Genomic DNA, 141771 nt, shown 5'->3' with positions numbered 1-141771 from the left:
CTATGGTGATGATGTCAGCGGTAGAAGGCTGCTCGACTTGAGTCGCGGGAGCATTGGGATCAGGTTCCCCATATCCCGCGTCAGTGATCTCTAGCAGGGTCTCTTCAATGGACCGACCCGTAGCCTTCGACCCTAGGTCGACCTCAATGTGCAGGGCGTCTTCTCCCTGGTTCATCAGCATATCCATCAACTGGTTATTGTCCATTCTGTCCTCCTCTTTGCCTTTCCGGGGTTTCCTCTTCGGTGCTTTCACTGCAATCAGTTCCATAGTTAAAAAAAAAAAAAAAAACAAAACAAAAGAAGCCAAAAGTTTTTTTAAAAAAAGCCTCACCAGGGAGCCATCCTAGCCCTAGCCTATAAAGTATAGAGTGCCGGATAAATCTATAAGAGCTCCTCTCTTTCTCATTCCAAACAGCGTATACCCGGGCTATCCTCTTCCTCTCCACCTCGGATAAAGTGTAAGCCTGGTCCCCGATTGCTTGGAAAGTACCGGTCAGATGCCACTTCTTATTTTTAATCTGCCATCGCCCACCAGCTAGAAACACTTTATTCCTCCACCTTTTGCTCATCGACGAGGGCATGTCGGTAACTAATGGTTCGTAATCCCTAGCGGCAAATGTCACCGTACCCGCACAGGACAGCTTCCTTGAGTACAGGATCCTGTGTACCGCGCGGAATTCATTTACAGAAGGCCACCCTTGTTGGCACAAGTCCCACATGGCCATCATACTATATATTTGGCGAATGGCATTCGGGGTCAACTGCCCCGGTGACAGGTTCAGCATCCGCAATAGATACTGTAGGCACCGGGGCAGCGGTAGCGATAACCCTTGGTGGAACTGGTTCTCGTGCAGCGCCACCCACCCCGGGGCAGGATTCGCGGCCATCTCTCCTTCCTTAAGGGGCCTAAGCTCTAATGCGTCCGGTATTCCCCACTTCAGTCGCATGGCGATGATCTCCTTCATCGTCATACTTCTCCCGGGTTCGTCGCATACGGTCCCGTCCGTAAGTGTATACCTAGGCTTCGGTATGCCCTCCGGGATTGCCACCGTGACTACGGGGGCCTCCACAGATCCATCCTCGCTCTCACCCTCGTCGGACTCCTCACTGCTCTCCGAGAACACCCCCGTCGAGGACCCGGTATTCTCTGCTAATTGACCTACTGAAGCTAGGTACCGATCGATATCCACTTCTGCTTGCCTGGCAGACGACTGGTATGACGATCCCGTATCCCCACCCTTGGTTTCTGATTCCATCCTAATCACGATACCGGAAACCTCAAAACTCGCTATATCTGGAATCAGAAGCACAAGGGGTTAGCCTAACCAGATCTAAGACCACGTTGAAGCGCGGATCACTCCCCACTTCAAGCAAAACCCAGAAATTCAAAGCAAAACCCAGAAATTCAAGAAAACCCAGAAATTCAAAGCAAAACCCAGAAATTCAAGAAAACCCAGAAATTCAAAGCAAGCCCAGAAATTCAACGCAAAACCCAGAAACACAGGCAAAATCGAAGCAGCCCAAAACCCACGTCAAACAGAAACACAAAACAAAAAAACCAAACCACATTCTCTTACCTCTTTTCCGGCAGTCGCTAATCTGGCTAAAGCTTTCGTCTTCACTCCTCACAGCCACAGCAACAGAAGCACAAGAGGTGAGAGGGCAAAACGCGATTTCTCAGTTCTCAGAATTTCGGAGAAAGTGAGAAGGGAAACAGTCTGTTTCCCTCTTAAATTCAATCTCCAAAGCATCAGGGCCGTTGAAGCCGAAAAGCCCACAACCACAGGATCACTACACGTGTCCCACGTCTCGAAAACCGTCAGTTGAGGGGACGGCCATTTATTGCACAACTCAGTATGCCCCACGTGGCTGACATGCACCGCCTACCCCATCGGGTACCAAGAGGCTCCAACTCTCCCTACCCCATCGGGTATCAGAGCCAAGTTCTCTCTCTACCCCATTGGGTACCGGAGAGTCAATTCCTCTACCCCATCGGGTATCAGAGCCAAGTTCTCTCTCTACCCCATCGGGTATCAGAGCCAAGTCCTCTCTCTACCCCATTGGGTACCGGAGACTCACATCCTCTACCCCATTGGGTACCGGAGAGTCAATTCCTCTACCCCATCGGGTATCAGAGCCAAGTTCTCTCTCTACCCCATTGGGTACCGGAGACTCACATCCTCTACCCCATTGGGTACCGGAGAGTCAATTCCTCTACCCCATCGGGTATCAGAGCCAAGTTCTCTCTCTACCCCATCGGGTATCAAAGCCAAGTCCTCTCTCTACCCCATTGGGTACCGGAGACTCACATCCTCTACCCCATTGGGTACCGGAGAGTCAATTCCTCTACCCCATCGGGTATCAGAGCCAAGTTCTCCCTCTACCCCATCGGGTATCAGAGCCAAGTTCTCTCTCTACCCCATCGGGTATCAGAGCCAAGTCCTCTCTCTACCCCATTGGGTACCGGAGACTCACATCCTCTACCCCATTGGGTACCGGAGAGTCAATTCCTCTACCCCATCAGGTATCAGAGCCAAGTTCTCTCTCTACCCCATCGGGTATCAGAGCCCAGTCCTCTCTCTACCCCATTGGGTACCGGAGGCTCAACCCTCACCCTATCGCAGCGTGTAGATTAGCTACCTACAGCGTAACCCGCTCAAGATATCCCTTGAACGGGAACTTGGGGGACTCCCTATAGGCACACTAGTGCCAAACTTCCGAGACAATAATAAGTCCCCACCCAAGAAACATCTTGAACGGGAACTTGGGGGACTTGTACATACTAGGGAAGTCTCAACTAAGTTTGGCACTATCGGCTGGGCCCCATCGGTACTCCCATGTACTATACCATGGGCCGGGTTCACGACCCACCATGGCGAGGCCCATTTGGGATGCCACCCCGGGCACCCAGGGCCCTGGGCAAGGCCAACACAGCCCAACTATTTACACAACAGGAGGACTGATATGGCATCAGAAGAACAACTAGTGTCCCACATCGAAGATGGGGGAGACTTCCTTCACATGCTCGAGTATAAGGGCATTAGCACAACCACCTTTTACGGGTAATAACTCCTTTGTCCACTATTTACTTACTATACATCAATATTAGCTTCTCACTCAAGCATCGGAGAGGTGTAAACCGTCCGGTACGGTTTACCCCTCTAAGCGTGTGTTCTTGGTACAGGATTTAAGAGGCGCATCGGTACCCCAGACGGTATAGCATTCTGTGTGAGGTACCCGGGGAAAGCCACCAGAAACAGCGCTATTAGAAGCAAAATGTGTGACTACATCTCCCATCATGGCATTGGAGCCATGAGAATTGCTGTTTATGGCGTCATGGCCAGTGGGAGGAACAACCATGGCGTCATGCTCATGGTGGGCGCCATTGATGGAGTCATCACATGGGACTTGGGCTGCCCTATGGCGACCCAAGATGGCTGCAGCGCCAGATGCTGCAATTGTTGCGGTCTTGCTAAGTCTAGGAATCAATTTTCGATTCTTGCTTCTTCTCACTCTGAAGAATGGATGTCCGTGTGAAGTCTTTAGTATACGGAGCATCATATCATGACCAAGATGTCCTAGTCGTTCATGCCAAAGTCAATATGTGTCTGAATCCAAGAGATATTCTCTTATTATATTATTGGATTCAATAGGTCGAATTGTAGTGACATAAAGTCCACTAGATTGACACATAAGCTTCTCTAAGATGCGCTTTCTTCCGCAATCATTAGAGGTAATGCAAAGGAATTCTATTCCGTTCTCACTATGCGTTTCCGCATGGAATCCGTTGGCTCTAATATCTTTAAAACTCAATAAGGTTCGATTTGCCTTAGGAGCGTAGAGAGCTTCAGTGACTTTAATCAAGGTGCCATTGGGCAAAAGGAATTGGGCCATTCCATGTCCTTGAACTAAACCTGATGGCCCAGCCATCGTAGTCACAGATGAATATGTAGGCAACATCTCCAAGAATAATTGCCTATGTCGTAGAATGGTGTGCATAGTCGCACTATCCGCAAGACATTGAAGTTCATCCATTCCTTGAAAAGAAAAGCTCGTAATTAAAAAGGAGTCATAAAGAAAAGAACTCAACTTTTATTAATAAGCCAAACGGAATTACATCATCGTTTCTTTAACCAAAGAAAATCTAATCCAATAAAATAGCTAATGCAAAACAATGGTAGTCGTCTAACTCCTTTCGGTAATTCCAATGCAAATGTGACCAGGTGAGTAGAGAGATGTCGGTGGAGCAAGGCTCACTTAAGTACCACTTATCTCAAAACCTTCCTAGACATCACACTTACATTGAGTGCGCCTACTTTGAAGAAAGACTAATATCATTGGCATCTACTACAAATATAATATGGCAATTGCCTACATCTCTTGGAAAATAAAAAGACTTAATCAAAATCGCCAGTTTCTGGGTCTTGATCCTTGTAGTCTTCCACCCTTAGATCGAGATCTCCATCTTGATCTTCTTGTTCCATGTAATTTGCCTCCCTTGCTTCACGATACATCTTGTATGCGTTTACAACGTTCTGGGATGCAGTACACTTCTTTGCCCAATTTCCATTTGATCCACATCTGAGACAAGCATCATTATGGTCAGGTTCCCTTGATTGAGGCGCTCTTGGAGCGTTTTGAAGACGGTTATTGCCTTTGGTGGCGTTACCACCATAACCGGAGGCTTGGCCTCTCTCTCTCTTCACACGTTTACCTCCACGGTTCCGTGTACGCCTATCTTGGCGGTTTCCTTCCTCTTTAGGGCGAGAATATGGACCAGAACGTCCAGTATTATCCCTACTCTTAGGGTTTCGCTCCTTGCGTCCTCCCTTGGAGGCGCGACTATAATTAGACTCCGGATTTGACTTGGTTCCCACGGGTCTGGAGTTATAGTTCTTCACAAGTATGTTGTCGTGCTTTTCAGCTATGTTCAAGGCACCAATTAGCTCATGAAATCTTGTGATACGTCTAGCATTGACATCAATCTGATAGTTTTTAGCTATCATCAATGCAGAGACGGGGAAGGTGGAGAGAGTCTTCTCGATCAACATCGTATCAGTGATGTTCTGCCACAGAATTCCATCATAGACTTGATAAGAAGTGCTTCTGAATTGTAGTCAAGTACAGACTTGAAATCACAGAAGCGGAGGCTATGCCATCTCACTTCTAAGTCTGTAAGCAGGGAATCACAGACGTTGCCAAAACGCTGCTCGAGTTCTACTCATAGTTTCTTGGGTCTTCCTCATTGAGATACTCATTTTGGAGCACGTCATTCATGTGCCTTGTCATGAGAATGATGGCTTTAGCTTCATTCGCCTCTCTCGTAGCTCTATTTGCTTCAAAAGCAGCAGCTTGTTGAGGAGTAAGCAAGTCCTGACTTGGCTCTTGGATTGTACTCAGGATCCCATCAGCCTTAAGATGCTGGCGCACATCACGGACCCACTTGTGGTATCCTGCGCCTGTTGTCTCTAGTGGAGCGAAGCTCAACTTGTTCAGGTTACTCATCCTGAAAAACAACAAGAAAATAGGGTTAGTTTCGGAGCGAAGAAGGCTACCACGAAAAACTATAAAATTTCTGAGCGTAGTCGCTTCCAAGAAATTAGGGATTTTCCGAGCGTAGTCGCTTCCAAGAAAATCCGATTCTAAGAGGGGTTTTGGATTAGATCGAAACAACGATGTATGTGGTCGTTCGTTTTCTTCTCAACAAACTCTAAGTTTGGAGGAATCTACAAGCTCCAAGCTTGGAGTGAGCACGAACCCCCATAGTTCGGCTTTTGGTCTCCCCTATGAAGAAGAAAGGGGGGTAGAAGAAGGGATGTTGGAAGTCCCCGAGAAAAAGAAGAAGAAATTGAAAAACTTCAAAAACGGGAACTTTTAGAAAAGTTTACCTTGAAAAGATGCCGGAATTCTTGACCGGAAAAGATGACGGAGATGGCCGGAAAAAGGGTCGCCGGAGGTCACCGAAAATTGGCCGGAAACTGGTGGTCGGAGGTGGTGGCCGTAGCTAGGCAGGTTGGTGCAGGGCAGTTGCGGGGGCTGCTGCAGGGGCTGTGCGGAGGATGTGCAGGGCCTGTCGGCAGCTGCTGCGCAGGGGCTCGGCAGATGTCGGCAGGTGTGTGCAGGGTTGTCGGCAGGGGCAGGCACACGTCTCGGCAGGAGGCTTGCAGGGGCTGTCGGCAGGTCTCGGCAGGTGCAGGCACAAGGCTCGGCAGATCTCGGCAGCTGCTCGGCAAGGCTGGCAGGGGCAGGCACAGGGCAGGTACAAGGCAGGGGCCGGTCCGATTTTTCCGACGGCCGGTTCAGGGGTTTTCTGGCCTGTTCCGGTGGTTCCGCCGCCGGTTCTGGGTTCCTTGGGACTAGGGCTTCGATATGTGAGGCGGTGGTTGCAGGATTTTGAAGGTTACGAAATTAGCGTTTTCAGGGTTAGGGCTTCGTGCTGATAATGTGTTGTAGAGAAACTGAAATTGAGAGGAATTTTCTGTGTATTCTCATTGATAATAGGGGCCTCTTTATATAGAGAATTACAATGCATAGAATCTCAATCATACAAGGAAAGTAATCGTACATTGAATAGGAATCTAGATCCTTCTAATTTAACCCTATTACCACTAGGTCAAGTAACCTAGAGTTTGAGCCAAACACAAATTAGGGTTTACTTGAACAATTATATAATTGTTTTTTATATACATTATCTATTTTTTTGTCTAATACAAAATAAGGCTTGGCCATTGGATATGTAATCTGTTTTGATGTTGATACATTATCTATTTTGATGAATCCCGACGAAATGAGAATAATTTATTTGAATAAAAGAGAAATAAATTACATAGATGGGGCTTTTCAAAAAAAATTACATAGATGGGGAACTATACCAAACCTCTCGACAATATCAACAGAAACGGAAATTAAGAAGACCCATTCGGTTCTGATTACAAAAACTATGAATGATAGGTGAAGCCAAATCCTATGAAACTAAACTTCAGAAAGTAATTTCAAAATTTGCTAGTGCGTCTGCGACTTAATTCTCTTCACGAAATATATGAGTAGAACAAAATTGCATTAGTGAAATACGATGCAAACAATTAACCCATTCCACATGAAGTTTCCAAGGTACGTACAAGATGAGGAGATTGAAAGAAATTGAGAACAAGTGTAGAGTCCTCTTCCAACCATATGAATCACGATGTTGTTCATGAATGTATATGGCTGAAGTCCGTAATTAGGCATGTTCGAAGAACTTGTGGTTTGAAGTCTATCACAGATGAGCCTATGAGCATTTATGAGGATAATGCTACTTGCATTGAGCAAATGAAACAAGCACATATCGCCAATTTTTCTATAATCAGCAACAACAGAATCTTCTTAAGATCAAGGTGAACCAAGTTCGATCTAAGAACAATGTGGCTGACTTATTAAGTCATTACCCAAGTCTACTTTCGAGAAGCATGTAAAGAGCATTGGAATGCGTAAACTACCCAAACTCCTATAATTGTAGCAATCATGGGGAGATCTTGACATCAGGGGGAGGTATGACGCCTACATGTTTGATCTCGAATAGTGAATGACGTGTTGTACTCTTTTTCTCCTCCTGGAGGTTATTTTTGTCCTACTTGATTTTTAGTACTCAGACAAGATTTTTAACGAGGCAACACTAGAAGCGCCAAGATGTCAAATGACATCATGTTTGGACGGCACAAGGAGCGTGTTAAAGGATATTCAATTTATGTGTGCCTTACCAAACTAGGATTGATTTTCATTGTTGTAATAGGAGAAGATTACTCTAGATTCCTAGTCTTAATTAGAATAGGATTTCTTATACTCAAATGAATTGTACTTGTATCCTCTATATATAGAGGCTTGTTGAAGGATATTCGATTTATGTGTGCCTTATCAAATTAGGATTACTTTTCATTATTGTAATAGGAGAAGATTGTTCTAGATTCCTAGTTTTAATTATAATAGGATTCCATGTAATCAATGGTTATGTACTTATATCCTCTATATATAGAGACTTCTATTATCAATGAAAGATATAATTCATTCTCTCAATTCTCTCTACTAGTCTCTCTGCAATCTCTTTTCCTAAAACACGTTATTAGCACGAGCCCTAACCCTGAATCAGAAGCCAAAATTCCCCTTTTTTTCTTCTCTAAGCTGTGAAACCCTAGAATTAGCCTAGGACCCACCTCCTTTGTGTCGTGCACCACCGTCCTGTGCACCGCCACCACCGCTCATGCGCACTACCACTACTACAAAAAATGCATCAGACAACGGTGTATAACCGTTGTCCCAAGAGCAAAGTTCTGTCGTCTATCTCGGTGTTGTGTGATCACAACACTCAGACAATGGTGAATCACCATTGTGTGTCGATCATAGAGTTGACGCAGAAGATAGAACCGTTGTCCCAAATCTGCGCATGACAATGACAGAAATTGGATGCACGGCATGCGGCACATTCAATTTGTTGTTTCAATGATTACTCACACAACATAATTAAGTTTCCAACTGATGTTGGTTGCCTAATCAGACAACAGAAATATTATGAACTATTATTGGATGATCCTTACCACTACAGATATTTGTATATAACTGTGGTGTGATAGTTGTAATCATATTTGTGACCAACCAATTGCCTGTTGTATATGAGAAATTAAGGTTGAATTTTACACCAATTGTACAACACAATTTTTCTATATCGTTGTATGATTCAACAATAGGACAACTGCTTTCTGTTTTTCATGTTGTGTGAGTTCATATCGTTGTTCATTATCGATTATTTGCCTAAAATATTTGCACAAAAATAATGCTCCATATATATTTGCATAGAAACAATGCTCCAATATATTTGTAAATTATCCATACATTCAAGTTTCTAGACCATAAAACCATCAAAGAAAGCATCCTAGCTGCACCATTTCAAACCATCTTGTGCACTATATTCTAATTTGCATCACCTCCAAGCTTGTTGTGAAGTTTTGGAAGTTGCACATTGCAGCAGAAGAGCATGATACTATACCTGTATGTAATGGAAAAATAAATCAATACTAGCAATTTTAATCAAGTATAAAACCAGGACATGATTTGTGCTTTACAAAACAAATCTGGATCAGTTGCATGTAGTGAAAGAATAAAAGGCATACCTCATCCTTGTGACCAGCCAATGCCTTTGCCAAAGCATTAACTTCAACAATTTTCTGGGCAGCAAAGGCGAGCCACAATTTGATTTCATTGTCCAGCTTAGTCTCATTAACAAGATCAACAGCAGTGTGAAGAAGAGAGCAGGAGGTAAAGACGACAAGGTGGTCTACAAGGAACAGATAAATAATTAATGAAATGCACTTTCTTGTCATCATTTACCAAAACTGCAGAAAATTTTATCACCTTTGCCAACAATGCCTTCAAGAGCTTGCAATGTACTTAGGGAAGCAGAGAGATCATTAGCTCAAATGTTCCTTCCATCAACCAATCCAGCAAAGATGTACTTTCCTTTAACGAAAATGTCTTTTCAACACCCTTTGTTGGTTTGGACAGCAACAAGTAGGACACTGGACCAACATGGACTGGGACTGTATCCACGAAGCTGCAAAAGGTTGAAAAATTACAAACAGTTCTGAAAAGATGTATAACTGAAATGCAAATTCACACAACTTCTTAGCAAGTACATAGCTAAGTGAAGAATATGTGTATTAAATAAATTCAAGGGAGCTTTTGTCAGTAAAACTAATTGCTTTTCCTTCAAACAGAAAAAAATGGTAGCCACAGGACTTTATGTTCCCCAAAGCCATAAACACAATTCAAAAGACTACAAGTTCATCAGAGGTACGCCCTCTCTGTTCCTATAAATCTTCAGAAATACAGTTAATATCTCAAAAAACATATTTAATTAACAAAACAGAAGTATAACATGAGGGACAAGAAGTTCCCTCTAAAATATAGCATATCTGAGATATGAACAGATAGTACTACTTTCTGCAAGCTACACACTTGGCCAATTAAGTGAGTTGTTAAAAAGCCACCACAAGAACCACCAAGAACAGCAATTTTGGATGGACTAGCGAGCCCCATGTCAATAACATGATCAACAACCACAAGTATATCTTTCACATCATGTTGAGAAGAAACTAAGAGTTTAGGAACTAAAAGTCACACACATGCTAATACCTAATTGCGGGTATACTAATATATATATATATGAGATGGCACAAAAATAGGACTATATAATCACAAATTGAGATAGAGAATAGGCAAGCTAATTAACGCACCATGCTAGCTAGCATTGCAGAAGTAAGATTACCTGGGAGCCAATATTCCCTGGAAGAGATTGAAGTGCTTCCTCACCAAATTCCAGTGAACCTCGCTCTAAAATAAATTGATATCATAACTTGTCAGAAATCAGGAAAGTGGGAGCAAATCCATAAAGATACAAGCTGATATCTAAAGGACCCAAACATATGTAAACAGGTTTGTCATATACAGTAAGCATATGATCATTAAATCAACTTTAATCAGACATGTTTGAGCTTAGATATAGCTATTGCAAATGATATTTGGTAAAACTTATGGATGGTATCTAACTGTTGGGTAGCCATCAAATATAATTTTGTTGAACATCAAATATATTTAGATTTAACAAGAAAAAAGAAGAGAAAGGAGAATCATCACTCACCTATAATTTACAAGTAACAAGTTGGACCCAATTATAGAGAGAAATGCTAAGGACTTTGAAACGCTTGACAAAGAAACAGTATGCCAGCCTCCATGAAGGAATACAATTAATGGATCAAATGAATCACTTCTTTTAGTTTTGGATCAAAAGGTTTTCTAGCAGCTGAAAAGATAGAAGCACATGAAGGGCATAAAAATCAATTACTGTTTAAGCAATTATGACTATATAGAAACCCCCAGCAAGATTGACCGATACTTACATCTAGCTCTTTAAGCACTTGCTGTCACTGCAATTTGTTTGCACCGGTACCATATATTGCAGCTCCAAAACTGCAAACCACGAAAAATCAAAGTCACCTATATGCCTAACAAATTGGAAAAAGAAACAGATATAAGAAAGCTATCATATTTTCAAGTAGCACAATAGTCAATTATATATGGTTGTTGGTCAGAACTGGAGAGGTGTAGAAGCAAAACAAAAGGCACAATTAATGAAAACCAATACCTCCAAATCCAAACTTACAGTTCTAACAAAAAGCACAATTAATGACAACCTATTAAAACTAAAGCTAAAGAGAGACCCAGAGCATGAAATTACCATAGAATTGCAGTCATTCCTTTAGGCCATCCAAACCCAAACCCTCCACCACCTTGCTAGACAGCAGATCATAAATCTCTTCACTTTAAGATGTTCAGCATAAACCCAGACGGATATAAAGATTAGAATTGAGCATCAATTTCATTTCAAGCAATTAATTGGATAGATAAAAAGATTTTAGATCAACTAAAGGTGGTCGATCAACTCAGCCCCTTCAGTGTAGTGACCTTTAGCCCAGTTGTGCTCGGCGTGTACAGGTCGAAGATGAAGTTTTCCAGCTTGAAGATCTGGATGTACGGTTTAGATCTTACGATGTCCATGGGCACGTACCTAGCGCCACCGGCCTCGTTGTAGCAGACATTGATCCTCTCAAGCTGAAGCGCGTAGCCTTCATACCTGCCGATGTTGTGCTCGACAGAGAGCACCTCCCAAGACTTGGCTCCAATATGGTTGCCACACTAGCCGCCTTGGATGTGGAGAATCTCACTCATCTTGAAATTCAAAAATCAGAGATCGAAGAAAAGAGGGGTTAGGTTTTGCGACTTAGAGAATCGCAGAGAGCGAGGAGTGAAATGAGAGAGGGGTTATGGATTGATTTTTAGGCTGAAGAGAAACGAAACGGTGTAAGTGGTTCGCTAGGGACTACTTCGAGTATATGGCCGGGTTGCTAGCTACTTCGAGTATATGGTTAGTAAATGGGGGTTGTTTTGGAAGAAGTAAGTGTGGTTGTCGGGTTTGGTGTTTCAATTAAGTTGTTTGGTGGGAGACTTCAATTTGTTTTAATTTTTTCCAACAACAGATAAGGAAAGGACTGTTGTGTGAGTGTGTCATCTTAAAGCGGGTTGGGAGGGAAAATACTTGCCTCCTGTGTGCCTACACAGGTTTCATTAGAGTTTAGGTTAACAACAGTAGATTTTCAATCTGTTGTCTGATGAGTGTTGTGTGTTTCGATTTTTGTAGTAGTGTACTTTGGAGAAGATTACAAGAAGAACAAGAAAACCTAGCATCAAGAAAGCACCAAGTAAGTTTTAAAATTAAAGTTCCTACTTTCTGTATTAAATTCTTCTTCTTTTTCTTTGGGGACTTCCAAAATCGGTTCTTCTACCTCCCACCTTTCTTATAATGTGGGATTTCATAAAAGCCGAACTGTGGGGGTTCGTGCTTCTCCAAAGCAGAGGCTCGTTGAGATATTAAATTTGCTACGAACAAGAGTTTTGTGAGCATCGAAATTTGACGAACATTCATGTAAGACCTCGGAAATTTGTTATTAATTCCTAAATGTTTCCTGGGATTAATAAAGTGTTCGTTTGTATGATTTCGTGGTTCAAGGGTGGAGTGGAATTATTTTCGGACGAATAATTATTCGAAGTGCACGTTTTAGGCGGTTATGAAGTTTAACTTTTTATACGTTAGGATTCTGTGGAAACTTCCTTCACGGAAATTGTAGAACGCGTCGATACGAGTTCGTGGAACGCTGAAATCAGAGTTCGTATGAAGAAGTTATCGCATTCGGAAAAAGTTTCCATTTTGGTATATATGGGATTTTTCCGGAAAAATATCAGAAAAATCAGAGTTTCCATTTTGGGAAACTTTTCTCTCTTTTTGGTCCCGACCCCGGTTCGCCCCCGCACCTTCGCCGGCGTCGTTCTTCCTCCTCCGGCCACCTTTTGCTTCGATTCCAAAGGGAATCCTGCTCTCCTCAGTCCCCTCTACACGTCTGTGGTGGTGATTCGTCGTGGGAACCACTGTAGACGGCGCTACAAGGCCGGGAAGTTTGGCGGTGGCGATGCTTCAAACCCAGATCGGAACTTCCAATTCCGGCCACCATAGCCGGTGTTTCTTGAGGGCTTTTGGAGCCCAGAGGACGTAGATGCTTCGCCCAAGGTGGCTTGCAACAATTCAACCAGTGGAGCTCGAATTTGGAAGATTGGAAATCTAGGGTTCATCGGTTTTCAAAACTTACGAGGTAAATTCCGGCCAAATAGCTTTGATTCAGACTTTGTGCTAGTTATGAAAGTTTCAATTGGAGTTTAGATGAAGAACTTTGGTGTTGGAAGTTTTGTCAAATTCCGACTTTGGGCCGGTGGCGGTGCCGCCACTGTGGTGGTGTTTTCCAGCGGATTCCGGCCACGCCAGGGACAGTTTCTGTTCCTGATTTCAATCTACTCATCGATACGAGCATTTCGATATATAGTTTGTAATTTTTGGAGATCGTTTGAGCATGTTAGGGTTTTCGATTCGTTTCGGTTTTCGATCCGTGAGGATCCGGCCGTTCGATCGACTTGTAGTGTTGATTTATTGATAGTAGAAGTGTTCCGAAGACGTTGGATGGTCTCGGATGAGGATCCGACTGTTGGATCGTCGTATAATTGTGTTTTGTGAATTGTGTGCTTTGTGTTGTATTGAGTGTGACATTGATGTGATTAGGTGATTGACCGAATTGTGTGAGCGGAGTATGGATGATTTTGTGCTGGTCTTGGTTTGTGTGAAGACGCAGCTGGAGTTAGGGGTGAGTAAATCTCACGTGGTTCATTTACGAACCGAGTTACATTATTGTTCGGTTTAATCATTAAATTGTGAAATCGTTTTCAGAAATAAATATTTGTTTTAAATTATATGAACTTGGTCGTCTACGGTTCATAGGTAAGTAAAATGAGTTTTATTATAAAAATGATTTTTCACGGGTCTTGTATTTGTGAACTATAATTGGTATTAGTAGCATTCCTGAGCGGGTGACTACGTATATATATATTTACGTGGATTATATATATTGGTGCAGTTGGCTAATGAGGTGGAATCAACATGATTTTGTGAATTCGATGTTGCTATTGTTATGATTTAATTTTCTAGGGAAATGAATGAATTTTGGTTGTTTTGGAATGGAAACAATTTTATTTGGACGGTTCGTATGCGAGAGTTTTACTGGTTAAATTGTGTTGGTGGGTTGTGGTGTGAAAACAATATTTCGAAATTGATTTCTATATTGTTTTTGAAATGGGAGTTGAGCTTTGAAAACAATATTTGTGCAGTCAATTATATTGTTTTGAAAGGTATTTGGAGTTGTGGTGTAACATTTTGGGTCGAGTGGGACCCCTTTAAATGTTTTGGTCTTTGCACCGAGAGAATCTTTTGTGGAGATTTGTGTAACATTTTGAGTCTTGTGTGACTTTTAAAATGTTTTGGTCTTTGTACCGAGGGTCAGAGTAGTGACCGAGGGTGGTTATCGAAACCATGCCCTTGGCCGGGGTATGGTTACGACTCAGTTAGAGCTCTAGTCTGTCCGCCATTGTATGTCATGGTGGGTAACAAGCAGGTTACTTGCAACTCATGAATACACGTTTTTAAAAGAGAGTTCGAGTGTATACTTTCTTTTAATAGTCCAAGGAGGGACATGGTTTCATATTTATTGGTTGAGTTTTGAAAGGAATCAAGTTGTGAGTTGCTTTCCTTGAGTTGAAAGATGAATTCTTGGTTTTGGCGGAAGTTGTTTGATTTCTTGATTTATTTTTCTTTTTCATTTATATTGTTGATTTTTAAGTAATCTCCTGAACTAAACTATATGCAGGGATTACTATGAATTCTTTTGTTTGTTTTCATGTGATCTCCTGAACTAAGTTTCTATGCAGGGATTACTATGAATTCTTTTGTTTGTTTTCATGTGATCTCTTGAACTAAGTTTCTATGCAGGGATTACTATGAATTCTTTTGTTTGTTTTCATATGATCTCCTAAACTAAGTTTCTATGCAGGGATTACTATGAATTCTTTTGTTTGTTTTCATATGATCTCCTAAACTAAGTTTCTATGCAGGGATTACTATGAATTCTTTTGTTTGTTTTCATGTGATCTCCTGAACTAAGTTTCTATGCAGGGATTACTGATTTTGCTTAATTCTTATTGTGGGTTTTTAGTTGGGTTGAAATTATTGAGCATGTTATTGATTAATTTGAACTTGACTTTTTGTTGTGATAATTGCATATTGTTTTTGTTAGGCTAAGATGGTGAAAGCATGTATTTTGTGGAATTAAATATTGTTGCTTTAATTCATCTCACGAGTTGAGAAATTATAAGCATGCATGACGTGAGTCACTTTAATTGAGTTTACTCATACGTGCTTAAAAGCTTACTGGGTTTGTTGTTTACAATCCCGGTGCACTATTCCATGGTGTAGGGGTTATTGTGCAGGTTAGAATCTCGATTAATTGTCGTCGAAGCTGAGGTGTACGTTCGGTAGCATGGATGTCGAAGGGTACTCTTAGTTTTAAGTCTTCCGCAGTGTAGTGAGTTGTGGTGGGTGTGTTTACTTATTGAATTGTCATTCAATTTAATTTGTAAACTATCTGTAATGTAATATGTGACTCTAAAGAATGAGTCGGTATTGACATTGTGAGTTCAGTTTGTTTGTTGCTTAGTTTAAATGAAAATTTTTATAAGTGTCTTTTTGTGATTGTTTGTTCTCGCGTTTCGGATTTGAATTCCTTTATTCAAAATTTGGGGCGTGACAATTCAAAACATCATTACTTTGGTCTAATCCAAATTTCTTGGAAAATATTAGTTGTCATGGAAGTATTTAATACTCCAAAAGTAATTTATCCTCCTTCGTTTTTAGAATGTCAAATACAAACATGCAAAAACTCGATTTCACTAAACTAAATTTGAATGACGTTGGATATCACCGATGGGTGAATGACTTCAAGAATCACCTTACTGCCAATGAGATTCTATGGAGTAGAGCTGACAGATCAAGATTTAATTGAGAAAACTCTTTTAACATTCCTTGTTTCTACATTACTGGTTTCGAAGCAATATAAGCTTGAACATAATGCTAAACAAAGTCAAGAGGTTTCATCAGCTTATCACTGCCATGTCAGTTGCTGAGAAACATGATAACATACTCGTGAAGAACTATAATTCAAGGCCCATTAGAACTAAGAGCGTTCATAAGGCGAATTATTGTGGCACACCTAAAAGAGGGCCCAAGGAGTGGAACCCTAAGGTAAAGGGATATCAATCTGGACGTATGGGTCCATATAACCACCCTACAAAGGAAGGAAATCTTCATAATAATGCGCGGACACGTGGCAACGTTGGCCAGAGTGGAAGAGGCAAAGCCGGCGTTGCTGGCCATTGTGGCACAGCCACTGTTGATGCTGTGTGAGTGGACGTCTTAATACACAAGGTGCATCTCAATTAAAGGGTGAGGTATGCTATAGATGTGGATCTTCAAAGCATTGGTTTAAGCGCTGAAAAGCGAGTGAAAAACTAGCTGCATAATACAAGGTGTATAAAGATATGAGAGAGTAAGAGGCTTATCTCGTAGCTGATCGAATGAGATAATGGAGATGGCAACGACGCCAATCTTACAATTGAAGACTTCAAATCTGGCGATGGAAATATGGATTCCACAGATTTTGTTTAGATAGTCTTGTTCCAAGAATTTATGTAATGACATTTGCCTTAAACTATTATCAATAAAGACAATGGTTATACACTTTCACAACAAGACTCATACATAGTAAGTGTGATGTCTAGGAGAGTAGTTGAGATAATGGTACTTAAGAGAGTTTTGCTCCACCGACATCTTCTCTCACTTTCTCAGTCATGCTTAATTGCAGTTATTGAAAGGATTGAGTAATGACCATTAGTCGAGTATTGATTATAACTATTTGGACTAGATTTTGGTTTAGAAAATTTGATGTAATCGTTGGCTATTATTGAAATAAAGTGTCGATTTCTATGTCTTGTGCATTGTTTAATTCAAGCTTTATTCATTTTTGGGTATGGAAGAACCCTTTTTAAGTTTTAAAGATATTAGAGCCAATGGTTTTTATATAGAAACACATAATGAAAATGGATAAGTGTTCATTTGCATTACCTCTAATGACTACAGACGTAAACGCGTATTAGAGAAACTTATGTACGTGTCGCTCTAGTGCATTATATGTAACTACTATTCGAATTGTTGAATCCAACAATGTCATAAGAGATGACCTTTGGAATTCAGACACATATAGGCTTTGACACAACAGGTTGGGACAACCTGGTCATGGTATGATGATCCGTCTATTAAAGACTTCACAAGGACATACTTAAAGTGAAACGAAGCAAGAATCAAACATTGAGTCATAGAGAAGCTCGGACCGTCACTGCTCCACCTGGAGTCATAAAGACTTCACGAGGACATATACTTCGAGTGAAACGAAGCAAGAATCAAACATTGAGTCATAGAGAAGCTCGGACCACCGTCGTCATCCCCCTACAGCGAGCACTCGGACATGATGCCATATGCAGTGCCATGCTTCTATTCTCTGCTTCCGAAGTCGATTGCAACTTCGTGGCCCAACCATAATCCTCATTGGTTGCTTCTATGGCCCATCGCTCATTTTGCAAAGCCTGTTCCTTAAGAGAATTAGGACTGAGACCGTCTTATGCAAAGAACATAAGTGTTCTCATTATGTTCTTACATAGAATCTGAGGGGATTCTGTGGACCGATTTAACCAACTTGCAAACTATTTAGATATTTTATGATGTTGGTTAACTCACAAACACGCTGGTCATGTGTCGCGCTATCATCCACTCATATTGCTGCTTATGATAAACTCCTAGCCTAGATCATATGGCTACGAGCTCACTACCCAGATCATCCCATTCAATCAATTCGACTTGATAATGCTGGAGAGTTTACATTGAAACCTTTCGATGACTATTGCATATCATTAATTGGGGATTGATGTCGGACATCATATTCTCATGTACACACCCAAATGGTATAACGGAAAGCCACCATTTAACTACTTCCTTTATTCGATTTCGGTTGTTGCGAAGATGGACCCAGCATAGGGATTAAGCATATGCGCTTGCCGAAGATTTTATGAACTTACACAAGACAGTAGATGCAAAATATCCGCGGTTGAGAAACTTCGATCTTTATAGTTTACATTCATGGGCTGGAGGCCTAATAGAATTTGCAGACGGTGTTGGAAATTTTATGATTTAAAATTAAAATTCATTTTATTTTTTTGGACTAAATTCAGTTTAGTCCCTCAAACTTTAGGCCAATCTTCACTTTGGTCCCTCATTTTTTTTTAATCACTGTCGTCCCTGGTCTCCCAAATGTCATCAACCTCGTCCAAATTTTAAATCTCTCTCCATTTGTGACGTCAGCTGCCGAGCTGGAGCTGACACTTGGGCCCACAAGTAAGAATTTGAACCTAAGTTTGGACAAAATGTCCAAATTGGCCTTGGTTACCGTTTTCCCTCCATTACGACCTTGATTAGGCGACCAGAAACTCAAAACCTAATCCCTAATCTCGAAAACACACTCTCTATCTATCTCTCATCTTCAACCTCTGGAAACCCATATAAAACAACCAAGATTAAAGTACCCAGATCAATAGGTCAGTGGATTAGAAATCGAACGCGACGGTAAACAACATGGCCGGGGCCGATGACGACTGGATTCCCTGATTGGAAAACGGAGGCGAGGATATTCCCAATTACGGTAAGTTAGGGTTTTGTTACAGTAAAATTTAGGGTTTTATTACGGTGAAATTTAGGGTTTTTTCTATCCATTACGGTGGTTTATTGTGTGACGTTTTCTGTTTTGATTTCTGGGTTTTTAAATTTAGGGTTTTGTAGGCTATGGTTTAGGAAGCTTCTGAAATGTGATTTTCAAGAATTATAAAGGCTTGTCTATTTCTCTTTCATACGAATCGGAAGATTTGAATAATAGAAGGTCCATAATAGAATATGCTTGTGAAGCTCGTTAGGTAGCTGAAATAGAAGGTTTTTATAGTGGTCCTCATAAGTGCTGCTGTGGTCCTACTTAAGAATTCATTGTTTAGGATCTGAGTGGTTGGAAAACGTTGTAAACTGGGTTGGTGAGGATTTATGACTTTAGGTTTAGGGCATTTGTGCTTGTGCTTTGTGCTATTCTGTACTAGTTTTTGGAGTGTTGTACTTGTAGTTTTGCTAAGTCATGTTGGTAAATGAGTTTGTTTATGGTCCTTTGTTTTGCAATGCAGTACATCCAGATTATTTTACCATGAAAGTACATCATGGTGGATATGTAGATTACATCGAAAATAAGTATGTTGGTGGAAGCATATCTTATTACGATCATGTGGACAAGGACAGGATGAGCTTGACTGAGGTAGATGGGATGGTGAGGAGTATTAATCCTGCTTATGTTGGGAGAAGGATTGACTATTTGTACTCAATAGGATATGAGGATGATGCAATAACGAAGTTGAACACTGACAAGGATGTGATCACAACATGTTGTTGTGTGCCAGAGATAAGGGTGGTGATACTATATCTTGACCACAAGGATTTGTACGATGATCAACAAGAAGAAGAACTTGATGACTTATTTATGTATGAGGACCAAGTACCAGAGTGGGGGTTTAGTCAAGCTACAATCAGTGGGGTTGTCATTGAGGAACTTCCTGATTCACCAAGGAAGCCAAGAACATCTGTGAAGATTGAAGAGCTCCCTCCTTCTCCTAAGAAGCAACCTGAGGTGGGCAATGAACAAAAGGCTAGAAGATTTAAAAGGTGTGCAGAAAGGAAGAAGCTGCCTCCTGTGATTATTAGGGAGCCTCAAGATGATGTTCCTACTCAACAGAGCAGAGCTCCAACCATTGATCCCAGTGATAAGGGAAAGAAGAAATTGGAGACTGAAGAAGTTGATGACTTTGATGATAGTTCTGATGGAATGGATGGACAAGATGATGGATGGGTTGAAGAAGAGGAATCTGAGGAAAATGATGAGTTTTCTGGAGAAGATAATTCTGAGGATGATGATTGTAATCCTGCTGCAGATGATGATGAGTATACAACATATGGAGTAGATAATGATTTTTGGTTTGATTGGTTAACAGAAGAGGAGGTAGGTGTCAGGTCTTAAGAAGAAGGATGTTCTATGGATGGTGAGGTTGTTAGGGGGAGTAATGAGGAGGAGGGAGGGATAGAAGTGGGTGATTTTGATTCAGATAAGGAAGGAATTGGCCATGAGTATAATTCTGAGGATGAAGGAGAGGGAGATAGATTTCCAGAGTTTAACCCTAAAGTGTGGATATGAGAGACCCTCACTTCTGTAAAGGTATGAAGTTGCTTCCCCTAAGATACTTAGGGCTGCTATCAGAGAGAGGGTAATTCAAAATGGTTGGGAACCTCTTTTTCTAAAGAATGACAAGGTCAGATTGAGGGCTATATGCAAGGTTGAAGACTGTCCATTCGACTTATTTTGCATCAAAAATGCAGCATGAAGATACCCTCATGATTAAGACATACCATGGAGAGCATAACTTTGCAAGAGTATATGAGAATAGTACTGTGAAGACCCCCTACCTCACTGATAAGTTTGCAGACCAGATAAAGTTGAATCCTAACATTTCAACAGGTATATGTGTTTTTTATTGATCTGAGACTTGTGCATTGAGGGCTATATGTTAAGTGATGTATGCATTGATTACTAATACAAAGATTTGGGTGTTTTATGTTTCAGAAGCACTTGCACAGACCATGGCAGCTGGAGTGAGAGCAAGAGTTTCTTTTCAACAAGCTTATAGGACCAAGAAGGCAGCACTGAAGAGGATTGAGAGGTCAATGTAAGAGCAATATGCTAAGGTACAAGACTATGCATAGGAGTTGAAGAGGGTGGATCCTGACACAATAGTTGAGATAATTTGTGACTTCAACAACACTGAGAAGCTCCCTGTTTTTCAGAGGCTGTATATGTGCTTAGGAGCTCTGAAGAGGGGTTTTAGGGCTGGTTGCAGACCCATTTTTTGATTAGATGGGTGCCACCTTAAGAGTGCATTTGGTGGTCAGTTGTTGGCAGCTGTGGGGTTGGATCCTAACAACACCACATATGTTGTTGCATATGCTATGGTGGAGATGGAAAGTAAAGATTCATGGGATTAGTTTATGGGGATTTTGGTGAATGACCTAGACATTAGAGGAGAAGGAAATGGGTGTACCATAATTTCTGACAAGCAGAAAGGGTTGCTTCCAGCTTGTGAAGCTGTTCTCCCACTAGCAGAACACAGGTTCTGTGTCAAGCATCTTTGGACAAATTTCAACAAGTTGTTCCCAGGAAAAGTCATGAAATACCAGCTTTGGGCAATTGCAAAATCCACTACAATGGCTTATTATTGGAATGAGATGGTCCTCATGAAGCAGATGGACCCAGGAGCATATGACTGGTTAACAGGAAAGTTTCATTCACCCAATTTTGATTTACTTAGTCCTACATGATATCATTAGGATACTAGGGTTTAATAGTTGGTCTATTATGATGTGCAGATCCTAGAAGACCACCTAAGCACTGGTCTAGAGCATACTTTGGCACTGTTCTAAAATGTGATGTGCTTCTAAACAACCTTTGTGAAAGCTTCAATGCCTTCATCCTACCTGCAAGGTCCAAGCCAGTCATATCATGCTTTGAGGATATTAGAGTGAAGATGATGAAGAGGATTGCCATGAGGAAAGAGAAGATGAGCTGAATTGTAGACCTTATCTGCCCCAAGCCTAGAGAAATTCTAGAGAAGAACAAAGTCAAGCCTACAACAGATTGCATCCCTTATGGGACTGGCAGCCAACAGATTGAGGTAGAAAGCATTGGAGGATCCAAATATATGGTTGATTTGAGTAGAAGAACCTGTGCTTGTAGGAGATGGGATCTCACTGGCATACCATGCAAGCATGCCATATCTGCAATCAATTTCATGAGGCAGAAACCCGAAGACTATGTGGATGCATGCTACTAAACAAGCACCTACATGGCCATTTACTCTAACACTGTGAAACCTGTTAATGGTATGGACTTATGGCTCCCTTCTGATGAACGTACCATCCTCCCGCCACAATACAATAGGCAGCCTGGTAGGCCAAGGACCAAGAGGATAAAAGATGCATTTGAGATGGAGACTGATGGTCCTAAGCTTGGAAGGGTTCAAAAATCACTGAAGTGTAGCAATTGTTGCATTTTGGGCCACAATATGAAGACTTGCCTTAGGCACCTACCACCTAAGACAGCAGCAACTAAAGGTACCAAGAAGAGAAAGCTCAACAATGGAGATGCATCAACTACTCAACCTCAAGTTGCTTCTGCTCATGATTTGTTATTGGTTTTTGACTTTGGAGTTATGCCTTTTTGTTATTATAATGACCACCTTACTTACTGCAGGCAAAGGGTAGCAAAAGGCCCCTAAAGTCAAAGAATGAGCTCAGATCAAAGGCAAAGCAGAAAGCTGTGGAACAAAAGGTAGTTTCAATATGAACTTCTTGTGATGGTGATTATACTGAAATGTGATTTGTTTAAAAATGTGATTTTTGGTTATGCCCCTATAGAAAAAATACAATGAAAAGAAGGCAGCAGCAAGAGCTTCAACAGTTAGACCTACTGCAACCAAAGGTAGACCACCAAGAGTTCCCTCAAGCAAGGGTAAAGATGCTTCTGCACAAACTTCACAAGCTTCATCCAAGTCATCTGTAAGGATTAGAGAAAATGCAAAGAGTGGTGGAAAATAGAGCAAAGGGACTATCTGATTAGCAACCAAGGCAGGAGATAGAGATGCATGTTGCAATATTTTTGTGCAACCTTGTGCTGTGTCACATGGTTGCTAGGTCTAATCTTTTGCCTAGATGATTAGACCTAGAATTTCTGCAACTCTTTTCGAACTGTTGTTTTTTGTTAGTTTGGATGTAAAACAAAACACATGATATGCATCTACTTGGCTGCTAATGATTAGGTACAATTTGTGCAAATTATTTGGGTTTGGTCATTTTATGGTGATTTTCTCATTTCGCAACCCTTTATGTTCGGTTCTGTTGGCATGGCAACAACTCTGGTGTTTTTTTAATTAGTTTTGGTACTTAATGTAGGTTGATTACCATAATAGATTAGGATTAATTTCAAATTTGGAGGCAAAATATGTGAAAATGTCGATTCTGCCCTCCTGGAACTGTTCAAAATCTGACATGTGGGCTCAAGTGTCGGGTCCAGCTCGGTAGCTGACGTCACAAATGGAGGGAGATTTAAAATTTGGACGAGGATGATGACATTTGGGAGAACAGGGACGACCGTGATTAAAAAAAAAAGATGAGGGACCAAAGTTTTGGCCTAAAGTTTGAGGGACTAAACTGAATTTAGTCCTATTTTTTTCTATATTTATTGTGAGGGTTATTTTCAATATTATGTTTATTATCGATCTTATTTATGTTTAAATAGATTCTTTATATTAATATGTAATAATTATTTGATCGTTATATGGTTTATAAGGCTAATTATGGTGATCGGAAAGTGTGACCTATATAAGGTGCATGGCTAGAGTTGGAAGGCATATGGTTGGAAGACAGGTGGTTGGATTACATATCGATGTGGGCAAACAGACATGTGTGAGATTATTTGTGGGATCAGTTGTGAGTGATAATCCACCATAATGCAACTACTCTAGTGCAACACCCTATCCACCTAAAGTCCTCTTACATATTATACATATATCCCCCATGTTCCAATACTCTTTGTGGTTTACAATGTTCGATTGGGCAATGTGGGGCAACTCTTTCTAACGAAAACCTATTAGACATCAGGGTTTATGTTAGGAGGTGTTGGCATCTCTGGCTTAAAAAACCTTCCTCTTCGTTAGAGAATCCAACTTAACCTGGATCACATCTTTTCATTTAGGCCAAATTAGCATAATACAATCATTCTCCTTGGAAAGTACTGTAGTCTCAGGCTTCACATTCAAAAGATCAAACTTCCAAGCAACAACAGGTTTGTAAATCTTCTTGAGCCCATTGTCGACACTGCCATGTAAAAACAACACTACTTCCTTCCCATCCTGCCTATCACCCTTACTCCATTGAATTGGCAAGAGATAGGGCCTTGCCATCTATAAAGTAGTAATTTGAAACCGAAAGCGGCATTGCCACAGCCTCATCATCTGACGATTCCATCTCCTCCTTGAATTCAAACAATTCTTTCACCCCTAAAATCAAAATTCAAAGAACGAGCTCTCTAGTAAAATCACAACCGGACCAGGTCACCGTAAGATCACTGGAAATTAAACCACCAAAGATAGGGATTTTCTTCCTAAATAAAATTGAAAGAACGAACTCTCTAGTAAAACCAGTAACTGGACAAGGTCACCGGAAAATCGCCGGAAATTAAAGCACCTAAGATAGGGAAAGCCTAGGGTTTCGATTCTGGAAAAATTGAATTCTGTTCTGAAAAGTGTTTCAAAAGGAAGCAAGGAATCTTTACCTGAAAGCTTGGTTTGTTGATCGATGGACGGCGAAGGGGAGCAGGCGTTTGGGTTGAATGGAGTTGACTATGTGTGGTAATTAAACTTGAAAACTTAATATGCACCAGCAAGGTTTTATACCCATCCCACCGATTTTTACTTTTTATTGGGTTACTGACACCGTCGGGGAAAGGACATGGTAACAAATTTTTGTTCTTGTTTTTGTTTTGTTTTTTTTTTTTTTTTCAAACATCAATAGCAAAACACATAAAAGTCTTCATTATATCCTTATTACTATGCTAATAAGAAAATTAGTTTGTTAGTAAGGGTGTTTCGTTTGGGATTTGCTTTTAAGAATGGTAAAAACGCTTTAAAATTAGTAAAAGTATTTCTAAATAAATTTAAACAAGGGACAATGATAAAAGAGGTCATTTTAAAGTATCTTATAATAATCCAATCACCACAAATGTCCCCATGATAATTAAGGTCATCTATTAACAACCTACCACTAAAGTTAAGTTTAATTACCAAAGCTGCCACTGGCAGCTCTCTCTCTCTCTCTCTCTTTTCCCTTGTCGTTACCCAAGCCCGTCTGAATCCATTCGGACTCGACCCTTACCAAAATCTCTCTCTCTCTCCCCCCCCCCATGGCGTCCAGTAGGTCCGGTCCCCTACGACGTCGTTTCTGCATTCTTTGCCGGAGCGGGAGCTTTGAATCGGCTCTGTGGATTTGGAGAGATTTGGTAGCGGCAGAGCGTATTTCCGGGAGTTGCTTCGGGAGTTCCTCAGGTTCGGATTCGTTTTTGAGCTTTTCATTTTTGAGCTCAAATTTTCTCTCTCTTTTAATCAGAAAGCTTGCTGATTACTATCTCAACCATTTTCTATCTTCAAATCCCTCCAAGAAAACGGTATTGTTATTTTCAATCTCTTTGCTGATCGTCTTCTCGTCACTGTTTGTAAGCTTCTGAATAATTTTGGTTTTCTGTAAACATTTCCATCATCATCGTTAATTTTCTTGCTCCGATCATCCTCAAACTTTGTGGAGTTTTCGATTCTATGTTGTTTCCCAGCGTTGGTTTTGCAGAGTTGAATTCAGGAACTGTATAAATAAGAGTCATTTTCATCTATCAAAGTTAGCAACTTTTGAATTTTGTTGCACTGATTGTTCTTGAACTTTGTTGGGTTTTCGATTCCATGTGAATTGCAGGCTTTTTCTTTGGATAATTGAATTCATGGAATGGATTCTAGCTTAAATAGATATGTTTTCTGAATGAAGAATCACTTTTATCAACCAAACTTAGCAACTTGTGTAGAATATTTTAGCTCTTTTGGCAGGGTTTCTTTGAACTTGGTATTCGATATTCTATTGTTTTCTTTGACATTTTTTGGCTTGGTTAGGTTGATGGATACAAACAGTGGGAGTCCTCCTCAAGGTGGAGAGCCTGCAATGGATGCAGGAGATTGGAGGTGCCAATTGCAGGTGGATTCGCGGCAAAGAATTGTCATTAAGATGTTAGTATGCTGAAATTTCAAGTTCATTGGTGGCTTCATCTTGAATTCGCTTTTGTTGTATGTTAATAATGGCTTTTGAATTTGTTGTATGTGAAGAATGGATACATTGAAGAGGCATATTCCTTACTCTAGTGAAGATGAACTCAAGAAAATTGCTGTTAGGTTTGAGGAAAAGATTTATGTGGCTGCCACAAGTCAGGTACATATTCTGTATGCAGTGACTTAGATATCTATTGTTTGTTGGTGTGCACTGTGCAGGTAGCAATGTGATCTAACTTTTGTTTCGACCTCTCGGTTTCTAGTCAGATTATCTACGGAAAATTTCTCTAAAGATGCTCACTATGGACACCAAGTCTCAGAACACAATGGCAAATTCTTTACAATCCAACTATGCTGGTAATACCTATGAAACATATGCTAGTAATTCATGCAATCCCATGCGTCTTATTGTTTTCCTTATATATATATATATATATATATATATATATATATATATATATATATATATATGTTTTTATACCTTTTTCTATTATGTGTTTGTAAGTTTTATACTTGTGTATTGAGTAGGGTCTTCTGGTATACAACTCCTATCAGAGAACATTCAGAATAACATTCCACCTGCTGGGTTTGCCTAATAAGCCACTGGAGTTGCCTATATTTCCATTGGTTCTGGGTATGCGTATACAACAACTAACGATATATTCTATATGTTCTGTTTTTCTTTCCCTCTTTTAAAATCACAGTCACTATAAAGTCTAAAATAAACTTGTTCAATTGCAAATTCCATGTTCTTTCTACTGAGAATAAAGATAGGTCATTAAGTTGCTTGCCAAGGTTTTCTTAAGGTATATATAAAGCATGAACTAATGCTCAAAAGGATCAAATTGTCATGTTTTTAGGGAGGAAGCTCGTTGGTGGAAGCGACATTGGAGGGATAAAAGAGACGCAGGAGATGCTTGACTTTTGTGCCAAACACAATATTACCTCCGAAATCGAGCTAATTAAAATGGACTACATTAACACAGCTATGGAGCGACTTGCCAAATCAGATGTCAGGTATCGGTTTGTGATCGATGTGGGGAACTCCTTGTCTCACTAGACTTGGCTTTCATGCCTCAGCTGCTACCTGCACATGCTTGATTTGAGACTGAACTGCATTAAATAAGCAAGTGTTTAATTATGGTCTGTAATATGGGAGTTTCTGGGGGAGTTTCTTTACAGGCTTAAGATAATGAAGGCCAAGGAGTTCGGTTTGCCTTGGAGATTCCGGAGGAAGATAGTTTTCTTTGTTTCCAATGAATGTTGTTATAGGAGAACGTTTTGGCAAGACTTTGTCTTCTGATTTTGTGTTATGTATTTGCTACTTTAGCTATACTAAAGCTGTAAACAGAGTTGCTAATTATTATGTTAGTCTTTCTTAAGCATAAACCAATATCATGTCTTTGTGTTCATGTTATGTGGTTGAAAAAAAAAAAAAAGTGACTTGAGGTTAACAGTGATTTGGCCAGTGACCTCACTAACTACTTGGGTCATTGGCCAGTGACATGTATAACAGTGACATGGTCATTGACATGAAAAGTGACCTGTGACATGGTCAGTTACTTGGTTAGTGACATGGTCAGTTACCTGGTTAGTGACATGTGATTAACAGTGACATAGCTATTAACTTGTGACTTGGCTATTGACAGGTACTTGGTTAGTGACATGGTCAGTTACTTAGTTAGTGACATGTGATTAACAGTGACTTGGCTATTAACTTGTGACTTGGCTACTGACAGTTACTTGGTTAGTGACATGGTCAGTTACTTGGTTAGTGACATGTGATTAACAGTGACTTGGCTACTGACAGTTACTTGGTTAGTGACATTGTCAGTTACTTGGTTAGTGACATGGTCAGTTACTTGGTTAGTGACATGTGATTAACAGTGACTTAGCTATTAACTTCTGACTTGGCTACTGAGAGTTACTTGGTTAGTGACATGGTCAGTTACTTAGGTAGTGACATGTGATTAACAGTGACTTGGCTATTAACTTGTGACTTGGCTACTGACAGTTACTTGGTTAGTGACATGATCAGTTACTTAGTTAGTGACATGTGATTAACAGTGACTTTGCTATTAACTTGTGACTTGGCTATTGACAGTTACTTAATTAGTGACATAGTCAGTTACTTGGTTAGTGACATGTGATTAACAGTGACAATGACTTGGTAAATTCAGAAGATGCCTAAAACTCGAATTGACACAAAAGATATATAAAAGTAATGTTGCATTAAGAAGATATAATAGTGACACCATAAAAAGATATAAAAAAACTAATTGATTTAGTAACCTAGAGTTTACAATTGGCCAAGTCACTATCCTAAGCCCTAAACAAATTTCTAAAATTTCGTATGTCCTTGCTACTCTTCTTCATATCCTTTTTCTTCCTCGTTGGAATTTTTGCTTCTTCTTCATAATCTTCTTTTTCACTTTCTTCCCTATGTTTTCTTTAACCCGCCCCATGTCTTCTGTCTGTAGATCCTGTACAAAATTGTGAAAATGAGAAAATCGTCAGTGACTTTGACAGTTACATGATCAGTTACATGTTCATGATTGTGACATGGCCAGTGACTTAACCAGTGCCCTGAATTGGATGTAACTGACATGAATATCTCAGCCTATATGCATATTTCAGCATCAAACCTAGTATATATTTAGTGTCTACTCAATACATCAATAACGAAAAAAAAAAATGCAAAATAAGGGCTGGTTACGGCAAAGAGGGTTATTTGAAGGTGTGGTCATTCAAATACTCAATTACTGAAAACAAGAATGAATACTTTGTCTAAACAACAAATTGGACCATAGAGCCCCTGACTACCCAAGATTAATCGTGCACACAATACTATATGAAACAGCAAGAGAACTTTGAAGTGAAAGCTAAGTGTACAACTACTGTTGTAGAGAATTTAACTAAACAAGTCCAGCAGTTGCAAGTTTCATCTAATCAACCCCTTATCTAGCAGTGCAATTATATTTCTATTTAAAATAATTTGAACCATTCTATTAACGAAAGGCTGTCATGGCAATGATGATTTGTAGTAATGGGGACACAAGATTTAAGATCCAAATGTCGGTACCTAGGAATTGGTTTCACGAGAAAGTAAAAGGTTCACACTAATGCAACTACACTAACGCAACTAAATAGTAATCCTTTCTTAAGGAAACCTGTCAAACCTTGATACTCAAGAAGATTCCAATAGATTCTGGATGTCTTTCTGCACATACAAAAGAAATATAGGTGAGCTATTATCATCAGAACCATATTGGCTCAAACCAAAACGGTAAAATAAAATAAAAAAAACAACTGACCTCAATTTTGAGAGGTGCTGTCACGGGAGCATATCTCTCCACAACCTTCCCTTCTTTGTTTACCAAAAACTTGGTAAAGTTCCATTTGATGCCATTTCCAAAGAGACCACCTTTCTCCAATTTTAAGACCTTGTAAAAGGGAGCCTCATCCTATATGAGCAACATATGATAATAGCTCATTAACTACGCTTCTCCATACGAATGCAAGAATCTTTCGGAGAAGTGTTCATAGTACTCTGTTTTGTTTCTAAAAGAGTGAGAACAAATGTTGGCTCTCTAACACCGTGATGCATGAACTATAAACCAAAGGACTGTAGATCCTCTCCTTCATTACCTTTGTGTCAGCAATGGCTCCATGGGCCAAAGAAAGTCTAGGGAACAAGAGAAGAGTGAGGACAATAGTAAGTTTCAGGATATAACCAGAAACCATAATGATCAAATGATCGAAATCAGAGTACTGAATCGTAAGGATTTTATGCCGGTTGCATTCTCATTTTATAGCTCAAACAAAGCATATATGGAGCCGCCGGCTTTTTATGGATGTTTCGTTAAAGTATGCTCATAATCTTCACACAACCAGAATTATAAATGTTAGAGCCGGCTTTTGTTGCTTCTATGAGAAAACTTCAAAAATGACCCAGAAGGGCCAAAGACATGGTCAGTTTTGGACAATGGTGCAGGGCAATTGAATTTTGTTTTAGAAATTCGTACTTGTTAGGAGACTATAATAGAAGAATTACTACGTATATGCTTAAACAAACTCAATTAAATGTGGTTCTCATACAACACAACAACAGTTAGATCCAATAGAGACGAGGGTATAGTGATTATGTCTTACAAATGTCACTACTTTCCCACATAGTGATGATGAAACAATGATAAACAAAATAGAAAAACAAACATAGCTGAAACATTACAAGTAGCGAGCTTAACTGGGACGATATGATATAGCTGTAAAGCTCAACGTTTGAATTCATAGGCCAGCCATATAGCTTAGCATGACCTGATTCAGAAATTAGGGGAAAAAGAGAGCTAAAATGGAGAGGGAGTCGTCAAATCATATACTATTGAGAAGCACTTCATTGGGAAGGTAATATACTGTCCCTTGGAGAAATGGTATAGAAATATATAAAATTTGAGGGTCGCCATACCCATTATGCGAGGAATGGGCATATTTTGCCCAGCCTCAAAAGTTTCTTTCCATTTTGGGGGAGCGGAGGGGAAAAAAACAGATCTCTGTATGACTCAACAGCCTAGATCTATACAGGAGAATCAGAGGCACATACAATCCTGAAATACACAACATGCATCATGAATCTATCCATAAAAATACACATGAAGAACTGATAAACAGTCATCGAGGGAAGTAACACAAGACAAAGCACTTGTAATCTAACCAGATAATGGTTGGTCAACTACTGTTTCGAGAATCTACCAATGTGAGCGACAAACATTATTTGATGTATCAACACTTGATAAAATATATGTTAAACTGTACTTTACAGAAGTTGAAAAGAAGCAACTCGATATCAAACACCAATATTTCCATTTCAATACAGAAAAAGGGAAGTCATATCACCTTCCACATTGAAGAATCGAAAACACTCACAATCTCCGTGAACCTGTCAAGCTTTCCAAGGATCTAACTGATCGATGGCTCTACCTCTCCAGATCCTGCAACGCTCATCTCGAACTCTTCCCTCTGTGCCATCTCCGAGTCTGAGACATCTCAAAATCAAAATCAAAACGCAAACCAATAACAACATCCAACAATTTCTTAATCCATATACCGGCATAATCTTTAGAGGTAGCAGCCCTAATTCAAAATTGGCTGGAATAACAAAAATTTCAAATGCATACCAGAACCACAGAGATAAAGATCTAGCAAAGAGTGGAACAAAATTAAAGAGAAGAAAAACAAGAAAGAAATCGAATGCGATGCGGAGAGATAAGGATAGAGGAGGAGCTGAAGAACACAAACCTTTGGTGGCGGAGAAGATCGGCGAGGGGAGGAGTTCTTGAGCGAGACTGACTTTTCCGTGGGCCATCATCAACGAATCAATTGCAGAAATTTGATTGAATTGAAATCAAAATTAGCTTTCTGCAAGCGAACACTTGCAGATTATGAGAATGGCGAAGGGGAGAGAAAGAGAGAGAGATTTCTAGGGTTTCGGGAAATGCAGGGTTTGCAAAATGAGAGACAAGGAGGGAGAGAGGGGTGAGGGTTTGGGTTGGTGAATCTATGTACATAAGTCTTCCAGGGCAGAATCGGAATCAAAAAAACTAAAAATTAACCTTTTTTAACATTACCTTATTACTCATAAGGACTAAATTAATATTATTAACAATTCATTATGGATCTTTTTATCAAGTGGGAAATTAGGTGACTTTTTTATCATTTCATTCTCTAAAGTGACCTTTTCCATCATTTCCCTTTTAAACAATCATGCACGCTATTTCTTTTTTGGCGCCGAGGATTTTATACCCCTGTTCTCTTTTCAAGCTATTTTTTTTTTTCAACATCAAAATAGAGATTTCATTACTCTCAAGGCTAGAATGATACATACAACACCTCAATGCGCTTGTGCCCTAAAGCAGTGGCCAAGTAGGTAAGGGAAAATTAGTACCACCAACTAGTACAAGGAAGCTCAATTATTTCAAGAGGCTACATGACTTCGTAAAGTTGTTCCACACAAAATAAAAAAATCTTGAATCTCCCTTCGTTGATGCACTCAATTGTGGTACTCCAGCAAATTCGTTTACTTGGTGTAAAAACAACCCCATAATATGCAAGCTAGCAAATTCTACTTCAAACGGAACAAATTATCATGGAACAATCCCCCGTTATCTCAAATAAGAAACCCTAAAAAATAAGGGCCCATCACACTAGTCCAAACTTGAACCCATATCCAAGAAGCACCCTAGCCTATTTGGGGAACCCAAATTGCTTTGGACACCCTAACATCTTTGGGCACCCTAATTTAATGTGTCATCATTGTTGACACTATATTTCCTTCAGAAAAATTGTTTTGAAACATACAAGGAGTTAAGCAGCCATCACCTTTTATAGAAAACAGTATCTTAATCATACTATATAGAGAAAAATAATGGATAGAATAATTTGTTTTTCTTTAAATCCTAACAACGATAAAATAATCATAGACAAATAATATCAACAAATTACTCATGAAAATTAAATACCAAAGACGAAACGTAACCAAGCACCACAGAACTTCCAATATGTACACTCATCTTGCAATCCGACGCAAGGCTTATTACACCGACAGGCGACAGCTGATACTAGTTTTAAGAATAGATAATTATTTAAGACTATTTACTGCAATTGGTGAGGAAGAGTAATACCACACAAGTACCACTAGAACGGGCAATAACACGCAAGTGCTACTGCATTGGGAAAAAAAATTCACGTGTTACTATATCGAGCGACAACACACGGGTGCTACTGCATCGACCATATCATATCTATTAATTTGATCATGAGAATACTAGTTCAGTGTCAACATTTGAACCTCCACTCTAGAATACAGTCTTTAATTATACAATAATCTAGTGTCACTATTTTGAATACTACACCGACCGACAACACGCTAGTGTGAGTGACTAGGCCTGGGATCGGTTCGGATCCTGTTAAAATTGCAAGGAACCGTTGCCGAAACTGCTGCTAGGAAATCGGTTCGGGTTTGAGGTGAAAATTCCCAGAACCGCTGTAGAACCGAACCGATTTCCGGTTCCATCTGTTTGCGTCTCTAAGAGGCCAAGAATCGAGTCAATTGATGGTGGAGATGAGTCGTCGTCGGCGGCGGCGTTGTCTATATCTCGGAAGCATCAATACAACGTTGTGGGAGAGTGTGATGACATAACCATGTCGATTTGAGAGAGGAAGAGTCGGGAAGAGGGAGGGAAGGAGAGAGAGAGAGAGAGAGGGAGAGAGTGTTTTGGTGAGAAGAAGAAGAGAGAACTGAGATGGGTGAGGGATACTGAGATGGGTTTGAGGGTTTAATTTGGGGATGAAGAATTGATCGGGATTTCTGGGTATGAAAGATGAGTTTGAGATGGGATGAGAGAGTTAATCTCCTGTGGCCTAGCTTATTTTAGAGAAGTAAGCTCAATCAAAGGACTAATCACAGAACGACACATGATGAGTTTGAGATGGGATGAGAGGGTTAATCTCATGTGGCCTAGCTTATTTCACAGAAATAAGCTCAGTCAAAGGACTAATTACAGAATGACACATGTACTTCGGTTCCCAGAAATTTTAAAACACAAGCACCGAAACTGAACCGGTGATGCAACATGAAGAACCGAACTGTAAAATAGTGATGTCAAATTGTTTGAGAACCGAACCGAACCGGATTTTTCAGTCCGGTTCGGTGCGGATCCGCCGGTTTTCCGATTCTAAGTCCCAGGCCTAAGTGTGACTACTTCAACCTGCAATGCAAGGGTACTACTGCCCCGATCAATATTGCGCATTAAGAATATCCTCTAAAAAACAAAACCATTGAAGCTAGAAAGATCAAAGAAGGTTTCCCCTCCATCTATTTTTGATCCTCTAATTAATAACCATGTAATTGGCAGCGGGCCAAAGATGGTGAGAGGAAGATACATGGATGATAGTTTTTTTCTTTTTTCTTTTTTATGAAGTTATCAAAATACAAATGAGTATTAGAATTTAGAAAATTAGATGGAAAATCTTAATTATCGGCTACAAAGATTATTGCTAGGTATATACAGCCACACCTAGGGTATCCGATCTCTCTATGTTGTTCCTCATTACAGTTGCTCCAAACTCTGCAGCAGCGACAGACCATCGATGACTCCCACGAAGGCCTATCATCACCCATGACAAAGTTTGTACCGTTATCATCTGAGTGTTGGCCAAGCTACCAATCCTATAAGCAATTCTATTATGCATACTCGATCCCGAAGCAATTCTAATTTTTGTGGTGCCAACCCACAGCTAGACGTGTGCATGCTTTCCTTTTACATCTCAACTACCAAAAACCTTTCCTCCCTAGCATCTTTCGTTGATTGACAATTCAACCATTTCCCTTGCATGCTCTTTTATGTCACCACATTCCAACCGTCCTCAAGTCTCATGAACCTGGTTATTCCAGTGGCCAATAAGACTAAGATCATAACTTCTCTTTGTTACCACTCTGAGAGGATCTCTCTTTATGTCCCTTTGCTGCAACTTCTCCATCATCAAAATCATAACCAAGGGATCCTCCATGATGACCACTAGTGAACATGAAAGTTTCACCATATTGGTCATGATTACCTATCAAATGATCTTCAATTTCAAATGGCTTTCTTCCCAAAACCCTTCTGATATAGAAATGTGACCTTGCTCTTGAGCTATGGCCTTGAATTTAGGCAAACAATCAAGTCTCCAAAGAGAGTTGAGGTGGCCTCTCATTTCATTGGTCCATTTGCTGGTCATCCACACCGATAGATCAAGATCCAGGGAGATAAAAGGGCTGAAAAGAGACTAAAGCCACATTAAAACAAGGTACGACAAAAGTAACTTTGGAACCTGGATGGTGAAAAGAGACTAAAGCCACACAAAAACAAGGTACAGTCAAAACCTAAAAAATAAATGTCCCTTTCATGGTCCTCCCCTGTTTTGAAATCTAAAGGAATAGGCAACAAGCTGAATACCTAAATCTAAGATCTAATATATCACACCATATACCAACGCCAATTAATACTGGAAGTACAGAAATTAATCTAGCCACCCTTGTGCAGAGGCACACAGAGACCAATAAAGAATGCAAGGATAACTAATATTTGCTTTGACCACTAAACGCAAAATAAATTGTACAATAATAGCACAAGAATAGAATGCCACCTTCCAAATATTAATATGATCAAGAGTCTCAGGTGGAGAAACAGCCTCTGCATCTTTAGTACTACAACCTTCCTGTAGTTCCATTATCGCTTTTTAAACAGCCTAAAAATAGCATGAAACAGAAAAGATTACAGAATTATACTTATGATAATCCACAATAACAATTAAAATTTCAAATCATATACCTTAACTGAATCCTCCACTTTTCCTAGTGTAATGTTCATTTCCGCAGCAGTTCTTTTTGAGGACGCATGGTTGGATGGAACTCTGTGCTTTCTTATTACATCATCCAGCGTTATTGAAGCGGAAGCATGTTTCATTAGAGCATCCAATCTGGATTACAATAAGAAAATCAGTGTAATGACAAGTCCTTGTGAAGTCATCCCAAGAATGAAAAAACAAATATATATATGTGTGTGTGTGTGTGTAAATCAGGAGCTAACTTGGCCCAAAATTCAGGGGCCGTTCAAATGGTTTAATTATACCGTTCAAACTATCCAGCAAAATTTGTCAATATCCAAATCTAGGGATGTTTACTATATATTTATATACAAACACATATACATGTACAGGCTTATCGTAGAGAGGATGTACTTTTTAGAACCTCCCTCTATGTATGCAAATCTACATGCTATGAGTGTACTTGCAGATATACATATATGCCAAATGAAAAGTGAAACATTATGAAATACAAATAAAATTGTCAAATCCACTTGCCTCAGTACTCTAGCCGAATCCAAGGAAGATGAGGGACTGCTCGATTTTCTTGAGGAAGGTTTGACTATCGCAGACTTGAGTTTACTGTGCTTCCCAGCTTTTGCAGCTAAAGTCATTTTCTGCCTATTTGTTGTAGGAGCATTTTTTTCTTTATGAAATCCTTCTGAGGAAAGCCTTTTTCTCATTGACACACAATTCTCACTGACTACAAGGGACTCTGATGTTAATCTTCTCTTCTTCTCTTGACAGAAAGTCTTTTTCTCAGCAGAAATTTTATTGTCATCAACATCAGGAAATTTAACATGGTCCCTTCTTGGAGTTCCAAAGGCTTTAACTATTCTATGTTTTCTAATCAGAAGAAAAAGCTAAAGTATTAGTAAAACTATAGCAAACAAAATAATGAACAACAGCAGCCGATCCAGACTATTACTTACATGCAATATATTAGCACACGGTCAGGTAATAGACCTTCCCAAGCTCTTGTATCCATGTCTTCCTCATCACCTTCCTTGCCTTTTGCAAAACGAATGTCCCTGATAAATTTGGTTTTTGCATCAACCAACTAGACACGATGAAAGTCCTTGATCTTATAACAGAAAATTTGAAGGAAATAAATGAGATCACAATTAAGACACCAGTATACCGTGGCAAGCATTTACGGTGGTAGGATGTAGGACAACGCCTACACACAGCAAACTGCAATTCAGGATCCTTCTTATTCTCTCCTTGCTTACAAAAGCAGCACTTGTGAATTGGACATGTAAAAGATTCCCCCAGCATAATTCTTTTCTCAAGTTCTTCTGCAGAAACTCCGGTCTCATGATATCTTAATTTTGCAATACAATGAGGATGATAAAACTGACCACACCTTGCAGAAGTGCAGGGGAAGACCTACAGTTCATATATATACCTCAGTGCTAACTTCTGATGAAAGAAACTTTCATTGTGCACAAACTCAGACACAAACAGCAGCCCACGAGTCTATGCATAAAGCACAATTTACAAGAAACAGAGCAATAACAATGAAAATGGCAATTACAAACTCACATGACAACTCAAACCACTAGCAGTTTAGTCAAGACTCCAGAGTAACCGAGAATAAAGAACTGTCTTTCAATTCAACGGAAACTGAAGGCCACAAGGCTGACAAGAACCCAGTCATTCTTCTATATGTTTCACATTTTCTAAAATAACATTTTTCAGAGAGGAGGGGGGGTTGTGGTGGAACAAACAAATTGAAGCAGAGTAATATATGTTGTAAAACTTAAAACTCTGGATGAATCATATAAGATATGAATGCCAACCAGAAATAATGGATACGCGATGCACTGGGCACTACAAAATGCAAATAAAATGTCATTATGAATGTTTATTGCAATCACAATAAAATTGCAACACCTTCGCTTCAAAATGACAACAAAAAAAACAAAACCACAGGCAGTAATGTGGATAGATCAGTACAATACTGATTCATACCTCAGCACCTAAAGATTTGTCCGAGGATCCTAACTTCCCACAAGCATAGCACTGATGCTGTTTATATTGACAGTTCTTGCAGTAGAAATCAATTTTTCGAATTGCCTACCAAGTTCAAAACATAGCACAAAAACAATCAATAATAAAAATACCAAAAAGACACAACCAATAAGAAAGAAACATGACTTAGAAGTATAAAGGAGCATACATCTACTTCATCCTGGGTAAATCCAAGAGATTCACAAGTAAAGTCCTCACCGTCCTTTACAGTTGCATGAAAGGACCTTAGGCATCGCCCTTCACAACTGGTTTACATAACAAAACCGATTAAAACCATAGATTCTAGACATTATATTATATAAATAATCTCAGGATTGTCAACATTATCAATAGGAATTAGCCAACACAAGAGCATACCACAAAAGGTTGCCACCATTATCACAAAAAGCACAAACCGTATCGAATAGGTCATCAGTGGACAATCCTGGCTTTTTTCTAACTTGGATATCCTGAATGAGTTCATGCTCAATTAATTAAATAAAGTTGATAACAGAACTCAAGGATAAAAGCATTATGATGAAAAGGGTGAACAGATTAGCGAGAGAACTTAACCTCATCAGATAGTTTCCTCTTTGTGGGCCTCTCTTCAAGAAAGTTGACTATAAACTGTTCAAAACATGAAATTTCATCTTTAATATTGTAAAATAAACATAATGATAGTGTACGTACATAAACTAAGAATACAGTCCCTTTTTTAATCTAATTGCTCATTCCTGGGAAGAGGAAGGAGTAGATAAAGCAGAGGACTCCTCTTTATTGCCACCTCCTCTTACCGAAGTGAGTGAATTACATGTAGAGATCCCTAGAGGCTTTTGAGGCAAAAGGTTTCTGGTATATATTATTGGCTTTAAAGGACATGCATTACATATAACTAGGAATCAATTTAGCAGCTGGTGGTAGAACAGATAATAGAACATGGCAACAGAGAGAAAATAAACAAAGTTCTGAATCTTAATGAAATTCGCATAATACCACTATAAATTTCCCATAATTAAATTAGAGCACAAACAATTACTTAGAGCTCACTGGTATGTTGACACAAAGGTACAAAAATGTATGATTTTAAAACTTCTGAAAATGTTTCCACTCAGCCCGCTCCAATATTAGAATTTTGATTGCAAACCTACTTGGAATAAAGGCAACTGCTGACCACTCCAAGACTAGACATCTTTCTCAATATAATAAATACTTAAGTAGTGATGTTTGAGGCAAATCTAATAACTGGCAAAGAGAATTTCTCTCAAACTATTTGATATGATCTGAAATTTTGTCAAAGATATCACACACCTTAATCCTTATGTATTCATTCAGAACCAAAAGACTTTGTATGAAACAACGCAATGTAAGCATCAATGGGGATGCAATAAGAGATTTGTAAAAAAATCAATACAGCTCAATATCCATTATCTTTCCAATGGTGGTTTTAAGAAATTTTAAAGGCCATAGTATGCGTCTCACTGACTGGTGGTGTTTAATGCTAGGCCTGTGATTTGGAAGTTTGGAACTTTATCCCAGACATGCTTTCCCAATTAGGAACAAGAGCAAACATTCAATTTAGATAAGCAGGAGCCAACAGAAACTTTGGATAATGAGCTGAAGAAAAAGAAAATAAAATACATCTGGGAACTGATAGTGATTCAGTGTTGTAGAGAAAGCAACACTAAGAAAATAGACAAACCTTGGACTTTGCCAAAGAATCCTCCCATTTAAGAGCCTCCCTAATTAAAGGCATATGCTCGGCGAGATCATTTTGAGAAGGCCTGGCCTCATACAAACTGCAAGTCGAGAGCAGCTATCAGACTAATTAATCGATGAAAAAGCTACCAAAGTAGCAGTACGTACGTAAATAATACTAAAAACATTGCAAGGTACCTAAAAACATTAGCCAAGTACTCCCACAGAGATTTGGCAGACGTTTCCGGATTCCTGATCACATAACTAAGACAGTGGAGCGTTACCAAGATTGCCCTTATTATCTTCTCAAAACTCTTCCTCGGCCTCTGGAGCACGATCCACTTGTTTTGCTTGGAGAGCACCGATATCACCGGCTTCACACTAAAAAGGTCAAATTTCCATGCTATAACAGCTCGATGTACCGTCTGAAGCCCATTATCGGCAATGCCGCGCAAATATATGACTTCTTTCTTCCCATTCTGTCTCTTATCCTTACCCCATTCAATTGGCAAAACATGAAACGAGATAGGTTCATTCTTGTCATCTTCGAAATAATAATTTGTCACAGGCAGAGGCTCTGCCTCATTATCAAAAGATGCCATTACGTACCCTCTCTTTCAACTCAGACCGCTGATGATTTTAGACCTAAGAGTAAAATTCAAAGAATGATCTCTGTTGTGAAACAAGTACAGTATGAGAAATCCATGAATGCCGCTCCCTTGCATTGCAATAAGTAGTAAAAATCTATCAAGGCAATCACCGAAAATTGAACCAACAAAATTTCTTCAAAATCAAGCAAACTGCTACGGTTTCCGATTTCCCAAAACTTTGAAACAATTTAAACCAAAATAACATTTGAATTCAACAAAATAAGATGAAGACGATTACAAGAAAAAGGGAATGGAGCGGTGTTTACCTGAAGAGATTCGCAGGAAACGTAAGAGTTAGGGTTACCGTAGGAGCGTGAGTAACGAGTGCGAGCAGAGTTCAGAGGCCGGAGGGTTTGAATTCAATCCACGTTACGTGACCGACTTACTGCAGTGATAGTGACAATGTGGCACTCTGTCTTTAAAAAAAAAATTTTAATCTTTTTTTTTTTTGGAAATAAGGACTTTGTAATTCTTTAACCAGGGATGGTGGGGAGTTACTACAGTTAGTGGAAAGTTTTTTCATGGTAAACTACACATAGTGAGAAGTTACTTTTTTTACTACACTTAGTGGGAAGTTTTTTCATGGTAAAAATGCACATAGTGAGAAGTTACTTTTCAAAAAAAAAAAAAGGATTAAAAAATTTCACTCCTACTTCCATGGTGACTCGAACCCATGACCTCAATCTTAGGTAGTGGGCGCTTTAACCACTGAGCTAACACCACATCATCTAGTGAGAAGTTACTTATAGGGAGTGGAATTTTTTTTCCTTATCTTTTTCAATTTTGATTTGTATTCATCTTCTTATGATGTAAAAATATCTATATTGTAATCTCATACTCTGGCTAATAAAGTGAGTTCTCTATGTGTGTGGAGAGAAGTTAAAGGTAGTGGAAAGTTTTTCATACAACCACCATGTTTTCTACTATTTCTTTTATTTTTATTCTTTTATTTTCTATTTTACAATTTACTATATCATCCCTAATGATTAATTATATTTCATAGTTTTTTAATACATAAGGGTTAAATTGGTAAAAAAATTCAGTTTTGGAGAGCAAGTTCTCTTCTCTTAATAATAGTAAGATTAGCCTTTCTCCACACATGCAGAGTAAGTATCAAGTTTTTTTATTTATAAAAAATAATGAAGAAAACAGTTATTGCAAAGAAAAGTGGGTTCTTCTTTTGTTTTTTTAATAAAAATATATTTAGTAAATGTCATAATTGTCCTTGTGATATAATTAATTCTCAAAGTTTTTTGATCTTCTAAGGTTATTTCTGTCAAATTTTTTGCTTTTGACTAACAAACCTTCTTCTTTTAATAATAGTATAGATATTGATTAGATTAACGTTTAATAAATGACATATATAAATGTAATTAATAAACTAACATAAATGCCAGTCTCTCCTCTTTCGAGTGAAGATATTTAGATTTAGTTTGAAGTGTGTCGGTGCAGTTGTATCCCTCATTGGGTGCTGTCAGTTTGTAATTGCAGTCAGTTTAGATTGCAGTCAGTTTGTAATTGCAGTTTAGTGAATGAAATTTTATTTGATAAAAAAAAAAAAAAAACTTATTTTTCTCTCTCCACTATCTTCTCTCTACAATAACTGTTTCATTCCATTCATATTCTTTTTTATTTCCTTAAAAAAAAATTTAAAAAAATAATAAATAAAAAAAACAACTATTACAGAAGCAGAGCATGTATGGAGAAGGCTAGTTATATATAAATTTCTTTTAAAAATGATTTGGAACCCAGCCTAACTGGGAGACTCAGTCCCGTGCCCGACTCCATTTATTCTATTAATAGAAGAGCTTTTGCTCACCATAACCAAATTATTTTACAGCTATAACCTTCAAATATTAAAATAAAATCTTTAAACAAGTAAAAATGATAATGAGCCATCTTCTTTTAGACAAGTCTGCTTATTTAAGATAAATGTAGTTTATAGTTCATCAAAAGCTGAAGTGAGCAAGAGTACTCTTTTATTGCTAGTGATCTTATTGCTAGAGACTAGCTATTCGAGTAAGGAGGATGTATAGGGTTACTTCAAGTAAAAGGAGATTTTTGAAAAAAAAAAAAAAAAACATAGAGAAGACAAAATACTAATATTGAAAATATGAATAGAATTGCTCTTAACCAAAGATTGAAACAGAAAAAGAAAATGGGACCAAATTGCACAAAAGGTTAGAACATAAACTGCCCGTCAGTTCCAGACTTTCAAGATAGAAAAGTGGATGTAATACTCCGATAACAATAATTTTTGGTTCTTCTTTTGAATAAGAAAGATTCTTATTTATGTCTCCGCAGCCTTGGACTTTACATTTCCTAATCTAAGTTCTTCAGGGAAATTCTGTTTTCATGCACTTTACATTTCAGCTCTCGCACTGCAATGTACTCTTCTTTCCCTAGTTGTTTACAGGTGTGATTCAAGTCACATTTGATTGTCCCGGGTATGGTAAAAAAGAACCGTCGCTCTACAATGTTCCTCTCTTTTCATTTCAAATCTATAAACCGTCGCTCTATGATCCTACTTATGTTTGCAACCATATTTATATGGAGCTGTAAATATAGACTTTACTTGAACCTACTTAACAGATATGCAACCAGTCTCTTCCACCCTGCTCCCATCTTCAAAAGAAGTGACCTCAGTGTCGAGCTGTGAGGAGACTTCAGAAGCAGTGTCGTCAATACTCAAGTTTGAAATTTCACCACCGAGGGAAGAAGTTCCTTCATCCTCGCCACTGATTGATGTTGCAGGTGACACATCCGCAGGGGATGGAGATGCTTCCGAGTCATCAACTGGTTGTTGCAGGCTCCAAAACATAATGCTGGCTGTTAGGGTCAGAAGCATCTTCTGGTTCACCTGCCATGAGATCACACATGTCATATAAACCAAAACTATACGTTACTGACAACCGCTACTACCACTGACAATTGTCACCACTGACCGACTTCTGTGTGTGTCTAAGAAATAAATAAACAAATGACTCTTTGCTATTCAAGAAAGTCATAACTCATAATGAAAGTGAACAGATTTAGTCTTTCCCCCCAATTGTGTGAATATCAAACTAATTAATAGAAATGAATGGGAAATGTTACTCCTTTAGGCTCCTCAAATTAAATGTGAGATGAATGAACAAACCAAACAATTGGATTTGAAAGGTTTTCTTTTTACCTCCATGATGTCCTCAGGCAACAAGAAAATGGAACAACCAAGCTTTCGCGCAACACTGACTATGTATGTAGCATTTAACTTCTTTTCATCAGCTATCATTTCACAAAAGAAAAGAAGCACACTTATTTGATCAGTACTTTCCTCCAACTTGAGTTATTCGTCAATTGTAAATGATGATCGTGCTAAATCTTACCACTTTCACCCTTGGTAACAAGGTTCCAATTGACAACCCTAGGCTCCACAGCACTGAGAAGCTCAAGGAAGAAAATTCCATTCGACAGGCTCTTATCCTGGAGAAATCACAGGTTTCACAACACCAAAAGTTATCATCTATGAATTATGGTCTTAACAATAACTCAACTCAAAATGCAGAACGTTGGTCTATTTGAACCTTAAAACTCTCCATTCGAGAAGTTCTGCCCGTGCTTTTAACTTTGTTGTTAGCCCACTTTAAAATATCTGCATCTGTCATCTCCTTTCCTCGGGAGTGGGATCTTAGATTCCTCAAAAGTTGAAGCATATTAAACCTCATCAACTGCCATAGAAAAGCTGAAACAGATAAAAACAGAATTTTAGCATTCAATTCTCAGGCAACCCACAAATAGCAACACAAATACGACGACCAACACTTGGAAACTCCAGTTCACATAAAGGAACAAAGCCATTTTTAATTATTTTGGGAGCATGCAACAATTGTACAAAGTTTTATTCTTGAGGAGAGAAGGATGCAGAAGAAGCTTTAAAGTTAGGTCAGATTCAAAATTAAATTTGTTAATGCAGATTTATGTAACTCATCAATGATTATATCATCACGATAACAAGTCTTCAAGAAAAATGAAGCTGAACTTGTTTATGAAATCAATAAAAGATATTGAAGCCTGCAAGGGAAAAGGCATTAACAGGGTGGTGCACATCATTAGACAGAGTACAAATATGTCGGTCTAGATGTTAAACTCGAAAGTGAAGCAGATTGTAAAGGTTTGTACACAATTGATAAATGTAGAAAATTACCAAGTATGAGCTTCTTGTTTCCCTGCACAATATCATTTCCAGCTACATTCACCAGAGAAAATTTGAGCTGCTTCCCAATCCTTACAACCTGATTGCAATTCTCTACTTTCCTAAATGGCATCTTGATTGGAGGCCTTGATGCTTGCTTCCAGTTAACTGATCCTGGAGAAACCTTATCAAGCACTTCTAAGAGAATCCATCTGCATTCCAGAAACACAAGAATTAAGCCAATATAAGAGGCATGTGTTTGCAATTCTTACTATTAGATACAAAAATGTCATATTAGTTAAGGCCATCATTATATGTGCCAAGTGAACTTAAGAAACTTTGGCAATGGCATCTATGCTTCTTGAAAAAATGCCATATTATTAACAACTTGACTACATAAATTTCTCAAATACATTCTTCTTGAACACATAACTCACAAATAACAAATTCAAATATAGATGTTTGCCATTATTACTTCTCTGACTTAGTTGTAGAATACTCACCCATTTCTCACATCCTCGAATACATTATTAACGTAATTCACAATGCCTAGACTGTTGATCCACAGCCTGAAGCATCTCTCTTCTCGTGATGTTTGAACATCATCTGTCATCATCTCTGCAAAAGATATCTTTTTGCTGTCTGTAGAGAGACCATTTCTGTACAAGGTATACTCTTAATCAACAATTTAGTTCAGCAAAAATATCCAATTTGGTACATACACACACAAAAACACAGTCGTTATCTCTGTATTCCAATTTCAATTAAATGCTTCCTTGTCAGAGAGTTTGGTGTCAGGGTCTCGATTAACAACCTCACAAGATCACATGTCCTAAATGATGAAATGCTAATTACTACTGAGACTGGGAAGGTAACTACTTAAAGGAAATGATTTTACAAATTTTGTTGACAACATATCATATGCAGAATCAACTGGTATGCCTAAGCTTACTCCATACTTCTTACATTTGTCCCAAATTATGCATGTATTGGAAAACAAAGCAAGCACAAAGTTACCTTCTAAAAATATAAAGAACTGATAGTTACTGCCCACCTTTCATGGAAGATCTGTGCCACAAATGCCAGATTTAAGTTTGAAGAACCCTCAATAATGTCTTTTGGGGATAAATATCTTTTGCAGTTCATTCTCTCGGCATGATCAAGAACCAATTTTGCTCTTTCGTCGGGTTTGGCATCCAATGTGGCTGGATTACAGTGTTCTGGAGCAAGAACATTAAGTAGATACGCATAAGCCTCTCCATCCTGTGCATAAATTACAAATCATGAAAAATATAATCATTTTATACAGTTATATTCGATAAAATTTATAAGAAACCAGTAAAGCTGCAGCAGTATCCAGTAGAGAACTACAGGTTCTCATTGGAATGAAGGGAGGAAGTGGAAGGTACAACTTTAACAAGATTAAATATATTCATTAAAAGTATGTAAACTGGAAACACACTCCCATTAAATTCAGCACTTGTCCTCTCATGTGTTCTATAAAGATCACAAATTTTCAAGTGCTTATATGGTTTCATGCTTTGTCCCAGAATAGGATCTCGCACCATAAATTCAGCTTATACATTCTCGTACAGATAATCTAGCATGATTCATATTTAGATATCCAAATATGATTCACTGATAGATATCCACCCACTACGAACGCCCTGGAAGTCATAAAGAATCTGCTACTTACATGCTCCTAGAATATACAGTATGAATGCCGGTAAATACCTTCAGATCAGAAGAGAAGTTTGCAACTGCCTTCTTGTAGCCTGCTTTCTGGAGATGGAAATTCATCCACTTCAATAAGACCTTCTCAGGTGGTAAACTCAAAAGCTCTTCAACATCCTGTGCAATACCAGTACATAACAACAATGTCATTCCCAAAACGTTTATTCAAAAAGAAAAAGAAAAAAAGAAATAGATCAACATTCCATGAACAAATAGGTACAAAAACACAGAAAAGAAATTCTCAAATGCATTACCTTGCTATCATCGACCAATTCCACAAGCTGAGGAGTCTTCTTAAGGTTCAGATCTGCCAACAGTTGGATCTGAAATTGCCATATTAAATTCGTGCAAGAACAAAGGGGTAAAGAGACAGCTGAATTACTATAGCAAGTAGCTATTTCTCCATTAATACACTAGAGTCTGTGTCAAAACTTTAGTAGCTTACCTTTATTATTTGAGAAATCAATCCCAATACCAGATGAGGCTGCACATAAATAACCAAACTATAAATTTTCAAAACTCCAAAAAATATTATATTAAAAAAATATTGAACAAAAATAAACAAAACGTACTCTTCCTTCAACCAGGTCTTGTGTGCCAATATTAACCACCGTGCAGCCAATGGCCTTGGCAGAGTTGAGGCAAAGAGTGTGGTTTTCATTCCTCTCCCAGGGGTTGAGGATTCGTTTGGTGTTAATTGCTCTTTCATCTATTGTCCCGGGCACAGCAACATTTATAAGCTTACTGCAATTAAACCATTTCATGAATAAAACAAGACAAAATGAAACCTTTGTCTGAGATAATTATGTAGATAATAATCAAGCAAGCCCTGTTTGTATACCATAAGAGAACTCCATCTTTTGCAAGATTGAATAGATCATTTGTAGCTGGGTCCAATGGGAGAAACTGCTGTAGAAATGGGTCATCACCGAGATAACTGTTTATGTGAGCAACATAAGATGCTTTCTCTGATTCACTGATGGTGTGAAGTAGGGTAGTTGTGGAAGCCTTCAAGAATGACCAAGAGTTCTTTGAACCACCAGATTTTACTGTTGTTTGACCTTGCAAATTCAAGTATGCCTGTGTAGTTGATGCAACTAATTAACATGGTATCTCCTATAAAGCCACACAATTCTTACATGAAAGCAAATTACACTATCCCATACTCCAGATTCCAAAACAATAAAAAACATAGTATGTGTGTGAGCGTTTGTCTATTAGAATTTTAGAGAACACAGAATGACTCACCTTAAGGAAAGATTCAAAGTCAATTTCATCACTCAAGTTGGAACCCAATCCACTTAAGATGTTCCTAATCTCCTCCTCAGAATGTGTTTCTTTAAATGCCTTTGATGTCACCATTAAAGCTGGCAAATCTCCAGCAGTGACTATGCCATTCTGATTCTTCACTGAAGTAAACTGACCAAAACAACAGCAGAGGAAAATTGCGATTAAATCAAACAACAGATCATTGGAAACCAAATCACACAACATCCTCTAATATCATATGATAAGTTGATAACAAATGCCAAATAAAACTCCTACTTTGAACAGGAAATGACCAAGGAACAGAATATACATACTTTGGATTCCAAACTGCGAAGCTCAACCTGGGTGAACTGGCTTTGAAGCCACTGATCAGAAATGTGCACACCTGCATAACTCGACATCTCCGCCAATTGCCTAGCGGAGAAGAAAACCGACTATACTTGCTTAACTCCTCCTCAAATTCCACAACTAAAGAAAAACCCAGCACGGGTACTCTCAGAGCAATTACTAATCAGCACACAACTCCAGAACCACAATCACATCAAATCTGCAGAGTGGTTGTCCTACTCTGTCACTAGCATAGATCACACAAAATGATGCTAGATTAGCGCGTGCATTCATCTAAAATCATGAAACATTAAGCCAAGATGCCATCAATTATATTACACCAACATCATGAACCATGAATTGCACTACACCACAGTCAATACAAAATCGAAAAGTTCCTAGAAATGGAAATACATCGATTTTTTTATATTAAACAAAATCGAGTTATAATGGATGCATTTCTTTCTCCAAAAAATGTTGCTATAACATGAAAATCAATGCAGTACTGGAAACTGAAATCAGAAATCGATGATATACACATGAAGCTCCAAACACAAATAAAACAGTAACACACAACACATGTGACATGTGACACACCAAACGGAAATCACGAACAGAAACAAAACCCAAGAAGACAAAGAAACTAAGAATCAAACCCAAATCCAGAAAACACAGAAGTGACCAAAAAAAACCGAGAACTCCATACACAGAGACAGACACCAGTAATTGAGGTAATGTAAAATAGCAGTAAAATCTTTGCGTGCGTTTTCATTCTCAAACACTTCACCGTAAACCAGAGAGTTGAATCAAACCCCAATAAAGAAAGCGTGAAAACTACGCAAACCCAGAAGAACTGCATACCTCTTATCAAAATCAACGACATGCACTGATGAATTACTCCCTCTGAAAATCTCGGAGTGCAGAGAAAGAAAGAGAGAGAGAGAGAGACGAGATGGGTTTTGGAGAGAGAAGAGGATTTAGAAAGAGAAACGGGATCGAGGTTACTTCACGGGAGAGCAAAGTGAGAAAGGAGAAACGGTGTCTGGTAACAAGGAAGGAGTAGGGGGACTCTCTCTCTCTCGCTAAGACCAAAAACAAACGAAGACAGCCGAGAGATGACTGGCGCTATGGGAAATCGCAGGGGGTTAAGGTACGCGCGCGATTATGAGAAAGTGTGGTGGACTCGCTCTTGCTGTTGTCCAACGCGGTGTGTGGGTGTCAATTGTTTGGTTGTATCTACTACCCAATTTTGTTTCCATCGTGGATCGCTCTCACCTTTTTTATATTGGCGTGTGTTCGATACAAATTAGTCTTCACAACATGGGCTCACGCTCTGATAACAAAAACAAAATTTAGATATTTTTCTTTTATTTTTAAATTCACTACCGAAATACTTGTACATAATCCTGTACTATTTAGTCTAGTGATATAAGTTTTTCATTTAGAAGTGCGAGACTGTGAGTTCGACTCAATAAAACTAGTTTTGATATGATAAAAAAAAAAAATTTATTTATTTGAGATTTGCTAACCAAGATCTAGAAGGTGTAAATCCTTGAATGTAAAAAAAAAAAAAAAAAAAACAGAGAACTAAGGGTCCAGGTCTAATGGTGACATCTTCTATTAAGTAATAATTAAAGTGGGGCTTCTTTTACTTCTTCCTCGGTTACACTAGCTCACATTCGTGCTCTTGCTTAGGCTTGTTTTTACTTTTAGGGGTCGTCCGTGTCTCTTAACAGAAAGACAATACGATGCTGTGTTTAGCAATTGCTGTAAGTCAAAGTATGAAACTGGATCAAATAACTTGTCAAGACCCTTTTTTCTGCTGGGTTTTGCATGTGGGCTAGTTGCTTTTGGGATTATTTGGTGTTGGGTTTTGTTATTTGCTTCCTTCCTTATGTAAATAGTTGGGTCTTTGTGTTGTCAGTTTGTGTATTTCACAAAATCCTTTCACTGCCTAACAGACAAAAAATACTCGTCAAGAACTCAAGACCCCTATTCTCATTATAATGCTAACATGTGCTTAAACTCCATGTGTGTGGGTGTTTTTTTTATTTTTTATTTTTTAAAAGGAAGTGGGTGATTTCTTAATTAAAATAATTTCTTACAGCAATAACTACCATTTATTTTATTTTAGTTTAATGGTTTTAATTGACATTATTGTCCTTGTTGGTTTTTTCAAAAAAAAAAAAATGGAAATAGGTCAGCCATTTCATTAAAATTCAGCAAGCATTACAAAAACGAAACACTCCTATGTAATCAACAGAAAGAATCGTTCCTTAGAACCTTATGAAACCCTATTCTAGAAGAATAACATCCCAAAAAATCCCGAGTACACCCACCTTTTAGCAAATTCACGCATCATTATTCTAACAAAAACCTAGAAACCTCAAAGTTTACATTAAAAAGTTCCAACTAAAACTCTAGTTTTTGCGACCCAAACAGAAATTAAACAATACTATGGCCCATAGCGACCCAATTCATGGGTGGAGCAGAAAGGAAACAATTTCCCTCAACCCCCATTCCAAAGGCAAACTAGGCCCTAAAAAGTCGTAGGACCCAATCAATCCACCTCCAGTCATGCGTCAGGCCCTCTAACCCGTTCCAGGCCCAGCTGGCCCAGTAGGGCGAAATAGCTAAGGCCACCCCACATATTCCTCCACAGCCTAGCAAGCCGCCGCCGCCGTCACCGTGGGTCGCAGCCGACGAGACTGCACCATCTCCAGGGTCGAAAAGCACCCAAGTCAACGCCAAATCCTGATCACCTCGAATCAATTTCAGTACCTTCGCAATCAATGAAAAAACCAGTTCCTAGATCGGGATGAAGCCGATCAGAAACACCCAGCACAACCTGAAAATCACCTAAGCTTTGATCGGTCCCCTGATCTGGTCGGACCAACCCAGCTCCGGCGACACTTCGACGCTGCAGCGAGTCACCAGTGCCAACGTTCAATCAGCCCCCATTTCCTTTGATCCAGAACCAGCAAAATCTGACTTGAAACCCAAACATCTATCATCCAACATGTCCGCCCTACGACGGCACCCAGCCATTTCTAAGAAACCAACCGGACAACTCTGATCCGTGACCCAGTCGTTTTGATTCGATACAGACCAACTCAGAGCCACACTGTCAGAGCATGGCCCCAAAGATACCACCAGAACAATAGATCTGTCATCCCAAACAACCACCGGGAACCAAATCCAAGGCGGCACTCCTAACAACCATTCAAACGCAATTAGAAGAAAGAAACAATTAGCCACAAGGCTAGCAGTGGCCATGGCCATCAAATTTTGAAAATTTTGGAAATTTGAGGCCGACGATAAACCCTAGCAGAGTGCTAGGTCAAGTTAGAGGTGTTAGATATAAGGTAATTAAAGACTAACCAACAGAAGGTATGGTGTCATGATCCAAACAATGACTTCTGAAAAAAATCCTTGTTGGTTATTTTAGTTTTCAAAGTTTTTTAATATTTGAGGGTTATATCTGTCTAATTTTTCAGTTATGGAGAGCAAGCTCTCTTTTCTTTATTATAGTGTGTGTGTGTCATGTATATTAAGCTAAAAAAGTTGGAAAATACTTGCATACAGACTGGTTTAAATGTGTACAAACTCTCTTATTTGCATACATTCAGCAATCTAAATCCATGATTTAATCATTCAAAAGTTAAATAAACATTTAAACATCATCTTTGCAAAAAATCATTGTAAAAAAAAATTGTTTATTCATTTGATTGCATCAAACAAATGTGAAAGTTAGCAGTCTCATGATCCACCATCCATTTGTTTAATGCAATCGAATGAGTATACGATTTTTGCATGGATGATCTTTAAAGATTCATGTAACTTTTGAATGGTTAAATTATGGATTTAGACTATCAGTTTGGATATAAGTATTTTTTTCAACAAACCTTTGCCTTTTCTTTTTATTTTTTTGAGAAAAGAGATTTTATTGATTAATAAAATCAATAAAATATAACATTAAGAAGAAGAGAAAAACAATGTGAATTCTCAAAAACTCCAAATAGATGATATGAACTATTCATATCCCTATTATATAATCAGCAGTTAGAGACACAATAAACCTGTTAGACCAAACATTTAACCAAAGTTATCACTAGTTTTGACGAGCTATTGACAGACCACCAATCCTGATAGTCACCATACATCCTTGCACCCAACATCAAGAAGAACCACTTTACTAGCTCTCTTCCACATCGTATCCCAAAGTAGCCAAACCACGTGCAAGGACAATTCGCCACCATATTAACAACAAGGAGATCATTGAGAAAATGCATAATCTCCAGAGATAACTCCAAAACAATACCATAACATTAAGACCAAGACTCATAAGTCCTATCTCAATATTAAAGAAAGGACTAAATTCAGTTTGCCCCCTCCAATTTTTAGGCAAACATCAGTTTGGTCCCAATTTTTTTTTTTTTTTAATCACGATCATCCCTACACTTTTGATTTTCATCACCCGCATCCATATTTCAAAATTGGCTCCAAATTAAGATGACATCACAAACTGAATTGGCTCAACATGAGGGCCCACTTTTCAGATTTTGAACCCTCAAGAAAGACAAAATGGACATTTTTAATTTAATCTAATTTCTTTGTCCTTTTATTAGAATTTGATCTAATTTCTATTTTTTTTTTCTTTCTTCTCTGTATTTTCTGTCTCTTTTGCTTCACTCTGCCTCTCTCTCATATATCTAAAGCTTAAAACAAAATCGATCCGACAACTTCTCAATCTTCAATATCCTCCTCCGTCAAGCCCAAGATTCAGGCCACCGCACTTCTCAATCTTTTGTCCTCATAATCGTTCTTCTGCCTCCTATAATTAAACACCATACTCCTGTAAAATATGTGAAAGAACACATTGGACTCATGAGCCAAATTGGTCTACACATTGGCCATATGCAAGTAATTCTAGTGAGCCTCCCTCAACGACTTGTCGTGCTTCTTCTTCCTCGTATGTCTCCTCACTCTCCTCTCCTCCTCCTTCTTCTGAGCCTTCATGGTCCTATCAATCATCTCTCTCTCATTCCTCATTCTCTCCAACCCCTCATTCCTCTGCATCTTGAACTCCTCCCTCGCCTACCTCAGCTTTGCCACCCTCTTGGTCTTCTTCTTCGCTGGCTTCCTGGTCCTTGAAAACCATGCCATCACCGCCAGCATTCTCGCTAGGAAACTCAAGTATGGCAGAGGCACTTTCGGTAGCTTCAGTGGGGTGTGCAGGCGTTGACATATAAAAACTCCAAATTCAACTTCTCCCATTGCTCCCAGAACATCTTGTCAGTTTCCGTCGAAGGTAAAATTGTGTGTATCAGTCTCAAATAATTTAGAATCATTAGGACAGGCTTAGCCTTCTGCCGCAATTTGATCCCAAAAGGCTTAATTACATGTTTGAGCTTCGATTCCTGGTTCAATTAGAGGAGCTGAGTATAGAGGGTGCAGTTCGAGATGACGGGGAGTCCTTAAATCCAGGATTTGAGCTCATAGGGAGATAAAGCTTCAGACTTTCTGGGGCCGGAGGAATTCTTGGGGGTGCGTGGCTTTTTCTCCTTGATGGTGGCACTACTGGCACATAAGGTTGGGGTTTAGGGGAGAGAAGCAAAGATGATTTTGGGGTTGGGGTTTCTACGGATCGGTGAAGCTCTTCATTTTGGGCTGGGAGCAAATCAAGAGATTATCGAAAGCTGGATATTTGATTTTGAGGTGATGAGGTTGTGGCTGCAGTTGACCCTAAGAAGCAGTGCATGTAGATCAATTCCTCGACGAATGCTACTTTTGCCGGAAGAGGAGTTGCGAAGGGATCTGGGTGTTTGGGGTTAAAGAGAGGGTACGGTTGTGGGCAAGGAAGAGAGAGGAGAGGAGGGTAGTTTGGACATTTCATCCAAATTGAGGGTCAAAGTCTGAAAAATGGGCCCTCATGTTGAGGCCAACTCAGCTTCTGACGTCATCTTTGGAGCAAATTTTGAAATTTGGACGCGGGTGATGAAAATTAAAAGTGCAGGGACGATCGTGATTAAAAAAAAATCAGGGACCAACCTGATGTTTTTCCCAAAGTTGGAAGGGACAAACTGAATTTAGTCCAAGAAATGACTTATTTAACCTAACTAAATACTTGTTGATATCACTTATATTACATACCGCCAAGCATAATCAACGACCTCATAGGTGGGCCCCGCGGCATGGCTAGCCCCGCCTATGGCATGCATCCGGTAGGCCGACACCCGAGCTACGTTGCCATGGTGGAGGTCGGCCGGTATCTAGTCAGGAGGCCACCCTCCCATGCTCTCCAAGAGGCTTCAAGAGAAGCAATATATGTGTTATTGTCCCACATCGAGGATATGTAAATAGAGTGGGACTTCCCTTAGCTATAAAGGGAAGTCCTCCCCTTCTTAGATAGGATGGATCCATGATCCCTATACTTGTATCACTACAAAGGTCACTTGGCCTCACTCATAGTAAACTATCTAAGTGGACGTAGCCTTGCTTCAAGAGCAAGGTGAACCACTTTACATGCGGTGTTATCTCTCTCTCTCTCTCTCCCCATCATGATCCACACACACTTCCCGTTCCGTATTCTTCAGTAGAAACATTGGCGCTAGAAGGAGGGTCACTAAGTTTGGGTAACGAGCCTCCGACCTTGAGCAAGAGTCATGTACGGGTACCACAGGTCATCGGGTACATGGGTACATGCAAGACACCCCACCTCCCTCCCCAAGCCTCCAACGAGCCATCCGGTACTCTAGCCATCCGGTACTATGATCCATCCGGTACTTGAGGCATCGGGTACATGAGTCACCCTCTACTCCCAAGCTCCACTCCTCCGGGACTCATGAGTAGGCGGGTACGCACAGGACCCCGTACCCTTACTTCTACAACCAAGATCCACTTTCAAAAGTTCCCAACCGGGACTCTTTGAGAAGACCCCTCTTTTGGTCCTCTTCCAATATCCTCATCACTACCTTGGTCAACGAACCATCTATCCGGCACTTTGGATACCCGCACCGACCGGGACCTCTTTGATTTCTAATCCTCCTGGTATCTCTTGGATACCCGCACCGTCCGGGACCTCTTTGATTTCTAATCCTCCCGGTATCTCATCAACATCTCAGTGACGGTCACCGCTGCAAGTAGCCAAGCTTCTCAACTCGTCCGCGTACCAGTAACCAACCCCGGAGACCGATGCATTTGTCTCTTCACCGGCATCACCCATCCATGTCTTCGGCAGCATCCTCCATTCTCGGTGACTTGCCAGAATGGAACCAAATTTGAATCCTGCGATGATCTTCCAGCGACCCACCACTCGGTCTCGGTCTCGGTACTGGTAGCAATCTCAGAAACATCTCTCGGTGACTCACCAGTAACTCCATCACCCCACGGCTAGCTCCCGTCCGGTAACTAACCACGAGTCTCAGCGGAACACCCCTCCCGACATCAATTTTGCCACTCGGCATCGGTACTTTGCGAGTCTTTAGCGTGGTGGTTTCACCGGTACTTTGCTTAACGCATCCTCAGCGGTATCTAAAAAAAAAAAAAAAAAAAAAACAACGAACTCTGGGCACCGGGGGACTTGTTTGGACACCCAATCCGTCCGGGACTGGTTTGGAACACCTTCATTGACCATCACAACATCTGCAGGGCTCTTGCCTTCACCGGTACCCCTGCCATCATCGGGTACCTGCTGGCCTCCTTCACCCACTACTCTCCAGGAATCAGACACGTCCGGCGTTTCAAAAAAAAAAAAAAAGAGAACTTCTCTCGGCACCCAAGAATCTCGGATCATCACCGGTACCTTCATCAGCAGCTCATCCCGGTAGCAGCTTCGTTTTTCGATGTCGACTTTGCTCCCCGGCAACACTTTCAGCTCCCGGCAACGGCAACTCACATCCCACCTGAGCCTCCGGTAACACCACAACCATCATCCTGGTCGCTCCCACTTACAGGATCACCGGACCCGCTCGCACCCCTCTGGGTCACCAGGAGTTTTCCCTTTCCTACTCACCTTCTTGGTCGAAGCCTCCGGTATTATCAATATCTTCTCCCGGCACTCAGAGCTTCACCTCCCGGTATCTCATCGGCATTCTCTACCGTCCTCAGCCCACTATACCTCTCAGCGGTGAGATCGTAACCCCATGCATATTACAACCACCAAGAGTCCCAGAGCAGTTTCGAACACGACCCCGATCAAGAAGCCATCTTTCTGGCACTTTGGGTACTTACACACCACCGGGACCTTTCTGACTTCTTCCCCACCGGGATCCTCATCATCATCTTGGTCACAGTTACGGGTTGTGGAGTTCATGGCCCCGGCGGATATGGTTGCCTCAGTTGCCTGCCTAACCCGGTGAACAACGCCTCCATGCAAAGCTAAGTTGTCGTATACACACTTTCAATTATTATCTCAAGCAACCCATGCTTTCATTCTATGCATGGTCTATTCAATTAAGGCTACGTATCAAGCAGTTATGTCCATGCAAACCTGCATGGTTCTTTATAGCATGATATACTTACACATGCCCTGCAACTTTGTTCAATAACACATGCAAAATATATTCAGTTGACACCTAGCTTGTTCTATTCCTGTATGGACACATAAGCCTCCTATACATACTGTGCCTATGCGATAAGACTAAGGCACTCAGCCTTAATTGAATAGCATAATTGGAATGTCACCATGAGAGCACTTTTCAAAACAGGGAAATCTTATACTCGGACAACTCCGTCATTGCTTACAATGTTTATATCATTTTCGACCGGTTCCAAGTAAGTTCTCACTTACGCTCTTTCAATGTGAGCTAATACAAATGCTTTACATGCTTCAATAACGATTTCTATAATCTAAGCATATGCTTACAACATTTGATACTTTCAATAGCATATTCATTGTGCCTATTTATTAATGTCGTGCTTTAATTTAATTGCAAACCAATCAAAATTGCTACATATATGCATGTGACACTAAACAACGTGTTACGTACGGCACTTAAAAATCCTCGCCCCGAGCGAGGTACCCTCAAGGGGTAAGTCAAGGTCCAATGCTTGTGTAAATCTCCTCCTATCATGCGAGGCTAATATCATCATTCTTCCCGGGGCCACGCCACCAGGTACCGGAGGCGAAAGCTACTGGATACCCCAACGGGGTTACAAGGCTCAATCTCTGATTCTACCCGGGGCCACGCCACCGGGTAAAGGAGGCCTACATGCCCTCATTCAACCCCATTGGGTTAAGGAGGCTCAAGCCCTCACGTGACCCCACCGGGCCACGTTGTACAAGCCCTCATGCTACCCTATCGGGTACGAGAGGCATCAAGTCCTCATTTACCCTATCGGGTACGAGAGGCATCAAGCCCTCATGCTACCCTATCGGGTACGAGAGGCATCAAGCCCTCATGCTACCCTATCGGGTACGAGAGGCATCAAGCCCTCATGCTACCCTATCGGGTACTAGAGGCATCAAGCCCTCATGCTACCCTATCGGGTACGAGAGGCATCAAGCCCTCATGCTACCCTATCGGGTACGAGAGGCATCAAGTCCTCATTTACCCCATCGGGTACCAGAGGCATCAAGCCCTCATGCTACCCTATCGGGTACGAGAGGCATCAAGCCCTCATGCTACCCTATCGGGTACGAGAGGCATCAATCCCTCATGCTACCCTATCGGGTACGAGAGGCATCAAGTCCTCATGCTACCCTATCGGGTACCAGAGGCATCAAGCCCTCATGTTACCCCATCGGGTACCAGAGGCATCAAGCCCTCATGCTACCCTATCGGGTACGAGAGGCATGAAGCCCTCATGCTACCCTATCGGGTACGAGAGGCATCAAGCCCTCATGCTACCCTATCGGGTACCAGAGGCATCAAGCCCTCATGCTACCCTATCGGGTACGAGAGGCATCAAGCCCTCATGCTACCCTATCGGGTACGAGAGGCATCAAGTCCTCATTTACCCCATCGGGTACTAGAGGCATCAAGCTCTCTTGCTACCCTATTGGGTACGAGAGGCATCAAGCCCTCATGCTACCCCATCGGGTACGAGAGGCATCAAGCCCTCAGGCTACCCCATCGGGTACTAGAGGCATCAAGCCCTCATGCTACCCTATCGGGTACGAGAGGCATCAAGCCCTCATGCTACCCTATCGGGTACCAGAGGCATCAAGCTCTCATGCTACCCTATCGGGTACGAGAGGCATCAAGTCCTCATTTACCCCATCGGGTACCAGAGGCATCAAGCCCTCATGCTACCCTATTGGGTATGAGAGGCATCAAGCCCTCATGCTACCCCATCGGGTACGAGAGGCATCAAGCCCTCAGGCTACCCCATCGGGTACGAGAGGCATCAAGCCCTCAGGCTACCCCATCGGGTACTAGAGGCATCAAGCCCTCAGGCTACCCCATCGGGTACTAGAGGCATCAAGCCCTCATGCTACACCTATCGGGTACTAGAGGCATCAAGCCCTCATGCTACCCTATCGGGTACTAGAGGCATCAAGCCCTCATGCCACCCTATCGGGTACGAGAGGCCCAAGTCCTCATTCTACCCTTCCGGGTATCAGAGGCTCAAGTCCTCATTCTACCCTTCCGGGTATCAGAGGCCCAAGTCCTCATTCTACCCTTCCGGGTATCAGAGGCCCAAGTCCTCATTCTATCCTTCCGGGTATCAGAGGCCCAAGTCCTCATTCTACCCTTCCGGGTATCAGAGGCCCAAGTCCTCATTCTACCCTTCCGGGTATCAGAGGCCCAAGTCCTCATTCTACCCTTCCGGGTATCATAGACCCAAATCCTCATTCTACCCTATCGGGTACCATAGGCTCAAGCCCTCAGGAAACCCCACTTGGTACCGGAGGCGGGATAAGCGAAGGTCCAATCCTTTGTTTTTTGAATCATCTCACCTCCCGAGCATTCTCTATACTTGGGGGACTTATTCATACCACTTATCACAAGTGGAGGTAGTACCCGACCGGGACTATCGTTGAGCTTCACGCTCATACTTTCGTGTTATGGTCTATTAATGGAAATATTGAAATTTTTCACCTATTGTTGATCGCAACAATTAAATTTCTTTTACATCCCATTAATAAGACCATAGGACAAAACTCACACCCGCTCAACATGAGCGAGCTCATCTCTTACGTTCCCGTCACACATGAGCCAAACAATCAGGTTATGGCTTATACGTTCGGGTTAAGTAACCTATACTTGGGGGACTATCATGGTCACACCAATCTCGCTAGTATTGTCAATGGTTACTTTGGTACTGGAGCTTCATTCTTAGCCTTACCGGCTTCGTCTACCGTAGCCTAAATCCAAATTCCTGTTTTACTACGTGACTTGGGGGACTCGGCGAGTAACAACACTCCCGATCCTAACACATATGTATCACGTGCATACAACATTACGTATCATTATGTGTCATCGTGTTCATCACACATTTTTGCATCATATGCACTTTGTACGCTATCACAATCACATACATTTTTCGACTTATACGTCGTATGTCAAACATTACATAATATGTGCATACACACATTGTGTAACATGCATCTCACATAAACATTCATGCACCTCGATGCATTTGACTCAAATGTCACTTAGATTGCCCTAGCGCAATCAATATGTATTTTGTACACTCTTATCTTATTTGCAGGTACTAGCGTGATGAGGGCCCCGTGGCACCAACATACCCGTAGAGTCCCTTCTTACTTACGGAGTTGGGGGACTAGTATGGGTATAGCGTTCAACGAGGTCATCACTCATACTTGGCGGCATCACATTTAAACTCCCCAACCAAGAAGCGCCTCTTACTCGGGGACTTGGGGGACTTGTTGATATCACTTATATTACATACCGCCAAGCATAATCAACGACCTCATAGGTGGGCCCCGCGGCATGGCTAGCCCCGCCTATGGCATGCATCCGGTAGGCCGACACCCGAGCTACGTTGCCATGGTGGAGGTCGGCCGGTATCTAGTCAGGAGGCCACCCTCCCATGCTCTCCAAGAGGCTTCAAGAGAAGCAATATATGTGTTATTGTCCCACATCGAGGATATGTAAATAGAGTGGGACTTCCCTTAGCTATAAAGGGAAGTCCTCCCCTTCTTAGATAGGATGGATCCATGATCCCTATACTTGTATCACTACAAAGGTCACTTGGCCTCACTCATAGTAAACTATCTAAGTGGACGTAGCCTTGCTTCAAGAGCAAGGTGAACCACTATACATGCGGTGTTATCTCTCTCTCTCTCTCTCTCCCCATCATGATCCACACACACTTCCCGTTCCGTATTCTTCAGTAGAAACAATACTGAAAAAGAAACAAATATCAAAAGAAAGACCCAAATAAAATGTCAGAGTAAACTACTATGACTCACTATTCTCTCACAAAATGTTCAACATCTTCAAGTACCACAACGAAAAGGAAAATAATGGTGCACAGAATTTAAACCCTAACACAAAAGTATTGTGGCCAAAACACCAACCGCCATCCCTCTACACTGACACTCCCTAAAATGATCTCATTCACTGATGAGTCATTGTTCATACGTTAGGCCAACAAAAACCTATCAATATATACTAGAGTTAATAAGTTTTAAAACACGCCTCGTGCGCTAGTGTTGAGTTTTCATGAGATTGTGTTGTTTCTGGTTTGGCGGTGCCCTCGCATCGATAACCACGCTTTGCCTTATCAGTGTGCGGTCGATGCGGTTAGACTAGCCTTCTCTTCGTTCCTTTCTTTTGATTTTTAGTTGATAGGTCAACTGTAGGATATTAGGTTTTCCATTCTATATTTGGCTAGAGATTTTAAGAAAGGCTAGATTTGGCTAGCATCCATATTGTATAATGTTGGATTGGTAAAATTATCTCAAAACTAGTCAAAATCTTTTTGTTAAAAATAGTAACTTTGTTGAAGATCAACGTAAGGAAAGTAAATTTAGTTAGCATTTATTGGATCTAAATATATAAAAGAAATTATCCAAAATATTTCTAAAATAGGTGAAAAGCTAAGAATTATTTCCAATACACAAAAACCTATCCAATACATGAAAGACCTATAAGTAAGAACCTAAAACTCACTAACCATTAAACAGAAGAAAAAAAGAAACCTTAGGGTTTAGCAGAGTGCGGCGGAATCAGAAGTTTAGACTGAAGGCGCAGGCTGAGATAGCAATGATGAGGCTTCTTGTTATGGGGCGTGGTACCACAGGCTTCTGGGTGCGTGTTGATGTAGGTACATATCAAAGGTGGAGGTTATCTGGTTTTGGTGCGATTTGAATTGTTGTCGGATCAAGGTTGAGCGGCGGCGTTGCAGGGAGGTCGACTTGGTGGATCCGGGTCAGCGTATCTGGTTGTCAAGGAGGTTCGCACCGGCTTGGGCTTCATAAACTCCTGATTTCCTGTCTTGGTCGAGCGACGAGCGGCGTGCAGTAGTTGCCGGCTTGGAAGGGAGGCAGCGGAACCAGAGACGGGCTGGTCTCGGGCTGCAGAGTTCATGCTTAGTCGACGGGGCCCGCCATCGGAGGCAATTACAGCAGTGATTGCAGGTTGGCAGTAGGGATGAGAAAGCGCACTTACCAGCCATTTTGCCTGGGTCTGGGCCTAGGTCTTATGGGCTCAATCTCCTATAGGCTCATTTAAGTAGGTCCGATTCCTTTCTGAATTGGGCCAGGATGGAGGGTGCTTTGACACCCTCATCTATTATTTAGTGCTTGATGCTGGCCTGGCCCGAGAGCCTCCTTGGGCGATGTTGGGCCTTATGGTCTATAAAGTGTCAGTCGTAATTCAGATCATGGTTCTACGCAATTGATAATTATCTCGAGTTGGATTGGAGAAAGCTGCTTATAGATGAGGAATCGCTCCTATTTGTTATCTAGAAAGTAGCTTTCTTTTCATACCACAATTGCGTGCTTGGCGGATGGAAGGCTAGAATATGATTTTTTTCCTCAGAAGACACGGAGTTGTACGTTCTTTGTTTATGGGCTCGCTTTAAAAGCGGACTCAAATTGACTTGTAATAAGTTTACAGTACTTAGGCCCACCTTTTTTTTTCTGTCTTTAAGTGTATGTAGACTCTGACTTTTTGGCTGGTCATCTAATGGAGTGAACCTTTACTTCAAAAAAAAAAAGAATCTAAAATTCACTAATGTTCACTTGTGTACTGGAGGAGGCCATTAGGGGGGGGGGGGGGAACAAAACAAAAACAATGTCTTTGTTTCTAAATAGCTTAAGCCTATATATATACAGATTTTATCCAGAGCGAAGCTTCGCTTTGAAATTAAAGTGCGCATTTAGAGTTTAGGGTCACTTTTCGGTGATAGGAGCATTTTAATGCAACGTTTTAATTGTTATTTCCTCATATTTACTTAGTTATTTCCTTAAATGAATCCTTTTTGTTTTGGAAAGTTTCTACTTTTAGAAAGTTTCTATTTTCAGTAAAAGTTTCTATTTTTAGTAATAGTTTCTATTTTCAGGTCCTTGGAGCAAACAAAGCTGAAATGAGCTCAAAAGAGAAAGAGGAGCTAGGAAACATTGGAGAGAGCTGAGACAAGGCACAAGGGCTGCATAAATGAGCTAAAACGAAGAAATGAAGTTTTGCTGGTCCAGCCAGGAAATCCTGTTTCAACCAAGAAATCCTGTTCAGAAAAGGAAACTTTGTCAAAGCAAGACTCCTAAGCCAACCAACACTACTAGAATTTTGTTCATAGACATCGGCCCAGAACCGATGTTAAACTAATTTTCGACCGATGTCTTAGTGGGTGTAGAGAAAGATATAGACATCAGTATAAGCGCGTTTTTAACCGATGTCCCAAACAATAATCAACATCGATTCTAAAAAACAAATCGATATATAATCGTTATAATCATCATATTTTTGTATGTTAGGTATGTCTAATTCTTCATATTTTCACATTTTATGCTTAATAAAGTATATGTCGAACAATACCTACGTGAACATTTGCATCGATTTCTATTCCAGAAGCGATGTCCAGTACACTTGTAGACATCAGTTCCCATGAGTATTGTTTGTTCTTGGCCATTTTTACATGTAGCTTGGCACATTATTTTCTTAGGAATGATGTCTGTATCTTTAGGCGTCATCGGTTTTTTTTTAAGGACTGATGTTTCATTTAACACAGCACATCGTTTTCATTTAAGCAAAACGATGTTCAATGGTTTTATGTACATCACTTGCTTTTTCTAGAACTGATGTGTTGTTTCATTGTAGACATCGCTTTTGTTTTGTAAAATCGATGTGCACTGGTTTTTGGTACATCAGTTCTGCGGACACAACTCGATACATTAATAATCATAAGACATCGATTTTCATTTTGATACTGATTTCTAATCTCTCAAGTGACTTCGTTGTCCTTGGCATTACTGTTTTGTTATGCTTTTATATACTTCACTTCATTTTGACAAGCGTGATGAGCTAAGTTTGCATCTAGCTGCTGCTGGAAAAAGAAATGCATTTCATAATCATCCAAAAATTGGGGCTTTCCATTAATTTTCTTTCCAAATTCATGATTGAACATATGTCACAAAAGAAAACCCCAAAACCTACAAAGGATAGCCTAGAAACATATGAGCAACAATCTACAAAATTTCTACACCAAACTTTGCTTCAAAGCAAAAAGTAGCCTTGCTCAAAATTCATCTTGGTAGTCAAGTGCAAGAGAAATATGTATTAAGCTAAAGGTTCACATGAAGTGAAGTTAACAGCGGTAACCAGACCAATGTGACTAGCTAGATCACCTTATCAGGCTTGCCCATCCATTTCACTTCACACCCTAGCTCTTCATATTTGGCAGCCAAATATTTCACAACTTGTAATCCAAGGCCCTGCAAGAGAATGACAAAGTCAGTTTTACAGTGCAACATAAACCTAATGACAGTGATTTCTGGTATTACTAAACTCAACAAAAAGAAATACCGACATGACTGAACTTAAAAGGTACTAAAAAGGCAGTGAATCTCAATACTAATATAACTGGACTTTACCAAATGTAAACACACATAAATTAATGACAAGAAAATTATAGATCCACCTATACTGAATGGCAAAAGACCGAACTAGTATAACATGAGTATTTGTGATTTTGAATCTAGTATAACATGAGTATTCATGATTTTGAATCTGCAAATGGAACAACTGAAAACATAATCTTGAAGAAACAGTCAATAGGGGAAGCGCAAAGAAAGAATTAATCAAGCAAAATAGGAATAAAGACAAGCCTCTTGGACTATTTCACTGACAAAATTCAAGCCTCTGGGTCCAATGGCAGATCCTGCTAGTAAGTATCCAGTAATGACCTAAAAACATTCGAAAGTAAAAGAAGATAAATTTTTTGAAAAGAAGCAGATCTAGAAGCAAAGAAAAAAACTCTGTACAAATGCCAAGGCCTCACTCTTGAGTTTAAACTCTGGAGCTTTGACACTATAGCTGCTGTTCTGCTTTAAACCTGCACAAAAGAGTTCAGTTAGCCCCAGCTTTTGGTACTTTGTATGGTTACGTTGACAAACAAATCAAAAGCATTTTGTGAACTAAATGTTTCCGAGGGAGTTGACAGAGTACCAATTCAAAAAAAGAAAAAAGAAAAGAAAAGCACAACCAGTGCAAAGAAACTAAAAGAAATAAACAGGGGACTCACCCTCGATTTAAAACTCAGAACTATGGCATTTTCTGACACTGCAGCTGCTGTCCTTGTTTGGAGCCTGCAAAGCAAACAAGTTTGTCAAGATTAAATACAACTGGGTAGCAGCCAACTCCAAGATAAACAGACAGTCTAAAAGAATGACAAGTAAATTTCTTGAGTGCAATGTGTCATGATGCAAATGAAATGCAGAACCAAAAAAGAAGAAGTTGAAATGCAGCAGTTAAAACACTAGCTGATATCTTTTGGGTGCCTGTCCTTACCATTGTCTGAAGAATGATGAGACCGACGCTTCTTAGAGTGCTTCTGACCCGTTTTATCTTCTTCCCTGCTCTCTTTCTCTTCATCACCGTCACCTTCACCATCTTCTTCTTCTTCAACCCTTTTAGATAGAGTACGATAGGCCTTCTTTGATCGTCGCTCATTACACTCATCAACAGAAAATTTCTTGTCAAATTCTTCCACCTTATTTGAAACATCAACTTCCAATGGAGCTGTAAAAAAGGGCAGGACATGAATATCAGTAATGCAGGGGACAGTCAGAACATCAAAAAGAAGGACCAAATCCAAGGACTGAAAGAAACAATGATTACCAATAAAAACTAGAACTACAAACAATTACCATTAATCATACTGTTACTGGCAACTCACAACATCTAAATACATGTATTGTTATCAAGCAATTATCCCAAGCACATAAAATCATCCGCATAAATACAAATCTACTTAAGCAATGTTGAGTAGCTGCTAACTAAAAAGACGATTGCGAATCCAACAGCTTTTACGATGTGCATGTGCATTCTTTTAATGCGGATAGGAGCTCTTTTCCAATATAAATTATTTAAAATAATAATAAATAAATAAAATTTAAAAAAATTCCAGCTATTCATCACAATTTACACAGCACACAGCAAGCATCATGTGCACAATACATAAATGATCATCACAAAGCAATTTATGGAAATAGGCTAATAATGCAGGGTGCCACAGAGCCACATTTGTGCACTAAATAGTTGACTTTGGGGTAAATCAACAAAGAAATACTCCACACTACAAATAAGATTACCAAGAAAAAAAGCAGAAACTGCAAGGTTCTGCAGATACGCACCTCTTGAGCATCTTGGAGAACTTTCAAGTAGTAAGGATGATATTGATTAGATGGCAGAAGGAACAAAAATCTTCCCTGTTTACAGTTCTGTTCAGCCAGAATAGCTTCAAACTCTCTGCCGTTCTTTAATATGAACTCAACAATTTTCTCCACAACTCTCCTTTGATCAGATGGTGGCTCCAAAATGGGTAGTTCAACCTTCGATGCACTAGGCAGAGCAGGAGCCTATGACTTATTGGCAGCAGTGGAAAGTGATCCTGAGGCATCACTTTCTTTCTTCATCCCACTTGTGGCTCCACCTTTAACTGTGCTAGTGATACGATTATGTTTAATGAGATTAACTTTTTCCTTCAAAGGAGGACATGGAAACTTGGAAACAGTATCATTTTTCCCGGTTACATTTCCAGTAGATTCTTTCTGCTCTGACCCATGCACAGTTGCAATAATTGCATCAACAGCTTCTTGAGAGTTCAGTTTTTGCAAGTCAGATGCATCCTCAGCCATGTCATCCTCATCCTCTCCAGACCCATATACAGAACCAAGCAAAGACAATGCTCCACCTGTCTGATCAAGACCACCACTGTTTTTCTTCTCTTCCTGTGCAGAAACTCCGTGAGTATCCTGCTTCAGTAGTTCTTGGCGATCGACAAGAAACCTAAAGTATGCATGAAGGTGATGGTCAGGCATCAAGAACCCAAACATTGGATTGTCTCCCTGTTTCACCCTCAAAACAATTTCCGACTGTCCACCATGCTTGGCGACAAACGCAGCCGTTCTTGCAATGATCTGATGTATCTTTTCTGTTGGAGGCTGGAAAAAAAAAAAAACAGAAAAGGAAAAAAAAAAAAATCCTTCAGAACACTGAGAATTTTCAGTAAACACAGTTTGATCTCAAATGAAGTATCATAATAATTAATAGAAAACCCCAAGTTAAACCTTCTGGAACTCAAGATAAACCCCAAGATAAGCATGACGAATAAATAATATAACTCTACGAAGACACGTTTCTTCCAATTTGCTCACAAGCAGAAAGATTCAATAAGTTTCTACCATCCTAATCCCACCTGCACAGACCCTTGGTAACAAGAACTGCATGCCTGCTCCGAGCATCTGAAACTTAGACATGGTAAGCCTTAGAATAAGACATGCACCTTAGCAATTATCATCTGGCCATATTTGTTAACAATCAGACAAACAGGCTCAGCATCATTACTCTTCTGCTCGGTTGTTTCATCCGGGTTTCCATATGCAATGGCAACAGAGTGATAGCCACCACTGTTCGGCACATCTGCATCATTACCTGCATCTGGAAAGAAAAACAATCACAAACAAGTGAATTCTTAGATCTTGAAACAACTACTTTAAGAGACTCTAAAAAGAAATAAAAATCAAAAGAGACGGAGAGAGAGCAGGAAGTACGCGGAATCTGCAAACCCAGAAACAAAGAATATAGTGTGGAGGCCGGTTGGACCAATTGGGGTTCCACTAATTAGATCCAATTCCTAACGAGTAATCACATAGTTCTTTTAGCATTAAAAAAACAAAAAGTTCCCAAAGAAAAAACCCCAATCTAAAGAGGCATTCCATTTTCAGATGGAGCCTTAATCACACAAACACAATAACCTAACTATTCAGTAAATTTCAGTGCTATGCGCCATAAGAATTGTAAAAATTTATGACCAAATTACTTTCGATTCTCAATTTCAAAGCAAACCAGCAAAGCTTAAGTAAAATACCAGTAAATTTGAAGGCCAAGTCAGAAATGCAAGCCACCACGGGTTCCGATATCTCCATGCCGCTTCTCTTCGCTGCTTGGAGAACTAGAATTGAAAACTGAGAAAAAAAAAACCAGAAACGAAATCAAAAGCCGTCGAATTAGTGAGTGTGAAGATTTTAGTACCTTCGGCATCGACGATAGAGATGGTGGAGAGTCTGAATCGATCTCTGAGAACCTCGCTCACTGAATCGTCTTCTTCTCTCTCCATTTTCCTCTCTTTCCTCTGATTCTCTTCTTCTCGGAGCTCGACCCAGTTTCGCCTTCAGATCCGGATTCCCGTCGCTTCCTGCCTCCGACACATTTCCTCTCCCGCCACTCCGCCTTCTGTTCCTCGCCCTCCAGAAGCCTGTACACGATCTCCGGCAGGTCCTTCAAGTAACCGAACTCGGAGAAGGACGCAAGGTTGCAGGCGAGTTTTGGGGTGGTGCTTGTGGCGGCGAGTTCGAGTGAGCTTAGGGTCCAGAATAGAGGTCGAGTTTGGGAGGAGCTCCAGTTTGGGGTGAGTTCAGAATGAAGGAGTCGAGCGAGACTAAGATTAGGGTTTTCTGTTTCAGTTTTTGGATCGGGCTTTAAGTTTTCTAAGTGTGAAAGTTTTAAGTTTTAGTCCCCGCTCCCTCATTTAACTTAAAAACTTAGCGCTTTTTGCAAAAGTAGGTTCCCGCAAATTTTCAAACAAAACTTTTAACACCGGTCATTTTGAGACCCGATGTTAATGATATACATTTAAATCGGTATTTTCGTAAAACGATGTTAGATTACATTTTTACATCGTGTGCAAGTCTGACCGATTTAAAACATGCGATGTCTATGAACAGATTTCTAGTAGTGCAAGAAGCACGATCGAAATAATGAAGAAAAATGGCGTTGGGAGAAGATTCCTGGAGGCACTAGGAGACCTTATGACTTGGAGATGACACATGGAAGCCCAAGAATCTTCAAGATTAATGTGGATTTTCGGCAAATGAAGAAAGCCCATTGGATTTAGGGTTTTTGACGCACAAAGAGATATTTTTGAAGGATAATTGTGTTGTTGCCGTGAAAATGGATAGAGAACAACGTGAAAATCAAGAAAATATCAAGGAGATTACGTTGGAGATATTCTAGGGAGAGTTCTAAGGGATTGTGCAGCAAGAAAAGGGTCAAAACAAGTCCAGATTCGTTCCTCAATTCCCTCAACATATTTTGGACGAAAATAAGGAATAAAATCATGGTTTTTCCGTGAAAATCAAGAGGAAATCAAGGGGGGACGTTAAAGATAAGGCCATGGAGAGTTTTAAGGGAGAAAAGGTTCAAAATGCGTCCAAATACATTGTCTAGGTACATCCCTAGATATTTGGCCGAAAATGAAGAAGAAAATCAGATTAAATCCCTTTATAATTCGGCAAAAATATATTTTAAATATTATGGACTATATTTTGAAGCTTTATGATTGGCTAGATGACATAACAAAGCTTTATTTTGAAGCTGTGTGGAGCATCCAGAAAATTAATTGGAAAATAAAAGAAGATTCATGAAGCTTGGAGAGCACTTTGCCGTCCCCTATATATACTCCCCCTATGCTTAACATTTAGAGACACCTCTTCATTCAGAATAATTCTCCCATAAACGTCAAAGCTTCCTCTCTCCATTCTCTAGTTGCAAACTCCCATTCAGAAAATTCACACCAAAAACGTCAAGTCTTTCTCTTCCCTTTTCCATTCTCTAGTTCAATTTCTGCGTTTTCAAGCAAGGAGAGGAAGAAGAAGAAGGAGCCGTGAAGACCTTGCATCCATCATCCACCATTGAAGCGTGAAGAGTTGAAGCATGATTCCAAGATTCAAGTCCAACGTTCAAGCCCTCCATCTCCATCTCCAACTCACGGTGTAATTCATTCTTTTTCCTTGTAATCACTTTTGATTTTTCCTCGTTTGAATTCGTATGAATTTGTTCTAGTTAACAATCACGTTTAGGGCAAAGTTTAAGCCCAATTCTTATGATTGAATGAAATTTTCAATTCCTATGATTGTGATTCTAAAGTTGCTTACATGAGTTTGTTCAATTAAATTTGCTTGATTGATATCTTTTGTGTGTTTATCTTATATGGTTCGAAACATCTAGGGTATACATATATTTGATGCTAGATTTAAGTACATGATTCACCTAATAGTTTTGTGAACTTGAATCAAATGTAGTAAAGGCTTTGGACAAAGGTCGAATTTAATTGAAAATGATTGCAAATAGATTAACTTATTCATACTAGGTTGTGCACTTAAGTTGATAACCTTTCTCTATGTCTATTGTGTTGAACATGTGTTGATTAGCTAGCTTTCTAGACTTTGATTGCATGTTTGATAGGATTGATCTAGGTGCTTTCACTTAGGTTAATTAGTAAAGGAAAGTAAAATATGGGAAATCATTTGCTTTGAATGTTTCACGTGATCAACTTCTTTCTCATGATTTAGATGATCAATTATTGGGTTTGAACCGATTTTGATTAAATGGAATTGGTTTTGATCTTTGTTTCATACGTTTCATTCTTGTACATGTGTTTTTATATTTCTTTTGTTTTGTTTATTTTAATTTTCGTAACCAATTGTTAAATTCCCCCCTTATTTCATTATTTTTGTATATATCCTTTGTATATTTGTGTGAATATTATACTTGGTTTTTATTTTAATTCTTTATTTGTTTTACAATGACAGGTGTACCCTCAATCCCCGGATTTGAACGATCCCTACTTACCGTATACTAACGATGATATTTTCAGGGTTAAATTATATGCTTACTTTTAGCATATCATTCGATCGCATATTCACATCTCAACCGTTCAGTTTTTAGATATTAATGTATAGATCATCTCTGCAAATTTTCAGCCAAATTGATGATCGTTAAGATATCTAACTCGCTTAAACCAATAGACGAACTGAATCTGTCCAACTTGGACCGTATCAATGCCTTAATGATCATCAATTTGGCTGAAATTTTTTAATTCTTATTAAATATATATGAATGTTTTAATGAGTATGTAGTGAAATTAGAAAATGAAAATAGATATAAGGAAAATAATAAAGAATACAATCTAATATTATTGAATTGGAAAGTATACATAAAATAAATATAATAATTTTTGGGTATAATTATTGTCCTTAATAGTCATTTTATAGTAGGTTATATATGTCATTTAATAATTCATAATAGAGTGAGGTCAAGTGAGCAGATTTGGAGGTCTCAATAGAAACACTCATTGATAATAAGGATATTTTTGAAAAATTGATGTTACCTACTTTCCTATCCATGCACAAACCAACATTGGAAAGGAAAGTAAAATACATTTTCCGATTACTTTCCCGGCATTTCCAAACATTGGTAGGGAAACTAGTGGGAAATTTACTTTTCCATGCTCATGAGAAAGACCAAGGAACCAATTTCCTTTCCGGCAACTAAACGAGTCTTTAAATGTACACCAATTATGGTCGTAGGATGATGTACTAGTTTAATTGATTGACTCAAATATCATCAATTATGCTAAGGTCTTTAGTTGATTAGTTTTGTAGTCCTTGGTTAAGTGTGCAGGAAAATTTTCAATGTATCTTACTAGCTAGGGTTTATGCTTCAGTAGGGGCATAGCACAATTGATGGTGCTTTAAGAGCTTAGGTTTTGGTGATTGTAATTTACTGGCAGTGACTCAGTGAAGTCGTAATATATATATAGACACACACACATATATACAATTTATTTTCTTCAAAAAAAAATCTGAAGACAGTAGAAACTCACAAAAGATAGATTTTAAATTTGTCATTGATAATGAATGGTTTGACTTCTAAGTTGTTGTGTAAAAGAAGAGAAATTAAGGATAAGTCGCTCCAACAAAGTCGGAGCAGAAAGCGAGAAAACCCTAGAGTCTAACCAAGTTTCAATGCCCCGTCCGGCGGCGCGTCCATGGGACGTCATCGTCGGACAGATGTTTTGTGGGTCTATCGGCGAGGGACGATCGGTTCGGGGCCTGAGCAGGTTGCTAGGAAAGCTTTTGTCACATTCGAAGAGGGCAAGGCAAGAAGAAGTGCGCTTTTTCCTTATTCTTTGTCGACTTGCGCATAGGCGAAGAATCCGAGCAAGGGCGGAGCAGCGAAGGATTTCTGGTTTTCGGTGGGGGCGATCTCAGTTTTCAAGGTGGACTACCGGCGCTGGTGCCCCTGCGTTGGGGTTGAGCAAAGCTGACAGAGGTTGTCATGATCGACCTGGTATTGGATCTGATTTTGGTCTGAGATCGGCGTCCAAGGCGATCCGACCGGCGATGTCAGTGGGCGGCCAAGAAACGATGAAGCGACATGATCTACTGGCGATTGAGATGCAGTTCCGGCAGCACCAATTGACAGAGTCCGACCTGGACGATAGGCTTGCTGGAGATGTGGGTTATTGGGCCTGCCCTAGGCTACTGGACGCTCTTTGGTGGGCTAGTCTATTTTTTTATTTAAGTATTAAGGGTATTTACTTTTATTTATGTTGTTTTACTACTTAATTCGATGTGGCTTTATGCCGGCAATAAGTCCCTACCTTGTTATGGTAGGGCGACCTGGGCTCTGTCCCGGACTGCACACCTTGTGTGCCCTGTTTGCCCTAGTTAGGCAGTGAGTCCATTGCTTTGCCAAATGGTCGCAACCTCTTAGTGGCAAGATGAAACTAAGTGTCACCAGATGTACTTTCCGGTGGCAACACAGTGGGAAAACTGATCTTATTAGTATATTATGGCTTCGAGTAAGCATTTACTTTCCGGTATGTCACCACCCTTGTAAAGCGAATAGAGTAGCCATACGTGCATTCTTCGCTAATTGGTGCAATTTAGAATACATACTCTATGTTGAGACTCTCAGTATTATTTCGGGATGTTCTCCCTATGCTTATTGTAATCTGGGGCTCAGGTATCATGTCCCCTCCATGTATTCTGCAGTTTCATTAATGATTAAGGCTTAAGGGCAACCGTATTGGCCCTCTTTAAAAAAAAAAAAAATGGTTTCAAAGGGAAATTTTATTCGCACATCCCTGAATACTTAATACACATCTCTTACTTAATACACCACCCATTTGATTTCTTATTCTATCATTTTATTAAATACACCACTCAAACTACTTAAATTATAACCACGTGGTGTGGTGTGTTGGTCGAATGGCCTAGTCTGGAACCTCCAGGTCTAGCGTTCGAATCCCAGCTCCATCCCGTGGCCAGCAGATTTGAGGGACCCTTTGGGTTCGTGCGTCTGCGGTGCAGTGGATTAGTCTGGCTTTGTCAGGCTTTCGCCGCAATGTCGGTGCAGGTGTCCTGGCGCTGGGATACCACTGCATGGGTGTGTGAGTTACTAACAACTAACCCGATCAAAAAAAAAAACTACTTAAATTATCCTCAAATCTCAAATTCTATATAAAATCACTATATATAAATCAATATTAAAATCATCATGCTAAACTTTATCATAATCACAACATTCTATATATATCATAATGAATTTAAATGCATTTAATTATCAGAATCATCATAATAATTTTAATTTTCTTTCAATTATTATCATGAGACTTGTACAATCTTAACAATTTTGTTATTCAAAATTGCTAGTAGTCAAAATTGTTGAAAAATAATCAAGAACACATGAAGAGGATCCCAACTAGGTTGATAACTACATTGTTATTATTTTCTCTCCATTAGTTATCATGAAACAACATATACAATCATAAGGATTTTGTAATGCAAAATTGCTAGTAGTCAAGCTTGTAGAAGAAGATTCCAATTAGGGGTTATATATATCATACTAGGTTTTATTTTCTTTCTATTAATTACCAAGAAACAATATGAACGATCATAAGAATTTTGTAATGCATAATTGCTAATAATCAAACTTGTCATGAACTCATGACAAAGATTTCAACTTGAATTTATAACAATATTAAAAGCTATTAAACATATTCCAATATATCGGCGGTGACTACAACAGTATTGGGTCGGGCTTGTCCTGTTGGCTCTGATCCTCTAGATATATGGGCTTGGGCTTGGGCTCAGTTTCTGGGCCCTGCCATAGGTCTAAGTTTATTTTATGTTTTAGTTTATTTATGTTGGTTAGCTATATGTCGCTTTATGCGAGCAATAAATCCCTACATTGTTTGTGTGGGACTAATCGGGTCTTGTGCCTGTGTATGCACTCTACGTGCCTTGTCTGCTCTAGGTCGGCGGCGAGTTATTTGCTTCGTCAAATGGGCGCTGCCGCCTAGTGGCAGGGTGAGACTAAGTGTCGTCGGATTTCTTTTTCGGCGGAAACATAGGAGGAAAGCTGTGCTAAAGCTGGTAATTATGCTATGTTGTAATCGGGTTACATATCGAGTTATCTTTCCGTTATGTCACTGCTATGTTAAAGCAAATGGAGTAGCTAATTGTGCACTCTTTGCTAGTTGGTGCTTCTTCGAATACATGTCATATGTAGAGATTCCTGATATTATTTCAGGACATACTTTAGATGCTTATTGTAATCAGGGGTTTAGGCTTAATGTCCCCTCCTTGTATTCGACAGTTTCATTAATCGAGGCTTGAGGGCAGCCGCACCAGCCCTTTATTCAAAAAAAAAAACATATTCCATATAATCTGATTTTAAATGTAAAAAAATTAGAATGTGTATTAAATATTTAGGGATGTGTTAATAAAATTTCTCGGTTTCAAATCATGGATATCAATGCATCTCCAATAAATATATATATTTTTTAAATTGTCTAAAAATTAAATATAGTTAGCAAATTTTGAACTTTTACTCTAGCAGTATTAGTTTTTTTTTTTTTTTTTGAAATGAATTTCATTGAAACAAATGAACGAGTACACTCGTTTAGAATGACATTCTTTATAAATTCGGGAGCAGTACCAAACCAATTTTGGCTAACACTATTATATGCTTTGCTTGCTAACTTATGAGCCACCATATTAGCCTCAAGTGAAGCAAAAGTTACTATAAACTCCACATGAGTACGCAAAAGTTTCTTCACATCATCAAGAAGAAAGCTACCCATAAAAAGGTCCCCATCTTCTTGGTTCATTGCAGCTGCTAACATAGAGTAATCAGTTTCAAAGATAACCTTATTATAGTTCATACCTTCTACCTCAAACAAAGCATGTAACTTAGCTTGAAAAGGTGTGGTGATGGATTGCAAAGGCTGAACAGCTGCTGCTCGGACTTGGCATCGAGAATCCCGAAACATAACACCGGCTCCACTTTGCCCAGTTTGTGCTACAAATGCACCATCAGTGTTACACTTCAGCCAATTCTCTGGTGGCTTCACCCATCCTTGACTCCTTACTCTTTGTTGAGTGTCTGAAGCATTAGCTTTGACAAAGTCTTCTAATCATCCCAAGCTCATCAATACAACATCACGAGGATGTTGTTTACTGCATTCCCATACTTAGGAATTTCATCTCCTCCATATGCCCCAGATGAGCATCATAATATTAGCAAACTCTTCTTTATTAAGAGTAGTCCCCAGATGGAGTAGTCAATCCTTTAGATCAATAGGTCCTCCTTGAGGCTGAGGTATAGCAGCTGCTACCCACACTTCTTGTGCATATATGCATCTAGTGAAAAGATGCACGTTGACTTCTATCCCATTTGTACATATTGGGCAGGCCAAGTCACCCATGTAACCTTTCATGCTCAAACAACTGCGATTAGGTAAGATATTAACACAAGACCTTCATACCTGTAATGCTACTTTGTTAGGCACTTTGGCAGACCAAAGCTTGTCATAATGACCCGGCAGGGGCGGACTTATAGTCAGGCCTGGGAGGGTCCAGACCCCCCTTGGTTTCCTAAACTATCTAACTAAGCTTCCTTGTTTACCTTAATTATAGCTTATTTCTTGCTCAAATTCATTAATGGACCCCCCCCCTAGATTAACAAAAACGTATTTGTTTCCAAATCTAATAAAGAATTATCTATCAGTTCTTTCCTTTTGTGTTACATTATGTTAATTATATCAAATTTGAAATGTTATTTCCTTTCTTTTTCCTATTTGTATTCCTTAATAAGCATAATATAATTGATATTTCGTTTTTCATATACCATATTTTGTATTCTCTCTTAAAAGAAAAAACAAGTTTATTGTCAAACAAAAATTTTTTAATTTGGACCCCCCACCCTAGAATCCTAGTTCCGCCACTGTGACCCGGTGCTCGTGGAGGAGCAAGGACCAAACCCAAAGCCATATCTCTAGTAACATAGTAGGCACTTTTGGTTGTGAATAAACCCTTGTTATTAAAGTGTCAAACCAATGTCTCTTGGGAGCCTTTCTACTAAGTGGAATGCATGATCAACTCCCTATCAGCCAGTGAGAACCACTGCTCGAGTTTTCCAACATCCCAACTCCTTGTTACCGGGTTGATTAATTTACATACTCGTTGTGGGGCTTCTCGGGGTTGTGGTGAACTAGGACAACGAGGATAAGAGTCAAGTAGCCAACAATCCCTCCAGCCAACGAGTATTAGCTCTTTGTTATTTTCTTTCTAGAAGTTTAATTTTAAGAATTGAATGTGATAGAGTTTAACTTTTTGTTATTTCTCTCTCATCTCTAGCTAAATTTAGCTATAGATTTTAGGAAAAGTTAGATTTGGCTTTTGAATTATTGTATATTGTTAATTAGAGCATCTTTAGCAATGCTAACCATTTTTTAGTCAAATTTTAGCCAAAGCAACTAAAAAGTCAGTTTGGCTAGCCACTTTAGAAATACGTCTGTATCAGTGCTCTCTATTTTAGCTAATTTTGAATTTATATTATTTTTTAAATGAGGATTAAATAGTTGAAATGTATTTATAAATTACATAAAATAACTCAAAATGAATGTTTTAAATTATAGAGAGTCTCATCTCACTCTCTATATTTAGGAGCGAGGTAGTTAAAAGTTATAATGGAGAGCCACTTAGAAGTCTAGTGCAGCTGCTAAAATATATTTAAAAAAAAAACTAAATATGCCCTCTAAAATAGCTAAGGAGCTAAAATAGAGAGTTTGCTAAAGATGCTCTTAGATTGGTAAATTATTTCAAAATTAGTCAAAATCTTTTTGTTATTATAGTTACTCTGTTGGAGATTCCCAAGGAAAATAAATTTAGTTAGTATTCATTGGATCTAGATTTCTTCTAGAAATCATCCAATATATTTCTAAAATTGGTGAAAAGCTAAGATTTATTTCCATACACAAAAACCTATCCAATTCATAAAAGACCCATAAATAAGAACCTAAAACTCACTAATGTACACTAGCCTACTGAAGGAGGCCATTAGGGGGGAAAACAAAACCAAAACAATGTCTTTGTTCATAAAGAGCTCGAGCATGGTTATTAAATGTGTTTGGTTATTGTTGTTGGTATTACTCATCAACAATGTTCAAGCTCAGATGAAAACTTTCGATATAAACCAATATGGTGGTATTGCAGATGGAAAAACTGATAACAGCAAGGTGTGTGTGTGTGTATCTCATCTTACCAACTCATATTAAAGATTTTGATGAAAGTGTCATATATATGTTAAAATTCTTTTTGCAGGCTTTTACTGATGCATGGAATCAAGCTTGCCAAAACAATGGAGGTGGTGTGGTCTTGTTTCAGCAAGGGATATATTTGGTGAACCCTTTGGTTATAGAAGGCTCTTGCAAGGGACCAATGGAGTTGCAGATCCAGGGTACCTTATTGGCTTCAAGCGAGTACCAGTACTCGGTTGGTATTGACCATTGGATCGTCTTCCGACACATTGACAACTTAGTAATTAGTGGTGGAGGGACGTTGGATGGCCAAGGAGCCTCTTCTTGGCCCTATAACGACTGTCGCAAAAACGCACAGTGCAAGGCACTGCCTACAGTAAGTTGTCATCCTCGCACTTGTTCAATATGTAATTTCTTATCTCGTAATCATGTCATGCATAGGGGCACAAATTCGGTAGGGGCTAATAAATTAATGTCAGCAGGGCCAGACTTGAGATTTTGAAGCTTAAGGCGAAAAAATAAAAATGGGCCTACACTTTTTATAGAGAAAAGTAAAAAATAGCTAAAAAAAATTTACAAAAAAAATAAATAAATAAATACACAACAGAAAAGGGATTCGAAGGGGTAATGTAAAAAAAAAGAATGCAGCATGTCAACTGATGCCCCGTTTGGGATTGCTTCGCTTTAAAAAAAAAAATCAGCTTTTGTTCAAAATTTTAGATTTTATTGTGTTTGGTAAATAAATAAAAAACAGCTTTAATTGAAAGTTATAGGTCACTGACAACAGATTTTAGAAGCAGCCTAGAGGTTGCTTTTAGAAGCTGATGTGGATCAAAACACACTCTGCAGTTGTTTTATGTACTGACAGCACTTTTAAAAATATTATTTACCAAACACGAACCTGTTTTAATTCACAGCTAATTATTCTCACAACACAGCATCAACATTTTTTTTTTAAATTCACAGTAATCCCAAACTAGCCCTGAACCAACCTTATTCCTTAGTGAAAGATTTACATTTTATTTTATTAATATATTTATTAAATACCCTCAAAAAAGAAAAATTAGGCCCGATGAGACACTGAGTCTGAGATAGCCGCCTCACGGGCCTCATGTCAAGTATGGGTAATAATGAGGTGCAAATCAGTAGGAGGGTATTTCATCAATCCACATTGGCTATCCCTACACAAGATTTGCTCGCATTCGAGATTGGAAAATCACCCCCCCCCCCCCTCCAAAAAAAAAAAACTTATTATTTTGATCTAATTGAAAAATCTAGATTAAATTAGCTTCTTATATTATACGAGAGTAGTACATAAAATTGATTGTATGAGAATTCTCTAATTAGCTCATGTTGATTCTTATAATTATATCATAAAAAGAGTATTATTTCATTAGCATACTTTGATTAAATATATATATTGTTTGTTAATTGTTATAAATGTATGCTAATTGTGTTTCCCTTGGTTTCAGTCATTGAGGTTCGACTTTGCCAATAATACAAAGATCGACAACATAACTCTCATCAACAGCAAGAACACCAACATCCACCTTTTCGCAGGTTTTAATGTGATAATCAGCAACATTAACATAAGTGCCCCGGCCGACAGCCCCAACACCGATGGAATCAAAGTCGGTAGTTCAAGCATCGTCCAAATATATGATTCTGTAATATCCACCGGAGATGACTGCATAGCTTTCCTTCCTGAATCAACCAACCTTAACGTTACTAACGTTCACTGCGGGCCTGGCCATGGAATTAGTGTAGGAAGCATTTCCAGTAACTCTATTACTGGCTTGAACGTAAGGAATTGCAGCTTCGTAGGTACTCAGAATGGTGTTAGAATCAAGACGAAGAGTCCCTCTCAACCAGGAACTGTTGCACAAGTTACATTTGAAAACATTGAAATGGATAAGGTCGATAATCCCATCATCATTGATCAACAATATTGCGCTAGTAGTGGTTGTAGTCCACCGGTAAGCAATTAACTGCTCATTTCTTGACTGCAATTACTTGGGAGTGATTTTGGCACTCTACTCCGTGCAAGTGGTAAAATATGTCAAGAATTATAGTACTAAAATCACTCACTTTAATATATGTGACCAACTAATCATGTTCATATCTCTTTCTCTAACTGCAGAAAACTTCGGAGATTCAGATTACTGATGTGAAGTACAATAACATTTGGGGTACTTCAAACACAAAAATTGCAGTTTTACTCAAATGTAGCGAAAATAAACCTTGCCAGAATATCGAGTTGAGGGATATCGACCTAAATTACAGAGGAGGTAATAAACCGGCAAAAACGTCGTGTTTGAATGCAAAAGGAGCAGCTTACGGCAAACAAAACCCTGCTTCTTGCCTGCAGAGTTAATATTCAGAGTAGTCATGGCCTTCCCAAGTGCAGTAAAATAATTTATTTGATCTTATTATTCATGGCCGGCCTATAGTCAATTAAGCTGCAATTAATGTAATTATGTTTCAGTTTAATGTCTTTGTCGTTAAGTGTAAGCACAAATATGTGCAAATAAAGTGAATAATCACAAGATCATCATTAAACGTCACAATTTTTTTTTTTTTTACCACGAATTAAACGTCACTCTTTCTTCCCGTGGATTTGCCTCAAAACAACATAGAACAAGCTCGTTAGGAAGCGAGAGAGATGGAATGTGATAAAGTAATCTGATGTTCACATTCAAAATCAATTGGCAATAAATAATCCACATAATTCCACGTGAAATCTATACTCTCAATACTCCCCTTAAGCCATACACGTGTACAACTTATATTGAGTGACGAGGAGCCCATGTGGCCACAAGGCATACACACGTAGGATAACCCGCTCTGATACCATGATAAAGTAATTTGGGGTTCATATACAAAACCAATTGGCAACGGATGGAGTGGTCCAAAACCTCTTATAAATTCATAAGAGCATATGCACCAACCAACTAGTTGGGTGACTGAGACGGATTCGGCAATGCACCGCCAATTAATTTCCTGACCAATTGGTGGGACCCGCGTGGGGACCACCTGCCTAGGCAGTTCAATGACTAAGGCCCAGTTTGACATTGCTTTTGAAATCTGCTTTTGGTCCAAAAGCACTTATGGGGAGAACTGATATTGTTTGGTAAACCTCAAAATTTGTGCTTTTGAGTGGAAGCGCTTCTTGCCGCAGCAGAAAATCAAAAGCAGCTCGGAGTAGCTTCTCGTTTTTGCTTTTGCGGAAACCAAATGAAGGAAGCGGAAGATTAAATGAAACTTTACAAACTATCGAAATTATCCTTCATGTTATCTAAAATTTACATAAAATGTCCAATCTAAAATTGATACCTATTGCTGATTCAAGCCTTCAACAAAACCAACCAAAGTAGCAGCCTCTTGTTCTTAATCAACCAAGACGACCCAATCTCTTCCAACTTCACAAAACTTGGAATTTAAACACAACTAAACATCGATGACTATTAATTAATACACATGCATTAAGATCGAATTGGAATTGAAATTGAAATTGGTCGACAACCTCAAATACCAACTTCTCCAAACATGAATTGAAATTGAAATCCCGTTATACCAAGACGTAGAGTTGGACATCAGAGAAAGATCGGCGACGATGACGCCAATCTTCAACCACTTGCGCGACTCCGGGAAGTGGCTGGATGGCGTATAAATCTTCGGGGTTACACTCGCGAGTTGATGTGTCGACTGATCTGTGCTCTTCTAGACAACAAGACAAAAATGATGCTTGGTTGTGGTTAAATTCCAGGTTAAATGATGCTGGGTTCTCCTCGGATGACAAAATGCACCGCCTAATTTTTCATTATAATTCCAGTATTTTGTTTCTCATAGACGACAAGACAAAAATGATGCATTGAAATGGTTACATAAAAGAAAGAGTAAAATCATTGATTTAATAACATGTTAACTGTTTAATATCTCTTTTCGTAATTATATCAAGTCACAATATTTTTTTATCTACAATTTATCAAATATTTAAAGTTTACTTTCAATCTCACAGCACTTCTGAAAAAAATTTACCAAACACTCAGTTACTTCCCCTCACAGCAGAATCAAAAGTGTTTCCTCTCACAGCAAGATTAGAAGTGCTTCCCCTCACAGCACAGCAATCCCAAACTAAGGCCTCGTTTGGGATTGCTTCGCTTTTATAAAAATCAGTTTTTGTTCAAAATTTTAAATTTTATTGTGTTTGATAAATAAATAAAAAGCAGCTTTAATTGAAAGTTATAGGTCAATGACAGCAGATTTTAGAAGCAGCTTAGAGGTTGCTTTTAGAAACTGTTGTGGATCAAAACATGCTCTGCAATTGTTTTATATACTGACAATACTTTTAAAAATATTATTTACCAAACACGAAATTATTTTAATTCACAGCTGATTATTCTCACAACACTGCAGCAGCAGTTTTTTTTTAAAAGTCACAGCAATCCCAAACTAGCCCTAAGGCCCCGTTTGGGATTGCTTCGCTTTTTAAAAAAATTAGCTTTTGTTCAAAATTTTAGATTTTATTGTGTTTGGTAAATAAATAGAAAGCAGCTTTAATTGAAAGTGTTTGGACCCAAAATAAGCATTTTGGCCTGACAAGGCGTGTCTTGGAGAAATTGAGCCAATGTCAGTGGCTCAAGCTATATATTGTCGACAAGTTCGAAATATATATTTAGAGGCTAAATAAAGCCTACTATGAAAGCATGGAAGCATGGAAACATGAAAAGTCAACTTTAGCACATTTTCCTACTTCGGCTAGGAGAAACCGAGCTAAACAAGGAAGGAGGGGCGGCAGACTGACCAAATGAACTTGAAATGAGCTGAAACTCTGTAGATCCATTCTAGACAGCCCAAGGATCATTTCTTATGAAGAGTGCCAGAGCTTTTTTTGAGTGGAAGGCCTTCAAACAATCAGCCCAATTTTCTACAGAAGCAAAACTGGAAAACTGGACCTGTAAGAGGTCCAGCAGCATTTTCGGCCCAACCACATGGAATAAAAATCTAAAAATTTGTCAGGATGATCAAAACTCATAGTGGAACATTTCATATGAAGAAGTCGAAGGCATATAATGAAGTCTTGTTGGAGAAATAATTGAAGGAATAAAGGGGCAGAAACTGACCTAAAACCAGCTCAATATTCACATGTTCATGTTTCCTACCCACATGAAGAAAGCTAGATGCTTTTCTCTTTTTCCTTGGATATATTTTTCTTCTACAATCTCTTTAATAGATCATCACCACTTCCATGTTGCTGCACCTTCAACTTTGCTTTCATTTCATCTTTTCTCTATCTTTTCCATATTTTACAAGTGAACTTAGATCTACTTTCATTATTTTTCTTCCACTCATCATTTCACTCTTCTTTTTCTTCCCTATATAAACACCTTCTCCTCTTATTCTAAGACACACACATTCACATTCAACAACAACATCTCTAAGATGATCTAAGTTTTCTCTAGAGCAAACCTCTCTAAGAGCAACTCCTCTCCTTCTCTTTCTCTTACCGGTGATCTCACTCCTAGTCCTAGTCTTCTCAGAAGCCGACTTTCAGTGCTACCAAACCCTCTGTCAACGTGCTTCGGTCCTAGTCTCCTCGGGAGCCGACGGTAGTGCCGCGACCACAACGGTTACAGAACCAGCCAAGCAAGGGTAACGCCCTAGCAACCCAGCCAAGCTAAAGTCACGCTTTAGCAAGATCTCAACATTTCCCGGTGATGTCGCTCTGCTCGATCTACAATATTGAGTATCGATTGTGTTAACAAGAAGAAACTTCAGCAAAGTCCTCACCACGAGGCAGAAAGAATCCCGCGACGAGCTTGGTGCTCTCCTCGTCTACAATCGCTTGATAGAAGTCAGGTCAAGGGACACCCCCGACGACCGCACCCGAACGGTGCTGGCACGCCCGCGCAAGAAAAGAGACTGTTGACCAGCTGCAGCAAAATTGGAGCCAAACAGAAAGTTATAGGTCACTTGCAGCAGATTTTAGAAGCAGCCTAGAGGTTGCTATTAGAAGCTGCTATGGATAAAAACACACTCTGCAGTTGTTTTATGTACTGAAAGCACTTTTAAAAATATTATTTACCAAACACGAAACTGTTTTAATTCACAGCTGATTATTTTCACAACACAGCAACAACAGTTTTTTTTTAAAAGTCACAGCAATCCCAAACTAGCCCTAAGCCTAATTCTTGCCCAATGGTTTGCTCGACTGATATGGGTAGGCTCGACACCTGCTGCACAATGGCCATATTTCGAAAGCCCAAATTGTGTGTAACGGTTATTTAATCACAGTCGTTGGATCTCAATCCAACGGTTCAATTAAATACCAACAATAATCTTCTTCTTTTTTTCATTTTTCACCCAAAAATTTAATTCGAAAGTTAATGAAAAGTACATAAATCTATTTCTAAAGTTTCTATAAATATTCATCCTCTTTAATTTCTCACAACAAATTTTTCAAAAGTTTTACCTCTCCATCTTCTTCCTCTATCAATTTATTCTTCATTTCTTTCAATTCTCATCCAACAATAGGAATCTGGCAATTTTCGTCAAATGAAGATTAAGCGATTATCTTATCAGAAATCATATATATTTTTTTTGTAAGATAAAAGTATCTAAAGTTTACACGTGGCAAATGAAGATTGGTCGATAATATTATCAATTGTCATAGATTTTTTTTTTTTTTATGATAACGATATCTATTTTTTTTTTTTTAAATCAGGAACGATATCTATGCTTGATAGAATTTGATTTGTTAAAAGAAATTATTCATTAATTTTGTTTTAAATTAATATTGTGTGATTAATCTCATTATTAATCATTTAATTAATCAAATTAATTATAAGTTTTAATATTATTTTGAATTAATGAATTATTTAAATTTGAAGTGTGAATAGTGAATTGACAGGTAAATTGTCTTTTGTTGGTGCATTGTGTAAACTAGAGACAATTGTCAATTTTGGATGAATGTTGAATAGTGGATTGGTAGTATCAATTTGGTTGACAAATCAACAATTGCCCTTAGTTCATGGCTACATATGCTCTAAGCAATGTCCTCATTTTTCCATGTGAGATCTATACTCTCAACATAAGGAAAACCTGAAATTTCAAGTTTTAAGTTTGAACAATTCTTATTGTATTCGATCACTTTCCTCCTTGATCCTCCCATCCACTGCAACATAATTGAAGATGCAATTTGAAATTTCACTCCAAGAGATTACATATAACTCGATCAGCAATTTCTTCTGAAGCATTTGTAGAAATACCAAGATGCTCAAATCGAAAAGGGGGAAAAAAACAATTATTGTGAATTTGTGTCCAATCAGTTTTCAAAATGAATAACTACTTGCACATGCAAACATAAGGATCAGACTGAAATCTAAACTGCAATGTATCCATGAAAAATTATAAACAAGGAAAAATCTTTGATCTTTTTCCCTGTATTTTTCTTTTTTTTTTTCTTTTTTTTTCTTGGTATTTAGACACTCTTTTGGGTTTACAGAAAAGAAAGTTTAAAGCGACGAGACATTTCACCTGAAAGTGAAGGAAATTAAGGGATGGAAGATCATGTTGGTAATGGTGCAATTTTCATGGAAAAGTAAACACATTTCTTTTTCTATCGAAGAAAAAAATGGAAAAGTAAACACATTCACATATGTTGATCACCTGTGATTCATCTATTTGAAAGAAATCGTTTCAAATTCCAAGTCTACACGTTATTGCTGAAACTAGTAGTCTAGTTTAAACTGGGGACTCCTCAACTTGGATTTGACTATATTTCTAGCTCGCTTGTGTTCCTGATCTTACTGTTGCGTCATGCTTTTGTATCAGTGATGTCAATAAACGAATCAAGGTTGTTAATTGTTATAACACTTATTATAACACATATATCTAAAGCCCGGTTAACTGTTCATCACTGTGAAAAATGAAGTACCGCTTTTGCCCTTGCTGTCTCCGTCAATTACAAGTCTGCCATTCTTCTACACCCTTCTTACGCGATGGTTTCTGTTTTAGTCTGACGGTGGAGGTGGTGTTTCACAATAGAAATCATTTACCAGAGCTCATAATCTCATCATCACTCTGGGACTATAACTGCTTCTTTGATTTTTTTTCAAAACCTGATTTGCTTTTGTATTGTGATTAGTTACTTTCAAAGATATATATTCCTGCAACTTTATTAATACCATTAAAAGGTGAGCAATTTGGTTTTGGTTTGTTGAAATTGGGATTGGTGATTTTATTGATAATTTTTGTAAGAAGATTTATAAGACTGGCGAAATTGTTTGCTCTCCTCCAGAAGAGGAGCAACATAGAATTAGTACTACGTATAAGTTAGAGTCAAACCAGAACTAGATAGTGCTATTTTTTTTCATTAAGTAAACTTTGGTGTTTGCACCTTATGACTGGATTGATGAGTGGATAAATTTAGGGATCGTTTATATATATGCTTTTGTATTGAATAGGGTGCTTAGTTTTAGTACAATTAACTGACATGCTATTTTTGCAATTTTGGCTTTAGTTTTTGAGTTTAGGATCATTTTCTGGACTTTGTCTTTTGACAAATACAGATTTTGATCTTTTCAGTATTTTATTTCCCCTGGGCTTTGCAATAATTTTGATGGTTGATTGAAAAAATTAGAAGATAGAGTTTTCAGTGTGTTTTGTTTTTTGGTTTGAAAATTTTGGGTTAGTTTTATATTGTTTGTGTATTGTGTAACAGTTTTGCAATGTAGTTCAGTTTCTTTCTGTTTGATCAGTTTCAGTATATAGTGTATATAGGTGAGCGTTTATGGGGAATGGTTTTCGGTAAAAGTGTAAAACCATTCGGTAAAAGTGCTCTCCATGCTGCTGTCATCCATGGTTTTACACTTTTACCGAAGACCTTCCCCATAAAAGTCTTAATCAATGATGTTGTATGTTAGTATTATTAGATTCCAAAATTATGTTGTATGTTTGGTAAAAAAAAAAAAAAAAAAAAAAATTAATTCTATGTTGATGACGTGGCAGCACGGTGATTCCACAAATAGGGTAACGTATAAATGACCCAAGGTGGAGGGAGCTCTAAATCCCCAGTCCCACAAATCGCCATAGAAATTTACAAGACGATGAAGGAGGCATTGGATTTTGTAGTGTCCATGGAATTCTGGAGAATGGGCCTGCGATGGACTCTCAGTCTTCTCATCTCTTACTGGCACCTCCTCTTCGCCTCGACTACTACTCCTCCTTCCAGATCACCGCCTCCCTCATCTCCGTCGAGGCCCGTCTGCATCATCACCGGCGTAAGTAAACCCTATACAATCGTCTCTTTTTCTCTTCCTTGCTCTTCAATTTGACTCTGAAGAAATTTGCAGGCGACTTCTGGATTGGGCGCCGCCGCGGCCCATGCTCTCTCCGCTCGTGGCTTCTTTGTGGTTCTCGGTAATCATATTATTCGATTTAATCACTTCTTTTTTCGTTCGTAATTTATAGGCAATGTGTATAGCTCATAATCCGATTCTGTATGCAGTTGGGCGCTCATCTCGCTTGTTAGAAAAGGTAGCTAATCTTCTCGACTTTCAAATTTTGTATTGGTTTTCGAAGAGGTGAAAATTTGGTTTAGTGATGCAGACGATGATGGAAATTAAGAGGAAGAATGAGAGTGCAGAGCTGAAAGCTTTCGAGGTTGATCTCTCATCATTCCAGTCGATTCTTCAGTTTAAAGCCTCCCTACAGCAGTGGCTTTCCGACTCGCAAATGCACTCTTCCATCCAACTCCTAATTAACAATGCTGGAATACTTGCTACCTCGTCTAGATTCACCTCTCAAGGCTATGATCAGTAATGAGTTCATTTATCTTTTATCTGTGTTCTGATTTAAGGAGTGTGGCCTTGTTTGCTGATTATTAGCTCACCTTGTTTCTTCTTATTTTGTTTTCTAGGATGATGGCTACAAATTACTTGAGTGCATTTTTTCTTAGTAAACTATTGTTACCGCTTCTCAGAAACAGCTTGATTCCTTCCCGTATAGTGAATGTCACATCTTTCACACATCGAAGTGGTGAGGGAGAATCTTTATAATATGTTAGAATTCCTGGATATGACTCAATTTCAGTAGAATTTGGTTTTCTATTTCACTGAATTGTTTTACGAATTTAGATGCTTTTTTCTGAATCCTTTTTCTCCACTGATGTTCTCCCCCCTTCAGTATCGAATATACAGGTTGCCAAGGATACTGTATCTGGGAAGTGCTTCAGCAGATTAAAAAGATACCCATATGCTCATGTATATGAGTATTCCAAATGTAAGTTCTAGATGTCATTATTATAGAAAAGCTCCTAGTTTTCCTATTCTAATTTTGAGCTGCCCCATTTTGTTGACAGTGTTCCTACTGCTCTTCTCCTATGAGCTTCATCGCCAACTTGGCTTGATGGACATATCTCGTCACGTCTCCGTCATGTATGTGTTTAGTGGTCACAAGTTTTTTTTTCTCCTGGGAAGAGTTGTGCAGAATTCTTTTCTAGGATCATGCATTAGATGCTATTTTCAGAATCTCATGTTAAATACGGTTTTGTTTGGTTATGAAGTGCTGTGGATCCTGGTGTAGTTGAAACCAACATCTTGCGAGAAGTTCCTCCATGCCTATCCAGTTTGGCCAATAAAGTTCTGAGAAGTCTTTGGTTCTTGCAGTCACCTGAAGTTGGAATCAGTTCCATTCTCGATGCAGCATTTGCTCCACCAGTAAGCTTATTCTAATTCTATACTTATGCAGCTTGTTTATGTGTTGTGAATGTCCATGATGGTTTAACTTAGTAAGAAGTTCTATGCCAAGGGATCTCATTAACTATCCCCTTAATATTTTATAGATATCCAAAGATTCCTCATCTGATCCACTCTCTGTTAATTTTAGGAAACATCTGGAGTTTACTTTTTTGGTGGAAAGGGCAACACTGTCAGCTCTTCTATGCTTTCATATGATGCCAAACTTGCACAGGAACTTTGGAGTGCATCGTCTGATCTGTTTTTAGAGTCACAGCTTGCTTTCAAGGAAACCTCCACTTCTGTATCAAACTTTGTATCATAGGTAAGAAAACAGTTTACATATAATGGATGTGTCAATTAAAAGATGTTTGAGTTGGTCTTGAGTGGGTGCGTTATACAATCTATCTGTCAAATGTTATACTGAAACCAAGTTTTTAATGGCTAATATTGAGGTTACTGTTGCAGGCGTTCCGTTTTAATTGCCGTAGCAGCAGTAATGCTTTTCCTAGCTGTGATCGGTCGTTGTAAGTGTTGCCCTTAAAAAACTTGCTCGGTAAAATCTATTTTGTGCTCTTGTTATTATAACATTTCCGTCTTGTAACTCAACTATGATCTTGTTGCAGTTCTGTCCGTCCTTCGGCACCAACATGCAATTCACATGTAAGTTGCCCTTTGTGTCTGGTTGATTTGTTCTACCTTGGTGGTTGTTACCACCCTTCACATTCTGGAGGCTTCTTATACTTCTTTCTGACAAAGCTGTTATATTGTTGCAGATTCATTGTTAGTGGATGGCTACTTGTTGCAATTACATTCATTCTTTGTGGAGCCTTTGTGATCCTCAACAAGTAAGATGATGTTATATTATGTAGAAATGCATCTGTTAGGTTATTTCATTTGCTTGTCTAGTGAATCAGAAACCCAACCAATTACTATGGGCACTATACAGTACATCTTTTGCGAGTCCGTTTTCCTTTTCAAGTTAAACTAAGTATTCATTGCGTTATGCAGCTGCTTTTACTTTAATTATATCTTAAGCCATTGTGTATGGTCCTCCTACAAAACTAATTTATTCATGTCTTACAGTAATAGGTCTAAATGGGAATTAATTAAACAGAGCATGCTAATGCCCTTACCTTACATTTATTTTGTTTATTCTTTGTGTTTCAGTGCTGTTTCTGACACCTGTATGGCAATGGAAGAATGGGTAGAAAATCCCCACGCTGAAACAGCACTTAGCAATGTCCTTCCATGTGTTGACCAGAAAACCACAAACCAGACACTGAGCCAGAGTAAAGGAATTATCAATGACATGGTCACTGTTGTCAACACGTTCATCTACACCTATGCCAATACGTATCCATCGCATTCTGATCCGTATTATTACAATCAGTCTGGACCTCTGATGCCAGCTCTTTGTTACCCATATGATTCTGAGTTAAGAGATACTCAGTGTGGGGATCAACAGGTGTCTATTACAAATGCTTCTTTGGTAAGAATCTTCCACTTAGACTACTTTGGATGATTATTGTTCTAATTGCTTGATTTATGGAAATAATAGGATTAGACTAGCATTTGATGGAATGAACTCAACACCCAAAATGTGCCAAATGAAATACTTTTTTCTGTGAAAGTGGAGAGGCTAGGGTATATATAAAATAGTAAATGGGTATAGTTTATATATCAGGTAAATGAAATGGAGTCACCATATCATAATCGTCTTCTTATTTCTAACACCTAGCACATGTACTTGAAAGACTAATTCCAATAAGTGGAACTTTTATCTTCAGAGTTTAGTTGCATGCCTTATGTCCATGTCACTTGAAATAGGAAATTCACGATACAACTCACTCTCCTGCTCTAGGCATTGTAGGCCAGTACTTAATTGATAAATTTCTATTTGTTTATCAAAGTTAGAACAATGCCAAGTAATGTAAAATGGAGCAAGGGGCTGAGAGCTATAACCTTCTCAAAGAGAAGGGAAACATTGGAAAAGAATAAGGGATATGAAGTTTATTCACAAACAAAACTTTGAAAAAAGAGAAGGGCTATGAAGTTTGGCACCTAGTTTTGACCATTTTAGACTCGATAAATCTCTCTTATATGTGGTTGTTTGAATTCTTTCAGGTTTGGCAGAACTATACATGTGAAGTCTCAGCATCTGGGATGTGCATCACTCCCGGAAGGGTGAAGCCAGAGATCTACACTCAGCTAGTTGCAGCAGTTAATGAGAGCTATGCACTACAGCACTATACCCCTCCTTTACTCAGCCTCCAAGATTGTAATTTTGTCCGAGACGAACAATCACCTCGAGTTATTGCCCCCCATTGGACCACTACGTGAAAATTGTGAATGCAGGTTTGGCCCTGATATCAGTTGGAGTCTTGCTCTGTCTTCTTCTCTGGGTACTCTATGCAAACCGCCCCCAAAGGGAGGAAGCGTTTGCGAAACAATCCTTACCCGTAAAAGACAAAAGTATGAAGAGCAGTTCAAACAATCATAGTCATAATAGCAGCAGCGATGTAACAACATCAAACATATCAAACGGAGTCTAAGCTTGAAGATTAGAATCCAGTTATACAAATTTAGAGTCATTATTAAGAAAAATGAAAACCGAGTGGAGCGAAGTTCCATTCCGAGTTAAGTTTAGTCGAGTGTAGTATTGTAATCCAGATTCTTATGTACAGATTCGCCTATTGCAATGATCTCAAATTTGCTTTCATTTCCGTCTTCCCCTTTATTGTGATATCTCAATTCTCAACCCACATATATATAATTTATTCACAGAAGAATGCAGGCAATCATAAACACCAAGAGAGAATGCTTAGAAGGGCTCAATTTTTCATTGCATCTTAAACCTTTACATTGCTAAAGGGCTCCCCTGAATCACATTCACATCAGATGCACAGAAAATCGAAGAGCCAAACCTCAATCAAACCCTAAAACATATACTTTCCATCTAATTCATCAGAAAACAAGAACTTGTATGTAAAATCTGACCTCTACATTGTCAATTACAGCCTTCAGTAACCTCCCTACCTCTACATTGTCAATTACAACCTTCAGTAACCTCCCTAATAACAAAAGTTATTCTTCTGCCGCTGTTCCTCTGTACATTGTTTGGAATTATCTCACCGTCTTATTGCTATTCAGGTATGTAGTTAACATAGAATTGATATTGGATGGATGCATGGAGCTCAAATGGTTGTGTCTATTGTGCAGGTTAGTTTTCCAGTTTCATGAAACTTTTAGAACCTGATGATATGTCAATGACCTTGATCGATAAGAAATATAACCTGACTGCATATAAAATTTTATGACAGGGATGTGATAAATCACGATGGTTGATGCATGGGATGTTTAGAGCCAATGATGAGGCCCTGCTTTTTTTATGCACAAGGGCTTAAATGATGAGGTTTTTGATCCTAAAAAGACCTGGTAGTGACAAAGACATTGAAGGTGAAGACAATTTATTTACTTTGAGTTGAATTTTTGGCATATTAGCAATAATCTCAGAGGATTGATGTTAATATACAGGTGAAAGCATTTATGGCCAATGGATGTCACTTGGATTTTAATCAAACCCCCTTTGATTCATTCTCCCTACAGACTTCTACACAAAAGTTGGTAAGGTCCGTTTTGTTTTTCTGATAATTCGAGAATTTGATTCCTATTTTTAGTTATTGTTGAAATCAGTTACATTCCTATCTTATAACATAGTATACTCACATTGGTAAATATCTCAACACTCATTGCACTCTACGTTTCACTTCACATCAGTATTTTGCAGAGCTCTGATCACGTCATATGCAGCTGGTTGTTTATAGGTAACCTCATCTCTACATTCCAATGCCTCATTGATTAATGTTTGTGCTTACTCCATACAAAACCATTTCAATGATTTCAATTTACAGAACCAAATAATCACTCTTTCTTATTGATTGACAGTATTACTTATGTTTTCCAATTACAACAACTCAACTGAAATTTCGGAGGACTTATCATTTGTTGCAAATGACGAATCAGACTTTTTACTTAAACACCTACTGTTGTTAGCATATAACATATAATGTAGCAATGTAATATAACAATGTTTCTAAATTCAGTAGCATCGAATCAAACAATATTGCTCATATTCCCGCAGCATCGCGCGGGTGCATTTTCTAGTAACTCACTAAATTGAAGATTTGGATGGTGGTCTTAATCAAGGTTCGTACCATCAATAGTGGAAAGATTGTTGTTAGTAATGATCAATGCAACGTGGTCAGTAATAGTTATGGTGTCTTAATTGGGGGTCTCTAACAAATCTAGAATCCATAATTAATATCAGACATGCCACGCATGCTAAGTACAAATCATCATACCGATTATTAGAAAAGTAAAATTTTATAGCGACTATTTGTGGTAATTAATATTAAAGAAAAACATATCACTTTCCTGGTATTCAATCACTTTCCTCCTTGATCCTCCCATTCACTGCAACATAATTGAAGATGCAATCTGAAATTTCACTCCAAGGGATTACATATAACTCGATCAGCAATTTCTTCTGAAGCATTTGTAGAAATACCAAGATGCTCAAATCGAAAACGGGGAAGGAAAACAATCATTGTGAATTTGTGCCTAATCAGTTTTCAAAATGAAGAACTACTTGCACATGCAAACGTAAGGATCAGACTGAAATCTAAACTGCAATGTATATATCCATGAAAAATTATAAACAAGGAAAAATCTTTGATCTTTTTCCCTGTATTTTTTTTTCTTTTTCCTGGTATTTAGACTCTTTTGGGTTTACAGAAAAGAAAGTTTAAAGCAACGAGACATTTCACCTGAAAGTGAAGGAAATTAAGGGATGCAAGATCATTATTGGTAATGGTGCAATTTTCATGGAAAAAAGTAAACTCATTCACATATGTCACCTGTGATTCATCTATTTGAAAGAAATGGTTTCAAAATTCCAAGTCTACACGTTATTGCTGAAACTAGTAGTCTAGTTTAAACTGGGGACTCCTCAACTTGGATTTGACTATATTTCTAGCTCGCTTGTGTTCCTGATCTTACTGTTGCGTCATGCTTTTGTATCAGTGATGTCAATAAACGAATCAAGGTTGTTAATTGTTATAAGTGTTTTTCTCACTAAATTGAAGATTTGGATGGTGGTCTTAATCAAGGTTCGTACCATCAATACAATTTCATAGAGTGGAAAGATTGTGGTTAGTGATGATCAATGCAACGTGGTCAGTAATAGTTATGGTGTCTTAATTGGGGGTCTCTAACAAATCTAGAATCAATAATTAATATCAGACATGCCACGCATGCTAGGTACAAATCATCATACCGATTATTAGAAAAGTAAAATTTTATAGCGATTATTTGTGGTAATTAATATTAAAGAAAAACATATCACACCTAGAAGTATATATCTAACCATGCTAGAATGTACAAATTTCAAGCTCAGACAGATGATGGTGTAAGAGAAGTCGACGGAACTTGGGTTAACCGAACCACGACAGCCTCCGGCTTCATAGGTTATGCACTTGTTGATACTTTTAATCGTTCATTTTGAGAGCTAAAGTTGGTTGTTATTTGAGATTACATCAATTTTATTGTTTTGTCAGTCTTCTTTTTGAAATTCATATTTTTTTTTTATTGTTTTACTAAATTATTTAGACCAGCGAATTATTCTTTTGACATTCGGTGCTCTAAATTTAAAAAATTTTAGAAAAAAATATCAGCATCAGTTGAATATTATTAATAACTATTCTTTAAAAACTAGTTACAAAGATATCGCTCAGATATAACTATTGTCAAAATGCAAACATTTGAGTAATTTCAAACGTATTTAAACCCTTTATTTAACTCAAGTTATTATATAACCGTAACATGTACACCAGCAAAACGTCATTCCTCTTCTTTTTTTTCTTCTTCGTCGCTTGCAAATAAAAGACAATGAGAAAAGTTAGAAACTCCCACCAAATACTCATATCTAGACAATAGGAAAGAAGAGGGAAAAAAATTGGAGTACCTCCAATTATATTATGATTAATGCAACATCAACTTTCATGGAAAAGATCCCTTCATTAATGAAAAGACATACGAACCTTCATCAAGTTTTCCTCCCTAATAAGAAGTTGCCTGTCACATACCAGAAAGCAAATGCCCAATAATATTTGCATAAGCATGACCCATGGATCCCCTAAGCCATTGCCTTTTTTGTCCACAGCATCACCCCAACGTCATGGTGACTTCATTCGCAGAGGTTTAAATTTAGTAATTTCCCTGGAGCTCAAGCAAAGAAAAGAAAAGAATCATGCCCCATGCTCTGGGTCTTTATTGGCCGCCCACAAAATTTCACTTTGATCTTCCAACAGAATACCAAGTGTGTCTCTCTCTCTCCCCCTCTCTGGACTCCTCTCTCTCCGAGTCCTATATATACCGCACCAGATATTTTTCATTTGTCATCATATTTGCACAAGTTTTTCAAATTTTCAATCAAAGTTTTCTGAAGTACCAGTTATAGTACTGTTGTTAATCATATAAATAAGAATATGTCTGAGACAGAAGTTTCACTTGGTTTTAAAGAAGGTCGAGTTGTGGTGAGGAAGTTCTTGGCTAGGCCTCAGCATGAAGGAGTTGGTGCCATTGTTAGAAGAAGCATTGGGAGGTAAGTCATATTAAGTAGACATATTAGTCGAGTTTTCGACTTTTCGCTACATGAATAGAAGATTGTTGATGCGGCTATAAGGTGTTTGATTCAATATCTCAATGGGTGGTTGTTGTTGCATTTGCAGGTTTGAGCTGAGATACTTTGATCCTTTTCTTGTTCTGGATGAGTTCTCAGGTGGGTACCTCCCTGTTTTCCTCTGTTTCTTCATGAATGTAACGGCAATAATGTTAATGTATGCTGATATTGCCTTTGATATTTTCATGTGCAGTTACTGCTCCTGCTGGATTCCCTGATCATCCACATAGAGGTTTTGGTCACTGTCATTGTAATTAGCTAACTCGTTGATATTAACAATGGGTTTATTGGATTCTGATTTCGTGCATGTTCTTGTTTTGCCATTTGAATTTTTTACAGGGTTTGAGACGGTGACCTACATGTTGCAGGTATAAAAACTATTCATGATTGTTTATAGTATTGGGTTGAAATGGTTGAAATCTTTAGGTGGTTATTTGCTGGAAAAGAAGTGTATCCAGCTAGGTTTCTTATAATATCTGCCAACTTTAGGGTTGTTGGACTAGAAAAAAATACTTAAAACATGTATCACCTGCAAACCAGATACTTAATCCTCTAAATATAATAATTATTTACTTTGACTTGGTAAAAAGTTAACAGTCAACTTCTGTAGCTTAAGTTTTGACTAATTTCATTGCATAGTCTACTATTTCCCTGAATCTTGAACTATACGGGGGGGGGGGGGGGGGGGGGGGGGTGGTGGTATATGAATGAAGGTTATATGCATGATTGATACACTAAACTTAGTTGAATGAAATTGTTTGGATCATCAGGGAGCCATCACACATGAAGATTTCGAAGGGCACAAGGGGACAATAGGAGCCGGCGATGTGCAGTGGATGACTGCAGGTAGAGGTATTGTTCACTCGGAAATGCCTGCAGCCCAAGGAACTCAAAAGGGTCTACAGTTGTGGATAAACCTCTCCTCCAAACATAAAATGTATGCATCTCTTCTTTTTATCTTCTCAAGCTCTAAAGTTCGATTACATGTTCAAATAGAAACTCATGTATTTAACAGTCTAAATTATTATCTAATAACATAACATGTTAGATATCCAATAATATGACTCGTATATTCTTTATGAAATTGTTTTGGGTGGTTCAAACTTTTGATTGAGCATAGGGAAAATCACATATGACTAGTATGATTGTTCATGATGGGATATATTCTTTTGTCACTCGGCTGCTTTTGCATGCACCAACCGCACATTTTGTGTATGTGTTTATTGTATTTGCAACTACTAGCCTGAAATATCTAGCCTGGGGACCTTTCAAACCATGCGACTTTTTACTCATATCATGGTGACCAAAGAATCTTGTGTGATGATATATCCTATGCTAGTGCTGCTTCCTTTTTAACCTTTTTGAAACCTAGAAGAAGTTTTGATAAGCAGAACTATAACCTTTCATAGTGTAACATCATTAGTTTCTAAACCACTTTAAACCTGAGAATCCCTTTTCAAATTCCAATCATGCTACCCATGCAATTGATTAAGCTCTGTGATTTTAATCTTTCTGTAATTTGTTTTAACACAGGATTGAGCCAAAGTACCAAGAAATGGTCAGCAAGGACATTGCAGAGGCTACAAAAGAAGGGATCAAGGTTAGAGTGATAGCAGGAGAAGCCTTGGGAACAAAGTCCCCAATCAACACAAGAACCCCAACCATGTACTTGGACTTCACTCTCAAACCAGGAGCTCACCTTCAGCAACCAATACCAACATCATGGAATGCATTTGTATACGTCTTGGAGGGGGAGGGCATTTTTGGAACTCCAAAGTCATTGCCAGTGGCAGGTCACCACCTTCTTCTTTTAGGATCTGGGGATGGGTTGGAGGCATGGAACATGTCTTCCAAGAACCTTAGGTTTATATTAGTTGGAGGTCAACCTTTGGGGGAGCCTGTAAAGCAACTAGGGCCCTTTGTGATGAACACTGAGGAAGAGATTGATCAAACCGTTGATGACTTTGAAAACTGTGTCAATGGATTTGAGAAGGCAACACATTGGAGATCTGGATCTGCACTTAGCCTTGATTTTTAGATCTTGTCGTATTATTTAAGATTATTTATTGGTTTATTTTGGAAGAGGCAAATAAATGCTGCTAATTAAATTAATTATTCTGTGTATCATAATTTCATTATATTGAGAAAATATTTCTCATGATAAAACAAAATTTGAAAATATTTAAATTCGTACTTTTTTTTTTTGGTGTGGTGTGTTGGTCGAATGACCTAGTCTGGAACCCCCAGGTCTAGCGTTCGAATCCCAGCTCCATCCCGTGGCCAGCAGATTTGAGGGACCCTTTGGGTTCGTGCGTCTGCGGTGCAGTGGATTAGTCTGGCTTTGCCAGGCTTTCGCCGCAAATGTCGGTGCAGGTGTCCTGGCGCTGGAATACCACTGCATGGGTGTGTGAGTTACTAACAACTAACCCGATCAAAAAAAAAAAAAAAAAATCGTACTTAAGCACAATTGAGAAAAGAATTAATGGAACAGATGAACATATTCCAATACCTATTTGTAATAGAGAAATGATAAATGAAAATAAACTCACTAATGACTATTTGACGGATTTGACTATCTACCTCTCATTTACATAATTGGAATCATGAACGAAAAATCTTACTTATATTTTGATATTATGCGACTTGCATTCAAAAATCGCATATATGAATCATTTCCTTTCATCCCAAACTTATATTGAGGAAGTAAACTAAAGAATCACTCAATTGAATGTGATCCATGAATGTCCAACTATCTAAGAAAATAATGAGAATATATGAATCCGACACATTGAATTAAATTTAAATTCATTTACTCATCCTAAGTACTTTATTTCAATTGGTATGACTGTATGAGAAGCTAAATTTTCTATGAACTTTTCATTCTGATGTTTGGTAATATACTAATATAAGTTGTTAAATTTTTTGTAATTAATGTAATAAAATAATGAGATGTGAATGATAAATGCAAGAAAAACTAGGCCCCGCACCACTTGTCAAACCCCCATTGGCTAATCACAGCTCTCCCACGCAAACCTTTTTTTGGTCGTGACACACAAACTAGTTTGACTACTGTACTTCTTCTCCTTCTTCCCCAACAAAACCCCCCCAGAACTCCAAAAAGACTCCATTTTTCAGAGAGAGAGAGAGAAGCAGAGAGAGAGTCTGTGAGCCATGAACAAAAACTCGTGGCTCCTGAAGATCGTGGTGTTCCTCTTCGCCCTAAACTCCCTCTCTCTCTGCCTCTACTTCACTTCCCACTCCAAAACCCTAAACACCCCTCCACCCCTCAACCCCCGCCCCCAAATCAACCGCCTCCCCCTAACAGATCAAACCCACCGCCACACCTACCGCTTCTCTAAGCCATGGCCGATCCTCCCCTCCTACCTCCCCTGGACCCAGACCCCAAACGCGGAGTTCCGCTCCTGCGAGGCCTACTTCGGCAACGGCTTCACCCGCCGGGTCGATCTCCTCAAGCCCACTAAAGATTCCGGCAGCTGGTTCCGGTGCGCGTTCAGCGAGACCCTGAGGAGCTCGGTGTGCGAGGGAGGGGGGATCCGGATGGTGCCGGAGAGGGTGAAGATGTCGATCGGCGGCGAGGTTTTGGAGGATGTGATTGGGAGAGGGGAGGAGGAGGAGTTGCCGGAGTTTCGAAACGGTGCGTTTGAGGTCGATGGTGGAGGAGGAGAGGAGAGAGGGCTTGTGAGTCGAGAGTTTCTTGATGAGTATGTGCCGCGTGGTGAGATTGGGAAGCATACTATGAGGGAGCTGATCGGGTCGATTCGGGTTGTGCCCAGTAAAGAGTTTCAGTGCACTGAGGTGAGTTGGGTTCTGTTAGTTTCTATTTTTGGCATTTGGCATTTGGGTTTTGCTACTTTGATCTTGTTAGTCTCAAAGTTTGTTGAATCCAGATTCAGTTAATTTCCAGATGATAGGGAGATTCCTTGAGAAGGTTAAAGTTAGAAACTTGGAATGGTGGATTGTTTGTCGTCTGTTAGTTAGTTCTATTGTGATTATACATTGTTCTTTTTCTTCTTTGTTTCTAACTTTGCTATGAAAGTCTATACTTGCAGTGGATTGAGGAGCCAACGCTTCTGGTGACACGGTTTGAGTATGCAAATGTTTTCCACACATTCACGGATTGGTATAGCGGTTATGTAGCTTCCAGAGTCACTGGCTTACCTAGCCGGCCTCATGTTGTCTTTGTAGATGGCCATTGTAGGGTATGTATGCTTAATTATTCTTTTCTGCATATTTGGTTACTTGTCTAGATTTTTTTAGATCAATTTCTTTTTCCATAGACATGCTAGGGTAGATTTTTCCACTGGTTTTTGTAGTTGAGAGGTACATTATTCTTTTGGAAGTGTGAAAGTGACCATTCTTTTGAGGAAGACATATATGTATTGCAGTTGATGTCCTTTTACATATAATAGTATAAATATTGCCAATTTCTTTTGTCATATTCAATTTTGATACAATGTTCTGTACCCTGGATTCTTTTGCTACTTAGAGTGTGATGTCAGCAAAACTTTCTTTTAAAATAAAAAAATTACATTGAAGATATCATGACTGATTGAGAAAAACTGAGAATATGGTGATCCAACAACATTGAGCTGTATCAATCATGATAAAGAGTGAGATGCCTTAATACTTGTAATTAGTTCGGATGAATTAAATAGGATTGGCCATAATAAGGGGGTTTTGTAGGCGAGCCTTAGAAAAGGTACCTTTTACAACTGGACATAGTACCTTTACAATCTTTTTAAATTTTCGTCTTCCAGTGTTACTAATATCATTCCAAGTATGGGTATTCCCCAAAAAATGAGCAATTTAGGATGCCTTCTTAAGGATAGGGTGACATGTTTTGTTGGTTTTTCTGCTGTATATTGTTCTTTTTCCTTCTTCATCTTCCTTAGAAGAGCTCTACTTTAGGTATAAAATGCAGCTTTTATTTTTTATAGTTAAAATGGCCTTGATTATATATTCTGTCGGAATGCTGGTCCAATCTCCTGTTTCTGATCTCTCTTGCATTGGTCATTTTCAGACACAATTGGAAGAAACATGGAAAGCGTTGTTCTCTAGCATTAGATATGCGAAAAACTTTAGTGGTCCAGTTTGTTTTCGTCATGCTATTATTTCACCTCTTGGATATGAAACTGCATGGTTTAAGGGGCTCACTGAAGATATAGCGTGTGAGGGAGCTTCTGCACCAGAGCTGTGGCAACACCCTGATGACAAGAAAACTGCACGACTGTCTGAGTTTGGAGAAATGATTAGAGCTGCTTTTGGAATTCCAGTGCGTAGGCAGCGTATTGAGAAGCAAGCCTCAGGTCTCAATATCCTTTTTGTTCGCCGTGAAGATTATCTACCGCATCCACGTCACGGTGGTAAAGTTGAATCAAGGTTAAGCAACGAACAAGAAGTCTTTGATGCCTTAAAGAGCTGGGTGTCGAATCACAAGGAATGCAAAATAAACTTAGTGAACGGATTGTTTGCACACATGTCGATGAAAGAACAAGTTCGGGCCATTCAAGATGCTTCTGTTATTATTGGTGCTCATGGTGCAGGTCTCACGCATGTAGTATCTGCATTGCCGAAAACCGTGGTTCTGGAGATCATTAGCAGCCAATATAGACGGCCGCATTTTGCTTTAATTGCCCAGTGGAAGGGGTTGGAATATCATGCCATAAATCTTGCGGGTTTGTATGCCTCTCCGTCAGATGTTATTGACAACCTTAGCCGTATACTGAGGACCCTTGGGTGCTGAAAACCATTTGGTTGGAAGTTACTTTCTTCCATCAGGTTTGGTTTATGTACCACACCATGTCTGTTTCCTCAGGAATGCTAACACTATATTACACGGTAGATCAAACTTATCTTAGTCAAGATAGATAAGTTAACACTTCTTGGACTGTGATCGACTTTCCCATAGTTGGTTGAGAATTATAGTTAGGGTGCTTGAGCAATGGTACGGGAAGATGTATGCCCTTTGAAAAGCATATGAGCATTGTGGCAAATTAGCTGACTTGGATCAGGAAGCGTACAATTATCAGCGGAAAAGGTATGAGCAGTCTGTACTCTGGACAGTAGAACAGTGTGTGCATGTATGTTAAGTTACCTTGACACCCAAAATCATTGTATTTGTTAGTTCGTTCACTTGTTCAGGAACACAACCTGACTGACAGGTTGAGGCCTGGTTTTGCTTGTATACTGATTCTTTCTTACCATCGTCTTGTACAATAGATCAATGCATGTATCCAATTTTTTTTATCAGAAACCTTAATGCATACAAAATGCTGTTTCCTTTTTATTTTTATTTTTCTTTTTGCTTAAATTGTGTGTATATTACATATGCCTTCAGCAGTTTAATCCCAAACTGTTGATTAGCATAATGGATTGAATGCTACGGTTATCAACGGTGTAAAATGATTACTGTTCAAGTAAATGGTGTAGCCATCAAAATCAAAGTTGTGCTGTGAATCCCTTACCTAAATTTTAATATGTATTTTGATCAAAAATATTCAATTCATAATCGGCACGTAATATATTTGATAATAAAAAAAATTAAAATTACTCAGAACCAACACACTTATCATCAATTAGAAGTCTATGATTCTAATTCAATACAAACTCTTCCAACATGTAAGTGATAATTACTAGATGAGATGCATTGATGTACCAACCTAAACAAACTGAAGGCTTCAAATTGGAATCACGAGCTGGAGCTAGCAGATAAGGCGAAATTGGAACCAAATTGTGGTTAATTTACATAACGGTGGTCATAGTCATACAATGCAAACCAAAAGTATCGGTTTGGAAATGAATTAGAAAAATGAAAAAGAAAAAGCAAAAGTATCGGCTTGAAATTTTGTTCCCGATTCGATTCGTGGAGAGTGGAGACGTTCAGCAATATTTAATCAGTCGCAACAAATTGTAAAATTACAACAGAAAACCAATATCAGTTGCCTCTCTCTGTTCTTTAGCTTAGGGATGAACTTTTTCACCATGATCAAAATTTCTAGCAAGTTTCAGGGGTCATGTGGATTCGTTCAAGATCCAAAAAGGCACAGGACGGTGATTAATCAAGCAACCAAAAGACACAGACTACAAGCATTGGATCATGAATCATGATCAGTAGAAAACTAATCCTATATTGCAGAGTGCAGTTAATCAATGTACGATATTTCCTTGACAAAAAGAGAGTACTGATCATTTGACTTCCAGAGCTTAACCCACTAATCAGATGAGAGTGAGCAAACCTCATCCTCTGCCACCATCAGCTTCAAGTACGTTGATGACTACATTCTTTTTCAGTTTCACATTAGTTTATCGATTGTGTATGGTTTACTTAGTCCAAGGCGGCAATAGGATGTAATCACAGCATAACTTTTACTAATGAATGCAGAAATTGAATCATGCACTACCCTTTTTTTTTTTTTTTCTTTGGCTAAAATAGGATTGGAGAGAGTAGAGTTTCCCAACCCAATTTATTAAAAGAGAAAAGGGATTACAAACAGAAGAAGGGAGGACAATGGCCATGCCCCTAGCCAAAGACAGAAAATCACCAGAGGTACTATTCTCCATTCAAAAAGATGAAGAGGATAAATAAAATACAACTCATAGAAACCAAAAATTCGGAAGACCAAGTGTGTCACGTCGACGAAGATGTAGGATAAAAGGAGGAACCTCATCCAATCAGACACTACACATCTGGCAAATGCGGCATTACATAAGTCAAGAACCTTTATTTCCAATATTTGTAATTAACAAATCAAGTTCTAATTCCAGCAAATGCGAAAACTTGCATTTGTGAGTCGATGGTTCTTCCTTCTGTATAGATGAACTTGCCAAAGTCTGTATAGTCGAAATCTTTAAGAATTTTGGGGTAGTCTTCATCTACTAGCTCCTTTTGTGCTTTGATAACGGAACCCTCTATTGGAAGTGCAAATGCTGCTAAAGAATGTCGTTCTTTTTCCCCACACATCATCACCCGATGATTCACAGAATGCATTCTGCCATTGCTCCATGCCTGCAAGTCATCATTAGTCATTGTCAAACTTTGTGTGGAGCTTTTAAATCATCAGTTGTAAGTTGTGTGTGGTCAATTATCCCATAGTAAGCTTCAGCACTTAGAAATTCACAAGCACAATTTAGTAGGCTTATAAACTTACTCCACTTAAGGGACTCTACTCAGATGGGTTTTGTCTAAAGTGTTTCAGTTATGAATTAGTTAAATTAATTCTGTACCATGAGGGAGTCTCCAACAACAAAGACGAAAGAGCGAGGAGATATAGACAACTTGACCCATTGTTCATCCTTGGTTTGAACTTCAAGACCTGAAACTTGATCATCGAAAAGGATTGTGCCAAAATTCTTGTCAGTGTGAGCCGGGGATCCCACGGTGTACTCCCTTGAAGGAGGTGCCGTGTACTTCTGTAACCGTAGCAGTGTCTTGGACACCATGATCAAATTTGATGTCTCTTCCAAACCATAGCTATCAAGAATCATCAAGTTAATCATATATTTCAACTCATCCAGCTGCTTCATCATAGAAATGACAGTGCTGCAGTTGCAACATATATAACATGAACAAACAAACAAACAAATCACTATACATAACCATAAATTAAGGCTGAAACGTAAAATCGCACGATAACTGACCATTCGATCTATATACTCAACCTCAACTAAAAATTGTAAAGTGGAGATTGAGTTGAGCACAAAAAGTATCAGATACCATTTTAGACAATCGGTAGAACGCGCAAACACATGAGCTAGTTTAAGTAGGCAGTAGATTAACCAACAATGTATATCAAGCTTATATGTTGAACATAGTCAACTAAACATGAATGAGATTACTTACCAAAACTGGTCATGACTCCATATATCTTCTGTCAAGCTACTAAGGGATTCATAGTTGGATGCTTCCTCAAAGCCAAAGCCTTCATACAAGGGAGCACGGACACTTGGTCCAAGGTAACCGTGGTAAGGATTTGGATTAAGGTTGTGCTTCTTTGTCTCAAGTGGAAGGCTGAAAAGTTTCCTTGACGCAGAGAAGGTTTCGGCTCTTAACTGCGGGGGTATCTTATCATACACAATTTCGAAGCAACCATAATTTTCACAGGCCTCTCGAACCTTCTTGCACAGATGGTACCACTCATCAGTTCCTCGGTCCATTTCTGGCGAATTCATTGTGAATTCTATTGCCGGAATCTGGTATTGAGAATCTGAACCCATTCTCTCCAACTTATCAAGCACTTCCTTTGTGTTTCCAACGAACTGGTTCTTTCTCTGTACTTTGGTACTGTATTTAGGGATGAATCTTTGGTATGTTGAGAGGGTTTTATTTATATTGCAAGGTTCTTGAAGTGAGAATGATATGAAAATAATAAATACCACTTCCCTCGTGTATTTTGCACGGTTGTTGTAGCATGTCCTTACTGTTTAACCTTAACAGGATGGAATAGAAAGGTTGGAAAATCCAAGAATGTACGAGTCATAGAAAACGATGTTTACCATAAATAAAATATGTTAGACAATGTAACCTAGAATACAAAGTATATCCAAGTAGGCCACAGAAATCCTTCCTACTCTATCAAACATGCTCTGTTAGTATGTCTCCACCAGAATCAGTGTTATACAATACATTTTAGTCAAGTCATTCATTGACTTTCTTAAATATCTTGGTTTTAGGAATTTAGGCTGCAATGAAAATCAATCACCAAATTTATGGATAGATTCTGATCCTTGCCATAGGTAACAGCAGTCCTCGAGTAAGTTGAAAGAAATCTGAATTTCTGAACTCAATCATGTCTTAAACCTCGATTAAACCCAAAGAGAATGGAAGAAATAGTAACTAAATAAATACATCTGACATGAAAGAAATAGTAAAATAATAGAAAAAATAAAAGAAACTGTTGAAGGAATATCGATTTAGTGTGCCTTATCAAACTAGGAGTAGCAATAGGAGAGAAGGTTCTAGATTTCCCAATCCTACACGGATTGATATTCCTTGTAACATTAGAACTAGTACTTTGTAATCCCTATATATAGGGCTCCTATTCTCAATAATAATGTACACATATCTCTCTACAATTCTCTCTCAATTCTATTATCCTTAAACACGTTATCAGCACGAGCCCTAAACCACAAAAGCCAAAAAGCCAAAACCCGAAAAGAATTTCATATCGCCAAAACTGCCGCAGCCCCTAGCCCGTGCTAGCATCGTTGTAGCCTGCAACCTTGCACAGCAGCCCCTGCTGCCCTGCGAGCTGCTCCCGCAGCCACACGCCCCTACATCGCAGCTTGCTAACCCGCCTGCTCCTGCAGCCCTTTCGGCCAGCATACCTGCCAGCCCGCGCGCATACCTGCTAGCGCGCCCCTGCGACCAGCTCTGCTGCTGCCACTGCAGCCCTGCCACACATCTGCTTGGATTGCTTCGCTCCATCACGCCTGCATCGACACGCGCGTGATCCAAATACAAGTAAGTATTCAAAAGAGTAAGTTTTGAAGTTCCTGTTTCCCGAAATTTATATTTCCTCATTCTTTTTCTCGGGGACTTGAAAACCTCCCTTCTTCTACATCCCACCTTTCTTATAACGTGGGTTCGATTCTTGAAAAGCGGAATCGTAGGGATTCACGCAATTAACGAACTAAGAGCGTTCGTAAGACTTCGGACTAAGAGCGTCCGTAAGCATCGATTTAACGAACTAAGAGCGTTCGTATGCTACGGACTAAGAGCGTTCGTGAGCATCTATTTTGACCATTCAAACATCATTGTTTCGGTCTAATCCAATTATTCTTGGAAATCGATTCCTTGGTAGCATAGCTCGGAAATCTTATTTATATTAGTTTTCGTGGAAGCATTGACTCCGAAACTAACTTGTTTTTTGTTTCATCTTTCAAGATGTCAAAAACAAACAAACTCGATTTTGTTCCATTGGATTATGCAGGCAAAAGGTACTTATTTTGGGTCACTGATGTCGAGATCCACCTTATTGCCCGTGATTTATTGCATACTATCCAAGAGCTTTGTCCTATAGAAACAGCTCCAGACCCTCAAACTGAAAAAGATAATTCCAAGGCACTTGCCTTCATGAAACGTCACATGGATAGTGACCTACAGTTTGAGTTCATAAATGAGGATAGCGCCATAAAGCTTTGGCATGCGCTTCGCGAACGATATGGCAATGTTCGTGACTCCACACTTCCGAATACAGAAGCAGAATGGAAAGATCTTCGCTTCTCTGAATTTGACACGGTCATGCTATTTTATTCGGAAGCCCTCCGCATCAGAGTAATGATGTGTCTCTGTGGAAAGATGATCACAGAAGACCAGTTGATTGAGAAAACCCTCAATACCTTCCCCGCCTGTGCTATGAGGTCCTCTGACTTATTCCGGACTCATGTAAATGCAAGACGGATCACAAGTTTCCAACAGCTTATTGAAGCTATGGCCACTGCTGAAAGACATGGCAATGAACTTGTGAAAAGAGAATTTGATAGGCTTCAAGAGAGCCATCAAGAGCATCGTCCTATGGCTAGAGAAAGTCGCCATCGACGTCATGATCCATACGATCGAAATGCTCAAGAAGGTAATCGCTCAAGGCGACAATCACACGACCGTAGGAGGCGTGATTTTGAGGGACATAGGGTTGGAAACCATGGAGCCAACGTTGGCCATGGGCACCACTTTCCAATGCCACCAGTCCTAGGGACTATGCATATTGCGCCAATGCGCCTCAATCAAGGGAGAATCCTCTTTATGGTGTCTATTTCTGATATGGAACGTCTGATCAATGGACCTGAATTTGCAATGTACCTACGAAGGTAGTCGCATCATGGTGATCAAGACATCGAGTTCACAAAAACTTTAAATCTGGCGATGAAGACAAAATGCGGCAGATTTTTATATTTCCAAGAATTATGTAATGGCAATTATGCCTTAAATCAATAAAATGACTTATTGTATTAACTCTTTCCCTCTAGTCGTACTCAAGAGTAATTGTGATGTCTAGGCAAGGTTTGATCTGAGAGAACGGTTTTAAAAGTGAGCAACGCTCCACCAAAATCTCGCCTTACCTTACCTGGTCACAACTAAATTGAAATTACCGAACGGATTGAGTGACTACGATTTGTCTACGGTTTGATTTTTATATTGGATTAGATTTTGGTCAAGAAACTTTGATGTAATCATTGGCTATTATTAATAAAGTATCGATTGATTTTATCTCATGTCATGGACATATTTTTCGAACTTTATTACTTACAAGATGTAAGTGCCAATGATTTTCATGTGGAAACACATTGTGAGAATGGACAAGAGATCCTTTGCATCACCTCTAATGACTACAGACATAAACGAGTCTTAGAGAAACTTATGTGTCGCTCTAGTGGGTTGTATGCAACCACTATTCGAGTCATTGAATCCAACCATGTCATGAGAGATGATTTATGAGATTCCGACACATATAGGCTTTGACACGACCATTTGGGACACCCAGGTCGTGACATGATGATCTGTATATTAAAGACTTCACACGGACATCCTTTTTTTTTTTTTTCAGAACGAAAAGAAGTAAAACTCGGTTTTTGGACATCGAAGGAGCCCCTACGCCTCACGGCGCCGTTCACCCCCAAATCCGGCCATCCTTGGCTGGCGCCGCCTTCCCCCTGCGGCCTCAGGGTGGCATTGACGCCACCAAGGCTCCTTTGTCTCCAACTTTTACTTCTAAAGTCACTTATGATTTTGTGGCTCAACCAAAATCCTCATTGGTTGTTTCTAAAGCCCATCATTCGTTCTACAAAGCCTGCTCTTTAGCAAAGTTAGGATCGAGACCATCCTATGCAAAGGACACCAAAGAAAATATACCATTCTTGCAAAGAATCCAAGGTGATATTTGTGGACCTATTCAACCACCATGCGGACCATTTCGATATTTTATGGTGTTGGTTGATGCATCAACACGCTGGTCACATGTCATGCTATTGTCCACAAGGAACGTTGCATTTGCTAAACTCCTAGCACAAATAATTAAGTTACGGGCTCACCACCCTGATCATCCTATTAAGTCTATAAGATTAGACAATGCTGGGGAGTTTACATCAAAAACTTTTGATGATTATTGCATGTCCATTGGGATAGAAGTTGAACATCCAGTTTGTAACGCCCCAAGCTGCACCTCACCAGCTTAAGCACGTTACAGTGCCGCGAGTCTCTAAAACATAAACCGAACTCTCGATTTACATCCTAGAGAACCGCTAGGCATTTTGTTTGAAAAACTTTTTGTATAAACACAGCGGAAGCTACAAATATGCTTGAGGTGAAAAACTTGAGTTGCTGAAATCTATTTCACTCGTTCAGAACTTGGATAAAGACTCACACAAGGTTAAATTTCACTTTAAGAGAATTCAACTAAATGATGACACGAGACTAGATAACCACAAGTTCCAGAACACAAAGTTCGAGAAATAGAATTTAGAATAAGGTTCACACGGTAATTTACCGAACTTGTTCTGCACACCCAGCTCCATCCGCTATTGTCCCGTCACCAGTGCACAGTACCTGCATTCATACTGTTGTAGGGGTGAGCTTTCGTCCTCGCTGCTCAACAGGAACTCTAACTCGACTAGGTTTGAAAATCAACAGATAAATGTTTGGAGCTCCAGTATGAACACATGCTTTAAACCAAATATTTAAAGGAACGACAAACATTAAGGTTTTTCAACTTGAAAACCGATGCATGATGCTTAAATAAATACGGCGCCAAAACCAAGTATTACCTGATGGCCGGTCCCATAGACCCACTACACGACCTTACCTCAATTTAATTTATCACCAGGTAAGCGTAGCGAGAGCGTCCGCTACCTAGCTACACACACGGATCGGGTCGTCATTGCGATCGCTCACCGTCCGACCGGTGTAACTAACCCTCCGGAGGTTTTGGGGATCGAACCCAAGGAAGTCAGAGCCACCCTTCGCTCTCAAGCCATCACATTTCTCACATGGTTTGGTTAGTATGCATTGCATTTGAACATGACCAAACCATACCAACTAACATGCATCATTTAATAACAATATAAGAAAATCACTAACTGAGGAGAGTCCTGAATCCCTACCTGGATTCCGATGCTTTCTCTCACATACTCCGAGAGTCGCGAACCTTCTGTTCCTCGGGTAACTGGAGTCCTAGATTCCGACATAATAATCGTTAATAATTTGTTAAACACTTATCTAAAATCTCGACGATCATCTAGTCGTCCTACCAACCTTTCCTGGTTTGACCAGGATTGACCAAAGTTTGACCAACATTGACTATTGTTTGACCAACGTTTGACCAATTGTAATAGGTTCGATAATTAACCCAAATTACCGAACATTTTACTTAAATCACGATATCGACCATATATATATTAGGTGCACCCAAATTTTATCAAGGCCACCCAATATATATATATAATTTATTTTCCTTACTTATTATCAAACCGTAAAATACGCAAACAAACCAATAACGATTTTTCCAACGAACGATTCACATTTAAATCACATAGTAATTCGACAGAATTTACTATGGACACCCAAGCTTCATAACTTGACCATTTTCCGATTATTCCACATCAATTCATAACTTCTACTTTTACTTCTTGATTAACAAAAGCCAAAATTCCGACCTAACAACATAATTCAATTAACCCTTACATCACCAGTCAACCATCTCACAGTAAGCATACAACAAAGCAATCAACCCCAATCCAAAATTCCAATACCAGTAGCAGATTCATCAACACGAAATCAAGAGGTTTCCAATTTCACACACTCATTCTGAACATGCAACCCATACTGCACATCCAACCCAAATCTTACTTTCAGGTATTAACACCCAATTATCACCAAGTATCAAACTTTGATTCAAGATCAAGATTATACCTTGGAAAATCGATTCCAACCAAATCAACTCACTGCCGAAACTCAACTGATGATGAACTAATGCTTCTGATGCAATCGACCCAGCAAGCTTCCCAATTTCACTTCAATAGACGCAGTCAAGACGGAAACCGAGCCCAGAAGTGTCGGAGAAGTCGCCGGCGCTCAAGAACACGGCAAAGCCGTAGCTACCCAGAAATGTAAATCATCAAAACTTAATCTAATTCGAAACTAAGTGCAGAAACTTGTAGAGTAGGACGAGGAGATGTGTTTCCATACCAAATGCAGCTTAGTCGGTCGCCGGAAGTTGCAGGTGGCCGGAGAAAGCTCAGGGCTTCCTGTCGTTGCTGCTCCGTCCACCGTCGTTGCATGGACGATCTGAGGGTATAGGGAGGTAGGCGATGCAGAGACGAAGGCGCGGGTGGCAGCGCGCCGACGTGGGGTGGCCGGACGTGGAAGTTCCGGTCTGGTTTCCTTCTCGGGTCGGTGGCGTCCGGGTTAGAGAACTCTGGTTCTCTTCCTCTCTCTCGATCCTTCTGGATCTCCCAACAGAGCAACACTTAGATATATAGACTGATCCAATTAAGGATGGACGGCTAAGATAAAGCGGTGGGTGAATCAATGGCTGGGATCGCGCCACGTGTTTTTTTTTTTTTTTTTTTCTGGAATTAACTTCCTAAAATCTCAAAAGTTCGGAAAACCACGATAAATAGCTCGGGTATCCGAATAATTCTCCGAAAATTTCCACGAACTCGTCGTACGGTGTACTTTATTATCCAACTCCTAAATTGAGGATTTCACTTTATGAAAATGTCTGAAAATTTCCTCGAACATCTTAACATTTATCGAGATCGTTGAATAACCTCGTGTACGATCTCCATTAAGCTCGATACATTTTTCCGGGGCTCACACAGTTCCTCATGTTCACACCCAAAATGGTCTCGCAGAAGCCGCCATTAAACGACTACAAATGGTCGCTAGGGCATTGGTAATGCGAACCAATCTCCCTATTTCTGCTTGGGGCTATGCAATATTGCATGCAGCTGTGCTTATTCGTCTGAGGCCCACTGCCACTCAACCCTTTTCTGCGTCCCAGATGGTGACTGGGTATGAGCCTAATGTCTCACACTTACGCATATTTGGGTGTGCAGTTTATGTGCCAATTGCGCCGCCACAGCGCACCAAAATGGGTCCTCAAAGACGATTAGGCATTTATGTTGGATATGATTCTCCAACGATTATCCACTACATAAAACCCTTGACAGGCAATCTCTTTACCGCTAGATTTGTGGATTGTCACTTCGATGAGACAGTCTTCTCGTCGTTAGGGGGAGATAAGAACATCAATGTTCAACAGGAACGACAGGAATTGTCGTGGTCTGTCCCCACTCTGTCTCATCTTGATCCCCGAACCGCACAGTCCGAAATTGAAGTGCGGAGAATTCTCGATCTTCAGAACGTAGCAGAATCGATGCCTGATGCGTTTTCTGATATCGCTAAAGTGACGAGATCACACATACCTGTTGCAAACGTGCCTGCAAGGATTGATGTCCCTAAAACTAGAGGACATGACGCCAACTCAAGAGGATATGAGCATGGCGCCAACGTCCCCTCTCACAGTGATGGTGACGTTTTGGCTAGGCCCATGGCTCCTGCCAGGAAGCGCGGGAGGCCCATAGGTTCGATGGATTCTCGCCCAAGAAAGAAAGCGAGTTTGGCACAAAATAATCCATTAATCATCGATGTGAATAATCCATCTCATGAGAATATTCCGGATTATGGTTATGTCCAAGAGACATCATTGGGGGACGCTCCAATGTCAGAACCAACTCCAGAGAATAGAGAGATCTCCATAAATTACACTAGTGTACATGAGATGATGGATAGAAATTCTATGGCGATTGATGATGCATTTGCATATCATATTGCAAAAGGAATTATAGAATATGATGATATCGAACCTCGCTCTGTTGAAGAATGTCAACGAAGAGCAGATTGGCCTAAATGGAAAGATGCGATCCAGGTTGAATTGGATTCACTAACAAAGAGACAGGTATTTGGGCCTGTAACGCAGACACCCCCAAGTGTAAAGCCTGTTGGCCATAAATGGGTCTTTGTTAGAAAGCGTAATGAGAAAAATGAGGTGGTTAGATATAAAGCCCGCCTCATGGCGCAAGGTTTCTCACAACGCCCTGGAATCGACTACGAGGAGACATATTCTCCGGTAATGGATGTTATAACGTTCCGCTACCTTGTCAGTTTGGTAGTTTCCGAAAAACTTGACATGCAGCTTATGGATGTGGTTACAGCATATCTCTATGGGGATCTAGATTCAGAGATATATATGAAGGTTCCAGATGGACTTCAATTACCCAAATCAAGTGGCTCTAAACCACGGAGCGCGTTTTCAATAAGATTAAAACGCTCACTATATGGATTAAAACAATCCGGACGGATGTGGTATAACCGTCTAAGTGACTACTTGATTGGGAAGGGATATATTAACAATGAAATATGCCCATGCGTGTTCATTAAGAGAACAAGTTCCGGATTTGCAATCGTAGCAGTTTATGTCGATGACATGAACCTAATCGGAACTCTAGATGAGTTGAAGGAAACTGCTAAATACTTGAAATCCGAATTTGAGATGAAAGATCTTGGGAAAACACGGTTTTGTCTCGGTTTAGAACTCGAGCACCGTAGTGATGGGATTTTGATCCATCAGTCTGCATATACTCAGAAAATTCTAAGGCGCTTTAATGAAGATAAAGCGAAGCCTGCGAGTACTCCCATGATCGGCCGTAGTCTTGAGCCCGGAAAAGATCTGTTTCGTCCAAGGGATGAGGACGAAGAACCATTAGAGGCCGAAGTGCCCTATTTGAGTGCAATAGGCGCATTATTGTACTTAGCTCAATGCACAAGACCGGATATCTCATTCGCAGTGAACTTGTTAGCTCGACATAGCTCTGCGCCAACACGCCGCCATTGGATTGGTGTAAAGACAATCTTTCGATACCTAAGAGGTACGATTGATATGGGCCTATTTTATCCCTACAGAGAGACGAGGAACGACGGAAGAATGGGATCGGACCCCATTAGGCATGGAGCCGCCGTCCATAACATGACCGTCGGCCATGTTGTCACCTCCAGCGCCGCCATCGCCCATGGTGGCCGGCCTCACCCTATCCCCCTCCATCAAAACGACAATGATGTTTTGATGGGTTTTGCTGATGCAGGGTACCTCTCTGACCCTCACAAAGGTCGCTCCCAAACGGGTTATGTCTTTACCATGGGAAGCACTGCGATATCTTGGAGGTCTACAAAGTAGACCCTTGTTGCTACTTCCTCAAATCATGTAGAGATTATTGCTCTACATGAAGCCGAACGAGAATGTATATGGCTAAGGTCTATAATAAGACATATTCAAGGAAGTTGTGGTTTGAAGTCTACCACGAATGAAGCTACATGTATTTATGAGGATAATGCAGCTTGTATTGAGCAGGTGAAGTTAGGTTTCATCAAGGGCGACAACACCAAGCACATATCGCCTAAGTTCTTTTATAATCAGCAACAACAAACACTTCTAAAGATTGAAGTGAATCAAATCCGATCAGAGGATACTGTAGCAGACTTATTCACTAAGTCGTTACCTAAATCCACCTTCGAGAAACATGTGAAGAGCATCGGATTGAGAAAGTTATCCGAACTCCCATGATTGTAGCAATCAGGGGGAGATATCGACATCAGGGGGAGTTATGATGTCTACATGTTCGATCTCGAAGAGTGAAGGACGTGTTGTGCTCTTTTTGTCCTTCGACCAGGGTTATTTTTATCCCACAGGGTTTTTGTTACCTGGCAAGGTTTTTAACGAGGCAACGGATGAAGCGTCACCACCAAGTTTGAGCGGCACAAGGGGGAGTGTTGAAGGAATATCGATTTAGTGTGCCTTATCAAACTAGGAGTAGCAATAGGAGAGAAGGTTCTAGATTTCCCAATATTCCTTGTAACATTAGAACTAGTACTTTGTAATCCCTATATATAGGGCTCCTATTCTCAATAATAATATACACATCTCTCTCTACAATTCTCTCTCAATTCTATTATCCTTAAACAGAAACAAGAATAGACAACCCACGTTAGAATGGGAAATCGTTTATAATTTGATAATATAAAAAAAGTAAGCATGGATGCAACGAGGGTAATTGATAAATTGGAAAACATCATTCATATCACAACTTGGTTTATTTTGGTGCTACTTTTCTATGATCACATTGACACATTCAGTTCAAGTCAAAACGCCAACAAACCATTTCACTACACTTTTATTTTTAAAGGAAGCGGAATAAAGCTAGCTAATCCAACGCCCTTATCTGAATTTATTAATAATCAGAAAAAAAGAAAAGAAAAAAAAGATACATAGCAAAGGGGACTAGACCAAAACCTTACCAAGAGAACAAGAGTTGGAAATACAAAATTAAAAAGTACAGATAATAAGCCTCAAGGACTTGGAAACAAATAAAAGCAAGCAATGTAAAATAATACATGCGAACCCAAGACCAATGATTTGAATTACTATCTAAACCTGTATTGAACAATAGAAGAGCGGTCTCTACCATAAAAACTTGAAATGAAACCTCAGATCAACCTCCACCAATTAGAACCCTCATTTGTAGCACCATAGATAACAAGCTTATCTACCAAGAAGCTGCCCTCCCTATAGATATGTGAAACACGAAAATTTATAGCGGAAGTGAAACGAATGCAGTTAAGCCAAGCAATACGTAGCTTCCAAGGGATTAGAGTTGGTAACTTGAAATAATAATTAACTACAAGAGTAGAGTCTGTCTCAAGCCAAATATGCATATATGAGTCCAATTTCTTACCTAGGCAGCACGCAAAGCTTCAATGACTGCAAGTACTTCAGTCACAATCGCACTAGAAACGACCACTTTATGAGCAAGGGAACCCAGAAAAGCACATTCTGAATCTCTAAATTAAAATAACCCAAACCCCAGCTGTGTTAGGATCACGAAAAGATCCATCAGTGTTTACTTTCAACCAACCTAGAGGAGGAGGCTGTCAGCAAACACGGATGAACTTTGGCGCCGAGAGTCTCAATGGTGATGAACCCAAAAGCATAAATATTGGGAGAACTCTCGAGGAAGAAATATGAGGATGAAAATAAATTGATGCCGAATCTTTGAGTGAATAAAGGACCGCAACCATTAATTCATAAACTTGGAAGCTATAAGTGAGTAGACTGTGAATTACTGAAGAAATCAGCGTGAGCGCGCGCGCGCATTTACACACATATATATGAGAAAAATTCACCATCAATGTCTATACTTTGGTGCGAAGGCCAATGTGATACCCATGCAAACTACCAATTCTACCAATGTGATACCTAAAGTTGTTGAAGGAAATCGACTTTTGTGTGCCTTATCAAACTAGGATTAGTTCTATGATTGTAATAGGAGAGAAGACTCTAGAAATAGTTTTCCTTGTATCATTAATTAGAATATGTACTTTGTAATCCCTATATATAGGGCTCCTATTATCAATAGTGGAATATACAATTTTCTCATCAATCTCTCTCAATTCTCATATTCTTAAACACGTTATCAGCACGAGCCCTAACCCTGAGATCAAAAATCCAACACCAGAAAATTCTCCAACGTTGGCCTTGCCAAGCACCTAGCCCGTGCTAGCCCGCCTGCCCTTGCAGCCATCTCAGCTAGACTTACTGGCCAGCCTTCGGCCAAGCAGCCCAGCCATTCTCGGTCAAGCACTGACCCGTTCCGCTAGAAATCGCAGCCAGCCAGCGGCGTCGCGCCACCTACTTCGGAATCAGGATCGAAAGCTGCCTTGCAATCCTACAGAAAGGATTAAAAAAAACATCAGCAATCCTAAAGACCTTTAAGCGCCTGCATCAACACGCGCGTGTATCAAGGTTTTCAAGCTTAAAATTACCAAGTAAGTTTTATATTAAAGTTCCTGCTTTTGAATTTAATTTTAATTTAAATTCTTTTTCTCAGGGACTTGCAACCTCCCTTCTTCTACATCCAACCTTTCTGTAACGTGGGTTCGATTTTCTAAAAGCGGAATCGTGGGGATTCACACTAGATACGAACTAAGAGCGTTCGTAATCTTCGGACTAAGAGCGTCCATAAGCATCGATTTTTACGGACTAAGAGCGTTCGTGAGCATCAAAATTTGACCATATAAACGTCATTGGTTTCAATCCAAATCCAAAATTTGGAAACTATCAACAAAGACAAGTGGTTATAATTCTTTCCAAAGTAGGCTCATCCAAAATTAATTGTGATGCCTAGGAAAGGTTTGAACTGAGAGAACGGTTTTAAAAGTGAGCACAACTCCACCAAAATCTAGCCTTACCTTACCTGGTCACAACCAAATTGGAGTTATCGAAAGGATTGAGTAACTACTACTTGTCTAAGCTTGATTGTCATTTTTTTTGGATTAAATTTTGATTTAGAAACTTTGACGTAATCATTGGCTTTCATTGAAATAAAGTGTCGATTTTGATTCGAACTTTATTCATTCAAGTATGTTTCCCGGAGAGCTAGAATGCCTCGTGGATAGTGCTACTACGCATACCATACTTCGAAATAGCTAGGCAGTTATTTCTTGAGATGACGCCTACTCGATCTTCAGTGACTACGATGGCAGGGTCATCTAAATTGATTCATGGTCGAGGACTAGCTCAATTCTTGTTGCCGCATGGCACAATCATTAATGCCACTGAAGCTCTCTACGTTCCTAGGGCCGAAAGAACCCTTTTGAGCTTCAAAGATATAAGAGCCAATGATTTTCATGTGGAAACACATTGTGAGAATGGACAAGAGTTCCTTTGCATCACCTCTAATGACTACGGACATAAAAGAGTCTTAGCGAAACTTATGTGTCGATCTAGTGGGTTGTATGCAATCACTATTCGAATCATTGAATCCAATCATGTTATGAGAGATGATTTATGGGATTCCGACACATATAGGCTTTGGCATGACCGTTTGGGACATCCAGGTCGTGATATAATGATCAGTATCTTAAAGACTTCACACGGTCATCCATTTTTCAGAAACAAAAGAAGTAAAACTCGAAATTTGGATCGAGGAAGAGCACCTGCCCCTCACGGCGCTGTCCCCCTCCATGTCCGGCCATTAATGGCCGGCACCGCCATCCCCTGCCGCCCATCCATCCCCTGCCGCCCAAATGTGGCATTAACGCCACATATGCTCATTCGACTCCAATTTCTACTTCTGAAGTCCATTGTGACTTTATGGCTCAATCAAAATCCTCATTGGTTGCTTCTAAAGCCCATCATTCGTTATGCAAAGCCTGCTCTTTGGCAAAATTAGGATCGAGACCATCCTATGCAAAGGACACTAAAGAAAACATACCATTCTTGCAACGAATCCAAGGTGATATTTGTGGACCTATTCAACCACCTTGCGGACTATTTCGATATTTTATGGTGTTGGTTGATGCATCGACACGCTGGTCACATGTCATGTTTTTGTCCACTAGGAACGCTGCATTTGCTAAACTCCTAGCATAAATTATTAAGTTAAGGGCTCACCACCCTGATCATCCTATTAAGTCTATAAGATTAGACAATGCTGGGGAGTTTACATCAAAAATCTTTGATGATTATTGCATGTCCATTGGGATTGAAGTTGAACATCCAGTTCCTCATGTTCACACCCAAAATGGTCTGGCAGAAGCTGCTATTAAACGACTACAAATGGTTGCTAAAGCATTGGTTACGCGCACCAATTTCCCTATTTCTTGATGGGGCTATGCAATATTGCATGCAGCTGTGCTTATTCGTCTAAGGCCCACTGCCACTCAACCCTTTTCTGCGTCCCAGATGGTGACTGGGTATGAGCCTGATGTCTCACACTTACGCATATTTGGGTTTGCAGTTTATGTGCCAATTGCGCTGCCACATCGCACCAAAATGGGTCCTCAAAGACGATTAGGCATTTATGTTGGATATGACTCTCCAATTATTGTCCGCTACTTAGAATCCTTGACAGGCGATCTCTTTACCGCTAGATTTGCGGATTGTCACTTTGATGAGACAGTCTTCCCGTCGTTAGGGGGAGATAAGAACATAAATGTTCAACAAGAATGACAGGAATTGTCGTGGTCTGTCCCCACTTTGTCTCATCTTGATCCCTGAACCGCACAGTCCGAAATTGAAGTGCGGAGAATTCTCGATCTTCAGAACGTAGCAGAATCGATGCCTGATGCGTTTTTTGATATGGCTAAAGTGACGAGATCACACATACCTGCTGCAAACGTGTCTGCAAGGATTGATGTCCCTAAAATTAGAGGACAAGACGCCATCTCAAGGGAATCTGAGCATGCCTCCAACATCCCCTATATTGGTAACGCAGTGGCTAAGGCCATGGCTCCTGCCAGGAAGCGCGGGAGGCCCAAAGGTTTGATGGATTCTCGCTCAAGAAAGAAAGCGAGTTTGGCACAAAATAATCCATTAATCATCGATGTGAATAATCCATCTTATGAGAATATTCCGGATTATGGTTATGTCCAAGAGACATCATTGGGGGACGCTCCAATGTCAGAACCAATTCCAGAGAATAGGGAGATCTCCATGGATTACACTAGTGTACATGAGATGATGGATAGAAATTCTATTGCTATTGATGATGCATTTGCATATCCTGTTGCAAAGGAATTATAGAATATGATGATATCGAACCTCGCTCTGTCGAAGAATGTCAACGAAGAGCGGATTGGCCTAAATGGAAAGATGCGATCCAGGTTGAATTAGATTCACTAGCAAAGAGACAAGGATGTGGGCCTATAACGCAGACACCCCCAGATGTAAAAGTCTGTTGGCCATAAATAGGTCTTTGTTAGAAAGCGTAATGAGAAAAATGAGGTGATTAGATATAAAGTCCGCCTCGTGGCGCAAGGTTTCTCACAACGCCCTAGAATCGACTACGAGGAGACGTATTCTCCCGTAATGGACGTTATAACGTTCCGTTACCTTGTCAGTTTGGTAGTTTCCGAAAAACTTGACATGCAGCTTATGGATGTGGTTACAACATATCTCTATAGGGATCTAGATTCATATATATATATATATATATATATATATATATATATATATATATATATATATATATATATATATATGAAGGTTCCAGATGGACTTCAGTTACCCAAATCAAGTGGCTCTAAACCACGGAGCGCGTTTTCAATAAGATTAAAACGCTCACTATATGGATTAAAACAATCTGGACGGATGTGGTATAAACGTCTAAGTGACTACTTGATTGGGAAGGGATATATTAACAATGAAATATGTCCATGCGTGTTCATTAAAAGAACAAGTTCCGGATTTGCAATTGTAGCAGTTTATGTCGATGACATGAACCTAATTGGAACTCTAGATGAGTTGAAGGAAACTGTTAAGTACTTGAAATCCGAATTTGAGATGAAAGATCTTGGGAAAACACAGTTTTGTCTCGGTTTAGAACTCGAGCACCGTAGTGATGGGATTTTGATCCATCAGTCTGTATATACTCAGAAAATTATAAGGCCCTTTAATGAAGATAAAGCAAAGCCTGTGAGTACGCCCATGATTGGTCATAGTCTTGAGCCCGGAAAAGATCCGTTTCGTCCAAAGGATGAGGATGAAGAGTTATTAGAGGCCGAAGTGCCCTATCTAGCTAAGTGCAATAGGTGCATTGTTGTACTTAGCTCAATGCACAAGACCGGACATCTCATTTGCAGTGAACTTGTTAGCTCGACATAGGTCTGCGCCAACACGCCGCCATTGAATTGGTGTAAAGACGATCTTTCGATACTTAAGAGGTACGATTGATATGGGCCTATTTTATCCCTACAGAGAGAAGAGGAATGACGGAAAATTAGGATCGGACTCCAAGAGGCAAATTACCGCCAGTGCCACCGCCGTCCAAGGAGGCCAACGTCCTCCTCCTTCCCTCCATCAAAATGACAATGATGTTTTGATGGGTTTTGCTGATGCAGGGTACCTCTCTGACCCTCACAAAGGTCGCTCCCAAACAGGTTATGTCTTTACCATGGGAAGCATTGCGATATCTTGAAGGTCTACAAAACAGGCCCTTATTGCTACTTCCTCAAATCATGCAGAGATTATTTCTCTACATGAAGCCATGCGTGAATGTATATGGCTAAGGTCTGTAATTAGACATATTCGAGGAAGTTATGGTTTGAAGTCTACCACGGATGAACCTACATGCATTTATGAGGATAATGCAGCTTGTATTGAGCAAATGAAGTTAGGCTTCATCAAGAGCGACAACACCAAGCATATATCGCCTGAATTCATTTATAATCAGCAACAACAATCACTTCTAAAGATTAAAGTGAATCAAATCCGATCAAAGGATAATGTAGCGGACTTATTCACTAAGTCGTTACCTAAATCCACCTTCGAGAAACATGTGAAGAGCATCGGATTGAGAAAGTTATCTGAACTCCCATGATTGGAGTAATCAGGGGGAGATATCGACATCAGGTGGAGGTATGATGTCTACATGTTCGATCTCAAAGAGTGAAGGACATGTTGTACTCTTTTTCTCCTCCTCGAGCTTGTTTTTGTCCCACAGGGTTTTTCACTCGAGCAAGGTTTTTAACGAGGCAACAGATGAAGCGTCACCACCAAGTTCGAGCGGCACAAGGGGGAGTGTTGAAGGAAATCGACTTTTGTGTGTCTTATCAAACTAGGATTAGTTCTATGATTGTAATAGGAGATAAGGCTCTAAAATTCCTAGATCTATTTGGAATAGTTTTCCTTGTATCATTAGAATATGTACTTTGTAATCCCTATATATAGTGCTCCTATTATCAATAGTGGAATATACAATTCTCTCATCAATCTCTCTCAATCCTCATATTCTTAAACAGAAGTCTTATTATGACATCAATAAAATGCATCCGTCCAATTTTCGTGACGGCTTCGTCAAATTGATGACGTGCCAAGCACGTGTTACACATGTGATATTTTTATGAATAGCAAAATTGTCTTTCTCTATTAATTAATTTAAAAAAAAAAACATATGAAGCATGAATAGCTCTCTCTCTCTCTCTCACTAGATTTTTCTTCTTCTTCACAATCCTCTGCAACTCCTAATCCTACCTCCAACTCCTTCTTCTCAGTCGAGACCCCTTCCCTACACCATCTACAATAATTCATGGTAATAAAAAAGAAAAGAAAAATCACAAGCCATTTTCTCCATGTTCTTGAACCCAGATCAGGCAAAAAGAAGTAGAAAATAAAGAGATTCCAAGCCATTGTTTTTCTGTATAATTGCGGAGAGTATTCTAGTTAGTTGATGTTAGTTGGTCATCAGTTAATCAAATATAATTAAAGATCAAAATTAGATGACTACGCAAATCCAGATTTCTCATCTGACTAGAAAAAACCTATCCCTTGTTAAGAATGTATATATCCCACATGGGAAAAATGAGACATTGCCTATGAGTTTATAACGGGTTGGGCCAGTCCATCCATTGCCAATTGGATGCGAACCCCATATTACTTTATCGTGGTATTAGAGCGGGTTATCCCACGTGTGCATGCCTCGTGGCCACATGGGGTCCACATCACCCAATAAAGTTGTCCACGTGTATGGCTTGAAAATTTGCTACACATGCGGGGGCGTGACATGGACCCCGTGTGACCAGCCCAGATTTTTTAACTGTTTTACGAGGTGCGAATTCACGATATAACAGACAAGAGAGACAAAGATAGCATTTCAGATAGAGATATTCGAAAACTTACAATGGGGTGGTGGTCCAGATTCCCTAAAATCCCCCACATCTTCCTTTCCTTCATGATCCTCTATTGTCAGAGATTCGCGAATTTCGTCTGTTTGCTGCTGTAATCAGACTATAAAAGCTGATTGATTCCCCTCCTTCGTCACTTTCTTAGAAAAAAGTCAAATCTTGATTTGAGAGCGTTTGGGTATGCCTTTGATTAGGTTTAGGAGATAATGGATACAGAATGGAGGGAAATCGGGTTTTACTTTCGAGAACGGCTCCATTTGGATAAATTGTCCCTTTTGCCCTTTTTTTTGCCGCGTGCTTCCCACGTCAGCATTTAGACGGGGTCGTGTTGGACGGAGGAATCACGTTAATATGAAATTGGGACTTCAAGTATCAGATTGGTACACTTGTGAGTTTGGGTATCACGTTGGCCTTGGCACTTAAGTTCAGGCACTCACAGTGAATTTTTCTTTAATTTTAATCCACAGTTTTGAATGTCTTAATGATTATCAATTTCGTTGAAAATTTGCAGAGGTGATCTGCTCATATAGACCTAAAAAATGACGGTATTGATGTGGATATGTGATCGAAAAGTGGGTCTAATAAGCTATCTCTTACAATGGCAGAAAAAAGAAAAAAAAGGGATCTCTCCTTAGAAGGGCCGTGTGTGTGTCCGTGCACACCATATTCCTATCATCTATAAATAAGCGGGACTAAATTTAAGTGATAGTTGTCATTTCTTATGCTCACATTCTATAGTACATACTAAATATAATGAGGTAAATTATCCTTTGGCTCTCTCCAAAACCTAGTTGCCAAGGCTTTAGATTTCTTTCGTGGCGGCCGACGTTGGTTTCCCCTCTTAATGGAGGTTTTCTTTCCATGCTCCGTGGTCTGTCATCCGCTCTCTAATGCCGACCATTTTCGGCAAACACCTAACCAATCATACCTAATTTTAGGATCGAGACAGATCTTGTGAGATTTGAGGCTAGGCAACCATAGGTTCTTGGTTTGCGGATTGGATCGTGTAGAGGACAACTAAAAGCTAAGATTGATCATGATAGAAAATGAATCTTGGTTCCTAGAATTTGGAGAGCGGTTAATTGCCCGGTGTTGATCGATGCTGACTGGAACATGACCAACAAAGGGCGATGGATAATGACGAACTTGGGTGGTAACAGGCTTGGATCCTGGAATCAGTGTAACAACTAAACAGATTTGGGCGGCGATGGACTTTGCGACTGCGACGGCGGTGTCACGAAGCTATGTACTTCAAGAAGTGGTGGCAGGGGCAATTTAGATGCTCTAAACTATAAAAGAAAGACCCTCCGTCTAAGGGTTCGAAGACGAGGATGCCTGCACCTCATACATGCGGCAGCAATGTTGGTGCGCGTTACGGTGACGCACGCGTGGGTCTGTATGTGTGGTGGTGGTAGATTTGTGGCAGAGGAGCAATGGAGATCAGCTGCCCTTTTATAGTTGGATTTCAAAATCAATTTGGGTGCCCAAAGTAATTTTGGGGCCTATTAGAGAAGGGCTTGGCAGTGGGCTCAACTACGGCTTTCAACTAGACTAAAGGGGGTGTATTCATTTAAGAGTCTACAAGATTTTTTTTGTATTTTAGAAGTCTATGGGTATTCAAATGAGATTTTAAATAGTCTTTTAAAATCTTGATGTATTCAATTAAGATTTAAAATTATCCATTTCAAATCTGCTGATATTCAAAAGTATACGGATTTTTATGGATTTCATTAAATGCTGGATTTTGGAGGATTTTATAGTGCTTTTATACATATCAAAACTCAAAAACAATCCAACCACTTCCCAAGAGATTTTGATGGATTCTTCCTCACTCAAAAAATGAAGACGCTCTTCACCAAAAAAAATAATAATAAGAAAAAGCAGGTCTCAATAGGTGACACTCATCCATTTTGTCTTCGACCTATTTTCCCACTATCTTCCTCTGCCTCTGCTCTCATCTAATAATTTTTTATTTTATTTTTATCACTATAGCTCTAGAAGCCTTAATCATTCTAGCTAATTAAGCTCACTATCAATGGTATTATTAAGATGATACATACACACATGATTCTTTTGTAAATTAGATATGAAATAAATTATGTCATTAGTTTACTACTTTATTTTTTGTGTAACATTTTGGCTAGTTAGTTTTCTCTTATTGTTCATATATCATTATACACAACATAAAGAATGATAGATTGTCATACTTTCTTGTCATTGATATAGCATTGTAGTTGGATCCATACATCCGTTGCTTAATTAAAGAAGAAGAAGAAGAAGAAAATTAACCTACCAAAAACATCATAAGGATTTGTAAAATCTAAACAAATACTAGTAAATCAATCTATTAGAACCAATCAGGGTCCATATAGAATTTAAACAATCCGTAGATTAAGTAAATCCATGGATTATAAAAACTCAAACAAAATCTTTTAAAATTTGAATTGAATACACCCCCCTAAATTAATGGGCTTCTACTCTGTCGGGTTTCGTATATGGGATCCAGGTGGATTAACTTGTGTCAAGTTCCTTCTTAAACCACTGCAAGTGGCCTAGTGGTTTTTGCCTAGTTGAGTGTGCTCCCCAACCTAGGTTCGAACCCCGAAGCTGTCAAAGTGGCCAGGCACTGTGTTGCAATGCATAGTTGGAGCATTTCACATGCGCTGAAGGGGTTTATCTTGGGCCTAGGAAGCCTTTGGGTTCCCCTTGACAAAGTCAAAAAAAAAAAAAAAAAAAGTTCCTTCTTATTCGAGTGTTTCTTGCTAGCAATCTATTATTACTTTGCAAATATTTAATCATGGTATAATAGGCTTGCTTAGAATAAATGAGCATTGGACGTTAAATAAGTGAACCTATTTCTATGTGCCGCTGTGGTACCACCACAACTTCTTGTCTGTCTTTAAATGCTAGCCAAAAGATATGTAACGAATAATTTGAGATGAATGAAATTTAAGATGATTATTCAAAAATAAACTAACTTTTGAGTACCAATAGCTCCGTTCCTCTAAAGAGCAAAGCCGCAAAGCCAACCCTTCGTGTTTGTGCAACTACGTTCGTCTAGTGGTGCGTGGTGTCTAGGCAAGCCTCTGGCTTTGCCCATGCCTGTGGACTACCATTGGACGGGCACTTAGATGTTTGGGCTCATGAGCATGCTTCTTCGAGTGTTACTTATTTGGAAGCTTGGCAAGATAGGCTGCGGCGGTGGTTTTTCGATGCTACCCTGAAGCACAAAGATCGTACTGTTCTGATCTCGAAGTTGCAATGCTTGGAGGATGTAATCTTGGAGCGCTTGAAGGACGAGATCTTGGTCTGTGTCTTTCATGCGACGGTGGTTAGCACGGCAACATCTGGGATCTTCGCAGGTCGCTAGAGATGTGTGCGTGGAGGCGGGAGCGTGGAATGGCGGCTAATCGTATGCTGTGGCGTAGGGGTATAGTGTACTGGGCCTGGTTCTGGGCCGGCCTGCTAGGGTTTTGAGGAGGACATTCTTTAGGCTCCTCTCTTTTGGGGTTGAGTGAATGGGGCATGTGTTAGTAATTAGTTTACTTTCAATAATTTCCTAAGTTTTTTTTAATAACCAATACACTTTTTGTGCTTCTAGTGGATCTTCTGGAGTAATACCGAAGGAATATTCATATTATTTCTATGTATTTAATGTCAAATGAGTGCCTTAGTTTCTACATACCATTGTGGGTATTAGCACAACTTCTTGACTACCTCTAATTGGTAGCAGGACGGTATGTAATGGTCATTCTGGCTTGTGATCAATATATTGGCTTCTGTCTTGATTCAAAAAAATGATTATTCAAAAAACAAAAAAGTTATAGTACATACCTAATTTACCTTATATCGATAATTTTTCAAGAGTGGAGAGAATTTTTGTGGAGAAAAATTAGGCAAATCTCCCTCTTTTGAGCTAGGTGAAGAAATTTCATGATCTGAACAATTTATTTTTGACCCGCTAAAACCTTTTCCTATTTTGTTTTTCGGAGTCACTTTCCCTTCCCTCCTCACAAACGGGTCTAAATAAAACTCGGAAGTCCGAGCTCGTTCACCAGAGAAGGGAACCCACTTTGCCTCTGTATTCAAAAACCAGTCGTCTCTCTCAGGTAATCTTGTTCTTTGTCTCTACACAACTCAACAGCTACACTCACAAAGAGGCAGACTCGTAGTTAACTATTCCATCGTCCCAGACTTTCTTGTACTGTAAATAGTAGCGTGGGGAAATCCCAATGCCTTCCAAATGTATGATGAAATGCCCCAGAGAAATATTTGTTCTGAGAACTCATTGCATTTGGGTTTTGTTCCAAGTGATGGATGAGTATACGTGTATTTCGCACAATTCGGTTAACTTCTTCATCATTTCAATTGATTCTGCTCGGTTTTATGCATTTTGGTAATGATGAACATAAACAATGCGTCAACTATCTTATATCTCTTCCTTGTTTGCTGCATATAGAAATTTGGAAAGTGAAAATGGTGGTTTGCTATCCCTCCACACCGAAGAAGAAAGCTTTGGCTGTGGGATTTTTCATTTCGGCTGCTGCTCTTTTCGCTTACGGTGTGCATCTCTCCTATGTCAACGTTGCGCCTCAGCAAGCTCGAACCAAAGCTCGAAATGAGTTTGTTAGAGAACGATTGAAACAGAAATATGGGAAATGAGCACGCAGGTTGCGATGTCAGAGTTCAGGTTGTCGGATCATTTTGTCATGCTTATGAGTTTTATCCCTTGTGATCACCAATTCTGGGATGATACAGAATGCTCGTGATCATGATTTGATTGCCATGATGTTCTACAATTACCTGAAGGAAAGGACTAGTTTTATACTCCTGTACTGTCACTAACATTGTAAGATTTGATTCTATGCAACTGGTAAGTTTGGCTTCGTGTAAACTTCCCTATATATGAACATCTTTCCCCCATTTTCTTTTATGACTATGTTGGTCTATTCTGTACAGTGGCCTCATGGGACTGCTAAAAGAATGAAATTAGGATGATTTGCTTCATTCTTGGATAATACATTACCGGCTTTGGTGAAAAATTCATTCCTCAAAATTCAGTATCTTGGGAATGCCAGATCTCCTCCCATCTCCCACAATCCCACATAGCTATCAGTTTCAATTTCAGCAGTTTCAACAGCTCCAGAACTTGACTTGCTCCAGCTCCTACTCAAATTTATAGCCTAAAATGAAGTGAATCTTACTTCTGTCCCAGTATCGCCATAGAATTAGCCAATTGGAGGAACAAAATTTTAATAATTAAACAAGATCAGAAATTTGATATTGATTGCAAGCCGTCAAGGAAGTCATGGCAATTGAAGCAAGAAACTGATATGATGTTTGTGAGAAGGGTGGGGTGAATGGTTAATGCTGTTTTCTTGAAGCCGTGCAAAGGGGCTTTCAAAAAGGAATTCAGCAATCAGTTGGATCTCAGGTTGCAGAGGGCGTGAATTTGAATTTAACTTGTATCTTAATTTCGGAACACATGAAAAGAAATTGGAGACGATCCAACCTCCTACAACAGGAAAGAAACAATAGAACCCCAGTGCTGATAGTATGGAGAAATGGAAGCCAGACTGCAACATATACTTGGTGGTACATCCAACATTAGGTCTCTGTTGCCACGACTACTATGAAACCCAGGAAAACAGGAAAACCCAAAAACTGACTCTTCAGTTGAGAAAAATTCTTTTCACAACAGATAATGTCCATAGCTCCCATACCAATTGTTTCACTTTTCTATCAAAATTTTAATATAAAGACTCTTTTCCCATCAAAAATTTTTCTAAAGAATTTTGGGATTCCTGTTCTACCTCATTGAGATAAAAGTGAGTAATCCTCAAAGAAACGAGCTCAATCCTACAACACACAGTTCAATAAAACTTACAGTGTCATACTTTACCCAAAATGAGATTAGTCCAAAAACAAACATAAGAATGTAACTCCTGATTAAACATTCAACCATAAAAAGATTGTTTTCAACTTCAACTGAAAAAACTGCAATCCATTAAAAAGTAAGAAAGGAGGAAGGAAACGGCATATTCTGAGTCTAAAATGACTAAGTTCAAACAGCAAAATTTTAGGCAGCTGCTCCCTTTCCCTTCTTCTTCTGGAGCTTCTTCATGTAAAACTCCAGCTCTTTGCCCTCCAAGATGTATCTGCAAAATTATAAATGAGCATCAAAATACTGTAAATGCAACTACAAAGAATGTGCCTGTGATCAAATATTCCAATAAGAGAGAAGCACAAGTAGAGAAAGCAACATACCCATCTGCACGGCCACATTGACCAGGTCGTGAAGAGATGCAAGCCAATAGACGACCACCACCAAATTGTTCCTCAATATGCTGGTCAAGCACACGAGTCTGCTGACGCTTCTCTAGCTTCCTTGCTACATGCTTGCTCTTCTTCACCTCCTCAGCGGCAGCGGCAGCGGCAGTAGCGGCCTCACCGTCCTATCAAACCAAGGGTCAAAAATGATTAGAGAAACCACACCTAAATTCATCTATCAGTATGTGTAACTAAATTTTTATTCATCATAAATTTAGTTGCCTCTTGCAACACTTCCAAATAAATTTAAGTTTACACTTAGCACACATACATAATGTCAGAACCAATAACTATAAAACTACATAAATTAAAAGAAAATATCACAAAGCAGGTGCAACCTTATTGAAAATACTGCCTAATTATAATTTCCATCAACCAAAAGAAATAGTACAGCCCTACCTCTGCTTCTTTCTTGATAGCAGCTGCAGTTTTCTTCCTGCGCCCAATTTCAACACCATAGTGGGTAGAATACCACTGCTTGAAAGGTGCTGCATCAACCTGAACAATGGCACCCTTCACCAAGGTTTGAGTACGCACCAGCTCATTGTTAGATGCATTGTAGACAACATCAAGAAGACGGGTCTTCCTGGTCACAGCCTCACTACCCCAAGAGAAATTTCCTGTGTCGAGCCTCAAAGCACGCCACTTCACATTTCCACCTCGAACCCTGATCCTCCTCACTGTCTTGTTGCTGGACAGTTTGGTGTTAGCAGGCACCCTTCCGAGCTCATACCTTCAAACAGAAAGTTCAAACAAAATCAATTTTGAGATCACTCACTTAGAACCAAATCAATTCCTATACTTCAGTGCAAAATATAGACATCAACCATTGAGCACCACATAATCATTCCAACTTCACTGCTTTCTAATCATGCAAAACTTAGCAAAAGCGCATTAGCTTTTGCTGCTGTGTTCTTAACATGGTGAATCCACAAACAAAAACACCATAAAATGAAAATAACAATGAAGACGAATCAAAACAACCTACTAAAAGATTTTCAAAACAGTGGAATACTATCATCAACTCAATAAACAAAATCATCAAAAGGTTTCATTAATCTCTTCAAGATAAAAAAATAATAATAATAATAACAATAACACGGTACATACAATGAACATTCAAGAGCAAAGAAATCAAAACAGTGTATAACGAATTTACATACATGACTCATAGTAATCTACTGAAAGATCTAACACATGTATATAAATCAAACCAAGAACAATGAAAGAATCATACTTTCGCTTCTTCCTCCACGCCTTCTTCTTGCCTCCAGTGGCACGTCTCTTGTGCATGGAATCTCGAGAGATACCTAACAAATCACACCAGATTTCCAGATTAGCATCACAGAAAAGATCAAAACTTGAACAGAGACTGAAACAATTTGAGCAAAATCAGAGGTACCCATGACTGAAAGGAAGTGGAGAAATCGAAAAGTGGAATGAGAATGAGAGAAGATGAGAGAGGGAGGTACCCATTTTGGCAGAAGCAGAGTTCCAAGGTTTCTCTGTTGCGGGAGCTGCGGCAACGCGGCTAGGGTTTGAGGCAACTGAATGAAGCGAGCTTTGCCTTTAGTACAGACCTAGTGAACGAAATTACTGTCGTGTCCCTGGCCCAAAAGGTATGACCCAAAACCAAAACCAAACCCTAAGTTAACAAAAAGGTAGCGGCCAAGCCCAAACCAATATTCTTTTTTTTTTCTTTTTCTTTTTTGGTTAAAATGCAACATCATTAGAAAGGGAAAAGACCCCTAAAAAAAACAAAACAAAACATTAGAGAGCTACCATCTGCACCTATTCATCAAAGTCGAGAACTAATACATGAAGTAAGCGCACTGTCGGAATACAATCACGTAAAACATAAAAAAAATAAAATAAAAAAAGAATAATAAAAATATTGACCTATACTTGCAACTTTTAGGCTGAATTAGACCAAACAATCACATTTTGCTCAGTTCTTAATTCGACTAAATTGACTGACAAATATAAATTCTTTAATTTTTGTAAGAGGGTTTGAAGCTCTCACTTTGTATAAGGAAATCCAACTCCTCAACCACTAGATTACAAGTTCCACTTCTCTTTTCACTGGATCTTTTTCATTTCTGGAGAAGAAACTTTTCTCTTCGGTTTTCTTCTCACTCCTCTCTTCTCTTCATCTTTTCCTACTTTCTAAGTTCAGTCTAACAATTAGATATGTAACACTTATGTATTTTCAAATCTAAATCAGATCTTTTGTCACAATTTGTCATCGTCATCACCTGTCGGTGAAATCATCTACTAACCAAATTAAGATTTGTTGATTATCGACTTGTCAATTTTAGTTTTAGCAACAAGATATGGACTTCATTGGGGTTTTATAAACTTGTTAGAAAAAATAGTTACCAGTAAGTTGACAAAGCCCCTTCAAATTTTGACTTGTGTTCTCAGGTATGTTGGCATATTTGAAATAAGGGTGTATCCCTTGAAGAATATCACATTTGAGGGAATGACATAATTTCTTGAAGAGTATAAAGTTGTTAGTACTAGTCAGTTAGGGAAAGAGTAAATAGAAGTTGCTCTTGAACTCTGTTTTCATGACCTCTACAAACCATACACTGCTTATTTACCGTGTGCTAAATAATAGTTTTTTCTATCTATATTCGGGGTCCTGGCTACATAAGAAGCATGGGTGAGCCTGATGGCTCTAATGGTGTAGTGTCTTGTTACTTGTCAAGATCAATACATGGGGCGTCAAGGGGAAGGCCGAGCGTGTCGATCGATGTCACTCCAATTCCAAAGTTCATATCCTTGCATTTAATTTGACAGAGTAACAATATGAAGAAGTAATTGATTACCATTAATGAAGATAGTTGAGTCCCTTAAATGGGTATTAATTGGAGTGAGCTTCATTTCATTTTCAATGTGGGAGAGATATCCCTCCTAAGTCCTAACTGACAATATATTTAGGCTATGACATCTCTCCAAGCAGCTTGGTTGTTATCTCTTGTGTATCGACCTGATGGCAGGTTTTGGTGGTTGTGCTCGATCACGGCCTCGACCCTGGCATGAGATGTCGGACAAGGTGATTTGTAACACCTCGATTTGCACCTCGTCAAACGAGTACATTACAGTGCCGTGTATCCTTAGGACCGAAGCTAGAATTGTCCTATTTCAAGTCCTAAGAACCCGCAAGGTAAAAGAAAGAGATTAAAAATACTTTATTAAATCCATTAGGAAAACTTGAGCGCGGAAGCATTTGTTTAAGTGAGGTGAAAAATATAAAACCATTGGAAATCCTTTAAAAATAAATACAAGTCCTTTGAAAACAATTATCGAATGTTCATTCGGTTCAAGGCCAAAGTCCATAAAATATACAAATGATGTATTTTACAAACAATCACAATCTCGATAAACAAGTTACGCGGGAGTAAAGGAAATAAGAGAACCTGTCATGCGGATCCAACTCCGACGATGACCATTTAAAGTACAAGGTAACTAAGCCACACCCTACATTATCCAACTGTCCCATCTTCGTACACAATACCAGTTATGCCTTGTACCTAAACTTACCCATTTACTAGTAATTTGGATGGTAAACGACAATTATCTTCACTTTTACCTTTGTTTCGATGCTTTTAGGGGTGTAAAAAGTTGACTGTTTATTCTATTCACTTTTTTAGGAAACTTCCTCCTGGAAAGTTGTATAGGACGTTAAACCGAGTTCGAATACACAAATTACGCTAAATCAGAATTGTAACGCATAAGTTATAAGGGTTTGAAGTCAGTGGCAGTTTTGTAATTTCAAGAAAAAAGTCTAATACTATAAATAATAGCTTCCATTTTCGGAAAACAGCCTTTTGGGAAGATTCCCGAAATGGAAACTCAGTCCCTTAAACCAGAAATTTCCGATTTCATGCCCGAACTTCTCAGCCTCGCCGGAGATGATTCTGGCCACCTAAAGCCATGAAATTGGTCCCATTCTCTTCGGCTTCAAACCATCTTTTCAACCATATAAGCCTTGCATCTTCTAGTTCACCATACACGTACGATGAATAGAAGAAAAGAAAGTACGATCCTTTTCCAGCGTATTTTTCAAATTTCGGCCAACTTCGCCCAAATTGGATGTTAAGACTAACTGGGCTTTGTTCGTCTTGCAATGTTCTACAAATCCATCAAGTTTCACATCTCAATTCAACCCGAGGAAGACCAATTTCGGCCCCAAATCCTTTCGAGGTAAATTTCGGATTCAACATTCAAAATTGTACTTTGTGATAGTTGAGAAAGTTGTTGGGGATGATGAGAGGATCATAGTAATGAAATTTCATGACCCAATTCGAGGTCAGAGGTGGCAGCGCTTGGAGGCGTGTCCGACCACTTCAGGGCTTCTAATTTGGTGATTCAGGTAGAGCATGACGTTAAGGACATGTGGTTATAATTTGGTAGCCATACGACAAACTTTGGGATTGATAGGAATTTTTGAAGTTTTGAAAATTCGGGTTTTGATTCGGGAAGATCTGACCGTTGGATCGACCCCATTTTTTGATAGGTTATTATAATTATTGAGTCAACGTAATATATTAAGTTTGAGCTCGTTCCGACATGATTTCGAGCTTTCGACAAATTACCGTTTAGGGGTTTCGATTTTGTTATCATTAATTTAATTTCAATTCTCGAAATCCGTTATTCATAATTATCAATTTGTTCAGGACGACGTGTAGATTGAGCTCGAGGAGAAATTCATTGGACGGCTGTCATAGCCACAATTCTGTGAGTGGACATTTGTTTTTAAATTATTTATGCATGCAGTATTACTTTTGGGCATTATTTATTATGAGATTATATGATTTGAATTATTGAGATTTTATGATTTTATGACTTATTGAGATATTGAGTTTTATGAGCTTTGATTTATCGAGATTTATTGAATTATGCTTTCGATGATTTACGAAGTTAATATTAAGTTTTCCTTTCGAAAGCATGCATTTGTTAATTTTCGAGTATCTGTTTTATGATTATATTATTGTGATATCTTTTCGGAAAGCAAATTAGTTTATGAGAAATTATGAGTATGATATTGAAGTATTTGAGTATAAATGAGTTATCAAGATTTCATGTGTTAAATATTTTAATGAGATTGAGTTCAGTTTATTTGAGGAGGTAAATATGAATGATGATGATTATTTTAGCGCATGCATGCATTACCTAGTCTGTAGTACCCTCTAGGTAATAGTCTGGTTGGTAGTACCCTCTAGTTAATATTCTGGTCAGTAGTACCCTCCACAATATAAATTCCAGTCAGCAGTTTCCTCTGATGCGTCATCTAGTCAGCAGTACCCTCCAGATGATATGAGGTGGTTAGTCAGCAGTACCCTCTTATTATCTATGGTTAGTTGGCAGTACCCTCCGATGTGTCCCTGATCGACAGTGCCCTCCAAGTGGCATGAGATTACTAGTCAGCAGTTCCCTCTAGTCATAGCCTATTTTATGATTAAAGTATTTTTATTGAGATTTTTGAGATTTCTAAAGTGATTTTGAGATTAGATTTACACTACGATTTGAAATAACAATATATTTCTGAGATTTCTGAATGTTTTTGAGATATATTACCATATGAGTATTTTAATGAGATTTTGAGACGGTTATCGACATGATTTTCATCATAAGTTGAGAATTATTTATTTTTCATCCACTCACTCTAACAGATTTCAAATGCTTTTCCCTGGGCTTTTCAGTTTTATGTGCCCATTCTGGAGATAAGTTGAGGTCGAGCGTGCATAGAAGTCGAGGAATAGTGTCCAACGCTTTCATCTTCGTTGTAGGTTACTGTTTAACCTACTCATACTTTATTGCAATTCATTGTCTAGTTGCTCTGATTACCAATATTTGTATAACTTCGTATTTTGAGTAGATTTAAAGTTATAGAAATTGTTTAGGAGTTGGTTATAAATTGTGGGGAGCAGATAGGCTCCATGAGATAAGGATGGATATGATTATTAAGAAGTGTTAGAATGTTTTTATTGGTTTGGGTAGTCCACTTTTAGGGGAAGTTCCGCCAATTTTTTGGTAGAATTTCTTCTATAATGGGCCTCGCAGGGCCACCTCAGATTTCACGGTGAAATTCGGGGTGGGTCTTGTCAACTTAGTATTAGAGCATTATGTTGTTAGGTCCTGTAGACTTTCTTACTCTCTTGTTAGCTTATATACTTGGTGATACTCAGAACCCCTCGAGTGATGGCCCGACTGCAGCGGTTCTCCATCATATACTCTTCGGTGCTAGTGCAATCATCAAGTGTATAACGTACCTATCTCAATATTGTTTCTTTTCGTTGTTTGGTCTTCACTTTCCCTTTTTGGTACTATGCCTCTTAGACATCGGCCCCGTAGGAATTCTGCACATGTAGAGGAATACATAATGTTGTGCACCCTGGTGGTGACTATTGAAGGAAACGAAATCGATGGGTTTAGCATGGATTACGAATTGAGAATCGAGATATAGTTATCCTTTGTTTTTGAGTTCAACAAGTTTATTGAGGCTACTTTGAGGTCGAGGCCAGACTCCGATCACGCTCACGACTATTAAGGATGATTGGCCATAGATATGGCCTACTTATGAATGCTGTATATGTTTCAGGATCTAGTTTTTGGTTGAAAGTAGAACTAATAGTTGTGGTTCTTGCGTTGAACCGAGTTTTGAAGGATGTAGTAAATGATGTGGGCAGTTTAGTAACCACTAACTGCTGAGATGCATGTATTAGCAATTTTGGTTGGAGATATTCATAGTTTCAGTAAAGGCTTTGGTACACGTACGATTTGGGGAAATTCTAGTTTCATACATGTAATAGAATATCCATTGGGCAATGTCAGATAGTCAGTTAGAGATGTTATATGGCTAGCAAGGTAGTTATATGAAGGGTTTCTCTAGTTAACACGAAATGTTAGTTCAAGGCGTGATCAAGGTTCTAGTAAGGTATCAGAGTGGCACAGCGGATGCGTAGTAGGCCTTTAACTAACGTAGAGTGATGCGTAAGATGATGCGTCTAATAGTGGGACTTGCGTAAGCATAGAAGATAGATCTATCGCTTAGGAAGATAAGAATCAATGAAAACACCTTGCGACCATACTTTAGGCAAAGTTTCAACATTTCATAATGAGGGTCAATCCATTTCTGATGTTAGTTATCCATTTCCAATCAACCAACTCTTAGCTTGCCTAGTTATTTTCTTGGTCTTGAGTAGACTTACTTTCCTATTCAATGTACGATCGTCACTTCTTCCGTTAGATCGGCACATTGTTCTCCTTCTTGAACGTTATACTTCGGATTTGTACGTGTGCCCCATTCCTTCTTTAACTGTATGAAATTTTGAGGACAAAATTTTTATAAGGTGGGCTGATTGTTATGCTTTGTACCTAAACTTACCCGTTTACTAGTCATTTGGACGGTAAACAACAATTATCTTCATTGTTACCTTCGTTTCGATGCTTTTAGGGGTGTTAAAAGTTGACTGTTTATTACATTCACTTTTTGAGGAAACTTCCTTCTGGAAAGTTGTAGAGGAAGTTAAACCGAGTTCGGAGACGTGAAGTATGCTAAAATCAGAATTGTAACGAAGAAGTTATAAGGGTTTGAAGTCAATGGCAGTTTTGTAATTTCTATAAAAAGTCTGATACTATAAATAGCAGTTTCCATTTTCGGAAACAGCCATTTTGGGAAGATTCCCGAAATGGAAACTCCGTCCATTAAACCCAATAATTTCCAGATTTCACGCCTAATCTTCTGGGCCTCGCCGTGATAATCGATTCAATCTTCTTATAATTCCTTCGACCCCCACCCCTGGGATCGATCACATCAGGCCATGAAACTGGTTCCATTCTCTTCGTCTTCGATACATCTTTCCAACCATATAAGTCTTGCATCCTTTAGTTCACCATACACGAGGAATCGAAGAAAACAAGGTACGTTCCATTTCTGGAGTATTTTTCAAATTTTGGCCAACTCCGGCCAAATTGGACGTTGAGACTAACTGGGCTTTGTTCGTTTTGCAATGCTCTACAAGCCCACCACGTTTTACATCTCAATTCAACCCGAGGAAGACGAATTTTAGATTTGAGCGATTTCGGGCCTAAATCCTCCTCAAATCCTTTCGAGGTAAATTCCAGCTTCTACACTTAAAATTGGACTTTGTTTTAGTTGAAAAAGTTGTTGGGGATGATGAGAGCTAGGATCATGGTGATGAAATTTCATGACCCTATTCGGGGTCAGAGGTGGCGGCGAGTGGGGCCCTCGTGCAGCAGTTTGTGGAGGCACGTGGGGGCGCATCCGGCCACTTCAGGGCATCTTATTTGGTGATTCAAGTTGAGCATGAAGTTACGGACATGTGAGTATAATTTGGTAGCCATATGATGAACTTTGGGATTGATAGGAATTTCTGAAGTTTTGGAATTCCGGTTTTGATTATGGAAGATATAACCGTTGGATCGACCCCATTTTTTGACAGGTTGTTACAATTGTTGAGTCAAGGTATCCTATAAAGTTTAAGCTCGTTCCAACATGATTTCGAACTTTCCAAAAATTATCGTTTAGGGGTTTCAGTTTTGTTATCATTAATTTAATTTCAATTCTCGAAATCCGTTATTCATAGTTATCAATTTGTTCAGGACAACTTATAGATCGAGCTCGAGGAGAAATTCATCGGACGACTGTCATAGCCAGAATTCTGTGAGTGGGCTTTTGTTTTTAAATTATTTATGCATGCAGTATTACTTTTGGGCATTATTTATTATGAGATTTAATTATGATTTGAATTATTGAGATTTTATGATTTTATGACTTATTGAGATATTGAGTTTTATGAGCTTTGAATTATCGAGATTTATTGAATTATATATACTTTCGATGATTTATTGATGATTTACGGAGTGGAGTTGAATACCCAAAAGAGCAGCTCAAGCAAAAATTAAGAGAAGGAAAACAAAAAGGGATATTCTTGTCATGCACAGCCCTTAAACTAAGACACACTACTTTTGTATAAAGGGAATGCCAACATATACAAGATCCTATACTAACATAGTATAGAGATGAGCCATTACGTCTTGGATTCCCACCAACTCACTTTAGCCAGTGGGGTCCTTGTCTAAGAAACCAAATACCTGAGGGTCTGTTTTGTAGTAGTATGAATCATGTAAAAACATATATTTCTATATAAAGCTACACCATGTTTTCTCCTGGTCAGTAGACCAGGCTTGCCTTGATATATTTTTCAAAATCGAAACAACCTGTCCAATAACAAAGCATTATTGAGTACTGTTCTATAAAACTGCATAGTCCGGAGACGTCAGCTCATTGAGTAGGGCAAAACAAGGTGAACATTACTTTGCAGAATATGATAATGATAACACCACTCTAAATTAATAGATTGAACAAAAAAACCATAAAGTGTTCAAGCATAATTAAAACAATAATTAAGGTCATAAAGCTTTGGGGTCTCATGTCAGAACCTGCTCTATCCAGCCAGAAGCAACATACTAAAATGCACTCTTGCAGGTAGCTGCGCCCTTAGATCTAGTGCAAGCTGCTTAGTAGCTACGAATCAGTTCCAAGTCAAGGAAGCTTAGAAGCTTTACCCTCAGAATCTAATTCTGGTCCAGGTCGCTTACTATTATCAGACTACAACACAACATTTGAACACTGAGAAGTCCAGTGCTCACCAGACTTACGACATGTCCTACAGATCTTAAGGGGAGGTGGAAGACTCCTACTAACAACATTTGCACACTATGAACTGCAGTGTTCGCCATACTTACCACATCTATTACAAGTCTTGAAGGAAGGATGTCCGTCATCACGGTCAAAGTGGCTACAGTGGCCATTATTGAGAATACCACAAAACGGACAATATACTTTTGCTGTCATCAGTGCTAATTTAGCAGCTTCAAAATCTTGGACACTCATGTTTATAGTTCCCACAAATGTGTGACTCAAAATTTTCCTCTTCTGCCACATAAACAATATTTTCCTCTTCAGCCACAAAATTTTCAGTTGCACATTTGTGGCAACTATAAACATGAGTGCCCAAGATTTGAAGCTGCTAAATTGGCACTGATGACAAAAAAGTGTATTGTCCATTTTGTAGTCTTCTCAATGATGGCCAATGTAGCCACTTTGACCGTTATAACGGACATCCTTCCCTCAATACGTACTTGTAATAGATGTGGTAAATATGGCGAGCACTGGAGTTCTGAGTGTCCTAATATTGCATTGCGGTCTGACAGTCCCACACAAAAATCAGATGGTTTGGTTTGCGAGCTCTGGAGTTATGATTTAGAGGATAATTATGTGGCTGAAAAGGAAAATTTTAAGTCGCACATTTGTGGGATCTATAAACATGAGTTTTCAAGATCTGAAGCTGCTAAATTGGCACTGATGACATCAAAAGTGTATTGTCCGTTTTGTAGTCTTCTCAATGATGGCAAATGTAGCCACTTTGACCGTTATAACGGATATCATTCCCTCAAGCCTTGTAATAGATGTGGTAAGCATGGCGAGCGATGGAGTTCTGAGTGTCCAAATATTGTTAGTAGGAGTTCAGTGCTACACAACATTTGAACACTGAGAAGTCCAGTGCTCCCCAGATTTACGACATCTCCTACGGATCTTGAGGGGAGGTGGTGGACTCCTACTGACAACCCAACCCAGCCAGCGAATCTTGATCAAATCTTTCTGGAGACTCACAGTATGCTTTTCATCTTTGTTTTTAGGGTTCGTGCGGGAAGTTATCTAAATTGTTTTGAGGAGATTTTTTGGAGGATTTAACTTTATGCCTATGTCTTTGAGAAATCTATAACGGATGGAAAGTTTGACATGAATTTTTAGAGTTTGTCGCAATTGGTTCGTTTGGCTAATTGAGCGTTCCTCGCAAAATTAGTGTTTGAGATTCCCAGACACTGCAACTTCTTCATTTATTCTGTGATCTTGACACGTATATTAGATCTATGCTTTTTTTATTATTTTGCAATGTTTTTGATTTTTGGCTGTTGCCAACATTATCAACCATTGCTGTTTTTTTCTTTGGTTGTATAATAATAAAACTGCAAACAGGTCAGAAGGCTCAAAAACAAGAGGATGACTATCTACACTACTCGGCTCAAAACAAGGATTCTGCATTGCTCAGTTTGTTAAAATGTTCAATATTTGAAGCTGCTAAACTGCGTATGGCAAAACTATTTTGTCCGATTTGTGGTATTCGCAATGAAGGCCAATGTAGCCACTTTTACGACAATGATGAAATTCGTTCCTTGAAGACTTGTATGAGATGTGTTAAGTTTGGTGAGCACTTGATTATCGAGTGACCAATTGTTGCATTGCTGTCTGACAAACTCACACACGAATAAGAGGATACAGCTACTAAGCATCCTGGTTTAGATTTAGTGGTCAGAATGAATCAGAACCAGAGGATGATTATTTGGCTGCAGAGGAAAATTTTGGGTTGCCGAGTTGTTCAAAATGTGGCAAGGTGGATGAGCACTATAGTTATGAGTGGATTTGCAGCTACTAAATTGGCACTGATGACAGCAAAACTGTATTGTCCGTTTTGTGGTCTTCTTAATGATGGCTAATGTAGCCACTTTGACCGGGATGACGGACATCATTCTCTCAAGATTTGTAATAGATGTAGTAAGTATGGCAAGCACTGGAGTTCTAAGTGTCCTAATGTTGCATTGTGGTTTGACTGTCCTACACAAGAATCAGATGGTTTGTTTGACGAGCTCTGGAGTTATGATTTAGAGGATAATTATGTGGCTGAAAATGAAAATTTTGATTCGCACATTTGTGGCAACTATAAACATGAGTGTCCAAGATTTGAAGCTGCTAAATTAGCACTGATGACAGCAAAAGTGTATTGTCCGTTTTATAGTCTTCTCAATGATGGCCAATATAGCCACTTTGATCGTTATAACGGACATCCTTCCCTCAAGCCTTTTAATAGATGTGGTAAGTATGGTGAGCACTGCAGTTCTGAGTGTCCTAATATTGCATTGCGGTCTGACAGTCCCACACAAGAATCAGATGGTTTTTTTCGCGAACTATGCAGTTATGATTTAGAGGAAAATTATATGGCTGAAAAGGAAAATTTTAAGTTGCACATTTGTGGCAACTATAAACATGAGTTTCCAAGATTTGAAGCAGCTAAATTTGGCACTGATGACAGCAAAAGTGTATTGTCCGTTTTGTAATCTTCTCAATTATGGCCAATGTAGACACTTTGACCGTTATAACGAACATCATTACCTCATGCCTTGTAATAGATGTGGTAAGCATGGCGAGCGCTGGAATTCTGAGTGTCCAAATGTTGTTAGTAGGAGTTCAGTGCAACACAACATTTGAACACTGAGAAGTCCAGTGCTCCCCAGATTTACGACATCTCCTACAGATCTTGAGGGGAGGTGGTAGACTCCTACTGACAACCCAACCCTGCCAGCGAATCTCGATCCAATCTTTCTGGAGACTCACGGTATGCTTTTCATCTTTGTTTTTAGGGTTCGTGCGGGAAGTTATCTAAATTATTTTGAGGAGATTTTCTGGAGGATTTAACTCTATGCCTATGTTTTTGAGAAATCTATAATGGATGGAAAGTTTGACATGAATTTTTAGAGTTGTTCGCAATTGGTTCGTTTGGCTAATTGACCGTTCCTCGCAAAATTAGTGTCTGAGATTCCCAGACACTGCAACTTCTTCATTTATTCTGTGATCTTGCCACTTATATTAGATCTGTGTTTTTTTTTTTTTTTGCAATGTTTTTTATTTTTGGCTGTTGCCAACATCATCAACCATTGTTGTTTTTTTCTTTGGTTGTCGAATAATAAAACTGCAAACAGGTCAGAAGGCTAAAAAACAAGAGGGTGACTATCTACACTACTCGGCGCAAAACAAGGATTCTGCATTGCTGAGTTGGTCAAAATGTTCAATATTTGAAGCTGCTAAACTCCGTGTGGTAAAACTATTTTGTCCGATTTATGGTATTCGCAAAGATGGCCAATCTAGCCACATTTACGACAATGATGAAATTCGTTCCTTGAAGACCTGTATGAGATGTGTTAAGTTTGGTGAGCACTTGATTATTGAGTGACCAATTGTTGCATTGCTGTCTGACAAACTCACACAAGAATCAGAGGATACAGCTACTAAGCATCCTGGTTTAGATTTAGTGGTAAGAAGGAATCAGACCACTAACGGATGGAAAGTTTGACATGAATTTTTAGAGTTGGTCGCAATTGCTTCGTTTGGCTAATTGAGCGTTCCTCGCAAAATTAGTGTCTGAGATTCCCAGACACTGCAACTTCTTCATTTATTCTGTGATCTTGCCACGTATATTAGATCTATCTGTTTTTATTATTATTTTGCAATGTTTTTTATTTTTGGCTGTTGCCAACATCATCAACCATTGCTGTTTTTTTCTTTGGTTGTCTAATAATAAAACTGCAAACAGGTCAGAAGGCTCAAAAACAAGAGGGTGACTATCTACACTACTCGGCTGAAAACAATGATTCTGCATTGCTGAGTTGGTCAAAATGTTCAATATTTGAAGCTTCTAAACTGCGTGTGGCAAAACTATTTTGTCCGATTTGTGGTATTCGCAATGATGGCCAATCTAGCCACATTTACGACAATGATGAAATTCGTTCCTTGAAGACCTGTATGAGATGTGTTAAATTTGGTGAGCACTTGATTATCGAGTGACCAATTGTTGCATTGCTGTCTGACAAACTCACACAAGAATCAGAGGATACAGCTACTAAGCATCCTGGTTTAGATTTAGTGGTCAGAAGGAATCAGAACCAGATGATGATTATTTGGCTGCAGAGGAAAAGTTTTTGTTGCCGAGTTGTTCAAAATGTGGCAAGGTGGATGAGCACTATAGTTATGAGTGTGAAAGATTTGCAGCTACTAAATTGGCACTGATGATAGCAAAACTGTATTGTCCGTTTTGTGGTCTTCTTAATGATGGCCAATGTAGCCACTATGACCGTGATGACGAACATCATTCCCTCAAGACTTGTAATAGATGTGGTAAGTATGGCGAGCACTGGAGTTCTGAGTGTCCTAATGTTGTAATGTGGTCTGACAGTCCTACACAAGAATCAGATGGTTTGTTTGGCAAGCACTGGAGTTATGATTTAGAGGATAATTACGTGGCTGAAAATGAAAATTTTGAGTCGCACATTTGTGGCAACTATAAACATGAGTGTCCAAGATTTGAAGCTGTTAATTGGAACTAATGACAGCAAAAGTGTTATGTCCGTTTTGTAGTCTTCTCAATGATGACAAATGTAGTCACTTTGACTGTTATAACAGACATCCTTCCCTCAAGCCTTGTAATAGATGTGGTAAGTATGGCGAGCACTGGAGTTCTGAGTGTCCAAATGCAATATTTGGACACTCAGAACTCCAGTGCTCGCCATACTTACCACATCTATTACAAGTCTTGAGGGAAGGATGTCCGTCATCATGGTCAAAGTGGCTACATTGGCCAACATTGAGAAGACCACAAAATGGACAATACACTTTTGCTGTCTTCAGTGCAAATTTAGCAGCTACAAATCTTGGACACTCATGTTTATAGTTGCCACAAATGTGCGACTCAAAAGTTTCCACTTCAGCCATATAATCATCCTCTAGTTCTGATTCCTTCTGACCTTTTTGCCTTCTGACCTCGGTTTTTCTCAAGTCGTGCTCCCCATCGAATTTCAATGGTTCCGAGTTCATTTCAGTATTCCCCATCAGTATATCTCGAGAATAAAGCATGAGTTGAGGTACTTCCATACCAGAAACAGTGTTCATCCCAGAGTTCATGTCAATTTTAGCTATCCACTATATACTTCTCCGCTTATGTTTT

At 39.2% G+C, this 141771-nt stretch overlaps 10 protein-coding genes, 6 long non-coding RNA genes and 1 pseudogene across 24 annotated transcripts; 9 read left to right on the top strand and 8 right to left on the bottom strand.

The window, feature by feature from the left end:
• Positions 1-8817: 8817 nt before the first annotated feature.
• Positions 8818-11962, bottom strand: LOC133733986 (uncharacterized). 2 transcript variants are annotated; one of them, XR_009857998.1, is made up of 8 exons: positions 11491-11962; positions 11264-11346; positions 10926-10995; positions 10667-10828; positions 10295-10359; positions 9382-9580; positions 9141-9304; positions 8818-9016 (listed from the first exon to the last, which is right to left on the bottom strand). It is a non-coding gene; the product is annotated as an uncharacterized LOC133733986 (long non-coding RNA). The 2 variants fall into 2 exon arrangements; XR_009857997.1 differs by having other exon boundaries at positions 11264-11959.
• A 13954-nt stretch (positions 11963-25916) lies between these two features.
• On the top strand, positions 25917-27424 carry LOC133733985 (mediator of RNA polymerase II transcription subunit 15a-like). The gene is made up of 5 exons (XM_062161651.1): positions 25917-26025; positions 26122-26224; positions 26328-26421; positions 26593-26698; positions 26925-27424. The coding sequence occupies exons 1-4, from the start codon at positions 25961-25963 to the stop codon at positions 26658-26660; spliced, it is 330 nt and encodes a 109-aa protein (XP_062017635.1). The 5' UTR covers positions 25917-25960; the 3' UTR covers positions 26661-26698; positions 26925-27424.
• Positions 27425-28326: 902 nt separating this feature from the next.
• Positions 28327-29508, bottom strand: LOC133733987 (uncharacterized). Its single transcript, XR_009857999.1, has 3 exons — positions 29379-29508; positions 29244-29284; positions 28327-28547 (listed from the first exon to the last, which is right to left on the bottom strand). It is a non-coding gene; the product is annotated as an uncharacterized LOC133733987 (long non-coding RNA).
• A 4427-nt stretch (positions 29509-33935) lies between these two features.
• Positions 33936-39843, bottom strand: LOC133733982 (protein ENHANCED DOWNY MILDEW 2-like). Its single transcript, XM_062161647.1, has 11 exons — positions 39373-39843; positions 39179-39275; positions 38053-38106; positions 37858-37949; positions 37649-37745; positions 37441-37545; positions 36608-36855; positions 36399-36497; positions 35433-36312; positions 35248-35349; positions 33936-34876 (listed from the first exon to the last, which is right to left on the bottom strand). The coding sequence occupies exons 1-9, from the start codon at positions 39774-39776 to the stop codon at positions 35784-35786; spliced, it is 1725 nt and encodes a 574-aa protein (XP_062017631.1). The 5' UTR covers positions 39777-39843; the 3' UTR covers positions 33936-34876; positions 35248-35349; positions 35433-35783.
• Positions 39844-41964: 2121 nt separating this feature from the next.
• LOC133733978 (fimbrin-1-like) lies at positions 41965-48448 on the bottom strand. Of its 2 annotated transcripts, none has more exons than XM_062161640.1 (15): positions 48187-48448; positions 47313-47572; positions 46978-47148; positions 46571-46809; positions 46302-46473; positions 46175-46213; positions 45984-46052; positions 45730-45846; positions 45050-45258; positions 44499-44654; positions 44008-44207; positions 43388-43545; positions 43190-43286; positions 42997-43088; positions 41965-42684 (listed from the first exon to the last, which is right to left on the bottom strand). In XM_062161640.1, exons 2-15 carry the CDS (start codon positions 47397-47399, stop codon positions 42406-42408), a joined length of 2085 nt encoding a protein of 694 aa, XP_062017624.1. In that variant the 5' UTR covers positions 47400-47572; positions 48187-48448; the 3' UTR covers positions 41965-42405. The 2 variants fall into 2 exon arrangements, with proteins under 2 accessions (XP_062017624.1, XP_062017625.1); XM_062161641.1 differs by having other exon boundaries at positions 47313-47566.
• A 14361-nt stretch (positions 48449-62809) lies between these two features.
• On the bottom strand, positions 62810-67588 carry LOC133728834 (uncharacterized; annotated as a pseudogene).
• An 876-nt stretch (positions 67589-68464) lies between these two features.
• LOC133729220 (uncharacterized) lies at positions 68465-69647 on the top strand. Its single transcript, XR_009856308.1, has 2 exons — positions 68465-68731; positions 69551-69647. It is a non-coding gene; the product is annotated as an uncharacterized LOC133729220 (long non-coding RNA).
• A 6517-nt stretch (positions 69648-76164) lies between these two features.
• On the top strand, positions 76165-78786 carry LOC133729663 (exopolygalacturonase-like). Its single transcript, XM_062157226.1, has 4 exons — positions 76165-76326; positions 76412-76723; positions 77820-78323; positions 78488-78786. Exons 1-4 carry the CDS (start codon positions 76174-76176, stop codon positions 78719-78721), a joined length of 1203 nt encoding a protein of 400 aa, XP_062013210.1. The 5' UTR covers positions 76165-76173; the 3' UTR covers positions 78722-78786.
• Positions 78787-85353: 6567 nt separating this feature from the next.
• Positions 85354-87902, top strand: LOC133733971 (uncharacterized). 3 transcript variants are annotated; one of them, XM_062161630.1, is made up of 12 exons: positions 85358-85628; positions 85701-85767; positions 85856-85884; positions 85957-86165; positions 86267-86385; positions 86533-86628; positions 86708-86783; positions 86912-87065; positions 87235-87408; positions 87552-87610; positions 87710-87746; positions 87860-87902. In XM_062161630.1, exons 1-9 carry the CDS (start codon positions 85389-85391, stop codon positions 87406-87408), a joined length of 1164 nt encoding a protein of 387 aa, XP_062017614.1. In that variant the 5' UTR covers positions 85358-85388; the 3' UTR covers positions 87552-87610; positions 87710-87746; positions 87860-87902. The 3 variants fall into 3 exon arrangements, with proteins under 3 accessions (XP_062017615.1, XP_062017614.1, XP_062017616.1); XM_062161632.1 differs by having other exon boundaries at positions 85392-85628; positions 85949-86165; XM_062161631.1 differs by lacking the exon at positions 85701-85767 and having other exon boundaries at positions 85354-85628; positions 85819-85884.
• Positions 87583-89426, top strand: LOC133730775 (uncharacterized). Its single transcript, XM_062158301.1, has 5 exons — positions 87583-87610; positions 87710-87746; positions 87860-87931; positions 88254-88575; positions 89211-89426. The coding sequence occupies exons 1-5, from the start codon at positions 87583-87585 to the stop codon at positions 89424-89426; spliced, it is 675 nt and encodes a 224-aa protein (XP_062014285.1).
• A 744-nt stretch (positions 89427-90170) lies between these two features.
• Positions 90171-90916, top strand: LOC133734308 (uncharacterized). 4 transcript variants are annotated; one of them, XR_009858221.1, is made up of 4 exons: positions 90171-90305; positions 90407-90542; positions 90621-90715; positions 90874-90916. It is a non-coding gene; the product is annotated as an uncharacterized LOC133734308 (long non-coding RNA). The 4 variants fall into 4 exon arrangements; XR_009858222.1 differs by having other exon boundaries at positions 90621-90710; positions 90864-90911; XR_009858223.1 differs by having other exon boundaries at positions 90621-90710; positions 90874-90910.
• A 2476-nt stretch (positions 90917-93392) lies between these two features.
• Positions 93393-95937, top strand: LOC133732049 (pirin-like protein). Its single transcript, XM_062159504.1, has 6 exons — positions 93393-93747; positions 93875-93924; positions 94019-94057; positions 94165-94193; positions 94596-94762; positions 95359-95937. Exons 1-6 carry the CDS (start codon positions 93632-93634, stop codon positions 95861-95863), a joined length of 906 nt encoding a protein of 301 aa, XP_062015488.1. The 5' UTR covers positions 93393-93631; the 3' UTR covers positions 95864-95937.
• A 977-nt stretch (positions 95938-96914) lies between these two features.
• Positions 96915-100132, top strand: LOC133733966 (beta-1,2-xylosyltransferase). Its single transcript, XM_062161628.1, has 3 exons — positions 96915-97641; positions 97896-98045; positions 98867-100132. The coding sequence occupies exons 1-3, from the start codon at positions 96997-96999 to the stop codon at positions 99587-99589; spliced, it is 1518 nt and encodes a 505-aa protein (XP_062017612.1). The 5' UTR covers positions 96915-96996; the 3' UTR covers positions 99590-100132.
• Positions 100133-101483: 1351 nt separating this feature from the next.
• Positions 101484-103191, bottom strand: LOC133733907 (probable 2-oxoglutarate-dependent dioxygenase AOP1). 2 transcript variants are annotated; one of them, XM_062161553.1, is made up of 3 exons: positions 102686-103191; positions 102070-102385; positions 101484-101851 (listed from the first exon to the last, which is right to left on the bottom strand). In XM_062161553.1, exons 1-3 carry the CDS (start codon positions 103057-103059, stop codon positions 101594-101596), a joined length of 948 nt encoding a protein of 315 aa, XP_062017537.1. In that variant the 5' UTR covers positions 103060-103191; the 3' UTR covers positions 101484-101593. The 2 variants fall into 2 exon arrangements, with proteins under 2 accessions (XP_062017537.1, XP_062017538.1); XM_062161554.1 differs by having other exon boundaries at positions 102070-102316.
• A 5255-nt stretch (positions 103192-108446) lies between these two features.
• On the bottom strand, positions 108447-108942 carry LOC133728432 (uncharacterized). Its single transcript, XR_009855850.1, has 2 exons — positions 108749-108942; positions 108447-108661 (listed from the first exon to the last, which is right to left on the bottom strand). It is a non-coding gene; the product is annotated as an uncharacterized LOC133728432 (long non-coding RNA).
• A 15445-nt stretch (positions 108943-124387) lies between these two features.
• On the top strand, positions 124388-125594 carry LOC133733507 (uncharacterized). Its single transcript, XR_009857746.1, has 2 exons — positions 124388-124683; positions 125034-125594. It is a non-coding gene; the product is annotated as an uncharacterized LOC133733507 (long non-coding RNA).
• An 852-nt stretch (positions 125595-126446) lies between these two features.
• LOC133731698 (small ribosomal subunit protein eS8-like) lies at positions 126447-128458 on the bottom strand. Its single transcript, XM_062159096.1, has 5 exons — positions 128377-128458; positions 128142-128214; positions 127304-127637; positions 126842-127029; positions 126447-126732 (listed from the first exon to the last, which is right to left on the bottom strand). Exons 1-5 carry the CDS (start codon positions 128378-128380, stop codon positions 126654-126656), a joined length of 678 nt encoding a protein of 225 aa, XP_062015080.1. The 5' UTR covers positions 128381-128458; the 3' UTR covers positions 126447-126653.
• Positions 128459-141771: the final 13313 nt, after the last annotated feature.

This window comes from Rosa rugosa, chromosome 2, assembly GCF_958449725.1.
Source record: "Rosa rugosa chromosome 2, drRosRugo1.1, whole genome shotgun sequence".
Classification (NCBI taxonomy): domain Eukaryota; kingdom Viridiplantae; phylum Streptophyta; class Magnoliopsida; order Rosales; family Rosaceae; genus Rosa; species Rosa rugosa.
Note: the sequence above shows the minus strand (reverse complement) of the source record. Positions and strands in the feature narration are given on the sequence as shown.

Bases quoted from the DNA above. Each gene is read 5' to 3' on its own strand.
- LOC133733985 (XM_062161651.1), top strand. From the start codon at position 25,961: ATGGATGCAGGAGATTGGAGGTGCCAATTGCAGGTGGATTCGCGGCAA. The intron at 26,026-26,121 runs GTTAGTATGCTG...TTGTATGTGAAG, and splicing joins CAAAGAATTGTCATTAAGAT to AATGGATACATTGAAGAGGC. The intron at 26,422-26,592 runs GTAATACCTATG...TGTATTGAGTAG, and splicing joins TTTACAATCCAACTATGCTG to GGTCTTCTGGTATACAACTC.
- LOC133733982 (XM_062161647.1), bottom strand. From the start codon at position 39,776: ATGGCATCTTTTGATAATGAGGCAGAGCCTCTGCCTGTGACAAATTAT. The intron at 37,546-37,648 runs GTATGCTCCTTT...TGAACTTGGTAG, and splicing joins TTACCCAGGATGAAGTAGAT to GCAATTCGAAAAATTGATTT. The intron at 36,856-37,440 runs GTATGAATCAGT...TATGAACTGTAG, and splicing joins ACAAATCTTTAGGTGCTGAG to GTCTTCCCCTGCACTTCTGC.
- LOC133733978 (XM_062161640.1), bottom strand. From the start codon at position 47,399: ATGTCGAGTTATGCAGGTGTGCACATTTCTGATCAGTGGCTTCAAAGC. The intron at 46,053-46,174 runs GTAAGCTACTAA...TGGCAATTTCAG, and splicing joins TGATTTCTCAAATAATAAAG to ATCCAACTGTTGGCAGATCT. The intron at 45,847-45,983 runs GTAATGCATTTG...GGTATTGCACAG, and splicing joins AATTGGTCGATGATAGCAAG to GATGTTGAAGAGCTTTTGAG.
- LOC133729663 (XM_062157226.1), top strand. From the start codon at position 76,174: ATGTCTTTGTTCATAAAGAGCTCGAGCATGGTTATTAAATGTGTTTGG. The intron at 76,327-76,411 runs GTGTGTGTGTGT...TTCTTTTTGCAG, and splicing joins GAAAAACTGATAACAGCAAG to GCTTTTACTGATGCATGGAA. The intron at 76,724-77,819 runs GTAAGTTGTCAT...CCTTGGTTTCAG, and splicing joins AGTGCAAGGCACTGCCTACA to TCATTGAGGTTCGACTTTGC.
- LOC133733971 (XM_062161630.1), top strand. From the start codon at position 85,389: ATGACCCAAGGTGGAGGGAGCTCTAAATCCCCAGTCCCACAAATCGCC. The intron at 85,885-85,956 runs GTAGCTAATCTT...TTAGTGATGCAG, and splicing joins CATCTCGCTTGTTAGAAAAG to ACGATGATGGAAATTAAGAG. The intron at 86,166-86,266 runs GTAATGAGTTCA...TTTGTTTTCTAG, and splicing joins ACCTCTCAAGGCTATGATCA to GATGATGGCTACAAATTACT.
- LOC133730775 (XM_062158301.1), top strand. From the start codon at position 87,583: ATGCTTTTCCTAGCTGTGATCGGTCGTT. The intron at 87,611-87,709 runs GTAAGTGTTGCC...ATCTTGTTGCAG, and splicing joins CCTAGCTGTGATCGGTCGTT to TTCTGTCCGTCCTTCGGCAC. The intron at 88,576-89,210 runs GTAAGAATCTTC...GAATTCTTTCAG, and splicing joins CTATTACAAATGCTTCTTTG to GTTTGGCAGAACTATACATG.
- LOC133732049 (XM_062159504.1), top strand. From the start codon at position 93,632: ATGTCTGAGACAGAAGTTTCACTTGGTTTTAAAGAAGGTCGAGTTGTG. The intron at 93,925-94,018 runs GTGGGTACCTCC...TTTCATGTGCAG, and splicing joins TGTTCTGGATGAGTTCTCAG to TTACTGCTCCTGCTGGATTC. The intron at 94,194-94,595 runs GTATAAAAACTA...TTGGATCATCAG, and splicing joins CGGTGACCTACATGTTGCAG to GGAGCCATCACACATGAAGA.
- LOC133733966 (XM_062161628.1), top strand. From the start codon at position 96,997: ATGAACAAAAACTCGTGGCTCCTGAAGATCGTGGTGTTCCTCTTCGCC. The intron at 97,642-97,895 runs GTGAGTTGGGTT...CTATACTTGCAG, and splicing joins AAGAGTTTCAGTGCACTGAG to TGGATTGAGGAGCCAACGCT. The intron at 98,046-98,866 runs GTATGTATGCTT...GGTCATTTTCAG, and splicing joins TTGTAGATGGCCATTGTAGG to ACACAATTGGAAGAAACATG.
- LOC133733907 (XM_062161553.1), bottom strand. From the start codon at position 103,059: ATGGGTTCAGATTCTCAATACCAGATTCCGGCAATAGAATTCACAATG. The intron at 102,386-102,685 runs GTAAGTAATCTC...TTGCAACTGCAG, and splicing joins TGGAGTCATGACCAGTTTTG to CACTGTCATTTCTATGATGA. The intron at 101,852-102,069 runs GTACAGAATTAA...GATGACTTGCAG, and splicing joins TTGTTGGAGACTCCCTCATG to GCATGGAGCAATGGCAGAAT.
- LOC133731698 (XM_062159096.1), bottom strand. The intron at 127,638-128,141 runs GTATGATTCTTT...TTCTGTTTGAAG, and splicing joins GCGTGGAGGAAGAAGCGAAA to GTATGAGCTCGGAAGGGTGC. The intron at 127,030-127,303 runs GTAGGGCTGTAC...TTGGTTTGATAG, and splicing joins CTATCAAGAAAGAAGCAGAG to GACGGTGAGGCCGCTACTGC.